At 46.6% G+C, this 139320-nt stretch overlaps 8 protein-coding genes and 2 long non-coding RNA genes across 12 annotated transcripts in view; 6 read left to right on the top strand and 4 right to left on the bottom strand.

Moving 5' to 3' along the window:
• Window positions 1-4506, bottom strand: part of SCNN1D (sodium channel epithelial 1 subunit delta) — a 12590-nt gene extending 8084 nt beyond the window's left edge. Inside the window, exons 1-3 of the mRNA XM_063317659.1 lie at window positions 4175-4506; window positions 3364-3592; window positions 1986-2179 (exon numbers count right to left, since the gene is read on the bottom strand). Coding sequence (XP_063173729.1) covers window positions 1986-2179; window positions 3364-3592; window positions 4175-4506 — 755 coding nt within the window. The remainder of the gene's footprint in view (window positions 1-1985; window positions 2180-3363; window positions 3593-4174) is intronic.
• A 17731-nt stretch (window positions 4507-22237) lies between these two features.
• UBE2J2 (ubiquitin conjugating enzyme E2 J2) lies at window positions 22238-31347 on the top strand. The gene is made up of 7 exons (XM_063317332.1): window positions 22238-22420; window positions 25875-26005; window positions 26514-26554; window positions 27135-27237; window positions 27754-27892; window positions 28031-28111; window positions 28727-31347. The coding sequence occupies exons 2-7, from the start codon at window positions 25875-25877 to the stop codon at window positions 29012-29014; spliced, it is 783 nt and encodes a 260-aa protein (XP_063173402.1). The 5' UTR covers window positions 22238-22420; the 3' UTR covers window positions 29015-31347.
• A 4056-nt stretch (window positions 31348-35403) lies between these two features.
• Window positions 35404-90882, bottom strand: LOC134507081 (uncharacterized). 2 transcript variants are annotated; one of them, XR_010068866.1, is made up of 7 exons: window positions 90832-90882; window positions 86714-86879; window positions 63346-63499; window positions 53385-53507; window positions 45546-45606; window positions 44893-45076; window positions 35404-35520 (listed from the first exon to the last, which is right to left on the bottom strand). It is a non-coding gene; the product is annotated as an uncharacterized LOC134507081 (long non-coding RNA). The 2 variants fall into 2 exon arrangements; XR_010068867.1 differs by lacking the exon at window positions 53385-53507.
• On the top strand, window positions 35839-58741 carry C1QTNF12 (C1q and TNF related 12). Its single transcript, XM_063317503.1, has 8 exons — window positions 35839-37005; window positions 47610-47726; window positions 49089-49200; window positions 49291-49472; window positions 54502-54610; window positions 55764-55854; window positions 57153-57231; window positions 57838-58741. The coding sequence occupies exons 1-8, from the start codon at window positions 36814-36816 to the stop codon at window positions 57934-57936; spliced, it is 981 nt and encodes a 326-aa protein (XP_063173573.1). The 5' UTR covers window positions 35839-36813; the 3' UTR covers window positions 57937-58741.
• A 2766-nt stretch (window positions 90883-93648) lies between the features above and the next one.
• Window positions 93649-98217, top strand: LOC134507019 (uncharacterized). Its single transcript, XR_010068864.1, has 4 exons — window positions 93649-93873; window positions 95059-95450; window positions 95672-95772; window positions 97680-98217. It is a non-coding gene; the product is annotated as an uncharacterized LOC134507019 (long non-coding RNA).
• A 2044-nt stretch (window positions 98218-100261) lies between these two features.
• On the bottom strand, window positions 100262-103424 carry B3GALT6 (beta-1,3-galactosyltransferase 6). Its single transcript, XM_063317589.1, has one exon. It carries the CDS (start codon window positions 103262-103264, stop codon window positions 102230-102232), a length of 1035 nt encoding a protein of 344 aa, XP_063173659.1. The 5' UTR covers window positions 103265-103424; the 3' UTR covers window positions 100262-102229.
• SDF4 (stromal cell derived factor 4) lies at window positions 103411-113441 on the top strand. 2 transcript variants are annotated; one of them, XM_063317588.1, is made up of 7 exons: window positions 103411-103474; window positions 105855-106219; window positions 107467-107603; window positions 108399-108512; window positions 109624-109782; window positions 110763-110938; window positions 112762-113441. In XM_063317588.1, the coding sequence occupies exons 2-7, from the start codon at window positions 105912-105914 to the stop codon at window positions 112936-112938; spliced, it is 1071 nt and encodes a 356-aa protein (XP_063173658.1). In that variant the 5' UTR covers window positions 103411-103474; window positions 105855-105911; the 3' UTR covers window positions 112939-113441. The 2 variants fall into 2 exon arrangements, with proteins under 2 accessions (XP_063173658.1, XP_063173657.1); XM_063317587.1 differs by lacking the exon at window positions 103411-103474 and adding an exon at window positions 104521-104636.
• Window positions 113442-115814: 2373 nt separating this feature from the next.
• TNFRSF4 (TNF receptor superfamily member 4) lies at window positions 115815-120390 on the top strand. Its single transcript, XM_063317439.1, has 6 exons — window positions 115815-115985; window positions 117162-117284; window positions 117843-117941; window positions 118303-118369; window positions 119298-119482; window positions 120107-120390. Exons 1-6 carry the CDS (start codon window positions 115859-115861, stop codon window positions 120277-120279), a joined length of 774 nt encoding a protein of 257 aa, XP_063173509.1. The 5' UTR covers window positions 115815-115858; the 3' UTR covers window positions 120280-120390.
• A 6951-nt stretch (window positions 120391-127341) lies between these two features.
• Window positions 127342-134694, top strand: TNFRSF18 (TNF receptor superfamily member 18). Its single transcript, XM_063317657.1, has 6 exons — window positions 127342-127520; window positions 129439-129555; window positions 131566-131653; window positions 131994-132088; window positions 133096-133326; window positions 134317-134694. The coding sequence occupies exons 1-6, from the start codon at window positions 127403-127405 to the stop codon at window positions 134454-134456; spliced, it is 789 nt and encodes a 262-aa protein (XP_063173727.1). The 5' UTR covers window positions 127342-127402; the 3' UTR covers window positions 134457-134694.
• Window positions 134695-136316: 1622 nt separating this feature from the next.
• TTLL10 (tubulin tyrosine ligase like 10) overlaps window positions 136317-139320 on the bottom strand; it is an 18983-nt gene continuing 15979 nt past the window's right edge. Inside the window, exons 13-15 of the mRNA XM_063317656.1 lie at window positions 139179-139295; window positions 137644-137737; window positions 136317-137269 (exon numbers count right to left, since the gene is read on the bottom strand). Coding sequence (XP_063173726.1) covers window positions 136446-137269; window positions 137644-137737; window positions 139179-139295 — 1035 coding nt within the window. The 3' untranslated portion in view covers window positions 136317-136445. The remainder of the gene's footprint in view (window positions 137270-137643; window positions 137738-139178; window positions 139296-139320) is intronic.

Below are 139320 nucleotides of genomic sequence, written 5' to 3'. Positions count from 1 at the left end.
TGTATGGAGGCGTTGCGTAGCCTGTTCTATTTACACCTGCTCTGCGGAGTGAGTAAAGTTCATGACTGGCAATTCCTTAGAATATCCAGTCATTTGTGAATTGCTTAAGATTGGTCTGGATAATGCCAAATGTGTGCTCAGCTGTTACTGGACACAGTGTGATGTTTGCAGTTTGTTCCTTTGTGTCTCATTTCAAAACAGATTGGGCAGAGGTTGCTGTTTCCTGCTTTGGCTCCACCAGAAGGGGAGGGGGAAAAAAAAAATGGCAAAGGTGATCCTGTGTACCGTACAGGCAAGATAAGGCAGGATAGAGAAATGAAAAAGAACCACATGTGAGTTCTACGGTCAAAAGTCACTGTCGGTGGTGTATTTAAGCCAAGTGTAACCAAAGGGCTGGCACAAACTGAAAGGTTTTCCGGACGTTCAAATGCCGATAGGCGAAAGGTCTCAGGAATATTGGCGGATAGTATGCTAATAATGATGCTGTTTGCATCATCAAATTGTGCCTTCTTAAGCTGCAAGGGCTCAGATGTCATTAATCTGGAAGGTGTAGAAATAGAGCTAGCTAACCTACGTTAGGTCAAATTCTTGCTGAGCACGAGAGATGCACGCATTTCAGGGTTTGTAGATAGAATGCAAAAGTCTTGGGTGCAGTCCTTGGGGTGGGGTGGGGGGGACTTCCAAAAGTTGTTACCACACTCTCATTTTTTATTTGCCATAGTGCACGTGTTTATTTATCCAAATAATAAATCCCTGGCAATTCCAGGCTGGTGTGCAGTGAGGAAAACTTGGGACTCAGATGGCAATCCACATCAGTAAGACAGGGCGGCTAGACCTGAAGCACAGACGTTTTCTGGGTCGAAGGCCGCATGTGGGTTGTGAGTGGCGTGGTGGCCTTGGCCACATTCCAAGAAGGAACAGGTGGCACCAGGGGAAAGACAAACCTGGGTTGCATCAATGCTTCTACTGATTTAAAGGGACATGAAGTTCACTGGATTACGCTCCAAGCGGGCAGCTAAGCGTTTCCCCTTTCTGTCAGGTTAAACATTAAAATTTGGTATTTGTAGGTATCTCAAACAAATAGAGAAGATGGAGAAGAAAGCGACAAGGGGAAACCCAAACCAGCCAATTTGTCCAGCCCTTTGTGGGTTGTTCCAACAATACACACTGAAGCCGGTCGCTTGCTTGCACAATCGGACTAGCTTTGGCCTGGGTGGCTTCGCAATATGGCCAAAGGGGTGTCAAAGGTAGAAAACATACCTTTTGCCCTTCTTCCTGGTCCAGCTCAGTTGCGAAGCATCTGCAATGTCCCCAGGACAGTGTTCTGGGCAAGTGTCAGGAGAAGTTATCTAACCAGGTAGGGGCAGGTTAGCACTGGTTTTATCAGCTTGTTCTTGACACAGTGCTTCTACGGAAGGCTAATAATGTGAGCTGGACAGGACTGGGCGGCACCCGGAATAGCTTCAGCCTTTACAGGGAGCAAATGGGGTTTGGAGCGACACCAGGGATTTCTCCCCTTTGATGTCCTGAATTTTTTCCTGGAGGAGAAAGCTGTCCACGCCCTGCTGTGGAACTTAAGAAACTAACTAGGTGCCTATGAAATTGGGGATTTAAATAGGTGGGGTGCCCTTGACAGATGGGGTCAGAAGGGAAGGCACAAAGGGATCCCGCAGTTCTTCTTTCGAGAATAATCCGTTTAATTATCTGTGCTTGTTTCCAAAGCCGAACTGGCACGTTGGGAAACTTTCATCGTTCACTTTGTTTTGCTTTCATTTCCCGATTTCTTCTCCTCCATGCTACTGATACTCAGATATGGCCAAGGAGCACCTGGACTTGTGAAACCTGTATCTATGATTGTATCAAAGTCCTTTCAAATGATGTTTTATGGTGTCAGTCAAAATGTTGGGTGGGGGAAGCAATTCTGTACTGGGAAGGCGAGAATCCAGGGCAAAACAGCCCCCACAGCAGATGCAGAAGTTGATTACCTTGTCCGGCACGGCTCCCCATCGTACTGGCAAGAATAGATCAAGTTTCTCATGTGATCGTCTCCTTGGGACACTTTGATAATGGATGGCATCTGTGACATGATATTCATGTAGTGGAAACGGTACCACTCCTGGACAGCGTCCACTCCAGAAATGTAGACCTTATTGTAGCAGTTTCCACCAGTTGCGTTGCACTTGGGAATGAAAAGAAGTGGAGGAGGAAAAAAGATGCTCAGATTCTAAGAAACTGTAATACAAGGTTTTGATAGATGTCACCGACAGAGAGCAGAAAAGCAGCTTTCTTGGGCATTGTTTCCTACAATAGAAACCCATAAATAGGACATGAGGAGTAGTGGGTTATCTGTCCCTCTGAACCTTGATCGTTCTGGTCTAGCATTCCTCCCTTCTTGTAGACATTACTTTCTATGCCCAGGAGAGAAGAGGGGGCAGAATCCAGCCTTTCAAGGCAGGCTTCCGTTGAGAGCCTCTCTGTTTTTCCCCCTTTAAATGACCTTGGCGTTAGCAGTACCTCCCAGCTATTTCTGCAAGCACAATGCGACGATGTTAACACTGCTGCCGCCAATATGATGTTGCGGTTAGATTCATATGTGTATATTGACCACATATCCCCACATAAGTCTTGAACTTGTACGTCAAGGTACTACGCGATCTTCTCATTGTGTCGATATCTCAGGGAAGTTCTGAGCAACATTTCTCGAGTTCCCCGAGCTATTCTTAATTGCCAGGCTTGTTGCTGGCATTTAACAATAGCACATTCCTTAAGCCCATGATTATTATTTATTTTATTTGTACTGTACAGAAGAAGGGAGGATATTGTGGGACAGGCAAGAACTGAGCTGGGGGAAGTGCCTTGTACTGGACTGAGTCATGATTTTAAAAAAGCTCCCTCCTTCATTATTATTATTTTATATTAATAAAAGCTTGCTTCGCCTCCTCCAGATTCGATGGCCTAGGGTTTCTATCACCCGCAGCCAACACGGCCTTTAACTGGATGATTGATAACAGAAGCTGTCACCCGAGTTGTGAAGGCTGTTTTAGAATCACTGAACTTAGAATCTTAAGGAAGATAGCAAGGTTATTGGGGAAAAATTCCTTCTCTTTTCCAGATTTTATTTTCCAGATCAAGGTACTGTGACTACTGAATATGCTAAGTTCTCACTGATCTATTGTTCAGAGGGTGCCCCCCCCCCCGCAAGTCTACTTTGAAAATCCTTCAAATGCCCCAGGTCATGCTACTCCAAGAAACATCTGTTTCTCATTGGCTCTGACCCACCAATATGCACTCTCCCTAAATTTGATGCAAATGGTCGACAAAGGAAGGTGCTACAATTAGCCACCCAGGGACTGTTCTGCTTACCAGCCGAAAGCCCACTTTTCCACTTCTATCCAGCTTCACTAGGGCGATGTTGTGATCCAGCTGAAACTTGGAGCCATTGACTTTGCCAGGACTTTCACCTGAAAGGTCTTCCAGACTGACACTGACATCTTCTAGAACGCTCTTAGGAATGTGGAACTGATATAACCGATATAAGCTTTCTCTGGCCAGATTATCCAGTTTAGCTATATCTTGACTGACTGGGCTGATCCTGGGAAGATGGTAGACATGACGAAGGATTATGAGAGCCAGTGCAAAACCTCCAAGACCTTGTTTGGGAGGAAATATTATCCTTTTCCTCATAACACTATGTTGGGTTATGCTAATCATTTCATTAATTATATCTGGTTAATTTCCAGGAACCTTTGCACTCACTGTCAACAGTCTTCAAAGACATCAGCAAGAATTAAAATCAGTTCATCTGTGTAGAGCCATAACACTGGCCTGATTACTCTCTGGCCCCTGATTGGCTGTGACACCCATATAGCTCGTTTCATTCATCCATCCATTCATTCATTCATTCAATTTACAAGCTGACTCAGTTGTCCAAGTGACAAAGTGATGTACAATATATAAAGAATAAAACAAGCAGAAAACAGTAATAGCAACAACAATATAGATTACTAAATCAGAGAAGGAAACACCAAGACCTAAGGAATGACATCCTTGGAACAACAGTAGTGAAAAGGTGCAGGAAATGATTAATATTGTAAGGAGTTTTTTGGGAGTAGGGGAATTACTTCTGTCCAATTTCCCAAAACTCAGAGGGGGGGGGGGAGTCGGAGAAACTTACCGATAAGGATTCAAACTGCAAACTGTGATGGCAGGGAACATCTTTGGTTGTGAATGAACAGACATCGACATGATGACAGGGTAGGCCCAGTACTGGTTGAAGATCAGTGCAAACTGCCAATACAGCATAGCAAAGCTGGCTAAGAAGAGCAGGGCCCAGAAGGCCGTCTTCATCTTATTGCGGCTTGAGCAGACCAGGCGAATGGTGCCATGAATTGTGGTGTTTAGACAGAAGAACTCAAACAGGTCCCTGAAAGAGCTGTAAAATTCAATCAGGGCAGCGTCTTCCTCCTTTGCTTCGGCCTCCACCTCTTTCGGCACATCTTCCTCCATTTCGTAAACCTGGAACGGGAGTTTGGAATTCTGAATTAGGGCAACCCAAAGGCTTTGTAATCCTCCTCTGATTCCTTTCTCTTTTATTCCCCTCCAAGTTTGAGAATTCCCAAGCAGTACGGCCGATACGATTAGTCCAGTGCCTGAGCTCTTTCTTGATGCCTGGAATAAACTCCTTGTTCTTCCAAACCCCGAACAGGTCTCCAGGCCCAATACTTGCCCAGGGAAAGGAGTGAGGAATTTAAATCACAGGATACAACTTACAAGAGTATTGTTCTATTCCCCAGATTTCAACATTCGCTGGTTACGTGAGTCAGTACTACATATAAGTGGCAGTGTTCCATGGGTGGGCTCATTGGGTTTTTTGGATTTTGAAAGACTTGTGAAATCTACCAAGGGAAGAGCAGCAGTCTTAAGGTGCAGCTCTTTCTTCACCCTGGGAACCTATGCTAAATCTAACCAGGCAAGGTTTTTAAATTATCAGTTTAATACAACTTTCTTGAAAGCAGTGACATCCGAGCTATGAGGAACATACACCTGTTTCTGAGAAGTCCTAATGAGAACAAAAGTAAAAGAGAAAAAAAAACCCACACAGAACCCAGCAACCCAGGGCAAAAATACAAGTCTTTACAAGACCGTGCTCTCTGCTAGTTGCATCTGAAGACTGCCAAACGCTTATTGGATATTCCGCCACGCAGAAGCGAGCAACGATATTCACATGGGCAGAAAGCTCAAGTTGTTTGCAGAGCTGTAGCCCAGAATCTTTTCAGGGCTTTCTGCAAAAAATGTTCCACTTCAGGCAAGTTTGGGAGTTTCAGACTTGTATGACCTAGGCTTTTCAGGGGATTGTTCTATAAAAAGCGGAGAAGCAGAGATTCCATGGCTCCAAAGGATTGGAAAAAAAGAAAAGGGAGAGGTGCTAGAGAAGGGAAATGAAAGCGCCCAGCACTCAGATGAAGAACCGCATCTCTGTGTCTGCAGAAACTGTATTTTCAGATATCTGAATGGCTGTTACTGAATCATTCTAATTTCGATTTGCACTTATCCTTCCTTCTGCGCTGACTGCCGGCAAAGCAAAACGGAAAGACAAAAAGGTGGTTCTGGATTTTGTGAGCAAGCAGAATTACAGTGAATTCCTTGAAGAGAAAGTCGCCGAGATAAAATAAACAGTCAATATATTTGTCTTAGTGTGCTGAGCAATATGGCACAGAGTCGAGGTTGTGTCTGACAGGGTCCTTCTGCCTGAGAAATACTTCAAACCACAGAGAAGTGACTTGAATCTGCACAGAATTTGCATCCTAATTCCAACCTCAGATTCCAACAGGAAAAAAGAGTGCTTTTGCTATAATCCAGTCAGAGCACTTATCTAAGAATATATGCCAGTGTATACAGTGGGTCTACTCAGAAATCAAAATAGGCATGCTTCTGCTTTATTCACGTCCTCTAAGTCACATTCACCTTTTCGGGGTTAAGAATTTAGTCATAAAATTCAAAATTCTGCTGCCTTTAACATCTGTACAAAACCCCATCTCTGCCCTAAACCTGGAAATGCTCTGTTGATTTCTACCTCTTTTCTGTCTGTTGATCATCTGACTTCTGAAGCCATTTACATTTCTGGTTTTTTCTCAGCTGGAAGCAGGTTCAAGCTGGATTCCAGACAGAGAAGAAAAGGAGTTGTACAATAGCTAAATGATGCAAGCGACTGAGCTGTAGCGATGTCATCATCAGGTAAAAAACCAAACACTTGTTATTATCTGTCCTAATGATAACATTATGACAAGGACGAGGAGTCATTGAATCATCTTCGCATTTCCAACATCATGTTGTAGAAATTACAGTGATTCAAGCCAGATCCAGCATTCATTATCTAACCCTGCAACTTCTGATGTAATGAAATACGGTTTGAGGATGTGTACCACGGTGTGTTCCGCCCACCGAAATTCACTAGTTAACAGGAAAAGCCCCTGATATTGTTTCACCTGTTTCTACCTTTTGGGGAGCTCATAAACGTCCAGCCCATCCTCCAGGTGAAATTGAAGCATCGCTAACGGACGATTTGACGTATAAGTCTAAATTGCACATGCTTACAGTATATTCTGGTATTACTAGGTATATCTGGGTTAATCCCTTTCTCTCTCAGCGCAATCCAACTCCAGGGCTGTTGTTCCTGGGGAAAGGAGGGAGGAGGTAAAACTATGCAAGCCACCTTGGGCGATGCCGTAAGAGTGCAGAGATGGGAAATGCTGAAGATAATCTCAGAGGAAGAAAAAAGAAGCTTGCACTTAAGACCGGGGAGGAGGTCTGCGGTTCTACGGCCGGACCCTTGCCTTCGGGGCACTAGATCCTGGGTTCCAGTTCTGGCTTCACTGTTTAAAGGCAGAGGAGAGGAGCGTTCTGTGGGGAAGGACCTGTCCCTGCTGCCTCGTGACCTCAATAAGTAGGATCTAGAGCAGCAATTTGTGAAACTGAAACCCTTACGTGCAGCTTCCGGTCTGTTCATCCTCACTGCCTGTGCTACAGGAAGCCCGGATAGGGCAACAAGGAGTGTTTTATGGGCATTCTGAACAAGTAAGTTCACCTAAGCAAATAGGTTCACAAGTGTTTTTACTAGGCAATTTGGTTCCCTCTCCATTAGATGTTGGAAAGGTGTCCACAGCTGGGAAAGGGGACAGCCATCTTCCTTTGGGTCATGTTCTTGACAGGGAACCTTCATGGCTGCTTTAATTCACTCTTCTTCAGCTCTCTTCTTCAATTTTAGAAATCTAAAATGGAGTGAGTTAGTTGGTAGCTCCGTATTGTCTTAATATGTAGTTTTAGTATGGGGTGTTCTGTGGATTCACCAATAACGAGCCACTTTTCTTTTGATAATCTATTTATTTACTTATTTATTAAATTTATACGCTGCCCATCTCACTGTATAAGTGACTCTAGGTGGGTTTTTTTTAAATCAGACATTGCCTCATCATGAGGACTGGCTGCTTGCTTCTATTTTGGCTCCTTTGATGGCTGTCTTTGAAGACACTAATTATTCTGTTTTCAGTCTTAAAATAATTAAAATACTTACATATTAAAATAATAATTAAAATAATCTAGTATTTCAGTGCTTTCACATAGATAAGTTTTCTCCCCTAATTCTAGAAAACAAAAATGGGTAAGACTTCTAGAACATTTTATTAACAGGCAACGGTTTTCATGCTGAAATATATTTTATTTTTATGCATACCCATATATACAATACGTCTTTCAGCTGACCATGAAATAATTTCAAGATTAAATTTTGACTTATTTACTGATGACCCTTCCATCCACATATTTTGTTTTTGTTTTTGTACACTTCTTTAACACTGCTGTGCAGATAAGGAAGAAACCAAAATTATTTAACAAAAAAAGAAGGAAATCAACTATTTGCTAACGAGACTCCAGCTGCTCCAGAGGCTGCATTATTTCTTCTTTTTTACATAGAGTGTGCTCCTTTGTGGGGCAGCAGGATACCCATCAGTTCAGACCGACTGATGGAGTTGTCATTGCTAATTTAGAAAGGTTTAAAAAAACACTGCATGGCCATGCGCTTAGGAACCAGGCAACACAATCCACGCGCATTTACTCAGAAGTGCCTGCTGCTACAGGAAGTGTGCTTGCCAAACTCAGCAGTGGCTGGTGTGGAACTCCATTTGCGACCTGCTTGCTAAACCTCACTGGCCTGAAACAGAGAGACACACGTCCAAGGACCAGAAGAAACGTTAGTCCGGAAGTATGTGTCTCTCCCTTCAGTGCAGCCTGCTCCCTCCCTTGCTCCCGTGTCTTCATAGACAGCCATCAAAGGAGCCAAAACAGGAGCAAGCGGCTGGTCCTCATGATGAGGCAGTGTCTGATGAAAACGGGAGCGTTTGGTTATGTGATTGAAAAGTCTGTACTTGAATGGAGGGAACTGATTCTCCCCAACCAAATCTGACGGGCTTCAGCGCCCATTATCCCCATCTGGTGCTGCTACGGACGATGGGAATCGAAATACAACGCTGTATTTGGAGGACTTAAGACTAGCAAGGGAAAGTGTACATACAGGAGCCTCTTGGGACTACGTCTGACTGAACTGAATCCACTGTAATTTTAAGGAGACACAGAGAGGAGTTGCCACGGCATTCTAACCCTGCATTATGAAAACCCTTCGTCTTCTCCCCTTCCACAAGCCCTGGTAGTTGCTTGATTTGATATGCCCAAATCTGTCTCCCGACCAGTCCACATAAGGATAAATCCGTGTCTCGAGCTTTGCCTGCACTGATCATCGCTGCACTATTGCACCAATCATTGAGACTAATACCTGCAGCCGTATTAACGTCGCTGTGCCCACCTGCCCGATCCCCTCCAAGTTTCAGATGCCTCTCATGTTTTGGGAGGAGCAGCTGGGCACGAGCAGATGCGGGGCCTCAGATCTAAGCATCAATATCTGGGGTCCTGAAGAATGAAGAACTCAGAGAACGGCCTTGAGTGCCCAATCATTTGTGTCAGCGTGAAAAAGCTTCGCCGGGGGATCCTCCTTTGAGGCAGACCCGGTTTTTTCTCACTGAAGACGCTGGGACTTTTTTTTTGCTCCGGGGTGGCTTAGAGGAATTTGCATCTGGACCAGCCTAGTAATCCCCTGGCCTGCAGACTGCAGTTGAAATGTGGATCACTCTGTCCAGGTCTCCAGACTCTCCCCAGACCACACCCCTCCAGAAGCTTTGCCTTCTCCCTGAATCTACTCAGTTACGATATCATTTGCTGTGTCTGCTCTCCCCTAACTAGAAAGCCAAGAGGAGGAAGACTGCCCAGATTAGAGAAAAGAGTACCTAAATACCAACGCTCTTTTGTTTTTCATTGCAGAAATAAAACTGGCATCTGTTACACGGTCGTTGTTTACATGGTCACTCCGAAAGCTGCATGGGGATCATGTTATTTTCAAACAATGCAAGGTTAGTGCTGGGGGGGGGGGGTTGTTCTAATGTGGTGGGGAAAATGCAGACAACTTGCTTGTGGAAGGATCCATTCATCCATTCCAGGCCTCCTGATGAACAGCTCACTCAGCCTCCCCTGGGACTATCCTTGGTTGTAGCCGACAGTGCAAAAAAATGTATCACACGCATCCTGAAGCCAGGGACGCTACACTACCACGAAGACAGGTCCCACTCAAGGATATAGCCATTATGGTCGCATTTATATTTTTAGACTGTAACTTGGGTCTAGATGTTTTTATTGCCATTTTTATTGTACGCCGCCCAGAGTCTGCCGTTGGGGGAGATGGGTGGTGATATAAATTCAAATAAATAAATAAATAAATAAGTCAGTCACGAACTTGCTTCAGGCAGCAAGGGCAGTGCCAGGCAATAGATGCAGAGGAAAGAGATGAGAGCAAAATACCTGTCCTGTGTGTACCCGCGCGGTATCTTTGCTGTCCCTAGGATTCTGCTGAGCAGTTTGGCAGAGCTGTGCGAAGGCAGCTCCTGACTGTGCTGGAGGCAGCTGGCAAAGTATTAGAATGGGATCCCGAAAGAGTGCCTTTATAACCACAGATAAGGCATAGGAGCTGTCCAGCCTCCCTATGCAAATCGGGGCCGTTGAGTCATCTCCCCAAGGGGACAGAGCTTCTCAGCTCCGGTCGATCAGTTGGGCTTCCTTGCCTTTTCAAGGGAATCAGACCAGAAAAGCCAGTTAAGAAAAAACTATACATTTCACTTCACTGGAATGCTGATGGTTTTGCTTTGTTTGGAATGGAGGGACGCTTAGGAGGGCTTTTTTGATGCAGTTTTGGCAGTATCTTGCTCCCTTTCAGAACCACTCGCTCCTGGGGTCCAAATTCAAAGATACACTTGGAAAGTCCAGGTCCCCTCAGGAATCTGGATGTTTCTTCTGGCTTCTTAGAAGCTCTTGGACTTTAGGTTGATGCCAAGTCACTTACTGCATCCTCTGCAGTCCAAAGTCGGTCTCCTCCTGGGGCTGGAGGAACTGTTCTAGTATCAGAGAGGACACAGTCAGAAATATAGTCAGAAATCGTTGCCTGGTTTGGGATGCTTCCAGACCTCTGCTCTACTGCCCCTTGTGGTGATCTAAAGAGGTGCAGATTGAGGAAGTCCCGGGGCTGGCATGTCTTTCGGGGTGACGGCACACAACCAATGTAGGCTGACTGGGTAGGGGTAGAACAGCTTCAGCTCCGACCAAGGGCACCCCAAACTTTCAAAATGCTAGATGTAGCATTAGTGAAGGATTCCTTCCTATACTCACTTGTACACAAGAGTTCACGCTGTTAGCAAAACCTGAATGTCTAATGCATCTACAACTTAGGCAGCTTTTGGTCCCTTTACCCTATTTCCTCCCCCTCTCTCATGGGTGTATATACCAATGTCTAAGCGGGCAGTGAAAACACACTGCAAAAAGGGATGGTAATCCATATCCTTGTGTCAGCTGTGTTTCTTGTGTGAGAGTTTAAGCAACACCCAGGAATAGGGATGTAAGTACAGGAAAACCTGTAAAACAGTCTGGCAATGGGTCTTCCAAAGTCAATGGAAGGCTCTTAGGCACACTTACGCATACTTTATTTTCTTGAGATCGCGAGAGCCAGAAACGTATTTGTTAAAAGGTGAAACTGAAATGTCTCAGGCTCTGGATGTGATAGGCATATTGCTGATCAGGGGACGGACCTGGATCCAAAGGCGTAATCTTAAACATTTCACAGCACCTATCCTGCAGTTCCACTGTTTCCCTGGGCCATTTGCCCAACCTCTTCTGCCTTTTCGGTAGGAACTGCTTTTTGCAGATAAGAAGGAATCACCATTTCATACTTCCTCCTTTGTTGAACTGTCAGGTGAGGATTAGGAAACCTGGATAGGGTGGCACTTCAGCAACGCTGTCTGCTTAAACAACAGATTTACTGAACAGTCCAACTGAGCGGAGTTTCCTGAAAAGGAGCATTAAAAATATAGACCTTTGTCAGGAGTCCAGCTTCATAACTGTTGACAAAGGAGTTGCAAAATTCTCTTGACCGGCTGAACCTCTTGCAATGGAACCTTTTTCAAACTCAGTCCCACTTGGAAGGCATAATCTCAACCTGAGATGTGACTAAGGCACAGTTAGGTCATTCCTCATCAAGCAAAAGCACTGCAAACTTTGCAATGCGTGAGAAATTTCTTCCATGTAAAATCTTTATACCCATTGACCTGATTTAGAGCCACAGAAATGGTAGGCGAAGGAAAACGGTGCAACTGGCACATTTCGGAACAGGGTGAGAGAAACTGCAACTCGCTGAATTAACATACAATGCATGTATTTATTTATAAGATATGAATATGGCAAGACATGCAGGCAAAAATGCACAACTAGACAAATATACATCAAAATGTCTAGCCTTGTGGGTGAGGGTGAGGAACTGCTTGTCCAAAACTACAAATACGAAACGAGTGCCCATGAGACGTAGCAGCAGTTCGGCTTCTTAGTGTGAGTCAGAGGAATTCATAAAACGATGCGGAAATGGAGCTGAACTGGGCTTGGCATCGAACAACTGAGAAACTAGTGAAATTTAGAGATACATGAACTGCTGGCAGGCACCTAAACCGTTTTTGCAAGAGGGCAACTAAACTTTTTAAGGTAAACACAGCATCTGTGATAAAAGAGGAGCTGCAAAATGTTGCAGTGTGGAATGTTGCCGTTCAGGATTCCAGCCCCCCCATTTTACCCCCCCCCCCATTTCCACTCCCAGAAACCACTTGAGTCAGTCTGCGTATACTCTGTTCTCTCCAAGCTGCTTGGGGAGTTCCTCCCACCCCCAAATGTTTGGTGCTTTTGCTACACTTGGGGCCCCACTTCCCTCTTGGGTGCGGTGGTGTTCTTTTGGCTAGAAAAGGAACAGCACTGCCTGAGCATTGGAAATAGAAGGAACAAGGCTGTCTGAAGCGGGAATTTCCTCCTGCATCTTGTGACTTTGACAACTAGGTGCATACCACGATCCTATGTAGTCCACCATATCTTGGGATCTCCCCCACAGCATAGGAAGTGGCCTTGTAACATGAATTCTGTGTCCTCACTGCCCTCTCACCTGCGCATCATAGGAAAGATCCAGCTTGTATGTCATGCTTTATGGTTCAGAGCTGGTTATACCAAGAGTGCAATGGCTGGATCAGTTACTTCATCTCTAGGTCCAAAACACATTATCTCCCACTCGTGCACTGACTAATTTTTCCTTTGATGTAACAAGTGCCCCTTTGCCCCATGAGCAATGCTAATTTTTCCCTTTGTGTAACCTATTATTGCTACTCATCCCTTATACAAGGCTAAGACTGATTCCACTTTTTAGAAAAAAGACACAAAACCTTCCCTAACCTGGTGGTATCCCTGTTCCAATCATCTGCGGACCAAACAAAATCTTCCAGCCTAAGATGTAATCTCAAAACCCTGACTTAACAAAGAAATTGGGGAAGTTACACTACTCTGAATTCAAGCATGCTATCTCCAGGGAAAAGAAAACTCTCAGCATAACGTTTTGATACCAAGATTTTCTCCTTACAGAGACTAAAAGGCAAGGGGAGTCATTCGATTTTCATGAATTTACAGATGAACTAATTTGGCCACTTTGGATCAAAGCCCTGTTTAAACTTCAGCTTTCCATCAGCTCTTTTGGACTCAACCCTGAGTCCCAAAGCATTAAAAATTACACCATTATTTTAAAGAAATCCACTTAGACATGTCCTTGAGTGTGAACTTTTACATGGGCATTTAAAAGCACAATTCACAGGTTTATGCTTGAATTGCTTCCTATCCTCAGTCGGGTGGTTTTATTTCTTGGTGAAGAGACCTACCTTCTTAACAGTTCACAGGAAGTTTCCACCTAATCTCCCCCTGGATAAATGTACATCTCTTTTAATTGATTCCAAATGTGAAATAGTTCAGTTGCTGGGATTCTTCTGTTTCCACTCCTTTCTTGCTGAAGTGAACTCTGAAAGAATTTTCTTGGAAAAGAATCACTTTTGGTTTTAGGCAGTTACAAAGAGCCTGACGCTCCTTATAAAAAGCTCAGCCCTTTCCTTTGGCCAAAAACAAGCAGCACCATTAGCTTTTTCAGCACTCACAGGCTTACACAAAGGCAATTCACTTTCCCCTTGGGAATTATTTCACTTGCGTTCTTCGTGCTGGAAATTATCTCCTGATGGGTATTTATTCAATTCCTTGATTAATCTGGACTTAGAATCTCCTGCCTTGTTCCAGGCAGAAGCTTCTCCAGAGGCCTTCCAGGGCCCTCTTGTTATGCATTGCATCGATGTGTACTCAGTCCCCTCCTAAAACTTGCAATGGCCACGACTCCTCTTTTCCAGACATCACAAGTTTTGCCCCACCAAGGTGACTTCTAAGGATCCAGCCACAATCCTGCCACAAAATTGATGTCTTTCAATTTCAGCTTCACATCCTCAGTAGTCACATAACACATTTAAGGCAGCTCCTGAATCAGCCCTATATCTGGGTTCGCAGAATACCCTAAAGAAGGAACTTACTGGATGACCCAGGTCAGTACAACAGACAAAGTCCGAAAGTCCAGCAGTTTATGCAAGGTTTTTTGAAAAGAAATTCACATTCAGGGAGTACTTGTTTAAACATCTCCCGGCTGTTTTTCATGATTAAAATATTTGAAGCAGAATGAGCACCAGATTGTCTCCTTGCTTTGTGTGGAGTGAGACAAAGTGATTGGCAATTTTTTGATTTAATTTTTTTTAAAGCACTGGTGTTGAAAGATTGATTCATCAAGACATTTAATTGGTGATGTTGTCCTAAGAATTATAGGATGACTAATGAACCAAATACACACACTTAAAAAAACCCTGCTCTCTTTTCTTTAATTTTAGAAACTTCACGTGTTTTATATTGAACACACTGCTAGGATGAAAATGAGGTTTAAATTCTGTAACTAAAGACGAATGTCCAAAAGGAACTTCCATGTTTAGGGGCAGTATGCCTCCAGAATGTCAGTTGCTGGGCAGAAACAGAAGGTCATTGGCTTTCTGATGCAGCTACTGCAGGTTGATGATCCAGCACAGCCATTCATAGTAGTACAGACTGAATGAAGAAAGCAGTCTTTCTTTTCTTTCTTATTTTAAATCCTTTTAAGATGCCTTGTGCTTAGAGGGGAACGCCTTTGTCAAGAAGGCACTCCTTTCCTGCGGGCAAAGAAGTATTTTAGATGGCTCAGGAAGGTGTACACAAGTGTGCTTATCTCTGGATTTATTATGTGATTAACAAAAAATGCTCCCAAAAATGTGATCGCAATCAATTCATATTGTCACCTATCAAAAGGATATTGTTTTCTTTCTTGGCCAAGAGACAATCTCCCGTACTTAAGAAGAGAAAAAGGGATAAAAGTCTGAGCTAAAGAGGAAGAAATCAGAAATGATTCATAAATTCTGGTCTTTTGGATGAAGGCTTTGGCCCAGACACATAACTGAAAGCCTAAACTGGTGCTCTGCGAAGGGTGGAGAATTTGTTTTCAACTGACAGTCCTTAACTTCCAGGGTTGACCATAATATATCAATAAGTGCAAAAGTCAAAAATGGGTGTGTGCATGTGTGCGTGCGTGCATGTGCATTACTTTACTGAAAACTGCTTGCAAGAATGAATATGTTGGGAAAAGTTGCTTGATGAAGAGTACCCATTTTCACATACTTTAAAAAAAAAACTCTGCAGACTGATTGTCAACGTTTGTAAAATGGGACAAACAAAAGTAAACGGGGCAGTTTCAGCCCTGGGGAAGGGGAGGTGCATCTTTCAGACAACGTGTTGTGCTGCCAAATCATCCACGCTTTTCCAGCCAAGGAAACAGTAAGCTAGTTGTGGCTTGGAGGAAACAGCCGTTCACAAACAAGCAACACGAGACTGGAAGTGACACATCACACCTGCGTGTCAGGTGGCAGGAAAAGGCAAGCAACTGGCCGTGTAAATCCTCTGACTAGGCGTTTAGTTTGCCGCGGCAGACACTCTCGCAGGCCACATTCAGTTTTGTGTTACCCCTGAAGAGTCTGCCTGGGGGAATTAAAGTGTCTTAGGAATGAGGCAGAAAACGTAGCTGGGGAAGCAGGTCAGGTTTCAGTACAGAGCTAGCCCCAAGTAGGCTGGTGGTTTGCTCCTGGCTGAAAACAAAGCCCCCTCGGACGTGAGTTCCTCCAGGGAATATGACTTTGGCTCAACCCACCACTACCGTCTTGCAGAACAAATCACGGGCCTCAAAGCTGGTGATGGTGGGCGGTTGCTGCAGGACAAGGATGTATGGATAACTGGCCCAGCCTCCTCAAGTGTTGTGGGGGTGGGGGTGCTGCCCCATTGCCAGGGTTGCCAATTCAATGGCCAGTTGAGTCAGCTTCAGTACATGGAACAAAATTGGGGGGTCCTCTGGTGGCCCCATGTCTCAGCCTTTTCCTGCTTCCCCTGCAGGCTCATGGAGAGATGCGGGAAGAATGTTACTTTTCAAAAGAGGTATCCGCCTTTGTTTCCAGGTTGGCTCCAAGAGAACCTCCCGTGCTGAATTCCAAATTACAGTTTCAACTCTCAGCAAGTGCAGGGGAGGGAGAGGCTAAAAAAATTGTTTCTTTCTGAGGAATTGCCTGAGGACCGGAGAGAGTGTTAATCCTGTGCTCCACAAAGATGATTTAAACCAGGGAAAAGAGCCAGGCTTAGCCAGCTGTATGTTGCAGGTTCTGGCACTAGGCTGTGTGCGTATAACAGGTTTTCCACCGTTTCTGCCAACAAGGAGTTGCACGCGTCATGCTGTGTTTCTGTTGGTTTGGTGGGATGGAGAAGCCGTCTCACTTACTCCATCCTGACTGCATGGCCATCCACAGGGGTGATGCTGACCGGAAGCGTGTTTGGGTATTGCTGGCCGGAAGGACACCGGATCAGTCAAAGGGTCAACCCCAACCCTCTATGCCTGCGATCAGCCAGCTGGGCTATTTTTGGACATCAATGTATTCTTCTTTCAGAAAAGCGCTAGACCCATGTTCAGAAATAGCCCAGTTGAGAGGCCCAGACATGTTTGCAACCTGCGGGCCACTTGACAGGTAGCTAAAGATGCCATTCCAAGCACCTCACCACTCTTGCCTGCCCAAAGCAACCTCATCTTTCGTAGGGAAGCGTGAGTGGTGAAGGTTGTTTTTCCATCAGCAGGTGGGCTGGGTTGGGAGGGAAAACGAAGCTGGGGGAATCCACCGGTTACGTTCCTTAACTTGTCCCACATTAAAACAGTCAAGACAGCTGCAGTCACTGGCCTCCTTTCTGTGGCAAAATAGAGCTTGGCAATCAGAGCAGAATGTTTTATGTGGCTCAAGGGCTGGGAAAAAGTGCTTTAATGCTGCTGTCTGGATGTACTTCGAGCGAATGTTTTTTGCAACTTACACAAATGCTTACAGCAGCCTTCTTCAAACCAGGGCCTTCCAGACTGATGGACTGTGACTCCTACTGGTGGGAATTTAATCTTATGGGAAACTGTCATATAGGAAGGATTACATACCATCATGTAAAGCATCCATGGGAACTAATCTGAGAACTGATAGCAATGGCTCTCAAATCATTTTTTTTTTACGGTCATAGACCAGCATAAGCGATGGCTCTATTTTTGCAAGTCCCAATTTTGCGTCTTCTCTTTTAAACTTTGTGAGAGACTTGGGGCACCCTCGGCAATATGTTATTCATCTCATCTCATCTCATTTCTATATCACAGGCTCCCAACCAACAGATCATCCAATGGCAGTTAGGAATACAAATGGCTGTTCTATGAACTCCACCCTTCTTTGATCATAGGAAGCTACATAGGAACAAAGCCAACAGTCTTACTGGGATTGCAGTGCTGTGAAAAGCAAATGGGAAAGACTGGCTTGGCCTCAACTGGAGATGTTAATCTTACCTATTCTGAAAGGGTATTATCTTCCTATTTAGGGGCAAGTGTCCCGGACAAATGTAAGGGCTCTCACCATCTATTCCCTGAAAGTCTTCCAAGGTTTCCCTGAACATCAGTTCTGTGGGGAACTCAAAAAGAGTGCTGTATCCGTTCATCCTGCCTGTTGACTACTTGGAAGCACCTGGCTAGCACCTGACTAGCTTAAAAAAAGGTGCAGGTCAACATGACCTTTGCTGTGATGCCATATGATGCTTTCTTTAAACCCAGGTTCTCCTGCATTCTGTTGGATCTATTCCTTACCTGGTTCTGCTGATAACTAGAAAAAATGGAGGAAAGGAGGGGCCCTCATAACTTTGCAAACCTGATTCAGCAAAGCTGGAAAGCTCTTGCACACTCACCAAAAAAAAAAAAGACAAACTCTCTGCAGGATTCCTATGCCCATTACAGATTGAGAATTTTGGAAATTATGATATCTTTGCAGGGCAACAGATTGGGAGAGATACCTTTATGCCATTTTTTTTTACTGACTGAAAACCTTTATTGATTTTAATTACCAAATAAATTGATTTATTTGGTGAATAATATTTTTTAAAAAGAAAAGTTCATTGACCTGTGTAATTCATGAACACTTCAAAATAAAACGGGTGCTATCTCTAAAAGAACAAGGGTGTATCGTTTGATGCCTTAATGTTAATCTGCAGACCATGACTTGTATGCATGCTAGGGCTAAGCAGCTTTACTCTTTCTTTCAGCAATTAAACAACCTGAGTTCAGGATTGGCAGTTTCAGGATTTATACTAAGGCCCTGCCCAAAAATTACCTTAAAAAGGGCCTGTTGAGGCAGCTACCAGAAAATCAAGATTGTCCATTCATCAGGCACACAGGAACTGTGCTGCAATTAAATAATTTTAAACTTTGGGTTTATTCCTTCAAACACTGGAGAGCTCTCCAGCTCACTCACTCCGGGAGGGAAGGTTTCACAGCAGCAATGGCGGATGTAATTCCCACTTTGTGCAACAAGACACATAAGCCCATAGCTCAAATGATCCAGACTGCTTATTCTCCTGCCCTTTCCCACCATGCCTAGGCATCCAATAATGTGGTAACCATAAGCAAAAAACAAAGCAACAGAACTGCATTACATCCTTCAGCAACCCAAGATGGTGGGGTGATGGATCGGGCTACCTCATCTAACAATATCAGTTCTCTTAGTTTTGCCCCCATTTCTTTCAATGGAGCAAAAGCTAATTATCCCTTAGTGCATTCCTTTGAATGGAAAAGACTGGGGATGTGGCAACTGGAAATATGTGTGGGCATCACCAAGTAAATAAATATTTAGTTTGATTCTTTTCAGCATGAAGAACCAAGGGACCAATGTTTACACAGAATCATAATTATAATCCATGAATTCCTCAGGAGTTGAGCTCAAATTGAAGGAGAATTTTACCTCAATTTAATTATAATGATGCTTTGCTTACCTTCAGCTTTGACTCCATCCCAGTAGACTGGACAAAACTCTGCATCTGGGATGGATCCCTGAAGAAGGAAATGACAAGATCCCCAGCTGTCTTCTGCCTTGGCGGTGTATATCCATCCTCAATATGGCTAGGCAAATCCTGGGAGTTTCAGCTTTCCTTTGGGAAGAGGAGTGATACCTGATCCTATAGTTTGATTAATCTACATGCAGAAGAAAACAAGATGTGTTGAAATCTTTTTTTAAATGAGCCCAAGCTGCCCTAACAACGGACGTGATATCATTTAATGGCAGTATTAAAATACCAGAGAAGTGACTGTAACCTGTCAAGCAGCATTAGCATTAGCAGCTTTAACTGGTGAGCTGGACAGTGGAGAGAAATAAGGTGTGTTCAGTAAGCTACCCCAAGTCTGGTGGATGCCTTTTCATGGTGACAGATGATTGCCATGCTAGGCCAATGCAACAAAATGGTCCTTTTGTCATAGAAAGGAAGGAAGGTATGTAGGCAGGTAGGTTGGCAGGTAGCTGGGAAGGGAGGGAGGGAATGACCGCCCAAGCTAATTGCTACCCAGAGGATTGCAAACTGGGGTGTTTACTTACACACGTGGTCTGTATAGAAATTTAGAGCTGAGCTTGGGGAAAGAGAAGGTATGTGTGAACCATTAAGAGGGGAAGGAGAGAATGAACATTAAAGGGGGACTTGCGGAGAAGATTAAACAGTCCTGAGAAAGAGGGGACAATGAGAAAGTAAAATAACCTCACCTTGATTTTGTTTAGTATAAGATGGGACAAAAAGAAACATGGACAGGTTTTCAAGATTCTATTATTCCAACTTACTACAATAAAGAGCATTCCTGGAATCCTCATCATCCCTGTTTCTTGGCTTGGCCTACCTTGAAAGGCTGAAACTGTCAGAAAAAATAGTAATTGCCTTCCTTCCTTTCTTCCTTCCTCCCTTCCTTCCAATTCTGTATCAGACAAAAATAATAAAAACCCTTTAATTATAGGTTTTCAACATTCCTTTTCATCCCCAGAATATTCCACCTACTAATTTGCTGTTTAAAATATTTTTTTCTTTTCCTTACAGAAACTTAGCAAGCTGTTTTTTTTTGGCCCTGAAGCAAAAATACAGCCCACTGTGTTCCTCCTCTGTAGAAACCTTTGAAAACTGCAGCTTTAATATGCATTGGGTAAAAAACTACATCCATCACAAGCGCACTAAAATGCAGTTGGATTTATGTTATTTTACTAGGTTTACATGCTACTCCAGTCATGTCTGGCTCCGGGCACCTTCCAGACCTCCAGAAGAGTAATAAAATTAAAAACTAAATAGAATAACATAACTCCACTACACCGTTCCCATCCATCCTTTTTAGATTCTCACTTTTTATATCTTCTATGCTTTCCATGCCACATATACATATACATACAAATAATAAAACTTTATTGATTAGTCAATTGACCATATCAATATATATCACACACACACACACTTTAAATGTCTCTTATATACCATTCCCTTGTTAGAATATTTAGCAAAAGTAACACCATTTTAGAATGGAAGGAGCAAAAACAGCATTTGACCAAGGTGAGAGGATAATGTAGACTTGAGTGGATGTAAGATAAAGCAGCAAGCAGTTAGCTAAAAAATAGACAAAAACATGCCTAAGCACGTATGTACCTACTGTTACTCACATGCTAAAACAATACAAAGTAAAAGGGGCTATTTGGCAGATGTACTGCCCAATCCTACTTATTTTCTGTGCTTCGACTTTTCTAATAAAGAAAAACCAGATTCTCCCCAAGTGTTGTCCAGCATCTCTTTCCCAGCTTGGAACCAAACACAGGGAAGGGTTATTTTCCTTTCAACACCCTTTAGATCCTCACTTTTTATATCTTTTACACTTTCTCAAGCTCATATGTATCTTTTACTTTATACACTTCGTAAGTCTCTCATATACAACTGTTTACCTATTTCTAGTGAAAACTATTTTTCTCTGTAGGCATGAGGAAGTCACATTGTTCAGTTACTTGTAAATGTTAATTACTGTCCAATTAAAAAAAAGTTTGAAAAAGGTGCTCTGAGGCGGCACAGGCGCTTTCAGGTAAAATAGGCTTTCGTCACTTTGCATACTTTTTTGAAGGTGGACGACGGAATGATTCATTGCCACTTATTGGAGCAAATGCTAGGCGTTAAATACAGATTTCTTTGCTTAGTTCTGCTCGGCTTTTAAGGTCTGGGCGCCGTAACGTGACTGAGGGCAGAGCGTTGTGTCCTTCCATAGCATCGCGCCTTCTGGGCCGCCCTCAGCTCAACCTGGGCGCATCCCCGCCGACGGTCTCCACGGCAACGGCCCAGGTGAGCGGGAAAAGGACCACAAGCGGCTCGGGCGCCGCCGCGCACGCGCACACGAAACGGCGCCGGCCTCTATATAGAAAAGCGGCGGGCAGCGTTCCAACCACCCTAGATCTAGACCTGGTAGAGTGACGAGCTCTCTACCCGCAGCGCAAGAGGGTACGTGGGAGGAAGGAAGTTTATTTATTTTATTCAATGAGTATAGCCGCCCATCTCAAACCAGTGATGACATGAATGGCTTTCCCCAGATCCATCGAAATGATGCACGCGGGCGCGCAAGCTTCTGAGTTGTAATCAGGCAGGCAAATGCAACTATAGCCCTCCCGATTTGGTTGAGCTCAGATTCCCAGCCTCGGCTATGCTTTCTAAGTAGGCTGGGAGGAGGAGTTCGACAAAACCTGGTTTCCTTCTCTGATTCTTGAGACTTTTCCCCTCTGGCCCTAAGAGGTTTCCCTTGGCACGGTTGTGATACCGCTGGCATTTCTTGTCATGCTGCGGGTGGGTTACGTATTATTTTTGGAAAGGGGGTTAATTTTACGATGCTCCTGTCTGTAAGCCGCTCAGAGCCTTCAGGAACGGATGGCATGCGAAATGAATGAATGAATGAATGAAAAAAGCTCCTACGACATCCGTGTCCCTAATGCGAGATGCGTTGAAACGGAGACTGTCTTGCAACGCCCCTACAATAACAATAACGCCCCCTAGAATTCCAACAAGTAAAATGTGGTTAAATAACTCGACCCTTCACCCGTCCTGGGGAAGTTGCGCTTCTCATTCATTCCAGTTACGACAAAAAGCAGAGCCCACCACGTCACGGATTGGGCGGCGCTCTAGCCCGCGCTGTGCCGAGCTCTATGGCAACCCTCCCAACCGTTCTTCCCTCGGCACGTCTATGGCTTTTCCTTCCTTCCTCCCTGCAACGCCACCGTCCTCGCCGGCTCCCGGAAGTGCCCCCTTCCCTCTCGCCGGAATCGGAAGTGGCGGAGGAAGCAGGGAAGCCGGCCTCTACTTGGGCCTGCCCCGGGCAGCCATCTTGGAGGGTCGCGGCGGCCGGACTTGGGGAGCCGCGTCTGAAGGAGACAAGGCGCCGCCGCCGCCGCCGGGTTGCGAAGCTGACTCCGGCGCCCGCTCTCCTCCTTCCCCTTCCCCCGCCCCGAGCAAGAGGACCGGAGCCCCGCAGGGAGAGGTGAGGACTCGGAGCGGGAGGCGCGCGGCCGGCCCTTTGTTATTCCGCGCCGGACCCCGGCCCAAGATGCTGCCTCCCATCGGGGTCAGCCTGGGCTGCCTTGGCAGGGCGTGGGCGCCCCCTCGGGGGCATGTCTTGCTCTCCCTCGCCCTCCTCCGGCGGCGGTTTAGTTGATGGTTTCGGGTAGCGCCTAAGCCCAGAAAAGGGGGTGAATCCAGGATCCGGGTTGGGCGTGTTGTGTGAATGCAGCCGGGCCGCCGCCGCCGCCGCCTCCGCAAAGGCGGGTTGATTGTTTCGGGGGCCGGCTGCATTTTGCTAGCTGGGGTTTCGGGTCGCTAACCGTCCCCGCCCCCCGCCCCAAGCCAGCCTTCCCCACCCCGGATACTTCCCATCTGTGCTGAGGCCGCGAAACTCCCCTCCCCAGAATTCCTAGCTAGCAGCCGGGGATTCTGGGAGTTGTGTTCCAGGGTAATTGATGTGCTATAACGTAACAGGCATCCGGGGTGCCGGGGAGGCTGGGATGGGGGGCAGTTAGCAAAAGCAGACGGAAGAGGGGCGGCTCGGCTCGGCTCCACGTATTGGGCCGAGCAGTGATGTAATTTGCTTGCTTTTGGCTTAGTGGCCTAGCCTGGCCGTGGTGCTTTATCCCCTGAACTACCACTTACTGGCTCCCTTGACTGATACGCCCCCCTCCCCAACTCGCTCGATGACTTTTGGCGGCCGGCGGTGGCATAGAAGCATAAAAACCAAAGAATTAAAAACAAAACACAGCGAGCATCGGGAACCAAAGAACAGAGAAGCAGAGTTACGGAACAGAGGGAAGCTGAATAGCCGAGGCCCCCCATTGTACAGTCCGTTCAGAGGCCTTTCATTCTGGATAGGTTCATCCCCCGCTCTGTCCCGGTGGTCAGGGAAGAATGAGGCTTTCAGGGTCCTGCCAGGTGACGTTGTGTCAAAGAGGGGACCCGCTCGCAGGATGAGCAGAGGTAGCTGGAGACAGGCCTGGCCCTTGCTGCGAAGGGCTTTATCGACGATAACCTGTACCTTGAGTTACACTTTAGGGAGCCGCTGCAGCAAAAAGAGCAGCGGGGTTACCGGGGCGTGCCTATAAGTAGCGGCATCGCTGCATTCTGGGCCAGTTGCAACTTCTGGGTGGATTTTGAGGGCGTCCCCCCCGCACACACAGAGCACGTTGCAGTGGTCCAAATGAGTGGTGACCGGCGCATGAGTGACCATAAGCAGGTCCCCTGGGCCTAGGGACAGGGACAGTTGGCACATGAGATAGATCCGCACCGTGGCCCTCCAGCCACAGCTGCCGTGCGCTGCGTGTGGTCTTCATTGGATTGTCCTAGTTGATAGCGAAAGATAACATCTGTCTTGTGTGACCTTATTTAATCCTTGATGTAAACAAAGGAGATGCTTTCTGCCTTCATCTGGTCCACCGTTCCGGTCTGGCTGCCGCATTGGACTTGGTGTTCTCCTCGTTTGTCCCCAGCATCTGTCCTTAGAGCAGTGTTTCTCCACCCTGGCGGCTTTAAGCTGAGTGGACTTCAACTCCCAGAATTCCCCAGCCAGCGTGGAAGAGTTGAAGTCCACACAGCTTAAAGTCGCCACGGTGGAGAAACACTGCCCTCGATCCTCATTATCAAATTTTACAGAAGACTGTAATGACTTCCTTGCTAGAGCAGACCAGCAGCACAAATTACAAAAATGGCGAGTGGGGGGGAAGACCACTTCCTCTTCCGGGCACCCCAGATCACCTAGGCCTGTCCGCAGGGTGGAGTAACCCCAATTTACTTCCTTGCAAAATGTGGTAGGCCCTCTCTAAGGAATTATTCTCCATTCCTCACCAGGAAAATTGTCTTGTGGAATCAAGCCCAGCCCCTGTTTAGCAAAGCAGCCTCTTTCTTGTGACCTCTCCGCCGCTAATATTCTGAGAATCTTTTTATTGGAAATTAAACTTGCAATCTTTTTGTGCCAGGCAAGAGAATTAATAGGGTTTTTAAGGATGTGTTTCTACCTAAGCACAGTACAGGGTTTCTTTTTCCCCCCACAACAGTCCTGTGAGACAGGCTGTTTGTGCCTCTCCCGCCTAGAGTCTAGCCCGGCCACCTGCTGTCCTCCAGGTGTACGTAGTATTTGTATTTATTATTCGTTTATGCCTAAGCAAAGAACAGATGAGCTGAACTGGATGTTGCGCTCCATCATCCTTGGCCAACACGGTTATGGTCCTAATCTGGTGAATTCTGGAAGGCACCTGGATGAGACAGGCAGGCTGTTCTGTAAACGATGCTACTTGGTGGGGGGGGGCGTGTTTTGGGGAGAGAAATTGATTGAGGCAAAAGTGAAGGGTGGCAAGAGGCAAACAGATTTGGGGCTGGTTTTATGCAAAGTGGAAAGGGCGTTTGAAGCCAGTTTGCAAGTGTAGAGCAGCGATGGAGAGGGGGGTCATGTAACAGAGGTGAAGAAGAGCTAAGTGGGTTTAAACGGGAAGGGGCTATCTGCGTTTTAGGGAAGGGCTTATCTAAATGAGGGGGGGTGCCCTCATATTGCCTTTGGGTGGTTTCTGGCTGAGGGGAGGAGATTATTCTTCTGACTGTTGTCCTCATTAGATTAGCACCATCAACGCTCACAGCCATGCTGTGTTTTAGAGTTTGCCAGCCTATAACAATTGTTTCAACAGAAAGCTTAGAAGGTGAAATTCCCACTCTTCCCTTACATTTTTTTTAAAACCCGAAGATTGCTTTGATTAGACTTTGGACCCTTCGTTGTATGATCTTTTGCGAGAACATGTGGAGCCTGTTCCTCATCCCTCTGCAAATATTAAGCAAAACGGGCTGGGTTTGGCTTAGAAACGATCTCCAGGATCTCTGGGCGCTTTTGCCAACAAAGGGCACAGGCACTGCAGCTCTGGGCTGCTTCTGGCGGCTACCAAATGTTTGACTTTTTCCCCAAGCTGATACAGTGCCCCAAGATGCTGTTGGGACCGCAGTCCCCCCCTCCAAATTCCTGGCCAGGCTCGAAGAAGCATTCAGTGGTGTTTCTGAGTGAGAGATGCCTGAGTTCCTCAACTTTGGAGCTGTCTTGCTGATACCTGAATGTCTCCTGGTCTTTGCGGTGACACTGGCCCAGCTTCCCTTCACGCTTTGAAAGAGGTTCTGGTGGAGAGAGGCTCACGGCGCTGCTGACAATCCAAGTGAATGTCTCTAGCAGGTTGGAGGGGGAGGCAGAGGCCTCGGGAACTTTGAAAACTCAGCCTGGCTGTGCTTCTCCGTTCCCTCTCTTCTTTCAGTCCCCGGGACCAAAAGTTGGAATGGCGGCAGTGTGGCTGAAATGAGAGCAATTAAAACTTTTTTTCCTAGCCGCTTTCGGGTTTCTACTGATGTTGGCTTCTCTTGACCTTAACATTCTTTGGCGTGGTTGTTGATTGTGCGTTTCCACTCTCTGCCTTCAGATGAGCAGCGCCAGCAACAAGCGCGCCCCAACCACGGCCACCCAGCGACTCAAACAGGACTACCTGCGCATCAAAAAAGACCCAGTGCCTTATATTTGTGCTGAGCCCTTGCCATCCAATATCCTTGAGTGGTAAGAATGGGGAGGGGGGCTGAGCCTGGGGGGCACCAGAGATTCAACCTCCTTAGGACCAAAGTGGAAAGAGTCGGTGGCAGGGCAGTTCTCGGGAGGCCGAAATCATGATCTGGCCCACTTTTCTCAGAATCGCATCAGCCACTTAGTACTGGTGGGGCCATTGGAAGTTGGAGAATTATTTACCAGTGCCTTTTTAAAACATCTCTTCCTTTCTGGTACAAATTCCCAAGTCCACTAACTGTGAAATCTGCAGATAAATCTGTAGATCTACCAAGAAGAAATATCTCCCCCCCTCCCAAAAAACTAGGTAACAGACAGGAGAAAATAGCTGTCAGTAGAGAAATTTAGGAATAAGGTTCTGAGGTGACAGAATCTTATCAGTGGGCATTGGGTGCCACAGACCAGGTTTCCATCTGGACATCCTCTGAGAGAACAGGATCTCTCCTTTCTTCACTTTTGATTGGAAATTTGGCTTGCGTAACTTACGTTTCCTTTGTTTTTGTAGGCATTATGTTGTACGAGGACCTGAAATGACACCATATGAAGGTAAATCATAGCTTGGTAGCAGAGTAAACTCAACCTAAAGATGAGCCTTCCTTATGGAGGAAGCCTTCTGTTGGGAACACCATCCACACGTGTTTTGGCCTTGCTTGGGAACAGACCTCTGTGGCTTTTTTTCCCTATTCTTCTTGCTTCCCGCATCACCTGCTTTGATATTCTTATATTCCTGGGTGCTTGTATGCATGTAGCTGGTCTGCCAAGCATCAGCTTCTAGAATTTATTTCCAGGAATGTTTGCAGGTGCCAGGTGAGGTTGAGGTGCTTGTTGAGAAAATAAAAGGGCCGAGGACTGTAATCTAGAAGAAGTAGCATCGTAGGAGGATGAAGGGAATGGCAGGAGTGGCTCACCAGGCAGGGCTTGTTCTAATCTCACCTGTATATTTCAGAGAACTTCCTCCTTTTCGTCAAGTCACACGTAACAAAAAGGCCCCCACAGTTAAATTCAGGAGTTCTCTTCTCAAACCCTGTAACCCCTTTGGACAATGTGGCTTCTCGGGTGACTGATACAAGTGCTTTGCTGTGAAATTTTAAAAAATGGCTTTCTTTTTCTGCTCTTCCTGTTTTAGGTGGCTATTACCATGGGAAGTTAGTTTTCCCCAGAGAATTTCCTTTTAAACCTCCTAGTATTTATATGATAACACCAAATGGAAGATTTAAATGCAATACGAGGTAAGATCTTTGCTTAAGACTCCCTGGTCTTTTCCTGGCCGGTGACTTTGAAAGCACCCCTTTTCAACCCTCTTGGCGTTAAGGGTATGAGAAATATTTCGCCAGAGGTGGCCTGACCTCGTGGCGCCATGCTCTGAAGTAAAGCAGCATCTTCACTTTGAATTGTGATTGCTTCAGTCCTTGCTCATTCCCACTCAGTTCTCTTGGGTGTATGTTGTAGTTCCTTTTGCCACAGGACTCTTGTCTTGCTGCCCAGTATCTCCCAGCAGGCCCAGTGAGATTGCCAGTGGAGAAGGATGCTGGGAGGAGTAGTTCAGAGACCTTTGGAAGCCCTGTTAAGTTTCCCTAAGGCTTTCTCTCAGGCCTGCAGTGACAGTCCAATGAAGGAACCTCAGATTCTGCTTAACATGGTTAAAAACAGTGGAAGCTTTCATTGCATCGAAAGGTATCTTGCCCTGGAACGCTCTCTGTGCCTCGGCTGTGATGAAGCTTCTGTCCCTCTGCTTTTTTCTGCAGGTTATGTCTTTCCATTACTGATTTCCACCCTGACACATGGAACCCGGCTTGGTCAGTCTCCACCATCTTGACAGGCCTTCTTAGTTTTATGGTTGAAAAAGGGCCCACTCTGGGCAGTATAGAAACAACAGAATTTACAGTAAGTCCTTTCGTCCCCTGCCTGTTGAAAAAAGACACCCACAGAGGCACTCTGGATTTCTTTTCCATTCAAATGCTAGTTCCAGACTGACCTTCCCCTTCTCTTCTCTTCTCTTCTCTTCTCTTCTCACTCCATCAGAAGAGGCAACTGGCTTCGCAGAGTTTAGAATTTAACGTAAAAGACAAAGTCTTTTGTGAATTGTTTCCTGACATGGTGGAGGTAAGCGAGAGCATTGGGGAGGTGACAGGCCAGTCTTTTCCCTGGGCTATATCTCCGAACTTTTTTTTTTTTAATTACGCCCCATCATTCTTGGGTTTGAGGATGTCCATACTCCAGGGCACCAGTTGCTGGCTGCCTGATCTAGAAATTCCCCCATGCTTGTGAAAGGGCCTGAAGGCTTTTGCTTCATATCACATGTTGAGCCCATTCCAGCCTCCTCTTAGTGTCTGTGGCTTTTTTGTGAGATCTGAGCAATAATCCCATTTAGCGGATGAACGTGGACATCTCAAAACAGGGCAGGAAAGTTTCTCTCCTGCGGGCCTGGCCACAAGCCTTATTCTAACGATCCACTTGGGCTTTTCAGACTATATAGTGGCGGGTTCATTGGCCTGGAATCTTCCCACCTGCATAAAAAACAGCCTGTCGTGGGGAAAATCTAGAAGCTTAGGCTTTGCCAGAAAAAGCGGAGGCTGGAAAGGTCTAGTTCAAGCCCAGATGGATTAGTTGGGACTGACCTGGGTTTGCTGAAATGAAAGAACCTTCCAGCATGGCACTGGCCACAATTTGGTCTCATCCTGCTGTCTGCTGCTTCTCCCGCCCCTCTCGGCTTCCCAGGAAATCAAGCAGAAGCAGAAGGCGCGAGACGACCTGCACAGCCGGCCGCCGACTCTCCCACTTCCGGACGTCATCCCTGACGGGGAAGCTCATCACGGCCAGAACGGCCTGCTGATTCTTAACGGGCACCCGCCTTTGGCTGCGGCTAACAACCCCCTCGGCCTCCAGCAAGCCAACCGCCGCCACGGACTCCTGGGTGGAGCGTTGGCGAACTTGTTTGTTATAGTGGGCTTTGCGGCCTTTGCGTATACAGTGAAGTATGTCTTGAGGAGCATTGCGCAGGAGTGAGACACTTTGGATTTCTCCTTCTCCTCCCGAGTCTGGGTTCTGAGACCAAAACAACAGTAGTGGCAGGAAGGAAACGAACAAAACATTTGGGACTGTGGGTCTCATACTCCCGACTGTGGGCTAAATGCTGTGATGTGTACAGGGTTTTTTTTAATTGCTGGTCTGGCTCGTGAATTAGTTTTGTGGGAGAGGAGGGAAAAACCCCGTTTGGGGTTGAAACGGATGTGATTGGGATGGAGCAAGGAAGAGGACAAACACACTGCCTCCCAAGAAGGAAAAAAGATCCCTTTCCTAAACAGGCAAATTGCAAGACCTAAAGTTACTGGCCTACAAAATTCCTGTGTTAATATATATTTTTTTCCCAATGCACTGTGAACCAGTTCTAACATCCTTGGGGCTCTTGAGAACTTGTGTAGAAGTATCTGCTTTGAGGCAACGTGGGATTTTTGGCGATAGGGAAGATGGGGCGGGTGAAGGTGGGAAAGCCTGGGCAGCGCTTGCCCATTTTAGTCCTGGGTGGGTAGATCTGTGTGCCTAGAGGAGAAGCTGAGGAGCAGGGTAGAGGAATAAGGAACACACCTGTTTCCTTTCTTAAGGGCCCCTTGGATCGCCTTGCTTGACGTGTTGGGGTTTGCTGCGGAACACGCCCCGAGACCGAGCAGATGTTTGTATAAAAACTAGATCCTTGATGAATCATTTTGCATATTAAGCTGCCCAATGCTGGAGAGTGAGACTTAAGAGCTAGTTCATTTTTTAAAAATGGAGTTTGAAGCGAGGGTAAGCATAATGCTTCGGCTCTTTCAATCGACACTGAGCCCCCCCCCCAGCTTTTAGTTAGGAATTTTGGTGCTAACGGAGGCAGCCTGGGGTTCCCCTAAAGAGATGCTTTTCCCACTCTCCCTGGCAATCATGATGGCCAGAGGCCCCTTCCCGAGTAACATGGTGTGTTTCAAAGCGGACACATTCTTTGCCCAACTTGTCATAATAATGTGCGGTTTTTCTCTTTAATTCTGGCCCAAGAGAATCTTGCAGAGCTGCCCTTTAGAGAGAGAGACACGGCATTTAAACGGCTGCGGCTGTTCAGCTCCCCTTGGCCTTTTGATGACCGTTCCCCCCCCCACAAAAGATTTAAAAGTTCGGCGTTCTGTGTTCTATTCTTTCCAAAGGACCCCGTTTCATGACTTGCGGTTTCAGGTTGCAATCATGCGGTTTTGTAATTCGTCTCCAGGCGTCACCGTAGAGGAGGAGGAGAATGAAAGCGTCAAGCCCAAAGTGGGTTGCTTGGGAAGGAATTTTCAGTGGGTTCCTTGGCATCAGTCATAGGCGCTCTCTTGGAGCGAATCGGCTCAAGTTGCAGGCATCCGAAGCAGGGGCCGCTCCTCGCCTGGCAAAGACTGGTCCCCCAAGGAGGCAGATTTAGCCTAGCAAGGGTGTGTTTGCGCGGGAAGTTAAACATGTATGTTCTGACAGGTGATTTAAAAAAACAAAAACACCACTTAATTCTCAAGCAGAACAGCTGGACTTTTAGCCCTCCCCACTCTGTGGAAGGGAAAGAAACCCCACAGTTGTGCCTGTGGGATTGGTAGGGTTGTCCTGTCCATCCAACCAACCCACCCAGTGTTTCTCGACCGCAGCAACTTTAAGATGGGTGGACTTCAACCCCCAGAATTCGCCAGCCAGCCTTGCTCTCCCCTTGCTGGCTGGGGAATTCTGGGAGTTGAAGTCCACCCATCTTAAAGTTGCTACGATCTAATCTCTCTGGCAGGCTTGGGGTTACTGACGCGCCAGAGGCTGGAATGGTTTGAATCAATTGCAAAAAACCTTCTCATAGTCGAAAACAAAAGAAAAAGAAAGGAAATCCTAAGCCCAACCCACCTAGCATAGTTTCCCTACTATCACCCACCCACCCCAAACAGATAGGTATTGCCAAGGTTGAAAGAACCCTGTACTTCTAGATATGTCTTTTTAAGCTTTTCCTTTGTTCAACGGTATTTTAAAGCTGGTATTTCTCCTTCCTTCCTTTTGGTTAAGTTCTAAGTTACCGGTTTTATTCCTCCTTTTTGTATAGTTTTTTTCCCCCCCGACACCCATAGACAAAACGAATTGGAAGTGTTGACTTTTAAGTTTTACGGGATGATTTGGAGTACCTGGGGAGGATTGGGAAACGTCAACCAGAAAGGATTGATTAAATCCATAAGCTGTTTGACTTGGGTGACGAGTGAATATCTGCTTTTGACCAATTTCTCTGCGAACAGGTATGGTTTGGTTGTAACTCACCAAATAGCTCTATCAGTGAACAAACATTTATTAAAATAAACCTTAATGTCAGCGTATGAATGGGAGAGAGAGATGACTACGATAGGGAACAATTAAAGTCTTCTCAGTATGCCAGAAACTATATTGGATTACATCTCCCATCATCCCTGGGCAACAGGATTCAGGTGATAGGGGAGCTGTAATTTAGGACAAATAGGGGCGGTGCCTGGTTGGGGGGACTGATTTAAAACAAGTATTTCCATTTTTAGAAGTACTTCGGGGATTGTATGGTGATCTCCCGTCCCCCCGTCTTCTGATGGAATTTTCTGATTTTTCTTCACTTTGGCCTTCTATCCATGTTCTGCACCTGCGGTTGTCACGAGATCTTAACATACATATTCATGCAAAGGCATTTCTTTGTACTTGAAAAAGATGCACAGGCCACATTTTTTAGTGCCCTAAAGGTGGGGAAGAGGCCTGTTCAGTGCATGTGACTTGGTTCGCATATTGGGCTAAACCTGGGTTTGCTCAACCATAGTTCGTTGAATAAATCACCATGGTCTGAGTTCACTCATTGTGCTAAACTGCGGAAAGCTGCATGGATTGGGTCCGCACACTGGTGTTTGGATTCAATATGAAGGGGCTGGCTTGGTTTTTCAAGTGGGGTGTTTTGAATTAATGGGCCAGCTGGAGCGACTCACGTGCCAGAAGAGCCTGCAAACGTTTGAGCTGCCTCATTCGTGTAGGGGGGAAAAAAAGATTAGCTGAAGCAGGTGCTTTGTCTGGAGCCGTGACTAGAGCCAATCCTGCACGGCTTCTGAGCCTTACTATTGCGACATGGCAGCCTATTGGGGAGCACGCTTGGCAGCTAGACTTTTTTCAACGTGCAGGTTTTCCACTTTCACAGCTTAAAATGTTTCAGCTGTCTAGCGATGCTGTTGGCGTGGCCACATCGCTCTTGTTCCTTTACGCGCACTGCATTTTGGGAAAGGAACTGGCCGAAGTGGAGGTTTGGGTTGTGTGTTCTCTATTCCCCTCAAAAGAGCAGAATTTTTTTTGGGGGGGGGGTTGCATGGATTCCATGCCAGGTGAGAAACCTTGTTTTTTGTCCAAGAAGATTTGGTCAATTGTAGAAGAACCCGATAGGGCCTGGAAATCTGCCCAGCAGCCGGAGAACAAAACTTGGGCCCTGTTGCAGGTGGAGTAAGTATTTATTTAGGCAAGATATATAGAAATGATAGAGGGGGGAGCTGGGACAAGCAGAGCCACGCTCTTTACAAGAATACTCCAGGTCTTTCAAATGGGGTTGGAGATTCCTTGGCTGGGCAGGCTCCACGCTCTCCCCGCTTCCTGAAGGCATCTCAGCAAGGTTTCTTGATGCTTTGACGGGCAGCTGTTGCAGACAAAATGGGGGGATCCGCTTGGGGGGAGGGCGCATGATCTAGCCGGGTCACGAGAGCTACCGATGGAAACTTTACTTTGTGGCCGGGAGTTTCTAGGCGTGGGGTGCTGGGAGACCGTCTCCTAGGGAGCAGGTTGCTTGGAAGAAGAATCTCTGGGGACTGCCAGGAGTATAGTGGGCCAGACTGGGAAGTTGAAACAGACCCCAGGAGGAAGCAGGGACAACCCACTTTCTATTGCTGCCAAGAAATTTACACTGATGCGTCTGGGAAGTCAGCAGGGGCTGACACGAAGGGCCTTTATCTAGCTGGGAAGGCCCTTCGAGACGGAGCTGCTCTGCACCAAGTACACTTTGGGATGTTGAGGCCGCAGCCAGAAGAGGAAACCTCTGCTTTGGAGTTCTCTGATTGGGCTTAGGTCCTCGGGCCTGGCTGCAGCTTGGCTGAGGTGAGAGAGAGAAAATGAACGGATGACCCTGAGACAGAAGCCGTTGGCTTCTTGCCCTATTTCTGCGCGCTTCACCTGGCTGGTTCAAATCCGATGCAGGTCATTTCAACGGCAAAGCAGCTGCCCTGCAATACAATACTTTATCCAGCAGGTGTCGCTGCGACACCAACGTTAGACAAGTGGCAGGAAAGCCATCGGGGCATCCAAGGAGTTGGTTTATTGGGGACGAATTGAGTGGAATCTTTGGCCACGTTCCCTTCGTGTTGCATGGATGTAAATGAGGGAGGCCCACACTGAGAACAATGCCGTCCTGGCCTGCGGGTTTAGAATCTGAAAGCCGCTGCAAAGAGAAGAAAGCCAGGTGGGCCAAGGGAAAGCCACTTTTTACTGTTACATGTTCAGGAAAAGTAAAACTTCCCGAGGCTGAACACATTTTCAGGAAAAGTAAAACTTCCCGAGGCTGAATTCAGCTCTAGTGGTGGTGATGCAACCTTGGGGTTTTCTTCGCAGCAGTGTGGGAGCGAGTTTGCCATTGCAGTCTAGACCACAGCCCTGAGATTTCCTGGTGGTTTCCCGTCCAAATACTAACCAGACCAACCTTGCTCCGTTCCTGGCCCCGTGGGTTCAACAGATGCCCCTACCTGCTGGGACTAAGTATAACTAATGAAAGAGTTCAGAGAGAAGACAGGCCAGGACATCTCCAACTATTAACTTTCCCGGATGGCTGGACTAGAATCAAGCAGTCGGTTTAAAACAATACTGATTGCAAACCAAAAATCCTGTGCCGGCTTAAGAAACAGAACCTGACTAGAATTACGAAATAGTTAATAGCCCATCTCTCTTCCTGCTGTATCTTTTTCTTATCCCCCCCCCGCCCCCCCCCCAACTATCTTGCATTCCTGGCAAACTATGCAGCAACCATTCTTTGTTAATAATATTTAACTTGCTTTGGCGTCGCCTTGCGCTTGAAGCCCTGTTCGGGTTAGCTGCAGACAGGCTGCGAATCTGTCAGGGGACTTGATGACATGTTAATAGGACAATCTGTCATATTGCAGCTCAGCAGCCGAGACAGTTCTGCAGACCGTGGCGCAGGCAGGCTTTCTTGTGGTTGTGTTTTACTCCTGCCTGTTTCTCACACACTCCTTCCTAGCTTCCTTATCCCCCTTCACACTGCAGAGCCTGCGTGCGTGTCTGGAGCTGAGCCTTTTGAGTGCTCGGCATCACAACATGGGTCCTGTGCCAAACAGAACCCCCTTCTCCAACTGGGAAACTTTTTTTTTCCTAAGCTGTCATTGTGTTTTGCAATTTTTCTAGCTTCAGGTAGCTCTTTCTGCATACAGCTGTCGGTTTAAGACTCTGCAAATTAAAACGTGTCACTCGGGGGGGAAATTTGAGAGAGGTGCTAACTATCCAGGCACGCTGTCTTCAAAATGGCCTTGACAGAGTGGGAAAGTGGGCTGAAACCAGTCAAATGAAATTCTCTGAATCTGGATGCTCACCCCCGCCTAATTGGGGAGACGCTCGAAAAGGATTTCAGTATTGCGGGTTATGGGGATCTGGGCCTATAATCAGGAAGGAAGAAACAGCTTGATCTACTGGATAATTATAACGGACCTTTCAACAAGGGTGTAGCAAACCGCCAATTCAAAGACAATGAAATGACAGAATGTCAGAGACAAGCAGTAAATACAAATCTTTACACAATACAATTATAAAAATGTAACACCCATTTACAGCAAGCCTAATTAACTATGCAATCCCAGGGCTAGATCATTTATACACTCTTTTTGTGATTTTTATGCAGCAATGCTGCTTTCTGCTATGCCGTACGAAATAAAGAAATCCCAAGGCTTAAAAATCTTGTCGATGAAAGAAGCCAGTCAGCTAAATACTCGAGGAACGATTAAAATGTAACGCGTGTTACCTCTCTGGCTAAGGATGAGGGTTTGCAGTGTTGTCTAGGTAATAGGTTGCCAGAGGGTTGGCAGGGGGCAAGAAAAAGGGTTTATTTTCTGAATGTTTTCACAATAATAAATACTAATTCTGTTTCCTCCACCCTTTAACACTTGGGTTCTACAAATCCCTGATTTGCTCTGGAATTTCAGCGGAGGACCTCAAATGATGAGACCAGTGTTTGTCAACCTTGGCAACTTTAAGACGTGTGGACTCCAACTTAAAGCCCGCATGCTTTAAGATGAATGGCGATCTGCTCTTGCGCTGGGCTGCCAGTGTGATACAGTGCTTAGGACGATAGGCTAAGATTGCAGAGACCCAGGTTCGAGCACTCCCTCGGCCGTGAAACCCACTGCCTGGCTTTCTGCCAGCCTGGCCTACCTTGCTGTGCGGGCTCCCAAGGATAAAACCGGAAGCTGCCTTGCATTTTCCGACCCTTCAGAGGTGGCCTGTAAATGCAACAAGACACCTGTAAAAGCCAGAAGCCGTTGTCTGCAAGTCCGGAGGTTAACAAGCACATAATACTGCTGCACTGGCCAAAAAGAGATGGAAAGGGAGAGGATCTGAAAAGACACGGGCAGGGAAAAAGGCATTTCTGATTTAAATCTCTTTGGCACAGGGGTAAGAGTCTGCTTCTCCCAACAGTCTCCCTTTAATAGGAATGCGAAAAGACCAGCCTCGACAGCTCTTTAGAATGTGGCCCCTCCTTCTCCATACAAATTACCCTCCCTCTTTTGATTTTTTTTCCCTTCTCTTCTTTTTCACTCCCCTTCCTTTCAAGTTGATGCAAAACTCACCCGCAAAAATTGTATTTATTCGCTGCGGTGCAGCTCCAGGGAGGTTTCTGCCAGTCTGCAACTGCCAGGCAAGGAGCTGGCAATTTTGAGAACCAGCCCTGCCAAAGGCTAAGCCCAGAGATAGGACATTTGGGACATTCCTCCTGGGAACGTGCACTGGGGGAAGAGAGAAGATTCAGGAGAAAAGTTGGGTTTTTTGGCGGGGGGGGGAAGGGGACGATTGTCAGATTGTTTCTTAGGTGCCAGAGAAATTCAGGCACCCAGAAAGAAGGGGTTTGAGAGTTTTTTCTTGCTTGGTTTTTTGATAAGCGGGAAATTGTGGACTTTGCGATTTGGGACAGGGCACGTCCATGGATGTGGTTTTTCTTCATCGGTAAAGGAAGCAATTTGCCAAATTTCCGATGTATGGGTAGATTTGAGCAGACAGCTTTGGGAATCTGCACATGTGACATCGGAAAGACTAGAGAGAGCCCAATTTGGCGCCCTGCAACAGATTCCCTCTCCGCTCCTCTCTCGTCTTGCGCTCCAGTCCTTCACCTTTGGCTCTGCCGTTGTTTTGAAGGGGCCTCCACGTGCTCCGCGACTCTTGACCCTCCAGCCTTTTTGCCAAGCGAGGAGATGAAACAGGGAACGCCAGCCGACCTTCTGCTCTGATCCGGCAGTTAAGAGCTCGAGTTTTCGTTTTTGAGGACCTGCTGGCGGAGGGGAGTGATCTCCCAGCGTGGGTCGCTTTGGTGGGGCTGACTTTGAGCGGGACGTCTGAAGGCAGAATTGCTGGCGATGGTTACACGTGGCTTGCAAAGGGATTAGCTTGGTGTGGCCAGGAGTAAGCTGGGTTGGGTTTCCAGGAGAAACCACCGCAAGGCGACCCCAACGCTCCAAGTCTGACCCGCCTGATTTCCACCCCAAGAGGGTTTCTTCTCGCTTGCGTTCCCCATTTTGAAGATGACGCCCCGAAAAGGCAGGAGGCGATACTGGAGTTGGTTTGTCCTGGCAATGCTGATATGCCAAGAATTCCCCCATTTCCCACTGGTGGTGGCCAAGAAAGAGCGGAAGAAACCGAAGGACCCTAACCAATATGCCGAGGCCCTCAACACCACGCTTTCCAACAGCGAAGAATTAAATGGACACTCCAAGGTAGGTGCTGGAATGAAGCAGGCTGGGGTGGTTGTGCTTTCCCATGGGAGCCCCCACAGTGCCTTTCATCGTTGGACTGGGGTTCCCCAGAGGGGGAAGATGAAGGCCAACCGGTCGTGATTGGCAGGACTTTTCCAATCCCCAAAAAGACGGGCCCCGGGTTCTGCCAAACGGAGCCATGGGCTCAGCAAGGACCTGTTCAGCAGAATGTGCCTTTCTCTCCATGGTATTTTGTCCAGCTGGATGACATTTCCTCTAGCGATAGTGGAGGTGTCCTCTTGCTTTAGCTGGTGTTGAAGGACTGAGGCAACTGTTAGCTCCGAGAACAGGAAATTGGGCTTCTGTTATCAGAGACGGTGCATCTGATGTCGGAGAGACCTCCATCGCACCCTGCTTGTGGGATTTCCCCATGATAATCTGTCTGGTTGCTGCCGGTGGCAGGGAGAATCTGGTCCGATCAAACCGAGCGATCCCATCATAACTTTTGGCAGGGTCTCCTCCTGACCCAGAAAAGTGAGCAGGAGGAGGGGAAAAAATCACAACTTCCATCACTCTCTCCTTTAGCCAGAGTTGCTGGCGGCGATGGGAATTCTCCTATTGGCAAGTCCACAGGGGCAGCTTCCACTCTTCAGGCTTTCTGGATATGGGGCAGTCTGCAACCACCAGCTCCCGACACGGCTCGGCCATGTGCCAGACTGGAATTCCAGTCTGCCGGACTACAAACTCCATATTGCTGGGGTTTGGTGGGAGAGGGGATCCAAAACAAACGAAAAGGCAGGCTGAGAATGGAAGGGATGAAGGTTTAGGAGGGAATAGCTCAAAGTGGGAGAAGCGCAAGGGGCAGGTTTGTAAAATTACAAGCCCTCGAGGTTTTAAGTGCACAGAAGGCAGAAGTAACGCCACTGGCTCTTTCTGGCAGCCCCTCCCAAAAACCAGGCTGGCAAAATAAATCAGGACAGGCAGAAGTGCTTATTCACATCCCATGTTGTTAGGAGTTCACTTCAGCTTATATAAACTCTTTTTTTCTCTGCCCCACTCTTTTCGTTCGTTGGCACCTTGCGTGCTTAAACTAGTCGGTGGTTCCCCCCAAGTCCTGTGGAAGCTCTCAACAAAAGGAAGTGAAAACGAACTAGCAGCGGTCAGCAAAGAGAAACAATTAGCCAACATTAGTCAGGTGCTAAGCCTGGCGGGAGAGAGAGGCCTCCAGTTTACTCATCCAGGAGGGAAATGATCCCTTTTTTGTGGAAAAGAAACCACCTGAGACCGAAAGGGGAGAAAAAGTTACTGGTGAGTTGAGGCGGAGGGGAGCAGGAGAAAAAATAAATAAAAAGGGCCTTGCAGGATTAAACCGTGCCTCTAAAAGTCCCAAAGCTTCCTAAAAAGGAAAGTTTTCATGTAGCAGCTGGAGGCCCTCAGAGGAAAATTCCTATTATTTTATTTCCATTCCTGTATTCCAACATTCCAAGGTAACTTATGTGCTTAAAAAAGAACAAAATTTACATTAAACTTAAAAAAAAGCACCTATAACAGTTTAAAATAGATTCTTAGAGCTGGATCTATCTAGTGATGGATGGCTAAGTGAAACCCACGTGATCAGGTGCAGTCTATTGCCGAATGGCAGGCAGTGAGGACAAAACTGTCCCACAATGTCCCACTTGGGAGCAGGAGGTAAGATTTGAAAGGATTTTTTTCCCCCTCTTTGAACTATTCCTGAAGTTGGAGTGGGAACAAGCATTTTATACACGGGGACCTAGCAAGAAGAGGAGAAATTTACCCCATCCTGTTTGGGAACTCTGGACCTCTGTTGTCATTGTGAACAATGACTGGCCTTGAATTGCAAACACCAATCCTGCAGTTAGGACCCAAAAAGGCAAATGGTAGGTTTCTGGATGATTTGCAGAAATCAGCAAGGCTTTTTGATTTGCCATCCCATGCATGTGCTACATTTCTCCTGTTGAAGCTTGGAAGAACCCACTGCAGATTTCGGCATGGTGGGATGGGGAGGTCTATCGCGTTCCAGGGCAATTGAAGCAGCAGAAAAGGTTAGCCTCTGGACATCCCACTTGTGGCTCTAGGGAACAACAGCCAGGATACTCTGGCCCCCTAACAACCATTTCATGGCTTCCACTTTGGACCGTCCTTTTATTTTATTTTACCTTATGCAAAAGCCCCCATTGGTGACTTCATGCACTCACTTGCTAAGCAAGGCTCCAGTTTCTGCCTTAAATCCAGCCCTAACATGCCATGCCAGGGAAGTTAAATTCTGCACAGCGTTTCGTGCAGGCCGCCGTCTGGGGAAAAGTGTGCTGAATTTTGCAGACGGGAAGGGAGAACTTTAACTCCTCTTCCAGCTGCCTCTGCCTGGACCTTGGTAGACTTCCGGAGTTCTGCTTCAAAGTTACTTTAGTCCTGAAGATGATTCCCATTCCCTGCAGGGACACAAGTGCGTGTCAGAACAGAGCGCTCTTTTAGCTGATCCCAACCTCTCCCGTCTTTCGCCGTGTGCTCCTTCATCCCCCAGACAGCCACCAGTCTCTGTCCCTGGATGCCTGCATGTGGGCATCAGGTTGGAAACAGGGTGTGTAGGTGTCAAGCATTTGGAAGTCTGAAAGGGGGAGTTCATGATTAATTTGGAGAAGCCTGCCAAATCTGACTTGTAATTTTGGTGGTCTTGCAGTTCCCACCCAGAGGACACCAGATTGGGGGACAGCTGTTAGGCACGTCTCTCTCCACTGAGCCCCCACCCCCCAAATTCTGGAGGGACAAGTGCTGTGAAAGTTGGGGGCATGGAGCACCTTCCTTCCATCTTTTCCTAGCTGTCCTGGGGCAAAGTCCTGACACGCGTGCTTGACCTCATTCTCATGTGCCTTCTTGGGAGTCTGGGCTGTTCTCAAAGATTTGCATCGGGAGGCATGTGGGGGCCAATCCAGGACCTCTGCTCACAATACTGCCCAGAGCAAACGCTTGAGTCGGATTGGGACGTTGATCCTGCAAGTTCTTCAAGAGATATTTTAACTAGTGATTCTAAGAGACCATCCATGTTCAAAGGATGCATCAAAGGGGTCTTTCCATCGACTTGACTCTCTCCCGCTGAGCCTGACTGACCAACTGTCAGCAGGAAGGGAACATGTGGTGCCAAGACTGCTGGTCCTTTGTTCCACCCAGAGCTTGCTCACCCTAAAATGGGGCCCAACAGAGCCGCACAAGGGCCTCAAGGGAACTAGTAGCCTCCTAGGTACTGAGTTGCCCTTCCCAACAACTAGCATGGCTTCTAGACGGGATGATCCCGAGCAGCACTGACTGAAGCCTTGAATGCTGGCAAAGGGGTTGAATTAGACTCCCATTAAGGGGGGGGGGCAGATTGGGAAGCCTGGAGCCCTCCAGCTGTTCCCAAAATACAGTTTCCAGCTGGGGATGGGAGTGGGTGTGATAGCCCAGCAACATCTTTAGAGGCTGGAGTGGCTGTCCCTTGACTGAGAGAGCAAGCTTGGCCTCTAAGCCATTCCCCCCTCAAACAGAAGGTGCATTCCTGGAGCTGGGACATATGAAACAGGATCTTAGGAATGTTCTCTGGGCGGCCTACTCGAGCTGCAATATTTTACAAGATAATTGCGAAAGAGAAGATGAACCTGTGGTTGGTCCCCTTCTTGTCTGCTCTCTCTTTCTAACTAGAGCGGCTGGCTTCACTACCAGGACCATCTGCCTGTAAAAGGGAGGCTTCCCATTTGTGCTTGAAGTAGCCTTTTGGCTGTTGGCCCAGCCTCTTTGGGTTGTAAGGAATGGACATACATCCAGTGGGACCCTGTGTCCACTTAGCCACTTATTCCGGTTCCCCGGATGGCCAGTGCAACCTGCACTTATCATCTTGTCTGTCCTGGTTACGAAATGGATGGGGAAAAAAGCAAACTCCAGGAAAACTAACCGTTCTCCAGATTCTCAGTCCACAAAAGATCCACCTTTGGGTTATTTTTCCTCTTTTGTGTCTTGCAGTCTGAACCTCTTAATTGGAGATGTTGGGAGAGGGTGTCAAACCAGGCCTTTGGTGTCCAAAACAGGTGCTCTGTCAGAGAACCAGACTCTTTTGATGAGGAAGGTTTTATTTACTTCATTTGAATCACTACCACAGCTTTATTTAATGGCAGCCCAACGTTCTCCCATTTGCAGAGTAGCAAAGGATGTGGTATCCCACACAATAATCTGCAGGTTCTCTGTCTCTTGGCCAGCATGGAGCTGAGGCAGATAATCCGCAGCTCCAAGGGGTGTGATCACAATGGCAGTCTTTAAAACCCCTGGTAGGTCCTTTGTTCCAACAAGAGTTTCAAAATACTTAAAATTGCCATTTATTGCTAAGCTGTGGTTGTCTGTGCAGAACTAGGTAATTATCCACTGTGGTTAATTAACTTAACTGGGGGAGGATGGGGAGGTAATTAATCTCCGGAGGGGAAGGCGGGACAGATTCCCCTCTAGACAGCCACTGTAGGCAATTCTGTCTACTTGGGCAATTAGAGTTGTGGGTCAATTAGTTGGGAAGAGCGTGGTTTTATGACAACCTAAATGCTTCTTCTAGATCAGCCACTGAATTTTACCTGAATAATTTGCTTTCAGGAGGGAGGTTATACAGTATGTGTGGCAAAGCGGTGTGAGCCAATGGTTGGACAGGAGAGGTTAGCAATAAAAAAAGGGCCTGATTTTTATTTGCAGTTGGGGATGGTATTATCAGTTACAAGGGAAGCATGTTTGGGGCTAGATCAGGGACAGGCAGTCAAGTGAGGGTGAATTCCAGCTTCCATAAGCCTTAGCCAGCATATCGACCATGAAGGATGATGGGACTGGAATCCAGGAACTGTTCCTGGAAGGCTAATCTAAATAGAGATGGATTTTGGGAAGGCATGGGTATAATGCCCCGAGGGGGGAAAAAAACAGGAGGACTTTTTCTTCCCCCATCAACCCAAAGGAGAAAAGCAGACAAGTGACAAACTATCACTATGGCTTAGAAGGGTGGGTGTGTCCATCCTGGGTTTACTGGAATTAGCTGCAAGTGTTGTCGTCCCCCCCTCCCCCATCTCCCTCTCTGGCTGCTGAAGCCAGCTGTTGCCAAGATAAAGAGAGTCTGGCACGCTTCTCCCTTGGATTGCTTGTGCGGGCCAAGAGGATTAAATAATATGACCACAAGGGCAGAGCAATGATTGTAACCATCAACCAGGCAGCTGGTGGGGTAATCGAGGACTGGGCTGGCTGCTTCTCGCAGACTGGCAACTGAAGGAAGCTAAGGACACCAAAAGCGGCAGGCAGTCGCCAGAGTTCCCCAGGGCAGTCGGGGCCCTTGGCAGACAGAGCCCTTCTCTGTGGCTCACTAGCCCAGATTTCCTTATGCAGATGCTTTGCCTGTCCTCCCATGCCATAACCCTCCACCCCGTTTTAGGGGGAGAGGTTGTCTGTGTTTTTCCAACAGCTTGATGAAGAAAAAAACAATTAAATGACAGAGCTGAGATGAGCCCCATTCCGCCTCTTCCTTCTTCCTCCAACTTTCTTGTGGGCCAGCCTGCCTGAATTCTGGGTCGAACAGGCAAACCCCAAAAGGTGTTCTAGATGGAAGTCTTGCCAATTGGCCTGTTTTTGTGGGTGGTGGGTGAATGACCTTTGATGTTCCTCAGGCACGTCTGTCCGTGGCTCACCCAGTGGAGCAGCGTTTCGACATGTGGACTTCAGCTCCCAGAATTCCCCAGCCAGCAGGGGGAATGCAGAACTCAAATTTAAGCTGACCAATGTTCTGGTCTACAAAAGCTTCAGTGCAACTTGTAGGCCCCTCTCTTAAGGGAGGCGAAACCAGAGTAAGGTTTAAGGGAACCCTGGAGTTGTTTGCGTTTAGTGAGCAAACCAGAAAATGATGCTCGAATCGATCCTCTTCCCGTTCCCTTTTGCCAAAAAGCTCATTTCACTGATAGCAATTTGGGGTCCCGGGAAATGTGGAGTCTTGATCCCGTGCCAGCAAAATCTGCTTGGCTGGAGGGTGTGCCTGATGGATCTAACACTGACACTAATTATTCAATTACCGTGGAATGCGCTTAACGCTCCGCTAGAATTGACTTGGGTTCCCCTCTTGGCTCACCGCGCAGACAGCTGTGGTTCCGCAAACATCTGCCTGGGGCGATGGAGGCAGAGGAACCTGGGGATCTCTTACAATTGGCCCCCAGTGCCCCTTTCATTTATAAAAGCGGGGGGGGGGGAGAGAAGGTACTTAGAGGCTTTCAGACTCCAGCAGTTCCCCTGTGAAGGAAGACTGTATCCTTGGGGGCTTCTCAGGTGAGAAAAAAGTCATGGAAGAAAGAACGTGTAGAGGTATAGAAAATAGTGAAAATGTGAAGACTGAGCAGTCTCTCTCTCTCTCTCTGTTAATGCTCAGGAGCATCCATTGAAATTAACTGGGGAGAGATTCAGGCCTGGCAAAGAATTTTTAATGCAGCAGGTCGAATTTGCAATTTGCTGCCATCCAATGTGGTGATGGCTGCCAATGGAAATGCCTCTAAAAGAGAAGATTCTTAGAGAACTGAGGCACCCTGGTTGCTAATTGTGATGGCAGGGTGTCTTAAATATTGGCTGCTGATGAGTAAGAATGGGAAAGGATGATTGCTCTCCTGTATGTGAGCCTCATGAGTGTAGCCCAGTGTTTCTCAACCTTGGCCACTTTCAGAGGTGTGGGCTTCAACTCCCAGAATTCCCCAGCCGGCAAGGTTGCCAAGGTTGAGAAACACTGATGTAGCCTGTTGGCTGTTACATGACATGCAGTGCCGGAGCAGATGGCTCTTTGGAGAAATCTAGTATTGGAGCGTGTCATGTTGTTATGGTTGATGCTTTGCCTTTAGTAAGAGCTGCAGTCATAGATTCTTGTATGGGAAGGGGTTGGACTAGATGATCTCTCTTCCCACTCTTACATGCCAAGATTCTGTTAATCTGTGCTGAAGTTCCATATCATGTTGCCCACTGCTGGCCTGTAGGGAGGGAGAGATGCTGGTAATGCCCTTCCCTCCCACTTTCTGTCCCCATTTGATATCAGCGGGGGGGGGGGGCATTAGATTTCTTCAGAAACTCAGCGAAGGCAGAAATCTCATTGGGTCTGCATGCCAAGATGCTGCTGATGGGACTGGACTGGGGAGAGGGGGGCAGAGGGAAAAATTAAAAAAACAAAACTGCCAGGCTAATCAAGTGTGGGATTTTGTGAGGACATTTGCAGCCAACATATTTTTTAAAGAAAAAATAAATCTCAGTGGGATTTATAAGGTTTCGAGACCATCCAGTAATTCTCACTCGGGGGTTCCTGCCTTCCTGTTTCAAACCGTTTGCCTCCACCCTCACTTGAGAGAGATCCAACCCCTTCTCTGTCTGCCCACACACACACCGTTTTCCCCAGAGAAATCCTACAAGGGCCAACGTGCATTCCTCTTTTCAAACTCTGATCATTCTTCCCGGCGTTTCCGCTCCCGGGTTACTTCCTGGAATCTGGGGTGGTTGTTCCTTCATGGCTTCACGTATGCTGACAGTTCAGTGACAGACGTTTGGCGGGGAGCTGTGATTGGGTACGGCCTCGAGGCTTGTCTGTGGGCACATCAGACTGGCGGAAATGGATGGGCTTGGTTCAAGCCCTTCTTTTTAAGCAGTCCCGAGCCCAACCTGGGGCTAGCTCAAGCGACATCCCCCACATTGGTAAATGAAGTAGCAATAAATCAATTGCTGGACTGCAGTGGCGTGGTGCTCCACGAGATGGATTGTTCTTCCCTCCCCTTGTATAGGAAGCCAGTAGGCCAATCTTGATAATGACCTTTAAGATGGATAGGTAGCAATTTTCTGGATCTTACCGATGCTAAGTGTAAAAGAGAAAGCTCAACTCACATAGTGGTCCTGGCAGCGATACAGCAATGATTTGCACTGGCTTCTCCTGGGATGTATCTTCCACTTCTCTGTTTTAACAGCCTGCAGCCCTGGGATCTCCCTGTAGTGTTCCATCCAGGTAGTAACTAGGCCTGACTAGGCCTGGCTTTCTGCAAAATCAGCCAGAGTAGCTTGGTGCTGCCACCTGAATTTGGCCAAGGTAGATTTTGAATACTGACAACATAAAGAAGTGCTTTTTCAGTTTCCCATTTGGCCTCCCATCTTGTGATTTCCTAGTGGTCCCCTTTTCTGTTATTAAGAAGATCCAACCCACTTTAGCTTTTTCTGAGATTAGGTAAAGTCAGGGCATTGCTACCTTCTTACTAAATGTGGCAATGAAAGGTTTAGTTTAAACCTTAACAGATGGCTGCAATCTGTTACCTACCGTCAGCACTACTGAGTTGAATAAAATTTCTTTGTAAATATATATTGGATTACACTCAAATGTATATAAATACAACAAACACAACTCACATTTATTTTGAGAAATAATGTATGGGATTGCACTGTGTCTTAAGTCTTACTAGAAGCAAGACAGCAGTTTAAATGGGACAGAAATTCACTCCCATCACATTTTAAAGCAAACTTAACCAAAGCTGGAATTTCAAACTTACCTGAAACTCTGTTAGCCTCTGTAATGGACAGTTTTACAAACATTGCGATGCAGTTTTCAACCTTTAAAAAGGAAAAAGAAGTGATGCAAATATCAGGGGAAAGTATGTGGAAAAAACCAAAAAGGATATTAGGAAAATAATATTTAAAAATCTACTGCATTAGGGAAAGCCTGCAACAATTTCCAAAGGGTTAGTCAGTTGCAGCAAAAAAGGAATCTTTAACACTAAAATACTTGAGTCATATGACACTGTGACATTTCGCTTGCAGTAATGCGTATATTAAAGCAAACCTGGGCACAGAAATATGTATCTTAGGAGAAATGTAAATACCCATAAACTTTCATGGAAGCTTCAACAAAAACTGTCTCAAATAGATAAAAGTAATGACACAAACAAAATTTTAGACTGGGAAAATGTGACACTGAAGTGGGTTTAGTTGCAAGTGACTCAAATCCTGTTGCCAGTGGCATAAATACTGCCTAGGCAAGGATTGGCAAATGGAACAGACATTATGTGTATTTGCAGCATTCCAGCAAATTGGTTGGAAGCTGAATAATGAGAAAATATTAGCAGGGTGGTACTAAGGTGGCTGGCCAATATATTTAGCTGCTCAGATAGCATCCTTTTCATCTATGTTTAGAGAAGTGGAGCAGACTAGCTGTTGAATCTTATCTCTTCATTGGCTGACAGTATCAGGAAGAAATGGTTCTGGTTCTATGCACACTCATGCTGCATCTGATGACAGCTTAATCAGAGAATTGCATTACGTCCTAATGAAGCACATATAGCTTGCCCATTTCTTTTCCTGGTCCCTGAGCCAGTTGTCTACAGTTCTCAAGCCTTGGTGTTCCCCAGCTGTAAAAATGGAAATTTATTTTTAAGAACACTGGTACAAATTGCTGTTTTGTAAACTGAGTTTGCAGACAGCCACTTCTATATGTCATTGCTGTCTTAAGCTAATTCCATCTTATTTCATCTTCATTGACTACATAATTCCGTCTTTCTCTTCCTATCTCCATATAGATTAAGGAGAAGTTAAAAGTAACTCATACTCTGGAACTCCAAATGTCTGAATGTAACCTTTCTTTTTCCATTTGAGTTTCCTGAAGGGCAGAAACCAGGGACTCTCCAGATCTTAGCAAAGGGTGGCTTCCCATATCCTCGTTTGCCAGGCTGGCTGGGGCTGCTGGGACTTGTAGTCCAGCAATATTTGGAGCATTTGGGGGTCTATCCCACAAGGTTTATATTTCATTTTCACAAGATACTTAAATCAGAATAGATTCTTAGTATATGGTTTGAACTAATCACAATGAGTAATAAGTTACATTATGTGCAACTTTATTATATTTATACTGTATTTCAGTTACGGTTCTTGATATTCACTTTTAGCTCAAATTTAACAGTGATTCTTCTCTTTGAAGGTGATATAATATTTACTATATATTTAACTATTTACAACTAAGTAATGATGTATTAGAAAGCTATGACCTCCACGATGTTTTAAATTCCCTGGTTGATTCATCTGTATTATATCCTTTTATTCTTTTTTTCATGTTCTCTCTTATACTTGCCTATATATTTTCTTTAAAGTGTCCGTTAACAAAGAAATGGATTTTTGTAAAAAATATTTTTTATTAAAATTTTACGATACCCTAAAAGTATAAAAAATGAAAAGAAAAATAATAAGAAAAAAGGAAGTAGGAAAAAGGAAAGTGAAAAAAAGCAAAAAAGCAGAATGTTAACTTCTGCCCTTCTGTCTATAGAGTGACTGTCATCTTACTTTTTCTCCTCCTTCTTTGATCTTTCTTAATCCCGACAAAGTGATAGGAATCTTGGGGGAAAAAAAATAAAGGATATGGGGGAAAAACTTGGAAGGCTACAAATTTCATATCCCTCTAAGAGGAAATTTTGCCTCTTGGATTTCAGATCCAGAATTAGGAACTGGGGGGTTCATGGGCAATGAAGGGGATGGGAAGTCTCTCCGCTGGCCGGCCGGCCAGCCTGCCAGCCACCCCTGGGCCGAAGAATCTCCCTGTCATCAACGCTTGTTCTTCCTTCCTTTAGATGCTTGAGTCCCCAGACCCGCGCATCACCGATCCACGCCGGACATGGTTTCAGTTTGTACAGCGTCCGGGTGAAGGCAGCAACTCCAAAAAGAAATGCAAAGGAAAAGACAAAAAAGTAGGTTATTTCTGGAAGCTTGTGCTAGCCAGTAATAATAACAACACTGACAAAGATGATGAGGCGTTAAAATGCTGCAGGGTGGGATGGTTGTCTTTGGACTTTCTAACCAGCCAGGTAATCTACTGTTAGCTAATAATCGCTGTCAGAATGATGATGTGGGATCTGCAGAAAATGGTGCGGTACTGAGTGATTCCTATCCAGTTTCTCGTTAGCAAGCCAGCCAGGCCCTTAATAGGACCCTCCATTGCATTCTCTCATTTTTCCTGTTGGTTTATTTTATCTCCACAGTCCTTCAGTGATCCAGGGTTATCACGGTCTGTTTCAGAAGCTTGTTCTCTTGAATCACCCCTTTCGGACACACCCGGGCACGCATACATACACGGGAAGAAGGTTCTTCTCCCAACGCTCCCACTCCTGCTGTTGTTACTTGGAAGGCACTGATACGATTCCTAAATGACACTTCCAGTGGGAATCTGGTTTGTGGCGGATCTGGGTACAGCTCCCTTCTTGGAAAGAGTGAGCTGTCAGAGCTATTCCGTGGCCCGCTTGCCCACTGCCTTCTGTTCATTTTTCCCAGCCATGGTTGGAGGTGGGTTGTTCCAAATGCTATATAAAATTGGAGGGACGCGCAGTTCTGCTTAACGTGCCATGATGGCAAGCAGCTTTCTCCAAAGCCATGCAGGCGGGTGTGTTACTTTCACCGTTACACACATTATTCTCCTAAAAAGCACTTTGTACTGACTGGGGAATCCTGAAGGAGGCATTGGCAAAATAGCACAGATGCGGTCACCAAGAATCAAGTTTGATTTTACCTGGATCGGGGAAAAGTGTGTTTAGAATGGAAGCTTTCATATGAAGTGTACCATCGTTTCTCTTCTGGATATCTAACAAAGTTGGCCAAGTCCACCGCTTTTCTTTTTTTCCACCACTGACCTCACCTTTCTAGGATACTTTTTTGGGGGGTGTTGCCATGGTGACATTCCAAGCTCCTCCATGATGCTATCCATGCTAGTTGGGTCTTTCACCAACTGGGTGCCAAAACAGTCCCTGGCATTCTGCCGGTGCCCTGTGATGGGAACCTCCTCCCAGATGGAAATCTTGTATGCCCAGCAAAAGGACTGCAGGGACCAAGCAAGACTGAAAAGTTCCCTGGAGATGTACAAGGATCTCCATATCTGGTGTGTGTGTTTATGGCTGATTCAGTATCAGCGGCGCTGGTCTTCAGAGACTTTGGCCCAGCTTAACAGTGTCCCTTGATTTCTTAGAACAGGTCCAAACGAAGCCATGGATTTGGGACTTTGCAAATTAAACAGCCACTTATACTTCTCTCTAACTTCTGTTTCTCCACTTTTTTTCTAGCGTGGTCTTGCTGGACCTCCAGGCCCCCCTGGTCCTCCGGGCCCCCCTGGTCTTCCTGGGGCTGAAATCACCCATGAAGTCTTAATGCAAGAATTTAAAGAAATGTTAAAAGGTAACCAGGTTCTCTTCCGGCCCCTTGACTTTACTAGAAGCATAAAGGATGGGCTAAGGGTAATCGCGTTTGCAATCCCTTTTCTTCCAGAAGCTACTGAACGGCGGGCATCTCCAGCATTACCGGGCCACCCCAGTGAGATGCCCGTGGTGTTGCTTCCTCTGGAGGAACTGTCCCCCTACCGGCGAGTGGAGGAAGCCTTCCACTGCAAACTCAAGGGGCAGATCATTGTGGACAAGAAAACCTTGATGGAACTCCAGAACTTTCAGATGGTGAGGCCAACGGGGAGCAGTCCTTAGGAGTTGGGGAAGCGTATTAAGAAACCACAGTGCCTGGAAACACAAAGTGTTTCTCAACTTTGGCAAGTTTATGATGGGTGGACCTCAACTCCCAGAATTCCCCAGCCAGCAACCAGAAACATTTGTCCTCTTTGTGCTAGAGTTACCTCTTCCTTAGCATCAGTCCTCCTTATGAAAGACAGAGCCTGTTACCTGCTCTGCTTGTTGCAGCTAAGCATTTATTTTTTTAAAAAAAGAAAAGTTTGGGGAAGAAGTGCGTGGGGGAGTGGAGATTAGAACAATCTTGGAGTCCAGGCAGGGTCAAAGTTCTCTCCAAGGATAATGCTGGTGCCACTCTAATTGGTGTGGAGAAGACATCTTAATAGCCATCAGTGCACAGGCTAAGGTTGAACTGAGGCAGGCCGTGCTCTTCTAATTAGGCCTGGCAGATTCTCAGACGCCTCCCCTGCCAGCAAGCACATTTGTGCCATCTTCAGTGGGCCTGAGCAAGATTGGTTTAGAGCATTAATACAGTGATGTAGCCGAGGCACCGCTGCCTGTGGGCCCCGGTGACGTGATGACAGAGCCCTGGCTGGTAGTGATGAAAGGAAAACTAGGCTACTGTCACAAGGGTTTCAACACTTCCATCTTTGGGTGCGTCCACAGCCATCTCTGCACAGGTCTCTTAATGAGCATTTGATCGTCCATCAGCGTACTTAGTGGTTACGCTGCTATGCATTAGTGAAGTGCAATTACATGGCTTTAAAATATATTTTATTCTAAGCCACTTGGATAACATCCCTGAAGAAGAGCGATTAGTACTCTCAACCATAGACAGTGACGGCAGTTTCAATTTATGAACGGTGATCCTTAGGTCACTGACAAGGAGCCATTGGCAGCAAGCAGAGAGGAACATCGGGAACTCAGTGGGAACCCCAACATTTGTTGAAAGGGTGTTTAAAAACAAAGTTAAGGGGGAGGGATTTTATGCCAGGCACAGAGCAGGGAGTTGGACTAGATAATCTTCTGGATCACTTCAGATTCTAGCATACAGTAAATCGGAGTCACCCTACCATACTGACTGTGCTCAGTTGGGAAATATTCTGGTGGAGGAGGATGGGAAATTGGGTTGGTGTCTAATGCCTTGAGAAAGTGGATAGCTGGTAAGAATTCTAAGCACTGAATTTCATTCCTGCTGCAACAGAAAAGGGATTGCTTTGCCATCCATGGAAGCAACACCAAGAGGAGAAATCTTAGCCGACTCGTAAGCTCAAAGTATTAGAATTCCATAAGATAGGGTTAATACAATCTTCTTGGGCCATTTTCACCCAGTCCTATAACTGAGGAAAATGAATACTTCATTCCAGCAAATCATCATATTCTGTACCAGGCCACTGATTCCAAACACCAACAAGCCTTTGTCTCTCAGATCTGGTTTGGACATGAAATCAGGGGATGCTGAGGTTCCAACCTGGGACTGTCTAAGAGCAAAGTAGGGATTTTACTGCTGAGCAACACCATGTAAGGAACAGCAAAGCATCCTGTGAACGTAGTCTTAAAATCAGTTACCAGCACAGGATGGCTTCAGGCTGAGATGTGATGTGCATCCCACATTTTCTTCCTAAGCACTCAGGAGTTTTTTTAAAAAAAATAATTAGCAGGAGGTGGAAATAGAAGATCTTTGTCTTGTCCATTGCCGGAATTAAACAAAAGGTGGTTCGCTACCTGCTGTGGAATTTGAATCCTAAAGGATTCAGTATTCCATTTTCTCTTGAAGGTGAAATTATGTCATTTAGGGGAAAGAAAAAGGCCCACTTCACAAATACAATGAGTTGATAATATGTGCCCTTGGAAATGGGAGAGGGATCAGGGGCGGCTCACTATTAAAGTAACTGCAAGTATCTCATGGATGTACTGTATCCCCCTTCCCCAGCTATAATTAAACCAATTTTGCAATCTTTGAGGCTTAAGGGCTGTGTCAGGGAATCTGGCAGATTGTTCTAACTGGCGAGCAGTTTAACCTATTAGCGTATCGCGATTAATTCCATTCCATCCCAGAGCGCTACATTAATTCTTTCGCTTTGTGAGTGTGTTGAGAGAGTGGGAGTGAGACGTGAAGAAACAGGAATGTTTTTTCAAGCAGTAATTTACTGGTGCCGGAAAACTGCCTTCTATTTTCAAGTCAGCGGTTTTAGGGGAATTAAGTCACAGCCTCTGATTTTTGTTTAATTGGTTTTTATGAAACAGGCAAGAAATTGGAGCTGTCAGAAAGTACTGCCATCTCCTGAAGAGAGGGGAGTAAACCTTAGAAAGGGAGTGTGAGGAATTTCCAGACAGAAAACCCTGGGTCAGATTTCTTCATTCCCCACGCTGGCTGGGGAATTCTGGGAGTTGAAGTCCACGCATCTTAAACTTGCCAAGGTTGAGAAACACTGCATTCAAGACATGAGCTTGCGATGGCAACAGTGCACATCAGTTCTAACTTTTTTGCAAAGGGACATCACGTACGGTTTGTTTCATACAGGGAGTTTAAGGCTTGCGACGCTCCTTTTTTCAGCAAAACAATTCACTGCAAGAGCCCAGTTCAGTTCAGGACCGTGATGCAAGGAAAAGAAATGGGTGAACCCAAAGATTTTTAATACCTAACACTATTTTTCTGCCCCCACTAGAGCACTTTGCCCCCAGGTGTGCCATAATATCCCGGACTCTTCCCCAGTCTGGTTGCCCACCACTGTATGTAGTAGCCAAGCAGAAGATGGTCAATATGATTTGACAGGATAAAGTGAGGGTCCGTCTCCTAGATCCTGAGGAACATTGGCTTGAATAGTTAACCCTGCTATCGTCTTCATCTTCCTCCTCCTCCTTTTTAAAAAATTATTATTTAGATAGCATCATCAAACTGCCTCCCCAAATCCCGACGCGGCAACAATAGGATGCCCAATTAACAGATACCACCACCACCAATTCAGTAAAGTTCATTTTCTCTTTTTTTCCCGAATTTGAGCCAAACCCACACTGCATGAGCCAAAGCTAACAATAAACATGCCACGCTGGGTTTATTTTGACTTAAGTCTGATAATCTTCCCTCCAAGCAGCGCGTCTAGAACTATTTGCCTTGCCGGGGAGCTGCTAAACCAGCGGCTTTAGGCCTGCGACACGCTTTATAAAATAACAAGAGGAAAGACCCTGAGCTTTGCCTCTGCAGAAGAAAGCAATTAGGTTTGCTTGAGGGAGGTGTGAAGTTGCCTTGAGCACTTTGGGCTAGTCATCTAAAAAACAAAAAAAACCCTTTTTTGGCTCCTTTTAAAATCCCACAGATGTTCTACTGACTTAAAAACAACAACAACCAGGTCCGAGCCTTTGTCCAGTTGGCTCCACCGCTTTTTCTTTCAAACGTTTCGGGAAATGATACGTCTTTGCCATCACCTCTCCTTTATCCCTTTTAAGTTTGAAATGCTGGGAATTGAACCCTGCCCCGCTGAACGTAAAGATGTTGTTCAATCCACTGAGCTAAAATCCCTCCCTGCTTCAGCTGAGAGAGCCCAAGGCCAGGTTGGAGCTGCTGACCCCTTTCTAACTCAGAATGAAGATCTTTCCCACGTTCTGCAAAAAAAAAAAAAAATCAGGATTGTCAAAATCTTGTTTTCTCTGACGTGTCTTGCTGGGTTGCTTGACTGCAAGGATTCTGCAGCTTTCAAAATGATTTTTAGAAAACTCATCAGGTATGTTGCCCTAAATGCTAAGAAGAGTCAGACCTGGATAGTGGATAGGAGACCACAAGGAAATAATGTGTTGTCATCGTCGTCATCATCATTGTGGAACAAAACAATAGCAAATTTTTTCAGTATTGTTGCCAGAAAACGGATAGCTCAATGCCATCGTCAGAAGTTGGGTTTAAGGTCTTACCTTTTCACGCAATACCAGTAACTCTGTCCAAAAGAAGGCAATAGAAAGCTGGCTGAAAGCACAACCTGGGTTTCCAAACTCTGGGTGGGGATTTGTGACTTGCTGCCATTCTGTCAAACCTGGCTGGGCAACAGAAAAAAGAACAGCACAGTTGTAATGATTGCCCAGCCCCAAATACTCAGACTCACAAGAGGCTGCTAAATGAAATCTGATTTATTAAGGATCTTAGGACAAATACAGAGAAAGCTGAGAATGAGCAAAAAGCGCGTCAAATACAAACTTAAAACCCTCGGTACGAACGTATCCCGCCTCCCTGGCAACAGCCCCGCCCGGTCCAGGTGCTAGCAATCGTCAGACCTGCTAGCCTGGGAAAGTAACCTTGAACATAGCAGATAAAGCAAATACATTCCAAAGCACAGCCAAGAGATAACTACTCCCATCCTCCCGTGAAAGATGAAACACGCATCCAGCTAATGACATGCGAAATGTTACGATGTATCAAAGACATTGAAACGGCGAACATGACAACAGTAAACAACTGGAGTTCTACTAAAACTTTTCCTGTGTTTTTCAGTCTTTCTCATTCGATTTTACAGAACGTAAATCATTTGGCTTTCCCCAAAGGAAAAGACAAATTAAGGACATTCTCATATTTGGGGTTCCAATACTTACGTAGTTATGAAAGTGACTGGGGATGGGCATCACATGACTGACCGTGTACTGACAGTGTGCAATCCTCTCTCCTGGATTGTACAGCCTGCCTCCCTCCCAAGAGAAATATATTTGGAGCCTTTTTTTAGATCAGGAAGCTAAGAAAGCCACAGAGACTGCTAGAAAGAGAGCACTAGCCTCCAAGAAAATTTGAAAGAAATTCTAAAACGCTCTGAAAATTTGGTTTAAAAATCCTCAGAAGCTCCTTTTGCACTGGAAAGCAATTTTTCAGGAAGTTTAAAGATAAATTGGGGGGGGGGGAATTTAGGAAATTGGAAAGGCTGAGGACATGGTGTGTATAAACCTAGCTGATTCATTACACCGCTTACATGTTATGGGATGGCAGGAAAGGATGGTTGATGGAATCAATATTTCAATTCTTTTTTTTTTCCCCTTCCTCACACAGCCTTTAGCCAAAGGGGCTTTTCTCCGAGGATCTGGATTAAACTTGACAACTGGGAGATTTACAGCTTCGGTATCTGGCATTTACCAGTTTTCAGCCAACGTCCATGTAGGTGAGTGGCAGAATTTGTTTATGGTATGGGTTCAAAAACTCTGTTTGCTTTCCTTGGGCAGTCCTCTGGTTTAACAGAGTGAATGTTAGCCAAGATCTATACCCCAAAGGTCACGGCCTAAGAGCAGGGGAGAAAAGCATGAACTGTCTTTTCCTCAAACAAATAACGGGGTGGGATAAAATCAGCGGAAGAGTTGTGTATACATCTTTTGCTCAAACACGTATCCAAAACTCATCCGTCGATTTTATCCTGACCTGTTATTTTCAAATACTTATAATTATTGGATGCTGCTGATAATCATGGGCAACCCCCCCGCCCCCGACTAGTTACAGCCTAATACACTGAATGCTTAGGCTTACACTATAAGTACTTTCTATGTTAACCATGTCGAATAAAACCATTCCAGAAAAGGAACAGTGGCTAAGTTGTCCACTGTCTTCCTCTCAAGAGAACCATGAAGAATTGTATGGGAGTCACAGTGTGGGCTGTCTGGGTGAGGAGAACAAAGCAAGCCCAGGTAACTGATGCTGGAGGTGACCAAGGACACAGGATTCGTGGCGTAGCTTAGATAAGCAATGCAGTTGTGCTGAACGTGCAGGACCTTGGACAGCTCCAAGCATCCAATTTGCTTTAACCCAGCCTGTTTTATCCCTCTTGGGCAGTTCACCTTTCTCAGATTCCATCATATCCCAAATGATAAGCTTTGCCTTCTGTTTCCACTGTAGTTGGCCCGGGGACGTGAAAGGAAGATTTGGGTTAGAGTGGGGGGTTAGGTCTTAATTTAAGGGAGGGGGCTGCTCCCGATTGGGCTTACAGTCTCAGAACTTAGTTTCTTTTATAAATTGTGCCATCGGATCAACCCAGTTCTTTCCTCTCCTTCTGGGCCAGAGTTTTGGTTTCTGCCCCCAACCATTTTTATAATTTCTGGGGGTGGGGGCGGGGAGGAATGATAACCCACCACTTGCTCCAACCAGGCCCAGGAATCATGGTCAGGAAGTATATGGGAATTGGAAATCCCACACCAATGCTTTCCCAGGGTAGAAATTTCTTTCCTTTTTGCACTGAACGTTCTTGAATGTTAAAACAGAAATGGCATCCTTTCAACATTCTTTCTTTCTTTCTTTCTTTCTTTCTTTCTTTCTTTCTCTCCCAGACCACAGTGAGCTGAAAAGTAAACTGCAGCTTCGAGCAAGAGACAATGTCCGGGTCCTGATCTGCATTGAATCCCTCTGTCACCGATATACGTGAGTATATTGAATTGCTTGAATCGTGGGTTGGTTTTATCCAGTGACACTGGGGACCTGCTACAAATTATGTTTGGAATAAGGAGTCCAGGCATTTTAATCTATCTCTTCCTGCCTCTTCTTTCTGCAGCATGAGCTAGAAACGGACTTTTCCAGGCACTATGAGCTGTTTTTCTCTATACTTCTTTATTCTGATAAGTGTCTTCCCCCTTCCCCCTTTTCCTTGGTCATTCCAGTTTATTCCTCTCCTCCAACCTTCTGTTTTTCAGCTTTTTCCACTCTCAATAACCTCTTAGCATTCCAACTCAGTGTTCATTGGCTCCATTGGCTCCATGCCCCCATATACATACATTCATGCATGAATATAGCACAAACTTAAAGATTTTTATACTTAAGGGTTTTTACTAGCCTACTGATCTCTCTCTTTTGGACACTGATTTTAGCAAATACAATAGCAGCCATTGCCTGGAAGTTGGAGACAGGCAAATGAGAGAACGAGGCAGTCAAAGATGTCCCTCCCCCTGTTAAGGGTCGTGGTTGAAATCTCCCAGTTAAGGATCATGGTTTAATAGTGACATTTATAGTACCTGTTAGCATCTTTAAATCTGTTTATCATCTGTCCCACAGCAGGTGGCAGCACCTAGCTACCAACTGTAGCTGAACTCAGAGCTCTGGTTAATACTTGGATTGGAGACCACTTGGAAATCCTAGGCTGTAGGCTGAACTGGGAAGTTAAAACGCTTCCCAGAAGGAGGCAATGGCCAACTATTTCTTTACTGCTGCCAAAGATGGGCTTGTCTTTGAAGTCACTGGGGGTAAGGTTAAGCTTGACCCCCGAGAGCTTATTTATTTTAACTATCAAAAACATTTCCACCCTTGGCTAAAAAGACCTTGAATTACAAATGCCCAAATGCTCTTAGAGAGGAGAAAATCTGATTAATTTTTGTTTGAGCTATTTTGGTGTGATGGTCTAACTTTTAGGACCATTTGGAAGAAGTGCAGCAAAGCTTACAATTAATATTGCTGAGTCTACGTACAGTATCTATGCTCAGAAGCAAGCCCCGGTGTACTTGGTGGGTGGGCGTAGTGAAGTTCTGGCCAGTTTGGAAGATGCTCTGTTTTTTCAAACTAGGGGGCAGACTTGTGACTGTTTTAATTTGTGAAATACGTCCAGGCTTGTAAATCTAAATCTAGGATACCCTTGTTCCTAGTTGGTGTCGCCTGGGCCAGTATGCCTCAGCATCATGTTATGTCCTGGCCAGTAAATGTCTGTCTCTCCTTCTTTTGTACCTGCCTAGATCTTTGGAAGTTATTGCTGGGCTGGAAAGTAACAGTAAAGTTTTTACTGTGTATGTTCATGGATTGCTCCAACTCCAGGTAAGGATAATGTAACAGATCGTTTAGATTAATTTGGGGTACTATACGAAGAATTGTGCCAACAGTCTGCAGCCACATTTCTCTTTGCTGAGTCCAAACGCTGCAGCCGTGTCCCACAGCCTGGGACACTCCACAAGTGTTGGAGTTCAGTTCCAACCAGGCCGCTCTAGGAATTTGAAGTAACTTGTTTAGAAGACACCAGGTAGTACGGAAGGTGGTTGTATCAGAGATCTTTTGATGGGAGCAACTGAGTGGGATGTCATCAGGATTCAATGAGTTGTTCTGAGGATCCATTTGAGAGAGAAGGGGACTTCTGGATTCACCCATTTGATAGCCCAGCTCTGTTCGTTGGACAAATAATTTCAGATGGCTTGCATCTCCTCCAAGATGTTGGTACCCATGGATGGTCTGTCCTCATCTGTAGATGTCCTGCAGATGTCACCTCTGCCTACTGCCTTGTCATCTCCAAGTCCTAACTCCTAGTTCCAATGAAAGCTTGATTTGATTTGTTGATTGAGACAACACAGGACAGGTTTGGCATCCATACATTTCTCATTCATTTTTCCTCTTCCTTTCCCCCACATTTCTTTGGTATTTATGGCATAGGCTGGACAATACACCTCAATCTTCGTGGACAACAGCGCTGGTGCCCCTGTTACCATTCAGAATGGATCCGACTTTATGGGCATGTTCGTGGGAATCTAATTCCCGGACAACCTGCAACAGAGAATGGAGGAGGAGAGCACACATCCGGACATTGATGGACAAGCTTGAGTTTTGAACACTGCTGCCCAGAGGACCATCTTCTCTTTGCCATTAGTGTTCTGCAGCTGAACGGAGCAAATGTCTTTTTCTTTCAGGGGCATAGCAACAGCCCAAAAGAAAGAGAGAGGATGGTCCTTAACACTGAATCCAAAACCCAGATCTAGTTTCCTTCCACTGGCAGATTCTGATTTGCCATCCCAGTTGAGATCCAATGAAATCCCTCTCCTCTAATCCAGTTAAGGCTATGGGGGGCTGTGAATATGCTGGGCATCAGAGCTTGTTTGTAGGCCCAATGTTTTCCATATATTGCATGCCCAGGTATCTCCTAGATAGGTGGGAGCAGAAAAGACCTGTCTAATCTTTGGAAAGCTGCTGCCAGCCCGTGTAGACAACACTGAGTTGATGGACTAACAAACTAGTATTTCTTATGTCCTCCATCTTGTGATCTGAAGTAGCCAATCAGACAGCTCTGAGAAATGCCTCAGTGGGGCAGCAAAGCCCTCTCCCTTTTCTGCTGTTGATTCCAGGCAAACGGTATTCTGTGACATGCTGGGAATGGCCCGAGTTTACCTCTGTTCCAATTCATAACATTTTCTGATCCTCCTCCCTTAGTCTGAGGATTCTGGACACTTTTAGATTTACCGTAACATTTTAAAAAGTGCTTGCAACCTAGGGCAAGCTTATGCTCATGGACACGCATGCCACAGCTTGGCCGAAAAATTCTTCTGGCAAGTCATTCTATCAGGAGATGGTTGCAGTGTGGCTGATCTGATCCATAAATCTCCTGGAAGGGACCATAGCGTAATGGACATGTCCGTACTTTGGTTGCAGAAAGACCCAGTTTTAATTCTTAGATTCCTGGGCAGAGATACCAGCGCTTCTACCTAAAACTCTGGGGAGCAATTAAAATGGCTCAGGAAAAGGCAGTGTCCTATGTTTCTTCCCAAAGGAAGCCTGGGATATAACGATTGAAATAATCCACTGACAAGATCTCATCTGAAAATTTGGACTGTGAGTTAGGGCTAGGGGACGAGACCATGTCAGTTGAAAATGACATCCATGTTGGCTTAGTTGAAGCAGCAGAATTCCTTCTCACTTCTCCTCCCCCAAGTCATTTGAGTTACACCTCTGATATCTGCTTCCAAACTCAATTGCAAGATATGTTCTTTCAGTTTTCCATCATGTCTTGGTACCAGTGTGGGCCTGTGTATGTGTTTTTAAACAGGTACATTAATAGTTATTTTAATGGAAAGAATTGTATATTATTTAAACTCTTCATGCTTGACCATAAGCTGTAGTATCTGAAGGTCATGCAAAACCGGATCAGAGCAGCTTAACCACGGTTGAACTGATTTCTGTAGAGACAGAACGGCTGGCTTTGTTGCGATCGTTGCAAATGAATGGGGAGGATAAATATTATTCGCTGCCTCACACACACAAAAAGAGATGGATATATGCACATGAGAACTGCAGGAGTGAATAGTCAGCTCTCACCTTTGGAGATGCTGAAATCAACTATACGATCTTAGATTGTTAGAAACTAACTATGATCTGACTTGGTACTGTTCTGAAGATGGAAGAAACCCCATTCAGACTTTTCTGGGATGTCAAAGGCAGAACAAAACGATGCGTGAAATATGGGGCTCCCCCTTCCCTGTCTATGACACCTTTATCTGTCACAGCTGAGATTATGCTTTGTGTCTGCCTGTGACCCAAACAGCAGGTCAGTGCTGAAATGGTGGGATACTCTTGGCTTCTGCCTACCCTGAAGAGGCTGAGTATTGGCAGCGGTTAGAGCAGGGAGTGAATTCGCACAGGCAGCCATCTGGGTCGAATAGAAAGCTCCACTGATTTAGCAAGATTGGATCCAGGGCTTGGTTCTGCCAAGTAGAAACTGGACTGTTGCGGCAGGCCTGGTTTCTTCATTTCTTCCTAAAACTTCAGAAAGGCCCAGATCCAGAGCAACTCCTCCTGTGTACATGTGAAGAACTGCCCGTCAGGGACCAACCAATCTGTCAGTATGACTATTTTCTGGGGGAAATTATATAGTGACTGTGGGAAGTCCCTCAGGGATGTTAATTTCCCAAGGCTCCAGTCTGAGTTAGGGAGCCTGGTGAGCGCTTGATTTCCCTTTTCTATGGGGCTGGGCAGAGATACATCCTGAGAAACACACAGTGGTGTCGGGATACAGACGAAATTGTAGGAAGAATTGCCGTAAGGATACATTTGACAGAAAGCTGCCACTGGGGACAGCAGTCCCATCTCTTTTCCAATGTTCAGTCTTTAAAACGCCTTTAAAACTGACCTTTTCCTGCTGGCTGGGTGGTACTTTTTATTTTATTCTGAGGTTGAAGAAGATGTCAAAAAATTGGAGGGGGAAAAATATTTCAAGCCAGTGCAACCATTATAGCAAAATGTCTTGGCTTTTCTTTACTGTCTTATGTTTTAATAAGATACATAAATAAATCTGTATATTTAGCTGCATTGTACACACTGTAGCCCCGCTTCCCCTCTCTGCCCCGGGGCAAGTCTAGAAATTGTAAACAGATCACAGCACACCAGACTGGTCGCCAAACGGTCTGGCATGACACGAGCTGGTCGGCAAGGTACAGGTTGATTTTTACATAGGGATCGAAGCATGCAAGGAGCAGCACTGCACTGCTTTAAGGAAGCTTGAAGTTCTGTTCAGGAGACGGGATCATGGTCAGCTTCCCGTGTCACTTCTGAAGTCTAGTGATGACTTTGAGCTTTTTGCGTGGCTCTTCTGTCGTTTGAGTTAAATATGAGGCCTGTGTTGGCTAGTGCTGAACACACGTTTTCCAAGCTGTTACATGCTGAGGTGAGATGTAGGAAATGGCGGCCACCAGAATTGCAGGCTCCTGTTTCAAGGAGATATCCTCCCCTGCGATGTGGCTTTCTGGGAAATCAAAAAATTGGGGGAGGGGGTGCGATTAACCCAATCAAGGGTCAAAAAGTTCTGGAGGCCTCGTTAAATCCGCCTCTTCCAAATAATCAAAATGCTCTTAATGACTGTTGAATTGTCCTTGGTGGCTTCATTGTGACACCTTTGTATTTATTGACTGAAAGTATTTCTGCGCTCTCCTGACTTGAACACTGCCACTCTGGGTGGCGTGCCATGGACCCTCCACACCAAACAAGATAAACAACTTCCATTAAATCCAACCAGGCATTCATAGGTGACCAGGAATTCTGATTCATACCCCACGCCGGATAGAAACTCCAACCTTGCCTTGAAGCCGGTGGAAAAAGCTACGTTTTTATTGTCTTTCTGAACACCAACAGGGTGGGAGCAACTGTGTTTTGTGGGGAGATTGTTCCAGAAGGCAGGCACCCCAAAACAAAAATGACAAATATCCATGTGGGAAGACGTTCAGATGGTACCATAGAGGCAATGTTGGGCAGAATATCTGTCTTTGCACTCACATGCCTCCCTCTGGTATAACTTTGGAGACAAGCAATATGCTTTTGTTTCCCCATGAGTATCTCAAGTTGATTTTCCCCAAAGAAGGCTTCTACAACTTCCAGTGGCTCTGGAAGGAGAGAGAGAAGATCTAGAAACTCTCAGGAAGGGATGCCCCAATCAACCCAGCCTAACAACAACAAAAGAAGTATGGAAAAGATATACTGGAGAGGCAAAGAATAGGATGAAGAGGGATTCTAACTGAAAAAGAGCAGAGCCTCAAAATGAGGGATGGCCCATGATAATACAGGAAGATACATGCTATTGTTTCTTATTAGATGTCATCCAGAAATACTGGTGGGGACACCACCCAAAAGTCTTTTTATTGCCAACTGGCCCACCTTGGAAGCAAGCAGGATCTGGAGCCAAGCTTGGGAATTGACAGAGCATGGGAGAAAGATCATATGGGAGAAGGCAGACCTGAAATGCTCAAAGCATCTTGGGGTCAATGCAGTTCAGGACTGCGGAACGCTCGGCCTTCCCATTTTTGCTGGCTAGCCATGATCCGCGGCCCCGGTGTGGCTCATGGAAGGGTAGTCAAGCGACATCTGGAGGTCCTCCAGTTGCCCAGCCATGATGCGGATGATGCTTTACAAAGGGTGAAAGACGTTTTGACGATGATGGGTTAGGGTGAAAGCCAGGATTCATGTGAGGAATATGCAGTTCCTTGGGGCAAGTGAACTGTCTGACGCTGCAGGACTTCTCTAGCATCTTACGTTCCTGTCCTTCAGAAGGTGAAAGGGTGTTCAGAACTTGCTGGCCAACAAGCCACAAGTCCTTCAGAATCAAGGTACCCTATTTTCACTCTCAAACATGACGACTTGTCCCAGAGTTGCCCAGTGCCCTTTCCATCTCTTGCCCGCCTCTCCCCTTCATCATTGCTAATATTACCAATCCATTTAGGACTCAGTCAGCTCTGTGGCTCCGCTCTTATGGAGCTTTGGAATATTTTCCCTGGCAGAGTTTCGACAGGTTATGTAGTTTTTGAAGCCCTCTTCGGATTTCAGGTTTTTGTAAATGATTTTGATGCCACGCTCCAGACTGACTCCACGGGTATTTATGTTGGATTAGCGGTGGCTTTCTGCCTTCCCTTGCCAGAGAAAAAGAGATGAAAAGCAGTGGGTATATAAACTTCTTGTGAGTGGCAGGGGGTTTAACCCTTCCTATAAAACCCTCCCCCTGTCTTTAAACGATTAATATTTTGCAGGGAGCAAGTTAGAAATAATGGTCCAAGGAAAGAACATGTATCCCTTTGCAGAACTGGGGATCCCCTAATTTGAGGGCACCCAGCTCACACTTTTGTGTGCTCAGCGTTGCAGAAGCTATGACCCATGATCTTCCCAATCCAGGAGACAAAGCTCACGCCAGACCTCTGGGGTCCTTTAAGCAAGATGCCTGCAAAGGCTCTCCTCACCACTGTTCCTTCAGCTCAGATCTCTGGACAATTTCCTCCCAAAAAATCTGCCTGGGAAGGATGGGTGTTGAAATCAAACACATCTTGCATTAGGCTAAGTGTCTTAGAGAAAGCAACTCCTCCTGGTGGGTTTATTAAGCTGCTAGTGAGTTTTGGAATTGTTTCGGTGTGTGGCAGGGGCTGAAGAAAATGCAAAATTTGCTATGGTATCTGGTCAAGTTCATAGCTGATTATATCACCGACATTATTAAAAACAAAGCTCCAGTTTTAAATTAGCAGCCTCATTTGGATTCAACCCTTGGATCTGTTGTATCAAAGTTCAATTGAATTGTATTTGTCTGGATTCCAGTTTTTCTCCCCCTACTTTGAGATCTAACTGGCAAAAATGCATGTATTAAAAAACCAAACGTACATTTGCTAAGTTAAAGCCAGCTCTTGCACAGATATAACCAACCTGAAGGCAACTGGGGACTGGTTAGTTAGTTTGCCATCTTTTCTCCCAGGGACAGACGCTCCCACGCCAGGAATAATTGCCGTACAGGCAGGAATTTAACACTGCCAGCCCATTCTCTTGCTGTAGCTTGTAGGCTCCCAAGCTGTATTTTTGCCTGCAGAAGAAATTAGACAAGTATTTTATCTCTGAGCTGTAAATCAAAGTGCTTGTATTGACTGGCATCTGCGTCCTTCCTGATTGATTGGAAGTCTTGCTGCCAAATCTGCCATTTTTCATTCCTGAGACGCTTGGTGCAATCCCGTGCAGCAGGAAGCAGGAGAAAGATGGTATGAAGCAATGAAAAGGTGGAAAGGGAAGGGATTTGGTGTGGAATTGGGGCAAGTGGCTTGCTGCATTCCTTGTCACTAGCTCAGTTCCTTCCTCCTCTTTCACACCCTGCTTATAAAACGTATGTTGCAACAAACACAACAATCCTTCTTTGTGCGTCCAAAGGAAGGGAATGCCTCTTCCAAAATGTCTGCTGCAGCAACAGAAGCATTCCCCCAAAATTTATTCTGGGGTAAGTACTGCCTAAGAAGAGGCCTTCTTCCTCATGTAGGAAATAAAGGGGGTGTCTCTTTTATTATAGCAGGTTCTGCTGTAGAAGAGGCATTCTTCTTTGGGGGATAAAGGAAAGAGATGCCTCTTCCACCATTTATGCCATGGCACACAACAAGCTGCCAGGCCCGGCTCTCTTTTTGATGGTGTTGCACGTGGTCTTTATTGCTGCAAGTACAGTATTTGCCTGGCAAGGCAGAATGGCTGTGGGAAGGGTGAACTGAGATGAACTAGCCCTACGGCACCAATGGGAAAGATTGAGCAACTGTTCAGCTGGAATATCAGTTTTTCAACACAATCTTATCACTGCATCTTTGTTTTCTTAAAACCTCCTATGACTTCCTTCTGCAATACAATGCCACAAGGGCCCAAACCCAACGCCGATTTGTATTTGTATGTCTGTTCTGCTCCAGGACCACAAGAGCAAAGAGAAAGCAAGTACAGTTACACCTCTGCTATGATCTGGATCCAATCTATCTTTCTCCCATCCTCATTCATTCATTCATTCTTGCAGTCTCCTCAGACCCCGTGAAAAGAATGAAAATTAGCCCTGTAAGGGCAAGCATGCTGGTCTGCTTACCAAATTTTTGTTCTGCATTTATTTTCTCTGTCTCTGGCTAGGCAAAAGCAAGTTGTTTTGTGGGAATTGAGAGTTCCTGAGCAGAGCTGTGAACCAGTGCAGTTTCAACTCATCTTCATAAAATGGACATCAAATATGGGATGTGGTCCTTCCCAAAAGGAAGTTTAATGGACGCAACAGATCAGTGTGCTCACACTCAAACAGCAACATGATAAAGCGACTTATAAATTTGATGCACAGGTTATATTGAGAAATCAAAGAGCAAGGGAAGGAAGGAAGGTAGGGGGCAGGGGCCGCCATAAAATGTGGAAGGCAGAGAGATCACATACATAATTCCAACCAGACCGCCATGCCCCTTACCAAGAAATTCAATACTGATTTCTCACCTTTTTTGCAATAGTCTATTGTCACTTACACACACACACACATACACATCAACTCTGGCTTCCCCAAGGTGGCTGATTCCTGAGAGGCATTTTGGCTCCTTGACTCAGATACGGGCTATGCTGTCTTACGGGGGCTGAGGTCCAGCATGCTAGGAGGGGCCCTGGTTGAGAGAAGCTGGAACTCAGGATGAGAATATGTGAGACTCCTAAGGCTCTCAGTGAAGAAAGGCTACGGGTTGAAACTGGTGATCCATAGATTTGCTGTTCCTGATTTGGAGGGGGTGACAACAATACTTGTTAATGAAAGCAAGCCAACATTTCACCCTGTTTCACTTGCCAGGCCAAAACATTAATTTTGAGAGTCTCTCTCTCTCTCCTCTCTCCCATGCATCTTTCAGAGCCACCTGGAGAAGCATTGCCTGTCATCACCTGAGCTGACAGAAAGCCACGAGCCATCAGTTGTTGGGATGGTTTCTGTTAATGTGTTTTTTAAGCCATGGCAACACTATGGTGCCTGGGCATCACTGAGAAGATGGAGGACTGAGTTAGGCTCTGTCTGGGCATGGGAAAGTAGAAGAGGCTGCTTCCCAAAGATGCCTTGAAGACCGCCAACCACCCACCAGTTCTTTGAGGCATGGAAAAGCAACTGCATATCCCATGTTTCCCTGCCTGTGCCAGAGGAACTCGGACAGTGCTTACTTCTCCAAACCCCTTGGTCATTTTGCTATGCAACTGAGATGAATTCCCTTCAAGTTCTAATGTCTCTAGACCTGATATTCAGTCTTCCCTAGCTGCTGATTAAACTAAGTTTCGTAAGACTTTCCTCAAAAGACAAAAAGATGAAGTGTCCCTAGCAAATAGGAATAACATCTTCCAGGCACCTGGGCTGCTCAGGGCATTCTTGGAAATTTCAATAGGAAACCCAAGATTCCCAGGATCCCCAGAGAAGATGCTATTTAAATATTGCAGAAAAACAAGACAGGAAGGAACAGAAGGAAGTACAATTGATGGCCCAGCCCAATAATCATATTATCCCAGCAGAAATTTGTCAGGCCCTTTCTCCATCCTGCATTCCAGCACCAAACTGGCCTTGAAACCCACACAAGCTCTTGGTTGGATCTGGTTCTGGCTTCCTATCACTTAAGTGAACACATGCCAACATGTGGCCCAATTTTCCAGTTGGGTCTCTGATGCATTTATTTTTCTCTGCTGTTCTTTTTGAAAAGTTCCAGACAGAACATTTAATCTGCCTGGAAGGAGACCCAGGAGTTGAAGGAGGAAGGAAAGGTAGAAAAATATTGAGGTGGGGGGAGAAAGGAATAGGCCTTGAGTGGATTATTTGCCTTCTAAATTAGCAACACTGCTGACATGTTGTTAAAAGGATCTGTCTTTGCCTCCCAACATAACATTTATGACATATTAACTATAGCTTTGAGGCATTTGGTGTGTTCTTGCTTACACTTTGCTTACAGACACATACATGGACTTATTTCTTGTTCCTCCTAAAACTGTTTTTTTTTTAAGGCATTCCTTCCTTCCAGTGACATGTCAGAACACATGGTCCCCACAAATGACTCAATTTGAAGCGGAGAGCTACATGCTCACAACCAAAACAAGGGTGCTTGGAATTTAGCTACAGTAGATCCTCCAGGTAATTTTCTCAGAGCAGGGAAATTTGGTTGCCACTGATATTGTAAAGCAGGAACTTAGGATGGAGTCCAGCCCTCGTGTGTAATAGGACTAGTTAAATAAACTCTGGAGCCGGTAAATGACCACACAGTACTAAGGAGGGAAACCTTCCTAAGACTTCAACCTGTAATGTGGCTATTTTGAAATCCTGAGGGTCTTTCCATTGAAGAGTTTAGCCAGGCTGGGCTCACATGTCACCCTAGGCTGCAACCCATGACTTGCAAGCCACAGTAGCAAACAACACAGGAAACCATTACCACATTGTGTAAATCTATCTGCAAAGAAAAAAAATGCTCCAGGCCAAAGAGAGGACAGCATAACAGTAAATGGCCAGTATGTTTTTAGCTCACCAGACTAGGATATAAGCATCTGGACTTTCTTTTACACTTATCCTGGCATCTAGAGAAAGATTGGGGAGGGGAGGAGAAGGGTCTGAAAGGAAGTGGGTCCTACTACTCTGAAAAAAGCTTATTTCCCCTCTTATTTTCCATCTTATTTGACCTGAAAATCTTGATTGGTGTGTTTGGTGCCATCCTGATCTTGAGTCTCACCCAACTCAAGTCAGTTCAACTCAGCTTCATCCAAACTTAGCAGGAGCTATCAAACAAAGAAGCCGGCTGAAACCAGAGAAGGTTGAATGAGGAGGTGAGCTGAAAAGGTGAGTAGGTGTGAAAGAAGGGAAGCCTGCTATGTGAAAGTAAAGACTGCATTTGTTGGAAAAAGTAACTCGTTTGGAGTATAATGATAAACCAGCATTCCATAACCATGCAACTCAGCCAGGGTGCCCAATGCTGGCTGGAAATTTTGGAAGCTATAGTCCCATTGTATCTGGAGGCCACCAGGTTGGGGAGAGACTTAGAAGTCAGAGGTTGATTGTCCCCTACAAAACAGTTGCCACCATTTGTCCTTTTTGCTGTTCTCTATTTAGCCACAAGGGGAACCAAATGTTGTACTCAAAGCTTCTTCAAAGAACAGACAGATACAGTTAAATGTGAGAAAATCCCAAGACAGGTCGAGAGAGGCAAATTCCAAGATCAGTTCGGAACCCTTGGTTAGTTCCCCAATGGACCCTTATTGACTGAGCTTTGGAGACAAGTTGGCTGGGTTTGGCGATTGCACCAGGCCATCAAGTAGTTTGCTTGACTTCTACATTCTGTATTGTGTGAATCCAGTCATGGTGGTTTGTAAAACATGATTAGGGCTCAGCTCAACATATAAGCCAGCCAGTTGTGGCTTATTTAACAAATCATGGGTAAAACATGGCTTCACATGATGCACGAACTCAGCTGAAGAGCCAAAGTTCTCATGGATCCATGTAGCCATGGATGAACAACCAGTGGCTTTTTGGCTTGCATACTATCCTAAATTCCAACGCCCGTTGCAATTGGCCAGTTCAAACCTCTGTCAAGAATGAGCAGCTTACTAGGCAGACAGGAACGAAGAGAGAAGGGATAAAAAAGGAGGAAGAGGAGTTAGCACTGTCCATTTTGAGACCTGTTCCTGTCCCTGCTGATACATACAAGTTTGGTCACCCCCAAACACTTTCTCCCAAGGGAGGGACATATGAAAAACAGAAGTCCTTCAACCCTAATTTGTGTAAGCTAGCAGGCTCTGCATTATGGTGGGCCAAAACTCTCTCTAGCACAGCTGACCCCCCGTTGTTGTTCCAAATTCACATTTCCTAGATGATATGACCAATGATTTGAAATTCTAGGAGCTGTAGTTTCACATTCTGGATGAAGCTCGGTTTGGGAAAGCCTAGAAACTGGAGGGTCTCTCTTAAGGGATGGTTACTTAATTGTGGGAGAGCTCAGTAGGGGGAATTATTGGGCGGGGGGTGTTGGCATTGCCTGAGTCTGTAGAAGATGGAAGATCCACATCATAAGGGGCAGCTAAACTCAGTGCTTTCCATGATTATTTTTTCCCTTCTTTTCTTCAGCTGGTGCAAGAGAAGGCTCTCCTGAGAGATTATCTCCCGTTCGTGATACACCAAGACCCAGTGCTTACACATTTCAGGTATCTTTTACATTTTTACATTTTTATGTTAGCCTTTGCCAACAATTAACACCCCAATTTGCCAGCGCTGGGATTATTTCTATTTTGTCTTCATCTAATTTTTATTGTATTTGGTGCCATTGTAAGCCTCTTCCAGATTTTTAATATATACTATACAAACAACAACAACAACAGTAATAGCCTGATGCCAAAGGGTTATTTACTAGAGTGGATCTAATTATCTAAAAGTCATTACTTCTGAAGGAAAAGCAAACAAATTATTTTGGGGGGGGGGAATCCAATTTAGGGGATCTCTGAGGCAGATTTGTACTTTTAAAGTCAGAAAATTGGAAAACGGGGGAAGGAGAAGAGGAAACTGATCCAAATTCATATTGCAGGCTCCAGATTTGGAGTGGGAGGGTGAGAATCCACCAAGGCCAGCACAACTGGGTCCAAGCCCTTGCCTGGAAATCCAGAAGCCAGATAGATTTATGGCTTTGTGGCTGAAATTAATGAGCTTTCAACAGCCTTGCTCCTAAGTGCGTTCTCTAACCCATTTTGCTTTGGTCAGAGCAACCCAAGGGAGGCCAAAATCTTAGATTTCACGAGGCTCCCCTGTGTCCTCCTGGCTTGGCAAAGGGCTTTTTGTTAGAGAAAGAGACTTTGTGGCTAAAAACTCCATTCCTCAGTAGGGCACTGTCTGACTTCTCAGTCGCAACAGCAGAGTTCGATGCCCAAGGACAACATCCAAACTGTGTTGCCAAAACACCTGGCGCTGTGGTGGGGCTGCCCACCAAAGCGGCCATCCTGATGCAGTTGAACTGAGGTCTAGACCTTTCAAAGTCCAGGAGGGTCTCTGCTCCCATCATAATGTGTTTGTCAGACATGACTGTGGGCTTACAGTTGGTCTCGGAGCAGCTACCAATGGCTGGCGACAGGGATGTTTCCAGAACAAATTTTGCTCGGGAAAAGCGTCCAATGAATTTCTAAAGCGGAGATAAACGGTTTGGATGGGACAAGTGGTGTTTCTTCAGCTTTCTTGGCAAAAAACATTGAGGTCAGAGTTATTCACTGGGAATGTTTTTGTGCAGTTGTCTAGTATGCTGAACCCTAAAGCAGCTTTGGACCATAATTCACTGGTTTGACTTTTAAGGAGACTTCCACTAGTGGGCATATTCAGGGGGTTAGACTTTCGCTGAGGGACAGGATTTACCGTTAATCCAGACCCCACTCTTTATGCCATTTGGCCTCTGGCTGGATTGTATTCTCCACCATTATTGTACAGAGTAAACCTAGATCTCCCTCTGCCCAGACTGTTCCAGTTTCTACTCCATAATTCAGTGACGGAAGATGTGCTCACACGCCAGCGTGGCCATATGCTGCATGGACACACGCCTGAGTTTGCAGGTGTATCTGCAGCAAAACAGGGATGGATTGGGGTTGGTTTGCAACTGCTCCAGAGGCAGGCAAAGGCTCAATTGCAGACTCTGCCCGAGTAAGAATCACATTTGGACGCCACCCTTTGCAACTTTTGGAATGAAGCTGTCAGCCTTGCAAGGTAGTCCAGACCAGAAGCACTCTCAGAAGTACAAGCACTAACTTTATTGTAAGGTGACGTTAACAGAATCTTGCAGGTCTGAAAGTCCATCTCTCCCCCATCACCTTTACAGCCCAAGACACTAGGGAGGGTCCCTCCTGAGATGTTTGCCACGCCCCCATTCCTTCCGCAGGCTCAGCTGCCACTTATCCCACCATTGCCCTGGCTGCGGCTCTTCCCCGTCTCCCAAGGTCATTCCCGCAGACCGTTACAGAAGTTGGTAGAGTGAACAAGACCCCCTCTCCCATTTCCCACGGGGATCCAAATTCCAGAAGACTCCTCCTCTTTTGGTAATGTGACACGGACAGGTTGGCTTTAGGCTGGCTTAGGCTATGACAAGCTTGGTTTAACCATGCTCTGGGTTCCCACAGGGACTCTGTGGATGCTAAAAGATTATCAGAAGTCCAGGAGAAATTAAGAGGCTGCCGTGATCCAGTCTCACTGGGATTGTTTGGCCAGTCCATAAAAATAACTGGAGGGGGGCAGATGCCTTAAGGCCAAACAGAAGTACTGGATTTGGACTTGAACTTTCAGGAACACCCTTTCCTCATAGGAATGCACCTCAATCAAGAGGCATGATCTCGTCTTCCTCGAGTTCCCCAAATTTCCGTCCCTCCCTTGCAAAGCCCATACTTGCTTCAGGTTTCAAGACCCCAATGAGACCTCTCCACGCCGCGGTGGTGAGCGACTCTGTAGCACAGACTGCAAATCTTTCAAAGGATTAGGGTTTAACTTCAAATAGAAGAATGTAAATGTGTCTGGCTCCACAGTGGCTGGAAATTTCTCGCCGGAGCCAAAGTTGGTCCATACTTGGCGAGGACGAGCCGTTTGTCTGCCCACCCCGATTGCATTCCAGTTCTCGGGCTGGAAAATGTTTTAAGATGGGCTGTGCTTGCCCGTGGGTGTCGTACAACAGATCCACAAGCTGCAAAAAACAGGGAGCAAATTTGTTTTTGAAGATCAGGCCTGGAATGGAGTTCCTGTGGAACAGACCGATGCTATGTAGTGACCTAAAGCAACCGGGGCTTTAGAAGATGAGGACGGGTCCAGGGTGGTAGCGTGGTTGTTTAGAAATAAAGAAGATTTAAAGATTTTCCCAAATGTCTAATGCCTCAACTCCTCAGGGCCGTTCCTGACAGCGCTTGTCAGCCGCCAGCTAAGCAGGGACACAGCCTGCAGCACGGACAGCTGCCAGAGCCGTCCCCTTCGTATCTCCCCCAATGCTCCGCAAAGTGGATTGCTGGCCATGGCCTGTATCGAAATCAGGGGAAGGGAAATAGGACAGACTGTAGTCTAAGCATCAGCACCTGCAGGTGTGAGAACACAGTACATGGCAAATTGGACTAACTGAGGAGTTCCTATTTGCAGGCCCAGTTCACACATTGCCTGAAGCCATAATGCGGTTTTGGCTTAACGTGCTGTGCAATCCTGGCCATCAGTGTTTTCAAGGCAGCGTTTATGGCTTGGCACATTGCAATATGTAGCAGGTGGATGGGGGAAGAAGATCCCATTACGTTGGCTTTTCAGGAGAGGGGACACCCAGGCGTTTGCCCTGGTTGTTACAAGCAACCAAGGTCACCCTTCTGTTTTAACTGGCGAGTCTGTGAAGCTTGGGGCCACCATGAACAATCAACTATCTCATAACTGTGCCCATCCTTGACAGGATTCCAGATTGAACTAGCATCCTGGGACTGTCTGCGAGTTTTTGAAGGGGTCCACTTGCCAGCATTGAAGGGGTGGGGAGAAATCCATGCAGCTTCCCCCCTCAACCCAATGTCTGGATGCAAGCCGGCTCCAAATTCTGGATGTCAGTCTCAGTTTAGGTCACAGCTGGACGGCTTTACAAGAGGCTGCGCAGAAACCACGGAGCAAACCAGCTGAGACGGAGGCTTTGCAAAGCAACTGGCGGGGCATTGTGCCAGTCTCCACTTTGGGGATCTGGCTGAACAAGACTACCTGGACTGCTCCAGCTAAACACATTTTTTGCTGCAATTAATCAGTTACAAATAATACTGTGTGTCCTTGTGGCAAACCAAGTTCAGGTCATGTGGTTTTGAAATCAAGGCAAAAGAGGAACAAAGATCCATCTAATCCAGCTTCCTGTTTCCCACAGCAGCCAGCCAAATTATTTTAGAAAGCTTGCAAGCTGGGCTTTCCCTGGTCGTTTCTCCCTGACATCTGAGAGAGAGAGACAGACAACTTCTGAAGCTGGAGGTTCAGTTTAGAAGAGGATTGGAGAAGCTTGAAGTATTGAACAAAAACTCCCAGAATCCCCCATTGTTTGTGATGCTTGGGGTTCTTGGAAATTGATTATGGCAATATTGAAAGGGCCTCTTAGGTTTGAACAGAAGACAGCAAGGTGTCTCAAGGAAGCTCACGATTAATTTAACTATCCTTGTTCTCTCTAACACCCTCCATCCTGGTTTGCATCCAGCATCCCTAAGCACAGATTCTATTAACTATATTATGGAGTACAAACTGGGAACGACCCAGGATGTTTTTCATGGACTTGAAGGGACTGATGTGATCTACCAGCACTTCCATTCATCCTTAGTCTATTCTTGTGCCCTTCAGGACAGTGTAACAGGTAGAAAAAGTGTTTTCCTCTTGTCCCTTATCCTTTCTTTTTACTTTTTTTTAAAATTAAAACTCTTCAGTGTTATTTTTTTCTTTTAAGTCCAATTCTCTCTGTACCTTTTAGGAAGAAAATGAACCAAGCCGTACATTAAACCTTGCAGCTTAAAATACAATGGTGGTTCAGTTAGCATCAGCAGACTTTCTGCTGCCCGTGGCCTCCCCTTTCCGCAATCATTCAGACTCCTTTTCAATGGGAGAAAGGGATTGGTAACATCAGCAACCAGCTCCCAAGGAGAAACTGCCTACGATGTGATTAGGTTGATAACCTTGGAGAACCTCAAAGAGAGAAGCACGGCATTTGCACCGTTGCCAAGCCTCAGCAGCATTTCCCAACCTTGGACATTCAGTCACTGATCTTCTTGCATCTGCAAGTATCTTCTTCCAAGCCATCTGTTCACAGCGTTCTCAAGGCCAACCTCTGATATCGCTAATTTCCCAGGGAAGCTGAGAGCAGAGTGCAGACCTTTTAATAAGGTCAGGTTCTGGCTCGGTTCCTCCCCAACAGACTCCTCCAGATTCTTTTGATTCATGCTGAATGAAGAAAAGGGCCATTCACGTTCTTCAACCTGGTGCCCGTGTTATGGCTTTCAAGCTAATGGGTTGGGCCAGAGTCAGGCAGCTTGGGACACTCCACTGCTCGACCAATTAGAACTCCCTAAGAAGCATGTAGTGAGGGATGTTGGGAAATGTAGTTTGGCAACATCTGGAATATCACAGTTGCTTATTCTGGCTTGGGATGGAGTTTAGAAGAACGGTGGGTGCTCGGGACACTTGGTGAAGGTCTGACCTATCCCCTTGCCGATCAGAGGAAGATCTCCAGGGCTAAATAGAGGGAAAGAAAGCCGTTGATCCAAACAGTAGAAGCATGCGTCATTCTAAGACTTTCTCCCATTAATGAGGTCAGCAAACACTGTCTTTCTATGTCAAACATTCAGACTAGGCATGCCAGTCATTTTGGTCTTCTGACAGCTCTTCCAGTAGGTTTCAAATAAAGCACCATTTCCTGGCAGTGGTTCAGACTGAAAGCCGTTTTCTTTAAGATAAAACATGTGGTCACCCTAGGCGAATAACAGCGGTGAACTGCATCCTTCCCATCCTGATTAGACGCGGGACCAGAAAGATGTGAGACCAGCTCAGCTTCTGGCTTAGCATCAGCCAGGGAGGACAGTGGAAGAGTTACCATTTGTTCCTGTGCTGAATTATAAATAGGATAGGGAAGAGACATCTAGACCATACAGGACTGGGAGGTGAGTTTATTTAATATTGCAGATATACATGCCGGAGAAACTGTGCTTTTTTTTTTTTTCAGCGCAGTAATGGACAGAGCAAGTGTGTGGTCCAGCGCAAGAGAAGAGCTATCTGCAAAAGGTCAGGCATTTAAAAGGACCCCATGTACTTGCTTTGCAAGAAGGGGGCAATGGGTATGGCCCTTGATACTTCCCCAGATGCTGCCCAATTGTCATGTTTAATGGGGCAGGAAGGGGAAAATTGGAGAAAGGTGCTATCAGGAATGGGGAATCCTTGGATGGCAAAGCAATGAGGCAAGTGAGTGAGGCCATCTTGAGCATGTGTGCAGGACTGGAATTTTCCATATTTTTCCCCTTTCCTTTGGGGATTCATTTGTGTTATTTTTAAAAAAACAAGGCAAAGTCTCCTTTGAGTTGAATTAAATTCCTTGTGCCTTCATGGATGCATTTCTGTCGTTTTTCTGGCGACAAAGATGTAGTTTGGCAGTGCCATCTTCTGGGGTGTCTTTTCAACTTCCCACCCTTGAATGTGCAGCTTGAGGATTTCCTAGTGGTCTCCCATCCAAGTACTAACCATGTCCGACCTTATTTAGCTTTCTTGAGATCAGTCAAAGGTGGCTAGGGGCGGCTGCCCTCTTGCTGGACAAACAGAAAATTCCCTTGACTCCTGGTGTTTCCTTGGACAGATCCATGCCATTTTCTCGGTAACAATATGGAGGTGGATTTCCTAGTTGCCTCCCACCCAACTCAGCTTAGCTTTTGAGCAGAGACAAGGTGAAATTCCCAGGAATCCAAGGGGTGTGAGGTAACCTTTAAGGCTGCTGCTTTCGTGCATTTCCCACCTCAGTAGAGGAAAAAACAATCCTGGGCCCTTTCTGGAATCGTGGGTTCTGTCCAGAGTGGTCTCAAGATCCAACGCAGCTCCAGGGCATGTGGTTTCCCATCCTTATGCTACATAATTGTATTGTTTCCTTCTTCAGCACTTTGGAGCAAAAACTGTGGTCGCTGGGAGGAGAGCCCACCCTGTTAAGTTTTGATTTTCCCCCAAGGCCTTTAATTCTGACTCACGCAATCCTTTTCATTGTCCATGAATAGGGTCATGAGATTGGTGTTGGAATGTTTTTGGGACTAGCCAGATTCAATAAGCTGGGAGTATGCTCTTGAGCACAGAATCTTCCTGCTCTGTAGCTCAGTCTCTGTTTCTACAGGCCTCCTTGACTTTTCCCATTTTTCTCCTTTTTCCACCATATGTCTGAGATCAATGGCAAAAGAACGGAGTCTTTAGGAGGCTCACCCCCTCCCCAAAGCCGAGAGCGAATGAATCCACATTAAACAGGATTAAGAGTGTGTTGAGATAGTGTCATACTTGGCTCCCTCCCAAGAGACTTGGCTCCGTGAGTGCTGAAGTCAAGCTGCCAGTTGAAAAAAACGATAGCCTGGAATTTTGCTATATTTTCTTTGTAAAATAAACACATCGTCTTGCGCATGGCCTTCCTTTCATCTCAGCAGATCATCACGTCTAGCGTTTGGGGGAGAGTGAGTTACAATGCTGGAGGAACGTCCTTGGGTTTGGATTACAGAGATGACAGCCTGGTCTGGGTTTCCTAATTTCTAAATCCTGAGCCTTCATAAAGGTGGCTTTCCAAACTGACCATGGATCAGGTCAAAGGCCACCGTAGTCCAAGTGGGGCTTCTCACAATTGGCAACCAGTGGCTTCCACTGAGTAAGCCCTAAATTGCTCTTACAGCCGTTATATATGATGATTCTACTGAGCTACAAATCAAAACCGCCCAAGTGCCATCTAACCCAGGATCCTATATCCAGCAAGCATAGCTGATGCTCTTAGGAATGAATGATCTCTGCTACCTCTTGTGGTAAACTGTATTACTGCAGCCTTCCCAGAACTGGATTGACTCCACCCGATCCAGATTAAATATGGGATCCTTCATCACTTTGGCAGCTCAGTCTCTGGCTTGCTCCAGGTTGCTATCAATGGCCTGGCCTTGCTACCAGATAGCCCAGAATGAAAAGGCATTCCTGGATGCTACTATTCAGAGATACATTGTCTCTGGCCACTAATTCCTCATGTCCCCTAGTTGCTGACAGAATCCGTAAAGCTGGTTTAGGTGCCCACATCAAGTGTTATTTTGGAAAGCAAGAAAAAGTCTTGAGGATTCTGTTGATTTTTGCTCAGACGTTTGGGGGGAGGGGCTGAATTCTGAAGCCATCGTAACGTATTTGAAGGAAAAGCTAATTCAAAGACACCAGTCCTCTGGGTCCACACATGATGATTTCTTCAGAAATTACTGGCTTGTATAACAACACACTGACATTGGGCCTAGCGGAGCTAAACATTCCAAAGTCCAGCTGTGTGCGGGTACCTTTTCTGGATCCAGATGAAGATTTAATTGACTGAGGTATCATTTATTCTTTATTCCCTAGTAATCTGAAGGTTATGCAAAAGTGCCTAGATAAATGTTAAGCAGCCTAGACCAGAAGCCACTGCTGACACTCTGCCTTCTCGCTGCCATCTTTAACTGGCCAAGCCTGCCATCCCACAGTGTTTTTGGAAAGAAGCCCCGCTAGAAGACTCTTTCGGTTCCAGAAAGGAAAGGCATCTTTTGCTTAAGAGTGTCATCTTCTTGGGAAGAGGTTGGCACAAACATTTGCTGGAAGAAACCTGAGGAGGAACACCTCCATATTTTATATACCCCACGGAAAGACCCACCCTCTTCCTGCATCACCACCGCTGCGCCCCAAACAGTAGCTCGCTACATGGAAAGTTGGCGCCAGACACACAGCATGGAGTGTGAAGACGATGAGGAGATAGAGATGGGCAAACCCTCAAGGCATTCACTATTTGGTTGCCAAGAACAGCTGTGGCGTCTGACAACCCGAGAGTGGTGTCTCTTGGCAGATGAAGTCCCCAAGGGGCTGCTGTTTAGCGACTGTCTTGGACACCTTGGCAGAAAGAGAGTAAACTGGACCCCCTGCCTCAGCTTCTTAACCTTGCTGCCAAGGCCCTCTTGGGAAGGAGACACGAGCATGGCTGGCATTTACAGAGCACTGTGCGCGAACATTTCCAAAGGGGAGGGCATTTTCGACCAAGGAAGAGGACAAAGTACTGCCGTCGCAACCCTTCTGCCTTTTCTGTTTTCGTTGCTGTGGATTAGCAATCCATTTCTAACCACGCAAACTCTGCCCTAGCCAAGATTCTCTGGCAAAGATCCACTGGCTACGTTTCTCACAAAATGCTAGGTTAGGGTTCATCCTGGTTTGTTTTTTGTGGCTCCTGGTCCTGTGCTGAACCCAGCTCATTTGGTCTGGCTTGGATTCAATGTGTTGTGCAGAGTCAGAAAGTCGGTCCGTTTGGGAACCACTTTCCGCGTGTGGAGTTCTTCCCAGCCCTACTCAGAAATGAGTGCGTTCTTCAGCATGGAAAGCAGGCACTGAAACTCTGTCTCGTTCGTGTCCACAGAAGCCTTTCAGACAGAAGTTTGGGCTCTCGACAGCTCTTATTTATGAGAACTCGGATTCCACGGGTCGGTCCAGCCTGGGCTACGTTGGCAGCGTTTTGCTTCGTTTACATTAAGATCACTTGAAAGTGTATAATAATACTGTGAGTTTATGTTGCGTTTTTCAATCACAACAATGCATAGAGACTTGGTGGAGCCACAGTGCTCTTTGTAGATCAGGGTGAAACGAGAGAGATATTATGGGGAGCCCACCAGCTTCTCGGTTGATAACTCATTTGTTCATGCTTGAGAGGAAATTTGGATGGGTGACTTGCAAACCAGAGGGCTCGTTAATCAGGCCTGTCAAGAAGAGCAGGCAGAGCAGTGGTTCATCACCATCAGACCAAGGCTAGGCAGCCTTCCAGCATGCAGGGTTTTTTTATAGCCACAGGCCGCCTTTGCCTAACTCCATTTCTACATTAACTCAACTTCTGGCTTTACAGAGTAACCTGAATGTCAACAGGCTGGGTTTGTGGGAATGTGGCTGATAGGTCTTTAATTGTTTAGGCTCGTTTTGTGAACTCAGAATTTCCTTAAAAGCCTGAATCCAGGGACTTGGTCTGTAGTCATGTGACGTAGCTCACCTAGCTTTCCTCCCTTCCCACCAGCAGACTCCCATCTATGCACCAGCAGCACACGGTCCACTCAGTTAAGCATCCCAGACATTGTTACAGAGGGTGAGAAATGATGATTTCCCCTTTCTCCTTTAATGAAGGGGGGGGGGGGAGCTGCACGGTGATACAATTGGAATTGGTGCCACGACGGACAGTTAGGAGGCTTCCTTTAAATTCTCCACAACTTGGCTTTGAGAGTCCTTCCGAGGAACATAAAGGCTGGTAAAGATTTGGAAGGGTATTGGATCAACCTCTGCCTCTACTAGGAGCTGTCCGAGATCCTGCAACAACCCAGAATCTGGCCGTTCCAGGTAAGTCCCATCCTTGTTGAACACCAGGAGGAGACACCACCTTCCGTTACAAAGCGGAGGATAGCACTGTGTTCAGCAAGGGAACTCGGTCTGGCCATCCCTTGCAAAGTCAGAGACCTCACTTAGCCTGCCTCCGCTGAGAAAGACATGATTTTACTGCAGAGAGAACAGGTGCAGAGATGCAGGTATACTGGGTTGCAAGAAAAGCCTCCCCAGGAGGAACAGACCTACTCAAGGGAAAGACTTTGCTCCTGGGTAGCCTTTCTGTGAAGTTCGTTTTCATCAACAGCAGCTGGGGCTGGGTGGAAGTATAAAACCTTTCAGTTGGAAACAGCTTATTTCGGGAGCTTTCTCTGTAACATTCTTCTTGCTATGATTCCCCACATCCTGTCTCTTTGTGTCAGGTTGTCTCATACACAGTGCTGCCTGGTGCTAACTTCGGTCTTGTTCTAGCTGCTGCTCTGTTGCCCTAAGACAGTATTTCTTCTGGGATATAAACTTTTCCCATCCTGAAGTCCCCTATAATACAGCAATGCTGATACAAGGTATCGGAAAAGAACCTGTGTGGGTCCGCTAGTTCCTCATTATTTTGAAATGGTGTGGAAAATAGTTCTGGGGCATTCTTTCTACACACTGCTTCCAAATCAATTTGTTCCACTCTGAATCTACAGGGCAAAAAGTTGTTTTCCAGACTACAGTGAGACCTCTGCCTGTTATGTCAGCAGTGGGAAGCATAACCACTGAGCTACATATAGTCCTTAGTTGTATTTGACACCTCCCTCTGCCTAATTTCAAAAGCCTTCTGCGAAAGATCAGTTTGGATCTGACAAAAACGATCCCTTGGTTCCTGGAAAACTGCTGAACGTGCGAAGGCAGGCAGAGGGGAAAGTAGAGTTGAAGCCTAACCAACCTTGAGGGCAGGATCAACTCACGCCTATGAACTAGACTGCAAACGTGAGCAAAAAAAAACAGGCGAACAAAGGGCCATCTCAGCTTTGGATGCTGTTTAAGGTTACTGCAGCTCTGCCAAGCCCCTTTCCCCTGGGGCAACACCCTTGTCCAGAATCAAAATCAGACCAGGCCATTAGCAATACAAGGGCCTGCTAGCTGACTTGCTTCCCTGGGGGGTGGGGGGGGGGGCGAGGGGCCTCTGTGGTCAGAGCAGTCATGATGGCCTGCGGGAGTTGCGTCTAAGTAGCTGAGAATGAGCTGTGTTTCTCCTTCAGTGGCTCATTAAGTCTGGAACAAGCCCCTCTTCTCTGTTGCTTTTGGGAAGTGGCTCTGTGGCAGTCCAGCAGCTTACAGCCATGTTTGTCTGTTCGCCACAGCTTGAGAGCAGGGTGGGGAGGGGGGGAGTGCAGGGAAAGTGCTTGAACTGGTTACTACTTACTTTAATTGCTTGGAGTACTAAGATTGGCCATAGATGTTGAGGTAGAAGAAGAGCTTAGGGCAGAAGACGGGCAAAATCAAGTGTGTGGAAATCTTTTATTTTGGAATCAATTACTGAAGAAGGTAGTGAGTTCCCCTTTACTGGGTTAATGGATTTTTTAATTTGGATCCCTACTCTACCCAGGTTGGGCCTGATGGCCTCAACAATGGCTCTTGATGCTGTGAAAAAATCTGTCCCACGAACTGTGACAAAGCAAGACTCATGTCAATATTAAGTTGCTTCAGCAAGTGGGCTTTTTTTGAGACTGAGATGTATTCTTGCCGTTTCCCTCCAGTAACACACTCCTTGGGGCCACCCCTGGCCCTGGGGCTGATATCAGGGGGAGAAAACTGGTGCCAGTTCCAGACATTGCTAAACTACACTTCCCAGCATCCCTGGGAAGAGGGATTTGTTAAATCCCTGAAATACCTGTTCTTAAAGTTATGACCAGGAAGGTGGGGGAAAAAATAACCAACAGGAATTTGAAAAAAAGGCTACTAGTTGTCAATTGAGTTAAGAAAAGGATATGACAAATCCTTTTGTTCCTTCTGCCACAGCCTGATGGAACCATGGCAGGTTGGGGGTCCCCAAAAATCTGCTGACTAGGAGATACAATCTTGACACATCTTTGCTCCGCTTGAAGTGTCTTCTCTGAAACTTGGTGAAGAGAGACAAGGGTGGGAACGGGATGAGATGGAGACTGCGACGTGGGGACAGACGTTTGGTGCCACAACAGATATCCATCCTTGAGTTGAGCCAGTAGGTATCTTGCTTCGCTGCTCTTTCAGCCGGCTCGGCTCCAATCATCAAGGTGTCCCGTCTCTCTGTCTGCCGGGGAGGGGGGCAGGATGAGTAATGTTTACACAAATTAATTTAATCCCTGCTGCTCTGGAGATGTCATCGGGCCAACTGGAATGCAAGATGCTGCCATGAATAATGAGGGTCTTGAAGTTTGTGAAAAGAGGATGACAAGAACGAAAGCCCCTTCTCTTTCCCCTGGTGAAGGCATACAAATGCTTTCTTCTATCAGAAGATGCATTCCCAATGCAACGAGGTGTCAGTTCTCCCCATTTTTTCTCTGATTTTTAAATTTTTTACTAGTGAATATAAATCCAAAACAAATGTTTGGGGGCATTTTTAATTAAAATCAGCACCTGCAGCAAGTTGGCCGAGAAATCTGATCTGCCTCAGCTTTCACGTTGGTCTGGATGCCGTTCCTCCATTGCTCCTGTAAGGTCTAACCTGGGATAAGGTGGCTTCCACCTCCCCATGAGGGACAGCATTTTCGGCTGTTGGTGGAATCAGAGCACCTTGAAGAGTGCTAAAGATCTTGCCAGCCACCTCATACCCAGTCAGTTAAACTGGCAACAGTTGGAGCTGCAGATCTAAATACAGTGAGAAACAGGACCTTCAGGTGCTGGGAAAGGGCTGCTGAAGAACATGTGGCGAGCAGGGTCTTTGGATATGTGGGAATATGGCCCTGATTAGCCCAAAGTGCCTTGCTGCTCCTCCTGGTGTGCACAGATGTCTGTGACAGAGCATGAATAGATGGCAGGCATCTAGCCCAGCAGGCCCATTTTCTAACCCAATTCCCCGTTTCCAAAATTGGGATCCTTCGCTGCCATGTCCTCATGGCCGTCATGTCCAAAATCTCATCTGATGAGCAGAGGGTGGTTGTTCAGTTCAAGGGCGGCTTCAATTCTCATCAGAGGCACCTGCGTGAAGGCACGCACGTCCATCTGGAAGGATTCCTTCCAACCAGAAGTGTGATGTGAGGGATCACGCCTGGTGGCAACATGTGGATCCAGCCCAAGTTGGTGGCTGCAACTGGTGAGGGCTTTACTTGGGATGATAAAACCTCCAGAGATTGACAGAGGAGGTGACTGGTCTCCTTGTTGGTCTTCCCCAACAAAGCAGCTTTGAATAGCCTCCCGTGGGGTAAAGCTCCCCCCCCCTGCTTGAACCCAAACATGCGACATGTGCCCCTCTGCAAACAGACTTGTGCTTTCCTGTTATTCAATTATTCTTGGCAGCTCAAATGTTTCTCCTCATTAATCGTCTCAGTCAGCTAAGAAAGATCAACACTCGCTCTGACGTTTTCACCCACCAAGGAGGGATTTGAGCAAGTGAGGAGGAGGAGAGGATCAAGCTTACTATCGGCTGGAAACTTAAACCCCAAGAGTTCAGTTTCTGTTTTTGTCTGTTTGGGCATCTCAGCCATCTCCCCGCCCCCAATTATGTGATCACTGATGGCAAAACATCACCTTCCACCTACTCACAAATATAGGCAGGACCTTGGTGCGCTTACTGTCTAGTCTGGTGGAGGCCTTGTGCAGAAAAAGTCACCTGCCACCCAACATTCTTTTTAACTGGAAATGATGGGGATCGAACCGAAGGCACCCTGCATGGGCTCTAATCACTGAGCTATGATCTGTCTCTTGGGATGAATCAGCTCCCTCTGCTAGAGTTTGCATCAAGAGTAGAAAGCCTATGGTCTTTAGATATTGCTGAACTGTAACTCTAGCTTCCCTGACATTGGCCATAACCGATGGGTTTGCTATTCAACGTCAGCTGGAGAGCTGAATCCTTGGTTTCAGTTGTTCAGTGTGCAGGGACAGGCTTCCGAGCCTTGAATTTTACACAGGTCCACTCTAGATTATGAAAGCCACTTAAAGATTTCTTGGGTGACAAAACCATTATGCATGGCTCTAGGCCAGTGTTTCTCAACCTTGGCAGCCTGAAGATGTGTGGACTTCAACTCTCAGAATTCCCCAGCCAGCATGGCTAGCTGGGGAATTCTGGGAGTTGAAGTCCACACACCTTCAAGCCGCCAAGGTTGAGAAACAGTGCTCTAGGCTGTGGCCACTGATAATCATCTCACTTACTGGCAGGTCCAAGGCAACATCATGTTTGGGGGCAGCTATCATTGCTCCATCATCCTCAAGACCTGCTATCTTATTTGGGATAAGCGGCTCAATCCAGCCGGCATTTTAATTTCCCAGGATCATTCCAAGGCTCTCTGAGGCTCAACCCAGCTGTCCAAACTGTTTGGGTCTCCTTTGTTTCACGCTAAGCCAGGTATGCCCATTATCAGAGGAAGGGCTCGCCAGAAGACACTTCGTCTACAACATCTGCCCTTCTTGGAGTCCACCAGCTCGGCAGCCCAGATTTTGTGTAAGGAAAGTTATTTGGGTGGGAGGATGGACTCTTTGTGAGATTGTTAAGTCTTCCATGGGGATGATAAAAATCTCCCAGTTCTGTTTTGCTCCTTTTCTTGCTTTTTTTCACCTTTTCTTTCTTTCTGCGTTTTCTTCTATGTAGGTTTGCAGATTAGTTAAGAAAAAAAAATAGGCAGGCTCCTCTAATCTGTGTGTTTTTTACACAGGCGCTCCCCTTATGTGTGCAAAATTGCCCACGTTTGTTGAATCGCAAGCTACATCCCAGCATTCAGAGGAGTTATTGATGTTCCATTTTGCATACATGTTTGGGAAATGGAAGTTGAGTTTCTCTGTGTTCAGCTGTGAACTAAATGAAGTTCATTTGCTCAAACAGACCAGTAATGACAGAAAGGTCAGGCAAGGTACCCCATGCCACATGGGGCCAGCACCTTATCTCACTCTTGTCCTGCATCGCCAGACCTGCATTAGCTAACTCTTTGGCGACATGTGATGGCATCACGCGAAGTCAATGGTTTACTCTCCAAACCTGCCTACATTTTCAGGACTGTAAACGCTAAATTGGCCCCACTGTCCTTTTTTTTGCTTTTTGCATGGAGAATTCCCCAATTACTAAGCAAACAAGTGTAAATTCAGCAGCCCTGCTTTGCTAGGGGTGAGATCATCTCTTCCTCCCGTGGGCTCTTCACAACCCCTATGTTCTGTGCCCGTCTTCAGCTGTGGTGGGCTTGCTGTCAGACATGTACTCATCTTACACGTTTTCTAGTTGGTCAGCCAGTAATGGCTTTGCCAAGAGTTTCTAGACCTATCTACTATATGAGCTTTTGAAAAAGCAGCTCTGTAATTGAAGGTGAAAACGCTGGCCTGTGGCAATGACACACATAAGGCCATGCGGCTCAAATTCCAGCAGGAACCTTGGCCGCAGCACTGCAGTAACCTCCACTGTTGGTGTTTGCCTTGTCCTGCCCCACTTGAAATATTATTTTCCTGTCTGGTGCTCCTAATATTACTAATGGATCTCACGCAGTCCTGAAGTTACACTGCGGCTGAGGGCATGGTGGGAAATATTTGAAGTGCAGCAGGACCCTGACTCCCAGGGCCATTCAGAGCACGGTTTGGAATGCTGGAGGCAGTGGACAAGCAAAGGGCACCTGGCCCAGAGATTTCCCTAAGTAGGACTGAACCACATAGAACACTGGTGCAGCGATGCAATAGGGCTGGTTCATCTTAAGCCACAGGTTGAATTGGTTGGGTTCGCGCTGAAGCACAGTAGCCACAGTTTATAATCCACAAGGGCTAGGTTTACTTGTTACACTGAGCTGACCGGAAACAAACCGTGTCACCGTTTAACTCAGCCCTGCATGCAAAACTCATCTCTTCCTGCAGGAGAATGCATTTTGCTTTCCATGTGTTTATAAATGTCTATGCTCATTTAGAAGTGAATAAATGATATGGATATGAATGCGTACCTATTCTGCTCTGTTCTGTTCTGTTTTCTAGGGGCTTCCAATGCCATTGGTCTCCCTTTTGTGAATGTCTCCTCTCGGCCCCTCTGTGTTTGGCAGCAACTTCAAGAGACCTGTTGCCACTGCCCCCGCCCCCTTTCCTCTGGAAGCATCCGGGTAAGAAAACACTTGTGAAAGGCAGCCAGATCCCTGAGGGAAGAACAGTGAGAGATGCACAAAAGTCGCTCTTGCATTTGTGCAAACCCCAAACCAGCCGACAATCGTTCCAGGAAATTTTGTTTTTGTTCACCGGATAACTTAATTAGCCACGGAAGAAGCCCTAATTACCCCTCTTTAAAAAAAGGCCCAAGAAACATCACCCACAGCCGAATTCTTGTCTGTTATTTCTGAAATAAACAGGGAGGGTGTATGTATGTATGTATGTGAAGGCCAGAGTGGTCCCAGCACTCAGGGCTGTGACTCCTAAGCTGGGAGGGGGGCTCCAGCAGATGCCAGGAACAGCATCAGCGCTCTCTGTCCAGAAGAGAGCAGTGCTGGGAACAGCTGAGATCCTGCGCAAGACTTTCAAACTCCCAGGCCTCTGGTGGAGGACCTGAAGTTGAAGAAGGCACATACCGCCCGTAGGGGTGAGAAGAGACTGTTTTTTTAATATATATATAGCGTGCGGGGGAGGGGGGGAAGGGTTACAAAAATTAGGCCAAACAGTCTCAGAAGGAGAATGACAAAACTCATTATGTGTTCATTATGTTTCTGTTCTCTCTCCCCCATAATTTCTATGAAACATTTCCCAGGAGGGCTAATGCTCCAGATTAGAGCAAGGATACACTTGCAGGCCAGTTTTGGAGGCCAAGCTGGATCAGGGGGAAAAAAAAAATACAAAGGTGCATTTATTTGTGCATTTCGACAGTGGAGTGGAAATCCTAGGCCAGTCAAGCACAGTGAAACTCCAAGTCAGGTTCAGACGGTTAGCGAATTGGAGTTTTCCCACCCCGTTCTTGCCAAACTGGCTGGGGTAGGAGTGACATCTCTACACGCATCTTTGGCTAACTAGTGGCTTCTTCCTACTGAGTTTGTGAAACAAGCGAACAAAAAAAACAGTTTAGAAATGGCCCAGTTTAGAAATGGCCATGTTCATCTCCCACAATGGCTTTAATACTGAATTTGCCATTCAACCATGGCAAATCTGCTCTTTGGGGGGAGAGTCTCCTTTGGGGAGATTGCAAATGGCACCCCCTTTGATATGGGGCTAAACCAGCCCCAGAGAAACAAACTTAACTGTTGGCAAGAGAAAGGAGAGTCTACTTGGGGCACACTCCCCATGAGCTTTGGACTTTCTGTGTGTAAGGATCTCCTCATGTTTAGGTACCTTGCACTGGCTACCAAGAGATTTCCAGATGCAATTTAAAAGTGTTGGGTCTAAGCTTTTTCTATTGGCTTGGTGCCAAGGTACCTGCGGGACTGTTTGAACCAGAATTGCAACTCAAGAAAAGCTGTTTACAGTTCCTTCAGAGGGCTTTTAAAATAATTAAGACAGTGCTGAAGAACTGTTTGTGCACTCTAGTTTTAAGTGAATTTAAATCTTCCTTATAATTTTTATTACTTTTTCATCATTGGACTACGGAGGGATTTTTTTCCCCCCTTGCATTAGTGGAGCGGTTTAAAAATCTAACAAATGGATATCTCTCTGATGGCATTGAGACGTGAGGGGTCTGAAACGTTTCTAGGTCTAGATTGGCTGGAAAACCTCATCACAAGCTTTCTCTTTGCAAGCTCTGCCCAATCAGATCTCAGTTTCTCGCTGGCTTTGCAACTTGTATCTTTTTTTTTTTTAAGTAAGGTGGGACAAAGAAACTGAAGTAAGCATAAGGAAGGATGCTGCGTGCAGCCAGCCGAGTCTACCTCAATTCTGTTCCAAAGAATTTTGGTGCATGTGGGGGATCCCCTCTGCTTTAGACTGGCACCTGATATTTATCATCTACTTCAGCCTCTCCTATTTTGTTTGCAGAGCACTAGAAGGCTTCACTTGATACCGCTTTTTCACTGTAACTTTTTAAAGAAAAAAACATGGCTCCCAGCTAGATTGCTCAGTCCTGTGATAAAGCTATGACAAAAGAGGAAAGGCACTTACCTCCAAATATAGCAACAGGTGCATGTCCACAATGGCCAGGCTAAAAGTTACTGGCCAGTTCATCACTGAATCCTGGCTTGGTCTGGAAAAGATCATGGCACAGGTCCCGCTTCCAAATTAACTGGGGTTCTCAGAACGTTTTGCCATGACTCTTGCAGTCTGCAGCCTAAACAAGGGGTAAATATTTAGAGCCATTTCAAAACAACAACAGCAGAAACAGACCCCCAGGCTTCCGCTTGGGTTGAGAACCAAATAAACAGGGGCAGCCTTAGGTGGCTCTTAAGGCTTGGAAGAGGGATCCAGTCCATCCGCCAAGCCCCTTAGTCCAGCCTCTCTCCTGCATGCTTCCCACACTGAGCACTCCGCAGCCAAGGAAACCCCTGTTTGCAGGTGCGTTATTACACACCTTCTCCCACCATTCCCATCACAACTACCATCCTCTTCAAACAGAAGTCAGCAACTAGATATCCTGAGACCACATCCAGCCCCTGGGTGTATTGTCCAGCCAGCCCTTTGACCAGTCAAGAGTGATCTGTCTATACTAATAGGTATACATTTGTGATAAGTTCTAGCTATGTTCCTATGCCTCATTTGATGTTCCTTCCAAGCATCTTCTATGTCCCAAGCCAGTGTTGTTTGCTAAGTGGTGGAAGCTCTTTTCTAAAGCTACCAAGGACCTAACCCTAAACCATAGCTTAGCATGATATGTAAACCTCAGGCCAGCCTTCCAAATGTTCTATATAGCCTTCCCCCATGAACCACGCAGAAATACAGAATTATGAGCCTGTTAGGTTAGGTTGCGGTATATTGTCTGGCCCATCTGGGTGGCTGGTTTGCAACGGGGTGGAGCAACCAGCTAGGCAATTCATAAGCTGTGTGTGTTATGTGAAAACAGCTAAAACAAACCCTCTGGGGTCAGATGAAAAGCTCATCTAGTCTACCCTTCAACTCCCAAACAGAAGGTCTCTAAAATGCCCCCATTTCTGCTGTTGTTTCTACAAACCCCTTCTAACAGAGGAGCTGATATATAGTCAGCAGAACTGGTAGTCAGAATGGGATTCTGCATCCCATCATCTGTTGCTGTCTGATTGGTGATGGTGGGGGTTGAACCCGGCCTCAGTTATGACCGTTGTCCAAGATGCATGCAACGCAGTCCTAACCGTGCTCTGATTTTCTTCTTCAAGCACTCAGTGTTCAAGCCCTCGAGCTCCCCCTCTTGTTCAGAGCGAGTCTGATGCGACCAGCCCTGTTTTGAATTTTACATCATTTTGAAAATGGAAAGCGAGGTATTCTGACTACTCTCCGTTAAGGTGAGGGAGCTTGGATTCGGGGTGGGAATCAACGTGGTGGAAAAAAGTGGAGTCAGAATAAACTAGGGCTGAAGATGATCTGGACATGCCCCGTTCCTGCAGAATGTTTTTACGCTGCTCCCCCAAGCCTGTATCATGGAAACATCTGTATCATAGGAGAGAGGGCCCATCTCATGGGGCCGAATGGCACCCGATTGTCTATCACTGGAAACATGACATTACTGTTATATCATCCAGCCTCCTGGCCTCTTACAAAACTTTCAAGCTAAGAGCACAACCTCTTTTTTCTACTTTACCTCTGGCCAGTATTAGCTGAGGGTGAACGCTCAAGGTAACGTCTCCTGGAGGAATCCCAGATAGGTGGAGATGAAGAAACTGTTAAACTCTAATAACGAACTTGTTTTCCACAGGGTGGGAGAATGCTGATGTAATCAAAACAGGAGGAGGTATCCAGAGATGCCCACTGACAACAGGATAAAAACGTGGGGGGAAAAGTGTCAAATTTGGAAGGAGGACAGGGAGTGACCTCGTCTGTGAATGTTCTCAAATTTTCAAATCGTATGTTCTAACTTAGCTATATAGCTAGGCGAGTGTAGATGTTGGCATCAGGCCCCCTCTCGGTCCAGTACCAACAGCCTTCTGACAGTGGTTACTGGTCAGCTACTGTTTTTCTTCTTTTGTGCATCATGGCTCGTTCCAAGTGTGGAAAAAAGGGATGCACGATGAAGGGGGAACACAAAAAGACAGGACAATCTGATGGAGGAAAATACTATGACCAGACTGAGGGTCACTTCCCTACTGTTTCCTCTCTCTTGCTTGTTCTTATTCTCTTCTCTGTGGCTTCTGAGTAACATGCCAGTCCTGGTTAAGCCAGAGCTGAAGTTCAAATGTCCCAATTCTCAGCCTGATGTTGCAGGAGGCAGGGTGAAACGTTTACCGATGCGAGACATCGGCCAAATTATCTGGCAGATGGGGAAGCTGGAGCTGCGCAGAATTTGTCTTCTCATTTTCTTCCTCCCACCACCACCCCTCAAAACACAGTTCCATTTTTTTTAAGCGGGTTGCATTGGTAGTCAGTACTCCACCCGACAAAAACCTCCCAGTGACCCAACATCCAGGTATTTTGGAGGAAAAAAAAATAAAAATAGCTGGCAGGATTTCTGACAGCAGGGAAGCTGCTAAAAATGGAAGAGTTCTCCCACTCCCACTGCCTCCACCTTTTCCAAAAAGGTTTCCGTGTTTTTCTTTTCCCAGAAATAGATCAACAAGAGGGGAGAGGTTAGAACTAATACCTGCAGTTAGTAAATACATCCAGGACCGAAATCCCAGCATAGGTGAAGCCAGAGCCAACTCAAATGATGGAAGCATTCCACAATCCCACAACAAACTGCGGTCTAGGGAACATTTTGGCCTACAATCTCAGTCGCTAACCACGCAAGGCAATAATTCACAGATTTGTAGATGCCCTAGTACAGTATCTCTTTGGCGGAAGGCAAAATAAAGGCGACCCTAAAATCAACGGGGAACTTAATCTTGGGCAGACAATATTTGTCTTTTGTTTACTCCTCGGGGTTTGTTTTTAGAGCAGTTAATCCATTTGGGTGAAGCAATCTTTCAAATTTGGTTTGCCAATTTTTTTTTTAAATTGCACAAATATCTTCTCCAAGAAGGTCTGTTTTATGCTCATTTTTCTCTAATTCCCGAAGGTTTTGCAGGCCACTTCCTGTACAATGGTATTTTGTGCACTTGTTCCTGCATTCAGTTTTCTGAACTCACTTACCCAATGTGTTGCGAACCGAATGGCCAGATTTAGGTAAAAAGTGGGTTTTGCTATTATGTGTGGTGGTTTTCCAGTACATTTGGATGGAATGAATTTCTCATAGACTTCTCTGTAAGCTCACAGTTTGGTTAAGCAAAGGGGGCAGAGGAGAAGAAACCACCCATCTGAAAACCACATTTCCACAATGATAAATTTTGTTGAAAGCTGGTGGAGGTGATTGGGGGAGGCAAATCTCCCTGAAAAACAACCCGGATGGACGTCACTGATTTCCTTTGTTTTCAAGTCTCTGTTACAGCCCATTTAGCTGACAAAAGACAAGAAAATCGCTCTTTGATGGCTATAAGGAAATAAAAAGCCAGAGGCCAAAAGATGAAAGAGAAGGCATAAACAAACTCTGATTACATGGAAGTGGGGGATGTTAATGTATTTACTTAGAGAGAAAGGTCGGTGAATCACAAATTGGCTTCAATCAGCAGAGAATGAGCGTGGCCAGAAGGAGTTCTTAGAGTGGGAACGCTGGCATCCACAGCGGGGCCGATCACCTCAAAAGCTCACTCAAGGCTGAATGACTGAATATAAGGTTGGGATTGGGATAACTGAAGACCCTGGAGTCTAACCCATTAAAGAGCCGATGCCCAGTTTCAATGTGCTTTGAGGGCCCTCATTTTCCAGAAAGTGGGGCATGCTCCAGATGTACATTTAGTGGGATTGCAACAGATCTTAGCAATCTTGGGGGACCCAACTTTTCAAAACATAGACTGTATAAACCCACTGCTGCATCTTGGCTGCATCTTGGCTGGGTTTGTGCCAGGCTAAACTGAAAACCCATGGCTGGGTTTGTACCATGCGACGCCAAAAACCGTGGTTCGCCAACCAGAGGGGCTGCATTCACAAACCAAACAGCCACCAAGGAGCAAACCACACATTTACGGCTGAATATCTGGTGCAAACCCATGCAAGTCAAACGCTTGGGAGTCAGTGGAAAAATGGAAGGAAATAATGACATCCGTCCTTCCTTCCTGACTTACCTGGACATCTCTGCTGCTTTCCCAAATCATGCACAAAAACGTGTGAAACCTAAGGGGGAAAAAAGCAGAAATGGGTGTTTGGGGGGACATCTTTGGCAAGGAGTACAATTAATCTGAAGGCAAAGCAAGTGTTAGGGTGTCTTTCGAATGCTCCTACCTGCCATGATGATGCCCATGCGTAGGACAAGCACAGGCTGTTCTCGCAGGGGGGTGGATTTGGAATCAAGGGAGAGATGAAATAAATGTCCATGGTGACCTCTCTGGATTTTCCTTTGTATACAGTTTAAAGAGTTTGGAAGCAGGCTGGAACCAATGAGGACTCAAAAGCAAGAATGTGCTTTTCTTAAGGTCTGATTTAAGACCTAGGACCCACTGACTGAATTTTCACTGATTATCCTGAGCCTTTCAACGGGGGTCTAGTAGGCAGAATGTGGCCAATAACCAAGCCTGAGAGTTGGAACGCAGGAGGCAGACTTAGCCCAGCGTCTTCATCTATGACTGAGGCCTTAATGAGATGTTCTAGCTGGCAGAGAATGAATGAGGCCTTGAGACTGTCCACAGCCCAATAGGCCACACAGACCAGCTGCAGCCTGGGACCTAGCTGAAAGAATGAAAGGATGGCTGAGGCCTAGTCGGCAGGCCTGAAGCCTAGTTTGCTGAGAGACCTGACTGAGGCCGAGTCGGCAGGCCTGAAGCCTGGTGGGCTGAGAGATGTGACTGAGGCCTAGTTGCCAGGCCTGAAGCCTAGTGAGCTGAGAGACACAACTGAAGCCTAGTTGCCAGGCCTGAAGCCCGGTGGGCTAAAAGATACCACTGAGGCCTAGTCGGCAGGCCTGAAGCCTGGTGGGCTAAAAGATACCACTGAGGCCTAGTCGGCAGGCCTGAAGCCTGGTGGGCTAAGACACAACTGAGGCCTAATCGGCAGGCCTGAAGCCTGGTGGGCTAAAAGATACCACTGAGGCCTAGTCGGCAGGCCTGAAGCCTGGTGGGCTAAGACACAACTGAGGGCTAGTCGGCAGGCCTGAAGCCTGGTGGGCTAAAAGATACCATTGAGGCCTAGTCAGCAGGCCTGAAGCCTGGTGGGCTAAGACACAACTGAGGCCTAGTTGGCAGGCCTGAAGCCTGGTGGACTAAAAGATACCACTGAGGCCTAGTCGGCAGGCCTGAAGCCTGGTGGGCTAAAAGATACCACTGAGGCCTAGTCGGCAGGCCTGAAGCCTGGTGGGCTAAAAGATACCACTGAGGCCTAGTCGGCAGGCCTGAAGCCTGGTGGGCTAAAAGATACCACTGAGGCCTAGTCGGCAGGCCTGAAGCCTGGTGGGCTAAAAGATACCATTGAGGCCTAGTCGGCAGGCCTGAAGCCTGGTGGGCTAAGACACAACTGAGGCCTAGTCGGCAGGTCTGAAGCCTGGTGGGCTAAAAGATACCACTGAGGGCTAGTCGGCAGGCCTGAAGCCTGGTGGGCTAAGACACAACTGAGGGCTAGTCGGCAGGCCTGAAGCCTGGTGGGCTAAAAGATACCATTGAGGCCTAGTCAGCAGGCCTGAAGCCTGGTGGGCTAAGACACAACTGAGGCCTAGTCGGCAGGTCTGAAGCCTGGTGGGCTAAAAGAGACCACTGAGGCCTAGTCGGCAGGCCTGAAGCCTGGTGGGCTAAAAGATACCACTGAGGCCTAGTCAGCAGGCCTGAAGCCTGGTGGGCTAAGACACAACTGAGGCCTAGTCGGCAGGCCTGAAGCCTGGTGGGCTAAAAGATACCATTGAGGCCTAGTCAGCAGGCCTGAAGCCTGGTGGGCTAAGACACAACTGAGGCCTAGTCGGCAGGCCTGAAGCCTGGTGGGCTAAAAGATACCACTGAGGCCTAGTCGGCAGGCCTGAAGCCTGGTGGGCTAAAAGATACCACTGAGGCCTAGTCGGCAGGCCTGAAGCCTGGTGGGCTAAAAGATACCACTGAGGCCTAGTCAGCAGGCCTGAAGCCTGGTGGGCTAAGACACAACTGAGGCCTAGTTGACAGGCCTGAAGCCTGATGGGCTAAAAGATACCACTGAGGCCTAGTCGGCAGGCCTGAAGCCTGGTGGGCTAAAAGATACCACTGAGGCCTAGTCGGCAGGCCTGAAGCCTGCTGGGCTGAGAAACTGAGGCCTATCTGGCAGGCCTGCCATTATGGAGAACCAGAGAGACCTCCTCGAGGAAGGAACGCGATCCTGAGCCGACCTGATCTGAGGGCGGGGAAAGAAGAGGGCGCGAGGAAGCCACTCCAAGCAGCCCTGCCTTCGGTCACTCGAGCCAATCGTGACAGAGTCCCAGGATTCCTTGCGGGGTCTGCCCCGGCCTATTTGGAAGGGCTGACAACTGAGGCCTGGGGGCTAAGAGGCCCTGCTGGGGCCTAGCCGACCCGCTTCCCCCTCGGAGCCCTGGCCGGCCCTTGTGCCCCCCCCCCGCGAAGCCCCCGTCTCTTCCCTAGATTTACGGGTCTTGACTGAAGACCTGACAACCGACGGACCCCGGCGCGCTTTTAACTTAGCAGCGGTCCCGGGATCTCAAGAAAAGCGTGCCTTCCTTTCCTCCTCTTGTCCTTCCTTTTCCAGAACTACCTCCGAAGTGTCTTATTTCTCAGGAAGAAGAATTGCCCACGCCACGACTCGGTTGAAGTTTTCCATTCAGCAAGTCCCCGAACTTTCCCCCCATCCCGGCTCACCCTGGCGGGCCATTTCCACTTGGAAAAGGGCTGCCCCACCTGGCAGGGCGGGTCATTCATTGCCTCGCTGGGGAGCAGAGCCCCCCAGCTTTTTTTCTTCTTTCTTTCTTTCTTTTTTTGAACCGCTGCCCTTAATTGGTCTCAGCTTTTAAGAATTTATTTTCGGTGCCGTTGGCCTCGGCGTCTGGGCCCCGCTGGAAACCCCAGCCCGGAGCCGATCTTATCGGCCACAATTACAGAGACGGGCCGGCCTGTTGTTTCTGCGAAACCAGATCCGGGTTGTTAAGGCTCCCGCTCCTCTTCACGTCTCATAAACTTCAGCCTCCTCCTGGGAACCCGCCTTCGGTGAGGCTTTACGGGAGCTAACTGGGATTCTTATTCTAATAAGGCAATAAGCGGGCTTTCGGCTCATGGGACGCACGGTGAATTATCCCAGGCCTCCCACCGCCCCCGCACATGTGCGCCCTCCGGAATCCAAAGGCCGTGGGAGTTTTGCCAAGGCTTTTAAAAAGCCCCCCACCACGGAGGCCGGGTGCACGAGCTGAGGCTTGAAACCCAGGGAAGGCCCTTCTGCACAAAAGACAGGCCTTCTGCACAGAGAGACAAGCGGGCTTTTACGGACGGTCACGAATCAACATGCGCATACATGCGTGCCACGTTAAAGGCGTGCGTCGGTTTCTTAGGACAACGGGGTATTCAGGGGCCCAAAGTGGGCTGCAAAACTCTGGGGTGGTCACTAGAGGGCCGCAGTTGGACTTTTGGGGTCTCTTTGCTGCCATCTGGTAGTTATTTAGATTTCTGCAGCCCAGATAGGGCAGTGTTGCTTATGGAGAGGGAATGCTGATTGTTTGGATTTTGTCTGGGTATAGATTCTTTGCAAATGTAGGAGATGAGCTAGGAGGTGGCGGCGGCAAGCGTTAGACCAGATTGTCCCCATCTTCTCTGCCCTGGTTTGTGGTTCTAGGTCTAATTCTGGGCACCGCAGTTTAAAAAGGACAGGGACAAATTGGAGCAAGCTTAGAGATGGTGGAAGGGTCTGGAAACCAAGCGCTATAAGGAACAGTTGAAGGTTAGCCTGGTATTTTTTAACCTCAACAACTTTAAGATGTGTGGACTTCAACTCCCAGAATTCCCCAGCCAGCATGCTGGCTGGGGAATTCTGGGAGTTGAAGTCCACACATCTTAAAGTTGCCGAGTCTGAAAAACACTGCACTAAGTGCTGAGCCATAACATTCCATCAACAACCTCCCTTTATTGCCCCCTGCACAAAAATCCCACATTTCTGGACATAATTACTAAGGTTGCAGTTAAACTTCCAGAGAAGTACCTGAGTTGGGTGCTCGCTTGCTAAACAGACAAATCATCCTGTTGCCCCTTAGAAGAACAAATTTATTATTGCCAAAAGGTTCTAGTGCTCCAGGTTAATACCCACATCTGATGCAAATGGTTGGATACTCCTGAATAACCGAGACATACCTGATTAGCAGGTCTTTGATTTTTTTTTTAATCCTCTGCTCATGTTGCCTACAGGTATTTCCATTTAAAAGTCAGAGTTTGCTTACAAAAGGAAACAACAGCCACAAGAGGGAGGCCTGCAGTTTAAAATTAAACAGATCCATCAGTATCACAGAAATTGAGCTCAGGATCCATCAGAGAAAAAGCTGGCTGACACTTTTTAAGACTAATAACATAAAAGTGTATATAAGCTTTGGAATTCTGTACCTAACTGAAGAATACTGGAGAACTTGCACTCACTTCAGTCATTTTTAATACCATTTTTGTACTACTCATTGTTCCTAATGAAAGCATCAACCCAGATTTTTATTATTATTGTTATTTTGCATAGATATTGTGGGGTCCTTCCCCAAGTACCAATATAACTATAATTGTTTTTAAAGTCTCTGATAGTTCCAAGCAAATGTGTAGGTATTCCTAGCCATAGGAATTTAGTATTATACAAAAACTATTTTTCCCAAAAAATGTAGATCTTGCAATTAAAACACTTTTCTTTCCCATGAAATGCAGGCCAAGGCTTGCATTTTCTCTTCCTAATCTCCATCTGGTTGCAGAACTTAAATGTAAAATAAAATTTAACATTAAAATAAATGAGGGAGGAAGTGAAACTGACTTCTCTGTTTTTTAGGACCTGAGCAGTTCAGCCAATGACAGCAAAGGACTCGTTTGTGACTTCAGGGAAGCTTGACCAATCAGAAGCAAAAGCGAAATCTTTTAACATACTTTAAGGTAAGTTCTTGAAAGGTTAAATGTTTTGAGCAATGTAGATATGTGTTGTCTCTCAACATTTGAATTAATGAGTTTAACAAAGAGGGAAATTAGGTCAGTCAGTTACAAAGTGGGAGGAGTTGCTTTCTGTATAATATAATTTTTCAGGCTCTCTCTTTTTGCTGTACTATTGTATCACACCTCCAACCCAACCCTTTTTCTTGCCTGTCCCCTCTTCATCTATTGTCAGACATAAATCATATTATCACTTGCTTAATTCATCAAATCACAGCGGCACAGAGAAAGGGCCTCACTGCTCTCTCTGCAATAATGGGATGGAGGTGTGTTTAATTAAAACCACCAACAATTGTCAGATTAATGAATAAATGGGACTCCCAGCTCTCCCAGCTGCTGTGGAGGATGGAATTAAACTTTAATCTTCTTCTGAATTATTGAACTAAATGGAGTGCTGTTCTCATCACTGGTACAATTGCGAGTCTCAGCAGAGTTGGGACATTGCTTGCAGAAGTTAGGACAATAGGTTGTTCTTTGCTGCATTGCTGTGCAATTCCTAAGGCACCGTTCCTTACTCCTCTGTCCTAGGTTTTTGCTGTTCACATGTTTGGAGAGACCGAGCTCGGATTTCCAAAGATACCCAAATCCAAAGAGCTGCTGCTGCTTGGTACAGATCCGTTTCTTTATCCTAAAATCCTCAAGACTTCTGGGAGTTTCATTCAATCAGACAGAGAAGGCAGACAACGTACAAACTACTTATTTAGCCCAATACTCCAGATTGCCAAGGTTTTCACTATCATCTACTCCTTCTGAGCAGGGATGTGAAATTTTATATGGGTGAAGAGCTGCTGTAGCCTTTGACCAGCAGGCCAAAAAGGAAGCTGCTACAGATCCCAAGGTAGTCAGGGATCCCCGGGGGAAAAAAAAATAAATAAATGTTGAATTATAGAACCTAAAACTACTGTAACCTTTTTTTGTTTAAGAAATAACTCTACCAAACTTGGTTGTTGCCAGGATGCTAAACCGGGTCGTTCTTGATGGGGAACTATCTGGAGGCTCATGATAGTAGGCCAGAATGCAAGAAAATCTTTGTGGCTGCTTCTGTCTAAGGCAGAATTGGAGCTTAATTCAAAGGAAACTTTATTTTACATATCATTTACAGTACAACGAATAAAGGGTAAGATTATTTATTAAAGTCTAATGCTCAATGCAATGGCGTTAGCCTTCTGATGCTTACTTTCTGGAAAATGTTGGTCTTATCAACCTCTGTGGGAGTGTCCAGATGCATTCAAAGGTCTGCAAAGTTAGGGCCTGGGCAATCCGTCATAAGCAGGTATGTCCCAAAACTGGAACAATCAAATTTGTTTGAACATCGCGCGACACCATTGCGTAATTTGGGCTTAGTGTGATCTGTCTGAACTCAGGTGTACTATGATGGCTTGTCCAGTGAGTCATGCAAGTAGTCAAGTGAGCTGAGCTATAGAGGGAATGGTATGGAAGTCATCCAGCCCAGCCCCTCCAAGGTAGCAGAAAACGCTCCACTGAGCAAATGATGTATTTGCCTGCTGACCAGGGCAGCCCTCCACGTAGGCTTTTTCAAGCCCTCTGTGGTCTCTTCTTCAGCGTTTTCTGCAAACCATAGCTAAGCTGGATAGTCGATCAGTCTGAAGGATGGCTTTGGAGAGAGGACTGATGTGGCGGGAGTGGCATGGCCTTGTGCAGAGCGCCATCCATGTCAAACTGGAGATGTTTTCCACCTCATTTGGTTTACTGGGAGGCACTCAGGGCCTTCCTAACTGTCCCAGTATCTCTGCAGCATAGGAAGAGAAGGAAGCTATGATCAAGCCAGCTCCCCCACGGTACGGGAGGAGGGAAGTAAAAAGCTCTCATGCATAATTCATTCTGCCTTCCAGCAAAGTGTCTCTTGAAAAATACAAATTGAAAGGACATGCCTAGCCCAGGAAGGAGATGTGGTGAGCAGATTTGGAAAACTGACTCCTTTCTCCTTCCTGTAACCCTGGGTTCCTGAAAAGACGTTGAGAAGAAGGGTTCAGGAGAGGACGAGGCTTTCATCCGTGGCCAAGCGCAGAGAGGAAATCGAAGGTATTGGTTTTCCTCCCTGCCAACAATTCGGCTGAGCTGTCTTCTCAGCCCCAGGGTATCAAAGATGGCTTGCAAGGATGCACTTGGCTTTGGCCTAGACTCCTCCGTGTTCTGGTGTGTGTTACATCTGTGACTCCGAAAAACGTTCTCCCCTGTGAAAACTCACTCCAGGATTTCGAAAAAGATGTTTTGAACATTCCGTGCGTGTTGGCGGATTCAGTATCAAGCCAATGGCAAATCTCCACTCTCTTGCCCAGCTCTCTTTATGGCTAATGTACTTTATTCTTCCCAAGCTGGTGTTCTCCAGATGGATTGGGATACGATTCCAGCCCTCTAAAATCCCAGCCAGCACAGCCTTTGCTTGGCTAATGTGAAGATCTTTAAATAAACGCATTGGCCAAACCAACTGAATGCACACTAATACGCTAATTAATTTGATGCAGTGTTTGTGAACTAGGTACATTTCAGGGCAGGGGCAAGAAATCCCAGTTTCGCTACGCAGGAAGGGGAAACAGGAGGCACTTCTTTATTAACACTTTTTATAATTCTGCTGATTCTCCATGTGGCTAGCAAATTAGGCTACAAGCCCTTGTCTCTCCTTGATCCGTTTTCCCCCTTATGCAAGTGGAAAACTGCATTCAGTCTCCAGGCAGAGAAAGTGTTTCTGAATTATTAATTTCTTTTCTTTGAGTGGAAGGACTGGCCTTTTATTTATTAAACTACTATTCACTGACACGCTCTTGCTTCAGCAAATTCTGCCGCGATTATAAATACTTAATACAGACGTCTCAGCTCCCTGAGTATCTGAATGGCGGATCTAATTAGGTCAGAGCTATTCGTAATTGTTTCTCTCTCTCTCTCTCATTTAATGCCACTTAGCAATCTGGCACTTGGGCCCCAACAGTTTGAAGGAACTTTCTACCTCCTAGGGAAGTCAGCGAAGCTTTTCAACAAAGCCCTTCCTTAAAGCCCTTAGCTCCTCGAGCGTGCCGGCTGAATTCACTGCAGGATCACTTAGTAATAATGCTTAGCCTCTACTGTACCACTTTCCGTAAGTGAATGAAATACCTTGTACACCTCGATAATCCTACGATTGTGGAACATTTCCAGTATTGTTGTCACTGTTTGACTTGTGGTGGGCCGAGGGAAATCACAATGGAGCCCAATATTATATACACAGCCAATGCTAGAAAAGCCAGCTATGCCCCTCCAGGGCGACTTATCGGAGGGCAATCTAGCCATGCGACTTGCCCCTTCTATTCCAGATCCTAGCTGGGAGCGAAGGGGAGAAAGTTTTGTTCCGTCCCTCTAAAGCTGATGAAAAACAGCAGTATCCTGACATTGCAGCTCTTTGCATTTCTGAATTGCTGGATCAGGTCAGACCATTAAATCATACGAGCAGGACAATCTAGTCGATTTTTTAGCACAAGGGAAAGCCTCTTGGCATTAAGACTGATAAATGGCTAATAGGACCTCCGTTATGGATTGCTAGAGAGCAGAAAAATGCAGATGGGTCTTCTCAGAATAATGTCAGTAATAACCAGAAGCAAAAGTGTGTGGTGTATCATCTGTCTGTCTAGGAACCGAAATGACAAACACATGTCACATCTCTAATGAGAGAGAGTGAAAGGATATGTTTTTACCAAAAGCCAAGGGAATTCCCTTCCCAGAAGTGTTACGTTCTGCCTTGCGTTCTTTATACGCCAAATTCAGACAATTTTCTCTGCTTTTGCTGAGATCTAACATTTGTTTTCTATTCTGAGCATTGATTTTACATTGATAGAATTGTTGTAAGCCATTCTTGGGGGAAGAAAGAACGCAACTGAGCACCGTTTCAATTTTGAAAAGCAGGAATGTTGGCATTACAGACGTAATCTATTAGAAGGACTTTCCTTAAGTATAGTGAAATAATACACGTTTGTGTATAGCCTTTTTTTGGGGGGGGGGCAGTCAAATCCACTGCTTTTGCTTAGAAAATCTTAAAATTTCATAAGCATTTATGCCACAGAATGAAAGGTCTGCTTCCCAGACCTTTAAAAAGCTCTATAAAAAGTCATCAGTGATTCCGACATGAGCTTCCCACTGTCACATTTCATTTGGCGTGTTTTTGTTTTTTCTGAAGCTTAAAAATCCAACTGCCATAGGGGAGTTATGATACTGGTGCACAGGCCATAGGCTGCAGGTACATAGGGAACAGGGCTCTTTTTATAGAACAGAACCAGTAACATTCAAACAACTTTCAGAAGCAGTGATATTTCAACTGAAAGAATCAATCTGTACAGTCTTACAAGCTCCAGAGATAACACGCAGCAGGGCCAGGATGAAAAGTCAGCACCGGAGAATTTTAAATGAAACTGTGCAGCAGAAAAACATGGTATTCGATAAGGGACCGTTATAAGCTTCAACACGTTCCTTTAATAAATTAAAATTACTATGACATTCAACTGTTTTCCTCAGGCCTGAAACTATACACAGTACATTTACAGTATTTATAAATAAATAATCACTATTATAAGCACATAATTTTACATACAATACTGACTCCCCTTGGAGGGGCCAAATATTTGCAATTTTCCTGGAAACCAGTTTCTAAAGGAAGCTTGTACAACTGGTGAGCTGCTGAATGTTGCCAATAGTCCATCACTAAAACAAACTATTTTTGCCCAGGTAGCAAAGTAGCAGCTACTACTCAGCCTAAGCTGATCTCAAAAAGTGAATTAGGGTTGGTCTTGATAGAACTCGGATGGGAGACCACCAGGAAAACATAGAAACATAATTCAGCAACTCTTTCCTTAAAGCATGATTGGGTCACAATTTTCTCTTGATTCAATCTAAACATAACTAGAAGTATATCTCAGATTTTCAGCTACGTGTGCTTTGTGAGTGAAAAGCAAATTATGCCCCAAGGTTCTTTTAGGCTTTCAGGGGAAAAAAATAGTTCAAACTTCTATGGAAAATTTAAATATTTAGACCCAGGATTATGGTAGAAGCCAGGAAAAACGAACAGGGTTATTGGACCCCCACATGATGCAAATTATGAGTCCCTCCATTCCACATGGCATAATTAATCCCTAAAAGAATTCCATCCATATACAAGATCGTTCCTGTTTCCAAAAATCCTTTGGTCCAGAACTCTTAACACCTTGGGCATCAAGACCATAATAAAGGTTTTTGATTTGACTTTGAATGAAAGCTAAAGGTAGGGACAGTGATATTATCTCTGCGTGAATTAAGCCCTATTGAGGCCATGCAAACTTGAGATTTGACTTTTTTGCAACCTAGTTGCTCTGAAGTCATTCATTATCTAAAAATAAATAAGTTGATCAAGGAAGGCATCCAGACCGATTTAGTCATCTCCTGTTTCGGCCCATCATAATCTAGAGTTACAGCTCAAATGCTTGTCCCCAATAAAGGACATAAGCGTGTTTTCATTAACAGTATATTTGAAAAAGGTAATAATTTTAAAAACATCTAATTCCATCAGGGCCAAAGCAGCTTGATTTTCAATCAGAATAAAGCTGGCTTCTTCAGCAATTAAGCAACCTCTTAAAGTAGGCGATCCTTCAGGGCCATCCAAGTAGGCCATTCCTAGTGCGTAACAGTGGCCCCAGCATCCCATCACGTTTAAATCTCATTGCACTGAAATATTGTTCTTACAGATTAAAATGTTCCCTTTTTGAGTAATGGGAAGATGATTCAAGGAGCAGCCCATGTAGTAACCAGGAAGTGAAAGACATTGCTGTAGTAATACACATTCAAGAAATTGTCCAAGTATAATAGAAGAGTCACGGTAAGGATGTTCCATCTTAAAGAATGCACCTTGGCCAGGGCTCCCGTTTATCTCAGACAGAAGTTGCTGTCTCAGCTCAGAAATAACATAATGCAGCACGTTAATTTGTAGCTCCATTGGGGGTTAATGTCTAAATTGGTCTCCTGATCCGAGATTCTTTTAATGCATTGACAGGCTTGGGAAAATCTACATCCTTTTGAAGGAAGGGGTGGGGGAGAAACGCCCACCAGCATTGGCATTTTCCCAACATTTCTGCGTTGTTATGGAGAACAGCCATGTCCCTTAACACAATCCTTTCGGGACTCTATTATTTTTAAATGTCTCTCGTCCCACAGAGCGATAGTTTGATCCCTTTCTGAATGTATGTTTTTGGGCACGTGGAGTGCTCCATGCTCTTCCATAACCTTTTAAAACTCAAAAGAAAATAGGATACTCTGAAAGTTTAAGAATGGTGAAATAGGATTAGGCATACTGGGTGAAACTTCAGAATAGGGAGATATTTGAGCGTGACGTATGTCCGTCCCCTGTAGCCCGCCCCTCCGGTTTGGGTTCCCTTCCTTTCTGCCGCTTTCAGGGGATGCCATCTTTCCTCTGGCAGCACTGCGAAGGGGGCACGCTCCAGTCGTACACGTAAGAGAGTCGGAGCTTCACCTCCTCCCTGCAAAGCTTTCCTTCCTTGGCCAGAGTCTGATGCTTCTCCAGCATGTCCTCCAGGCTCTGCTTGTGAGTCACAATGTACTTGTTGTGGCAACCGCGTGACTTATACTCCGTGTCAAAGCGAGGGTCATGGATCCTCTTGATGTCCACGGGAGCCAGCCAGGCCCCCAAGGAGACATCTTCGCTCTGCCAGAGATTGAGGTAGTCTCGGCTCAGGTGCAGGTAGCGCACCAGGTCGGCCGAGATCACGTAGCCCCCGCCGAGGGCATAAGGCAGGTAGTAGTCGCACAGGAGCCAGGCATTTTCTTTCCACTTGCCCCCCGACTTCACGCGGCCGCGGCCCGAGAAGAAGCCCCAGTAGAGGCGCTGCGGCTCCTTGGACCTCAGCTCCTCCATGAGGATGTCCAGGCGCACAAAGGTGTCGTCGTCGGCCTTCAGGACGAAGCGGAAGTCCAGGTGCTGGTCCAGCCAGACGTACATGGCCAGGATCTTGGTGGTCAGGTTCTCGTAGGAGTCCCGCAGGTCGGGCAGGAGGAGCAGGTCCCGGTGGCGGCCCTGTTCCAGCTCCAGGGCACGCAGGTCCTCTCCCGCCAGCCCCCCAGTGCCCACCACGAAGCGGTACCACAGGTCGATGCGGGGGACCCGGCCGGCCGCCGAGAGCCAGGTGCTCCGGATGATGCTCCGCCGCTCCGTGTACTTGGGGCCGCTGACCACCAGCACCGCCAGGAAGGTGGCCTCCTCCGGAGGGGGTGGCGGGGCTGCCGCCGGGGGGTGAGGCCCGCTGGGGCCCCCTGCCCGGGCCGCTGGCTGCTGGTGGGGCAGCCCCCACCCCGGGGAGGACTTGAGGCCCTCCGAGGTGCACTTGGCCAGGTACAGGAGCACTGCCCCGAAGAGGGACAGCCCGCCCAGCAGGGTCTTGTGGCGACACAGCAGGCGCAGCAGCTTCATGGCCACCCACCAGCTGCCCCTGGGTGCCCTCTGGTGGGCGGGGCAAACGGCCGGCCCCTCCCCCTCGGGGCGGTCCGAAGGATGGCTCCGCCCCGGGAGGCGGTGCTACGCCTCGGGGCCGCCCTCTTCGCGCCTAGCCCCGCCTCTCTGCGGAACAATCCAATACTTCGGCGGCTGCTCCCAGGTCTGGGTCCCGATTGGTAGAGCGAGGTTAGTCCCCCCCCCACCGTTCCTGCGGGGCGGGGCGCAGGCGTAGCCCCTCCCCTCCGCGAGGCCCGGCTCTTCTTTAGCGCTCCCCAGTTCCGCCTTCCCCTCCTCCTCCGGCCGCTTCGCCTCGGGGTTTGGCGGGAAGATCCCCCGGGGCTACGGACGGCGGGTTGGGACACACCTCCTCAGACCGCGTTCGAAGATGCCGCCGGGCCCCTGCTGGATCGCCTCCAGCGGAAGGTTCATTGTCTTCTCGCGGCTGTTTCGGGCCAGCCCCGCCGAAGCGCTGTTCTCGCCCGCGGCGCATGCGCACCCAGCCCTGACAGGCGGGCCCGCGGGGCCGGTCTGGAAGGCGAGCTCGCCGCTCTCCGCTGCTCCTGAGGCGGAGCGCGCGCGCGAGGGAAGAGCGGGGTCTGTCGCGGAGGTGGGGGCCGAGCGCGCCAGCGCCACGTGACCTCTTCCTCACTTCTTCTCTCATCGCCCCCCCCGTTCCTCACGCCATCCCGTCTCAGGGCAGGTGAAGCTGACGTCCGGCGCCATCTTTGAGGGCACGCTTCTCCCTGTCAGCCGCCACGGTGAATTAGGGCGGCGCAGGCCCAGCGGCTGGCGCTTCTGGGATGCGGCTAATGCCAGGTAGTGGGGCGGTGGCCCTCACGAGCCGGAGCAAACAGGCTCTTATATGCCTGGATATAGTTCCAGATTTTGGCGCGGCATCCTCCCTAAAGGAGGGGAAAGGGGGGCTGTGCCCCAAGCAAAGATGGCTGCGTCGGATTCACGTGCCCCAAAGAAGGATGGCTTCCCAACGGCGAAGTCCCCCCACCCTCGTTTGGCTTTGGCATATAGGTCGCTAACTGAGTGCCTGTTCGTTTTTGTGAAACATTAATTTAAAAGACGACAGCGGCATATTTTTACTTGTCGCTGTGGTGAATAGGGGAAATAAAATCGAGCCCCACCTTGCCGGCTTCCGAGGCGCTGGGCGGGGTCCTCGCGCCGGGCGGACAAGTTGACAGGATCTCCGGGGCGGAAGGGGCGGGGCTCGGCCGGTCCTCCGAGCGCTGAGCGGAGCTTCCGGCTTCCGGCCCCACTCCCAGCGGACGCGAAGGAAGGCCGCCGCTGCCCCAAGCGCGGGGTTGGGCATGAGGAGCCTGGGCGGCCGACCGGGAAGGTGAGATCCTTTGGCGGGCGAGGGCGGAACTGCCGCCTCTGAGCGTGTGTAGAGCATCTGCGCCCTACAGAGCGAGCTTTCCTGGTCTTCGAAGAGGGTTCCTCTGGGCGTACGTGGAGTGCCGCTCTTTCGTTGCTCCTGTGTATCTCAAGGCGTTTCGCAAGTTCCTCTGGGCCTGCCCCGAGGGCTTTTCTGGAGCCATCCGAGTGCCTCAGACCGCGGTGGTGTCTCGCCGTTGCCCGTCTCGGCTGAGGCTGATGGAGGTTGTAGTTGCGGTATCTGGGGCACCAGGTTGCCTGCCGCGTCTCCACGTTGAGCAGAAATACGGAGCTACCTTGGCTTATCTGCCGGAGGGTTTCTTTTTATGTCTGTGGAATAAACTCCCATGCAGAGTTCCCCTGAGCACACGTAGAGTGCTTTTGGCTTGAGCGGAACAAGGAAAAACTTCTACTTTTAAAAAAGAGGAAGGCGCTTTCTTCTTAAAAGCTATCTGAATATAGGGGGTTTCTTGTATGCTGGAGACGTTAAGGGGAACCCAGAGCCTTGTTTAGCCCGTTAAGTTGTCTTTCTTGTGTAGGAGAAGTTATGAGGTGCAGCGTGGTTAAAAAGACAAAAAGATATGGCCAAGATTTGACTGGAAAAGCCTTTGATGCTGAGGAAGTGAGTGACCAACAGCTGGGGGAAAAAAGCCTGGCGAGATTTAATTTAAAAATGAGGTTGTAGTAAGCTGGTTTTCTTAATATAAAGAAAGAGGGTTAAAAAATGTAGGTGTTTTCCTTCCTAGAAAAGGGAAATTGCAAAGTAAATAAAGACAGCTAACTTTGTAAAAAGAAAAAGATCTTATCGTTATTTAGTGCTTTAAAAAAGCATGATGTGTGAATTCTCTTTGACTTTAAGCTTAAAATCAGGCTTTTTTGAGGTTCAAGCATTACATGTATTGTCGCACTTGGAGTAGATGCGTCGTTTTTCCAGGAAAGCATTTAGGTGGAATGAAAGTTTTTTTGTAAGGTTTACAAGCACCAAGCCTCCTGGCCTTCTGTAAGGCCTTAAAAACCTGCTGTTTTCCCCTTGCACCAGGCCAGAGTGTGATGGGAGCCCTCCAAAATGAATGGATTTAGAAAGGACTACGCAAGAGTTGATCTTCATTATCCAGTCATAACGGTATCTACTTTTCAAAATATGAGTAATGCTCATTGCTTTATCTGTTGCCATCCCCAGGTTATCCAAACACCATACTGATATTTCGTACTGCTGACCTTCTGAAGAAGAGAAGCCATGGTTTCCAAACGGGCCTTCATCTGCAGCTTGGGCTCCATCTATTTATCCCTCCTCTTCGTCTTTCTGCTCATGGATGTTTATGCTCGGCCTGCCAATAGCTCTGCCCTCAAAGAGAAAGCAGCCGACAACAAAGATGAAAACGAGATCCTCCCTCCGGACCACTTGAATGGGGTCAAGATGGAGCTTGACGGGCATCTCAACAAGGAGTTTCATCAGGAGGTTTTCCTGGGGAAAGAGATGGAGGAGTTTGAGGAAGATTCAGAACCACGGAGAAACAGGAAGAAGCTTGTGGTGATTTTCTCAAAGTGAGTGTGATTTGTTTTAACTTGAAAATTGCTGTCAGTTCCCTGAAGTAGACTAGAATAGAGCAGTATTTCTCAACCTTGGCAGCTTTCAGATGTGTGGACTTCAACTCCCAGAATTCCCCAGCCAGCATGTCAAGTCCACATATCTGAAAGCTGCCAAAGTTGAGAAACACTGGAATAGAGGCAAGGAGGGAATATAGAAAGGCCAACCATTGGTCCATTTAACTCCGTACCATTGACTGGTAGCAAACTCTATGGTTCTCGGCCAACAGTCCTTACCCACAGTGAGATGTCAAGGGTTGAACCTGGGACTTTTCCCTTACCAATGATATTGCTTGTTTGTTAAGCTATCGTTCCCTCATTTATACAGTCATCTCAGATTCCCTTTGTTTTCCAGTGTGTGGAAAACTGCACCTTCAGGAGCACCATTTAGATCTGTGAAATTGGTATGTGCTGGAGAAACCTTGGTTATTTATGGCTTCCCTCCATAACAGGGAGCTGTGCTTGTTCTATGAGTCTTAGAATGTACCCCAGGATATCCTTTGCTGTTGCTAAGGGAAGGGAATCTGCCCAGATTCTCAGTGCATGTGTGAATATGCTTTTTTAAAAAATTCCTTCTGCTGCCACCGGTGCTTGGAATTAAATTATTACAAGGCTCTGCTGCTATTGGGTTGGTAATGGCCCTGCAGATAGCTTGTCTGCAAACGAAAAGGATGTATTATTATTATTAAGCACACAGCCGGTAAGCCAGTGGCAGTAGTGAAATAGAAAAGCCGATTGCTGTGCTGGGACAAGGACTGGTGACTAATGACATGGGCAGGTTCCTCCCCTGTTTCCTTGCTTTCCATTTGTTGGAAGGAGGGCTGGTCACAAGCCACTTGGTTGTTGCCATACTGATGTTGCAATTGATTGTGAGCAGGGGGTAAACCTTCTTCCTAGGAGGCTCTCCCTCAACAACCCCAAAAAATGCAGGCGCTTGGGAAATAACGGATTTTCAAAACTGAGAGGAGGCCACGGTCTGACCAACAAGGCTTTTCGAGCCTTCTGTGGATATTTGAGGGATTGGGGCGGGCTGAGCGGCTGTTGAAACTCTGCGGCACCCATAGTTAGTCGCTCTTAGCCTTTGTCACCTGACCTTGTAACCGGTTGCGTCTCAGCCAAGCAAAGATAGAACTTCTCCTCCTTCCTGGACGCCAGGGATCTGGGAAGCTCTAACATGGCTCCTTTCCGTACACTTAACCTTGCAGGGTTGACATCAACAGGGACAAAAAAATCAGCGCCAAGGAGATGCAGCGCTGGATCATGGAGAAGACCGAGGAACACTTCCAGGAGGCCGTGGAAGAGAACAAAATGCACTTCCGGGCCGTGGACCCTGACGGCGATGGTAGGAGGAAGGGTGAAGGGGCTGCCCTGGAACGGTTGGATGGCATTCACGTGTGGGGGGGAGCCACATTTATGAAAGCGGGCTTCACGGCATACAGCTTTCTGGGCAAGAGGTGGGTAGGTTTTTCTTTGTGTGTGGGGAGGGAGGTGATGAAGCTCTGCTCTTCCTTAAAGGCAGGGGCAAGGGGTGCCTTATTGTGCCAAAATTTGGACAGGCTGAGAAACAGGGCAAGACAGATTCCACTGTCCCTTAGCTGGTGTGAAAGCTGAAGCTCGGGATTGTTCCGTGACATTTTCACTAGGCAGGTAGTGGTACTTGTCCCGTAGCAAGTGGGCATAAGTGAATGATTATAAGGGGAAAAACGCACGAGCCTCTGCTTTGTATGCTTAATAATGCGACTTTTGGTCCCCAGCGACGTAAGAACAGGGGGGAAAGATGGTCTTTGCCCAAGGCCCCCCCAGCCAGATGGACGCTGCTTCTGTTTTATCTGCCCGCTTTTTTTCCTCTCTGTTTTTGAGGCACGCAGAGTTTGGAAGGAGTGGAAACTTCCCTGCTGGGGAGAAAAGTGTTACGGGTAGAAGAGCCATCACGAAATGAGCGTGGCGTGTTTTCTGTGGCCTGTTTAGGAAGCTGTTGTCACGCCGCAGTGAAGTGTTGGCTTGCGTTCTCAAAATAATGCCACTCGGCTTTCCTGCATTGCCAAAGCGTCAAAGCCTGTGCTGGATCGTGTTCTGGTTTGCAGTTTTCCTCAACTGCGCGAAGGTTAGGCGCTGAGGCTGACTCCGTTTCTTTTAGGTCACGTGTCCTGGGACGAATATAAAATCAAGTTCCTGGCCAGCAAAGGCCTGAACGAGAAGGAGGTGGCCGAGAAAGTCAAGAACAACGAGGAGCTAAAAATTGATGAGGAGAGTAAGTGGGAAGAGAACTGCAGCCTGCTTTTCTGAATGGTGTTAAAAGCCCATACAGGTGTTCTCCCCAGAGAAGGATTAAAAACCACAATTTTGTCTTGGACTTTCAAGGGAAAGCTGCTTGGCCTTACATGGCCGCCCTGTGTTCCCCCTCCCCTCGCATCACTATAGCAACAATCTTCTGTTAGATTTTAACCTCTGAGGGGTTTAGTTTAATTCAGGTCACACAACTGGGACAAAGGAAGCTTTGTGTGTCTTGCTGCGATGCCTAGAGTAACGCAACCGGTTTACAACTGGGTGTATTGGCAGAACAAGAGCCAAGATCCCTGACGATGGGCGAGATACAGTAACTCTAAGCTAGGGTTTATAGTTTGGAACTTCAAGCCGTGGTTTGGAGTCTGACCTGGGATTAGCATCCACCATGGCTTGGTGTGGTCTTTGAGTGAAGCTACCTGCAGGCCACCTTGTTTTATTGCACACCGCCCAGAGTCACTTTGGAGTCAGGCTAAGTTGAATTAGGTTAAATTGTTCAGCTGCTCTTCGGGCCTTCAAAAGTTTGCCTGGCCTCCCCAGATGTCTGGAGCCAGGATTGGTAGATAATTATTGAACGAAAAGCAGAGAGTCTAAAGATTTCTGCAGGCCAGTGCCTTGTTCTCTGCTTTCTCTTCAATAATCCTGCAGGGTTGTGGGAAATGCTTAAGCATTTCTCAGGGTTTAGAGTGTCTGTTTTGCCCTTCCTGAGTAAAAGCTCCCACTAGAAACCCACCGTGTTGCTGACAAGATGGGTTGAACAGGATTATGATTATCAGTTCTGTGTCCTGAAGAGCTTATGCCTTCAGCAGTAGCAAGCAGAGGTTGCTTTCCACCGGGCAGCCTGAGACTTGGTCCAGCTTGGCTCAAGGCTGCCTGCCCGCAAATTCTGGAATCTCTGTTACTCATTTGTGGTAAAGCAATAATTTGGTTGGCCAAAATCTCCATCTGAAAAAGCTGTGCTCTCGTTTTCAATTTTAACCCAACTGATAAAAGACATCTGCACCAGTTAAAACCTGGGCTTCCGAATTTAAACTCCCCATTTTTGAAAACCTCTTCTTTGAATCCTCTCTGCTCGGTAGCCCAGGAGGTCCTCGATAACTTGAAAGATCGCTGGTATCAAGCCGACAACCCCCCAGCTGATCTGTTGCTGAATGAGGAAGAATTCCTGTCCTTCCTTCATCCGGAGCACAGCAGAGGAATGCTGAAGTTTATGGTCAAAGAAATTGTCCGGGATCTGGGTACGTTCCCCTTCAAAACGGTACCACAAATCCTTCCAACTCAGATCTTCCCAGCAGATAAGATGGCACTGTTGTTGGGTGGGGAATCCTGGGAGTTGAAGTCCGCCCATCTTAGAAGTTGCCAAGTTTGAAAAACCCTGCTTTAAGACGTTGCCAACAGGCCGCGTGGCCTCTAAGTCGGCTGGCCCTGTGCTGCTCAGCTCAACTCTGGGATTTTGGTGGCCGGGAGGGGGCGCTTGAATCTCACATGGAGCATTTTTTGGTGAAGATTTGCAATCAGACCTGAGATTCGTGCTGAGGGTAAAGAACCAGACCTTTGTCCAGCCAGTTGAAGGGTGAGATGAGCTTGCTTCTCTCCGGCTTTCAAACCTCAATTGCTCCCTGTTATATTCTATTTGTCACTTTCCCCCTTTATATGCATATATACTTTTTTTTTCATCCCACACTTATAATTCTGGTTGGATTCAGATGAGTGGGTTCCCTGCTGAACTTTGACGAGTGGTGGTGAGGTGTCAGCTTCTGGGGGAGGATAGGGCCTTCCTTCCTGTTTAGCACCTGCCATCTTTTTACATATGTGTCCAGCATCCCAGGACATGGCTGTTTCACAACATCATCTCAGTTCTGGAGCAAAACCAGACAGACGCGGGACAGCAGGAAGAGCCCAAAGGTGCTGGATGTTGGGCAGCATCTTACTTTGATGCGTCTCCCTCTCCATCACAGCCAAAGCTCTTATGTATTAGAATTTTGTAGGTTTTAATTGTGATTTTATCGTAAACCGCCCAGAGTCCCCTTTTTGGGAGAGATGGGCGGTGATAGAAACTTGAAAAAAAAAATTTGTTTCCCGCATTTGGGCCCCAAGACTAACATCAAGCCGAATATGTGCCTGGCAAGGAGACAAAGTGGAATTCAGGTTTACATCTTGCACGTGCAGCTTGTTGGGTTTAATTTCTTCCTTCCAACCATAACGTTTCTCGCCCCAGATCAGGACGGCGATAAAAAGCTGACCCTTTCTGAGTTTATCTCCTTGCCGGTTGGCACTGTGGAAAATCAGCAGGCCCAGGATGTGGACGATGACTGGGTGAAAGATCGGAAGAAAGAGTTTGAAGAGGTCATTGATGCCAACCACGATGGCATCGTTATCATGGAAGAACTGGAGGTAAATTTCCTGGGGGACTATCTCTTAAAGCATCAGTGCCCAGGAAAATGTGTCTTCGATCTAGATTCCCCCCGAGTTATGCATATTTTCCCCCGTCCTCCTCTGTCGTGTCCCCAGGGTTACTGTCATGACTGTGAGGACAGCCAGCCCGTTCTTGAAACAAGCTAATGCCTGCTAGATCAAGGTGGCAGTTCTTCTCTGGAAACAATCTGCAGTTGAGTTTGAAAAAAAAAAGTGCTAATTAATTTCCCCCTCCCACGCTAAGATTTGTCAGGGCAGGTGAGCAGAAAGGATGTGCGGGCACAGCGACTTTCTGAGAAACGGGTTTGCAGCCTTGAATGCAGCTTCAGCACTTTCTTATTTCCATTTAGCAAAAGGAGCGGGTGAGAGCCTGCTGCGCTCTCTCACAGGAAGAGAGGTTTCTGGCTTTTGAAAAAAAAAAATTTGAGTGGAATAACTCGGCCTTCTGCAAACCAGGGCCCGTCAGGCGTAGTAACTTCGATTCCCAGAATTCTAGGTGGAGATTGCCAGCTGGGGAAGTCTGGGAATTGGCTGACGTGTTGGAGGTGGCCCAGGTTCGTGAACACTGATTAGAACGTGCCTGGGACAGCGTCTTTCCTTAATGGATCCCTCTGACTTTCAGAGGAGCTTCAGCAGAGATCTTTGTTCTGTTTTCTCTGCATCTGTCAGATTATATAACCAGGAGTATCGGTTAACCTTGCTGGCACCATTCTATCCCACCATTTTCTCTCCGTCGTTCAGGGGGGACTTAGGACGCTAATATTTCACCGTGTCTTCCTGTTGGAGAGGCCACCAGATGTGTAGCTTTGGTTACCTTTCTCCTACATTTAATCTGTTTGATTTCTCCTTTTGATGCTCATTTTCCACAGGTGCTTCATTTTCTACTGTAGTGTGAATCATCATCTCGCCCCGCTTTCCTTTTTCCTGCTGCCCTTAGTGTGTCCCACCAGAAGCAGTGTGTGTTACGGCAGGATGAAGAAAGCAAAATTTAATTATGCAAGTTGCTTTGTGCCACAGTAATGGTCCACGTGCATTTTTGTAGCTCGAAATCTTCCTCTGGTACAGGAAGACTTAAGTCCTGTATAGTTGCCTCTTTTCCCAGCAAAGCCTGTGAAGGCTCCTTCCCTCTTTCATTCTATGTTTACCATCTTTCCCATCTCCCAGGATTTTTAAATGGGAGATGCCAGAGATGGCCCATGAGATTTGCTGGTGCTTTGCCACCGAGCTACGAGCCTTTGTGCTTCATTGGGCAGCTTTAGAGCAGCTCTCGGGTAAACCTGCCAGCCTTCCTCCCAGATGTCATCCGACTTGCTTAGGGGAAAACCCCCATTGTATGCCACGCCGGCCCCCCTTTAAGAGCTGTGTCCATCCCTGGGCTCCAGACTTAGAGATGCAGTCAAACAGAGCCCCAGGGATGATCAAGGTGCTGGAAACTTAATTCCTTTGAAAAGAGATGCGTGGAAATGGGTACGTTCAGCCAAGGAAGGAAACACTGAGGGTCTTCCTAGTATCTGAAGGGGGTCCAGACCTGTTCTCTCTTGTTCCAGAGGGTGGGACATACCTCCTTGATCAAACAGAGAAAGGCAGATCCTGGCTAATGCTTGGCTCCTAATGCCAAGAGCAGCTGAGTGGAAGTGGTTCCCTGGGGAGGTGTTAGCTCCTTTTTGGAGGTGGGGGTGGACTTCATCCCAGGGCTGGTCCTCAACCCATCAAGGGTGCTTTAGCTGGAATTGCTGACCCAAGCAGGAGACAGACTTGGGGTCTTTGCTCCTTTGCCCACTCTTCTCCTCCTCTCTCCCAAGGAATACATGGACCCCATGAACGAATACAACGCCTTGAACGAGGCCAAGCAGATGATCGCCGTCGCGGATGAGAACCAGAACCACCACCTGGAGCTGGAGGAGATTTTAAAATACAGCGAATACTTCACCGGCAGCAAGCTGATGGATTACGCACGAAACGTCCATGAAGAATTCTGAACACGCAGGGGCCCGGGCGCCTCTTGCACCTTCTCGTTTCTGAAGAACGAAAAAAAAAGACACGTTTCCTTTTGCTGCTCTGTCTGTGTCCCATGCATATACGGTGTGGTGTTCTAGACTTTTTTTAAAGCCGTCCGTGTGCATTAAAAGCCAATCCCTGTCTCTCTCCTCTCGAAGAGGAAAAGGTTTCCCAAAGTCAACAGGATAGGATCCGGACACGTTCTCGCTCAAGGGACAGTTTTCCTCACAATCTCTGAAGGTCCCATTTGTGTATTCGATTCTTTTTGATTGGGGAGCGCCACAATGAAAGCCAGCGAACTGTGATTTTGATCACTGGTGGGGGAAAGGGGTGCGTGTGATTGTATGTAAAGGGAAATCATGGTGGGGTTGTGTAGCTCTTGTGATTGCTTGGAACGAATGTTTCAAAAAACATTGATCCACTTTACAAAACAGGTGAACGGCGGTAAAGTTCCCTGCTAGAATACAGGTTGTTTGAAACCGAACAGACTCGACTCTTTTTTCTGGCTTGCTGCTGGCTTGCCGTTTCAAAATACCACTCTGCCCAGCCACGCAGCTTTTATTTCTTCCTTTGGCGTGTTCTCCAGACTCCTGGTGAGCTTCCTATTTTCTTCCTTTTTGGTTCAGAAACAGGGTTCACCGCCTTTCTTCCACATTGCTTCTCCAAAGGTTTCCATCCTTTTTCTCAAGGTGCGCCATTTGGTGCTGATAGGAGAGTGGCAAGCCCTTGATCGCATTTTCAGTCCCCAAGACACCAAGATGCAATGTGTTGCGTGGCAATTTGGAGCCCTTTTAGAATTTGTTGGGCTGCAGGATGCTGGCCAATGTTGGCTTCTTAGATATGGCTTTCAGGAGGGTGGCAGGAAGATGAAACTGAATCAAGGGTAGGCGGGGCGAGTCTTTTAGTAGAAGTGAGAATCCAAGGACGTTTGTGGTACCTTTCAGGGTTGACTTGTCTGTGTGTGGCTGAGTCCTCACAAATATGTAAACTTGGATGCGCTTAACGCCTGATTGCTCAGCGGATACGTAAGCCCGAAGTTCTCTGCATGGCAATGGGGCAATTGCATTTTGAAACTCCTTGCCAGTTTTCAGTGCCAGCAGCCAGCCGGGTCTGAAGAACGATGGGGAAAAGTTGGGACTGGCCAGTTTCGTGGTGGGCCAAGTTACGGCATACAGGAGTGTGGTCTCTGCAGGAGCTATGCCAGTAGTGGTGGATTCAGACACCTGTTTGACACCTGGAATACAAAACTTCAGCCAGAAAGTCAGCACAGATTTCTGGCTGCTTCTAAGGAGCCACATCTGGCTTTTTTCTCTTCAAATCTTCTATCTTGCATGTGCAGCTTAGACTTTACCCCTTGTGCCCGTTTATGTTTGATTAGTGGGGGTTGTCCAAGACCCCTCCTTCCTGTGGGGCAGGTGGGTGAAGACCAAGAGAAACCCCATCCTTTTAAGATTGCAGGTTTCGGTGCTGGCTGTTTTTATCCCTCTATTAACAGCATGTAAAGGCATTCAGCGGTGTGTGTGTTTATTTATAACGTCCATGTTTTATTTCAGCAGTTCCAGCAGTACGTAAGGTTTGGGGGGGTGGTAAAAGAGGTGGAAATGTGCTTGTTTTGCAGGTCAAAAATCTCACAGGCCCTCCTTTGGGACTCAAGAGCTACTTCTCAAAGTGAGCAAATATTGGTGCAAAGCCAACTTTCAAACCCTAATTCCAACTCGAGGAAATAAAAGGGGTATCAGATTTAGAACAGAAAGGCTTCTCTTAAATTAATTCTCTGAAGCTGAGGGGGGATGAGGTCACAAACAGAATTTTCCCTTGCTTCCAAGGTACATTTGCCCTAGTCCATCAAAACTCCGCGTTTGAAGACAGATTCCTTTAGACCCCCCATTGGAGAATCTGTTGCCCCTTTTCTAGCCATGATACTTGGCGCCCCGGGTAATTTCTCTGAACTGACCATTTTCCTGTCAGAAAGTGTGCTGGGAATTGCTAGATCTGGTTCACAACTACTGTAAGTTTGACAGGTGGGTGGATGGATGGAAAGATGGCTGGATGTATTGATACATGGAAAATGGATGGCTAGAGGGATGGATGTATTGATATATGGAAAATGGATGGATAGATGGACGGGGATGGATGGATAATGGATGGATGGAAAAATAAATTGAAGGGGCGGAATCGGGGGAAGTAATCTCACGCATTTGCCTTCTTGTAAATGGATGGGTTTGTGAGGCCAAGCTTACTGGGTAGCCATTTTGTGAGTGTGCCTGTGACCCTCTCTCCCATTCCCAAAGCTGCCTCTCTGTTTTGAAAGGGTGCTTTCCCTTAAATTTGCAAATGTTACCTTGGTGGTCAAGAAGCTCTTTAGCCTGCAGAAGATCCTGGGTTCAATTTCCAAGCGTTTCCAGTTGAAAGACCAGGAATTATTGTGGCTTTCTTAACATGGTTGTGTGCTGATGGGAGAGAATATACTTTGCAAATATTTGGGGTGTATGTGAACTTCAGTGAAAAAAAAAGTTTGGGGGAGACTCCCATCCTCGGGTTCTTCATCTGCTCTTGAAACAGCCGCCTTCTTTCTAACTTCCACATCCTTTGGGCGCTCACACAACGGTTCCCCTGGCTGGAGATGTCGGGAAGTGTAATCCAGGGCCTTGCTTCCCCATTTCTGCTGACAAGCTTCAGACTGAGTTGGCACCAAACTGACTCAAGCACTTCTTGCGTAGTGAAAAACCAAATCTAAAAAAAGAAAAGATGAATGATAGGCTTTTGTAGGACTTGGGGAAATTCCAAGCCTGCTTCTAAGTATCTAAGTAGACCCTTTCTTTCTTGCATGGTGCAGCCCCGAGTTCGCACATTTTTTTTTCCTTTGAGCGAGGCAGCGTTCGCAAGTCCACGGCACGGGGCATGAAGCCAATCTTGGGTTTGATTTCGGTGGCCGTGTCTCTCTCGCCCTGGCTGGCCTGTGGGATGCGGTGCTCGGAAAATGAGTATCCTCTCCAGAACAGGAAATGCTGCAAATACTGTAAACCAGGTTAGTGATGCTGAAGACAAGGGGCTTCTCCAAGGAGAATCGGGGGGAGCTGGGACACAGATTTTGTTTTAATCCACCCTTTCAGTATTTGTAGTCCCCTTGGGCTGCCATGTGAGCAGGTAATCCGTTTTTCTCCTTTGCAATCTGGTGCTGCTCCATCTAAACTTTTTTTTTTCCCAGTTTGGTGGAAACGAAATGTCTTTTGACTTCTTTTCCTTGCAAAGAGAAAAAAATCCAGATTTTCTTGATCAGAGTGGGGTTCTTTTGTTTATCTAAGCTGGTAAGTCACTCCATGAATCTGTATGAGGATCCTCAGTTTCGCTGAGGGTGTTGCTGATCCCCTATCATTTTCTTAAACATTTAATTTAAAAATTGACATGTGGTGCTGACTCTGCCATGTTCTGGTTTTGCCACTGACACTTTCCTGGATGCTTCTTGGACCTGGGGGTCTAGCCTACCGAGTTAGAAGCTCTTGGTGGTCTCCCATCCGAAGGGCTGCTTACAATTAGGGGATCAGTCCCAGTTAACAATTAAGGGATCAGTCCCTGCCCCTTTAAAAAAATAATCATATCTAAAAATAAGGTTGGTGTGGTTTGAGTTGCAATTTGATTGCTTTTGTGCATTTGAAAGGCTCAGTGAGAGTGTATGTATCTCACTGGAGGCAGAAACATCAGGCAGGTTCAAGGGGGTTGTGAGAATCAGTAAAACCAGGGAAACGTTTATCTTTTCAGCCATGCCACGCCAAGATATTTCCATGGCATTTTCCCCTTCCATTTCTCCATTTTCTTTTCTGTCCTCATGAATATTCTGGGCCTGATTTTGTGTTCGGTGGTTATGCGTGCGTGACTGCTGGTCTGAGGATTGCAATTCCCATCCTCCTGGACCATTGACCGGCGTAGCTGAGAGGTGTTCAGCAGGATCTGCCCAGCTACTTTTCCTGTTAGTTGAAGTGTCCAGCGAAGCGAAGGGAGTTCAAATCCCTCTTCAAAAGAAGCTGATGCAAGCACTCCTCATCCCTCGCAGGGTTGTTTGGAGGGAAAAAGAAGGAGGAAATTCCTAGAGATTCCTGGAAGATGGGTTGATACTCAAGGCGTTTGTCTTCCTATCGTAAACTCAAGTTAAAGCCTTTCACAGATGAGGCTCTGTTTCCACCTACAAACGCCTTTTCGCCTTTAGGAGAACAGCTGGTGAAACGGTGCACGGTGACCTCTGAAACCACCTGTGAGCCATGTGAGGAGAATTACTACAACAACGGTTATACCTACTCACGGTGTAAACGTTGCACAGACTGTGACTCCGGTAAGCTCCCCTCGGCAAGAGCGATTTCGTTGCCCAGGCCGGAACGGAAGACGCGGCGCTTGCCACGTCCTTCCCGTGGCGACGGCGATGGGGAGGCTGGATCCTGCTTCCTTCGCGGCAAGAGTGTTTTCTGTGGTTTTGCAACCATGGCTTTGCCCTTGTTGATCTTGATTTGCTTTTTCCTGTGTGATGAATTAAAGAAGAGAGGTAGCGAAGTGTTGGCGCTGGGCTAGTCCTCTCATGCTGAATTTCCCCCGTTTTTCCCAGTTTCCAACAGCCCCGGTTAGAAATGGCTGGCGCTGCAAACCTCTGGCACTCCAGCCCTCTGTCTTCTCAGTCCAGAGCTGCTAAATCATCTGCCCCACCATCACCACCACAGCCCCCGACTTTGGTCCCTCCTCAGCTTCCAGGTTTTCCCAACATGGAAGAGAGACTGTGCATCTCTCCTATGCAGCGGCTCCAGCTGGCAAGACCATGCAGCATAGGATGGACCGGCTAGTGGCTGTGATGCTTTAATAGAAGATCCCCTTCTTCTGCTTTGCTGTTTTATTTTTCTAGAGCGAGGCCTCCGGGAGGTAAGTCCATGCCAAAGGATTTCGAATACCATCTGTGCCTGTCTTCCCGGCCACTCTCCGGAAGCGACTGAAGGGGAGAAAAGTAAGTGCCGAGTGTGAATTCCTTGGAATAGCAGGAATGAGGTGGGCCCATCAAAAACACCACCTACTGGGGTGCGTCAATCATTCCCAGGGGGACATTTCCCAAAATTCATCACAAATACATGGGCTTCCTGATTGGTTGCCCCCTCCCCTTGGCGTGGCGTGGGGTGCATTTATTTATTATTTTATTAGATGTATATCCTGGCCCCATCAGAAGGGGTTCTTGGTGTGGTGTGTAGGGAAGGTGGGATATAAATCAAGCACATACACCCCCCCAAATATCCACAGGGGGCTTCTAGCCAATCAGCAATCCCCCTGGTTTTGGTTAAAAGCCTCAGCAGTTTCTCCTGTGTCATTTTCAGGATGCAAAGCCTGTCCCAGCGGGTATTTTTCCCAGGGAGGGAATGAGAAATGCCGCCCTTGGACAAAGTAGGTATTTGCTCAAACCTCGCTTTGAAGGGAGTTGGTAAACATCTCAAGCGGGAAGTGGGTTGCAGTCAGCCCTGCAAGGTAGGCCAGGTCAAGAACAGACCTGGCCAAAGTATTTCAGTTTTGCCTTTAATACCATTCCCTCAAGTGAGCAGTCTGGCTTTATGGTATGGACTGGTTTGATCTTCTTGCAGTCCAAGGCACTCTCAGAATTTTCCTCCAACACCACAGTTCAAAAGCGTCTATCTTCCTTCTCTCAGCCTTCCTTATGGTCCAGCTCTTGCAGCCGTATGTTACTACGGGGAACACCATTGCTTTAACTATGTGGATCTTTGTTGTCAGTGTGATGTCTCTGCTCTTAACTATTTTAACGAGATTCGTCATTACTCTCCTCCCAACGATTAAACGTCTTCTGATTTCCTGGCTGCAGTCAGCGTCTGCAGTAATCTTTGTGCCTAGAAATACAAAGTCTGTCACTGCCTCTGCGTTTTCTCCCTCTATTTGCCAGTTATCAGTCAAGCTGGTTGCCATGATCTTGGTTTTTTTGAGGTTTAACTGCAAGCCAGATGATTTATTGTGTACTATATTGATTGTATAGCTTTAGATTGCATTGTTTTAACTGTGTTTTATTGTAAACCACCCAGACTCCCTCCTTGGGGGGAGATGGGCAGTGATAAATGTGATTAATACATAAATAAACAATAGATAAATATAAATAAATCTTTTCAATGTGTTATTATAACCTGCAACAATAACATAGAATTCCAGATTGCTTCTTGACCTGGTCTACCTTGGAGAGCGGATGTATGTTCAAAACTGAATTTCAGTGTCCCCTTTTGATCAATCACTGCAGCCAATCCTTTCTCTTAGAATCTGGCTGCCTGAAAAAATTTCCTTTTTTTAATTCTTGTTTCCTTTTTGTTGACAGTTGCACAGTGAGCGGCAAGAAAACCCTATATCCTGGGAGGGAAGATGCCAACACAATTTGTGACGAGCCGTCCTCCAAGGTTCCCGCCCTGCACACTCTCACGCAGCCCACTCCCTTTAAAAATAGGGGTGGCATCTTGACTGTGATGCCCAATTCTTCTCAGACTGTTCTGGCTAAAAATCCAGGTAAGGGAATACCAGGCATGTGTGAAGGTACAAACAGGTTAATCCCCAAAGTTTAGAGGGCCAGAGCAGACCTGCAGGGGAGACAACCAAGGTGGGCACTTTCTAGCTTGCAAAGAAGATGGAGGAGTAAAAGGTCTTACTTGAGTCTGCACAAAGTTTAGGTTTGAAACTAAACTTGGGGAGATTCCGAAGTGATAAACAGTTTTTTGGCGGGTGGGATGACATGTTTGGCTACATATGGTTGGACAATGATGACCGTAATAGTATCCTGCAGGCTGTTCCTGGGTACCTGACCTACCCCAACCCATGGTTTTCTCTCAAGCCAGGCCTTTTGAGGGATCTCAGACCGAACCAGACCAAAACGGGGCATTTACAAGGAGCCAAATATTGGTGGTTCGGGGTATGGAAGCATATTCTCTCAGCCCTGGAGTGGTTTAGCCCTTTCCAGCCTGGCTCCAAATCTTCCCTGCTGTTTTCTCTGGAAAACGCCCCAAACCTGTGATTTGAGCTTCGTATGGTTCACCCGCCCCTAACAGTCAGTGCCATTAATTGTAAAACTATCCCAGGAAAATCTTATTTTATTTCCTCCTCCTCTTTTTTTTTTTTTGTTTTTTTTTTTTTAAGGGTTTGTGTGGACTCTCGCCATCACCATGCTCTTCCTGACCATACCTGGGGTCTTCTTGCTGCTGTTCTTTTATCGGAGAACAAAGAAAAAGAAAGTGCAGATCTCGTGTGAGGAAATTTTTGCGGTTCCCTGCAAGGGTGAGTTTGGGGCGGCGATAGAAGGGCTGGGTTAAAATGTGATTTTATCAGCTTTGGGGGAATCATTTTCAGGTTAATGTGGCTGAATGATCAGGAGCTGATGGATGGTGACATCCTTTTTGATTTAAAAATGGGTCTTCCCTTTTTATGTTTTAATATGCCGACGATGGTGGTGTTTTACTGCAGTTTGTCGAGAAATAGTTGACAAGCTGTAATCCCAGCCAAATCAGTTTCATTGCAAGCTAAGGGTGTTTCGCTCAAGATTATGCTTTGATTGCACTTTGCATACCAGATTTCCTGGGCGGTTGAGTTTTCTTCTTTTAAATATAATTCTTTTCCCCTTTTCCTCTTTCAGATGAAGGGAGTGGTTATCGAATGCCGATCCAAGAACAACAAATCGGTGGCAAATCCAATTTGGTTCAGGGCTGACCTAAGAAAGGGACAAAAGAACCGAAACTTCACTTCTGAATCAGAAGTAATACAGAATGAACATTTTTCAAGCTCTAAATGAATCAACATCCTTTCCTTGTATTTTTTCTGTTTCTCCTCCCTGATGTGTATTATTTGGGGTATTTTCTATGGTTCCTTTTTTAAAGGAGGAATTCGCATATTTTTGCGCAACCTTTTTTGTTTTAAAAAAAGGCTGTGAAAGCGTCCCTGCAGATCAGGCCTGTTTTTATTATTATGTTTTCATTCATCAAAGAATAACCAAAAAAACGAAAGTAATAAGCCAGAATAAACCTGGCCTGTTGAACAATCACATAGGTAAAGGTTTCCCTTGACATTAAGTCCAGTCGTGTCCGACTCTAGGGGGCGGTGCTCATCTCCGTTTCAAAGCCGAAGAGCCGGCGTTTGTCCGAAGACACTTCCTTTGTGGTCATGACTACACGGAACGCCGTTACCTGCCCGCCGAAGCGGTACCTATTAATCTACTCACATTGGCATGTTTTCGGACTGCTAGGTTGGCAGGAGCTGGGACTAGCAACAGGAGCTCGCCCCGTCACGCGGATTCGAACCGCCGACCTTCCGATCGGCAAGCTCAGCAGCTCAGCGGTTTAACCCGCAGTTAATCTGCAAATCTGGTTCCTTCGTAAAATCCTACAAATCCTTCCTATTTCTCTTGCTTTGCCTCTGGCTAAGCTTTGTTCTTGTTTGTAGGGAGACAGGTAGAGATGATGATAGATAGATGATAGATAGATGGACTGATGGTGTTACCTAATTGAGTAATGAAATGTTTGCAAGCAAACAACCAAGCTCAGAGAGCACTAAGGACTAGATAGATAGATAGATAGATAGATAGATAGATAGATAGATAGATAGATAGATAGATAATAAAATCCCTGATATCTGGCTTTTTGAATCAGTGAAAAAGAATGCACGGGAGCGATTTCAATGTCACGCTTTCTGAATTTTGACAGTTCTCAAGGTTTTCATGAACACCAGACATGCTCTGTTTTGCTTTTGAGCAACTGTTCTGTAGCAAGCCACACTTGGGGAGCAAAGGACATCTAAAGATAGGATGGAAATGTCACCAAATAAACTTATTGTGAGATACCCTGTGTTCCTTTTTGTCTGCTTGAGAACCAAGGCACCTCCCTTTGGCTAAAGCCTGTCTTCTTTCCACTAACCATCTGATTTCCAGCGGAGGTCGGTTGCTTCTAGAAGCATTCCAAGCAATCCTCAAGTTGGGAGGGACCTCAGAGGTCATCTAGCCCAATCCCTGCTGATGCGAGAAATTGGCTTCCCCAGCTTCTCAGATGGGTAGCGCCTCAGCCATTGGTTTCAAACTTCTCAAAATCCACCCCTTCCCTTAGCAAACTAGGTTTACTATTTATTTATTTATTTATTTATTTAAATTTATATCACTGCCCATCTCCCCCGACAGGGGTTTCCCAGAGTCTACACAGCCTGCAGTTTGTTTAGGTTTACCCCCTCTTGCACCAAACCACCTATTCTGGTGCGAACATGCTGGTTTACAGCAGAGCATCATGGGGTGAGCCACAGCACTTGTTCAAGACTTTGGGCCTGGCCATCTTCCCCTTGCAAGCCTTCAAACCTTTGCTCGGACAGAGCTGCCTCCCCCTTGTGCTGCAGAGTAGTGAAAAGCGACACAGAAAGCAGGGCGAGACAGAACAGCTGCCTCAAAGGAAGGAGAGAGGCAGCTTTTGCGGTAAAAGTCAACAACCACAACAGGTGTCTTCTTCTTTCCTTGTTTACCTTGGAAGGTGGTCTGATCTGGCCAGACATCCTCCTGCTGAATGATGTAACGACTACTGATGGGGTTTCAGCCTTGTCTTGTTCTCCCAGCACAAGGAATGGCAATCTCAGAAGAATGCAAGAGGCTGGATCAGACCAGAGGCATTTAGCCCAGCCTTCTGGGTCCTCCCAAGTGCACTTGGGAAGCCCATTACCCTGGGCAGGGGGACAGCCTCCCACCTTCCTTGGAATGCATGATGCCAGAGATCCTACAGGGCAGGGCTTCTCAACCTTGGCAGCCTGAAGATGTGTGGACTTCAACTCCCAACCCTAACCCATGCTGGCTGGGGAATTATGGGAGTTGGAGTCCACACATCTTCAGGCTGCCAAGGTTGAGGAACACTGCTATAGAGTCTTCAAGTCTAGGAGCCCTCTGGGGATTTAGCCCTTTTTGAGACCCATCTGGTGGCAAGGAGCTCCATAAAGTAACTTGGTTTAAGATGGACTTGAAGGTATTGACTGGCCTAAATCTAACTTCGGGGGACGAGCCCCAGGTGAAAAGGTATGAGAGAGAAAGAAAAAAAATCCACGTTCTCCCTCCAAAGCTGTTTTTCTCTACCAAAACAACTCTGCTTTCTTTCTAAGGACAAAACACAGCCCTAGTGTGCTAGACTTGACTTTCTGCGAGGGTATTCAAGGGGCAAAACGACCTCCTGAGATGAAAATGTCGGTGGTTTCCTTTCCCACCTCTCCAGCACCTGTTCTGACCTCCTCAATTTAAATATCGCTGACTTAGCAAAAGTCTGTTTCCCCCCTTAAAAGTAGCAAGAACCATTCAGCCATTTCACTCCTTACAACCGCTACAAAGCTTCCCCCCAATCTGATTGGCCATTAACTATTTTACAACTTCCTCCTTTTTTCTTTTCTTTTTTAATTTAATGCTACCTTCCAGCTTGCTATTCTGTAAAAATCTGAAAGAATATTTTGAAATATCAAAACAATCAAAACTGGAATACATAATACAGAAGAAAGGGGAGAAGGGGCTGTCTGTGTGTGTTTAACAACAGAGAAATCTAGCAGGATGCACCCATCCCATCTTGTGGCAGAGAGTTCCATAAGTTAGACGGGAGTGGCGTGGAACGGCCCCTTTCATTTCTCTGATGGGAAACCAGTACCAACCACGAGTCATTAAGTAACAGACAGCCTTCAAAATTATGCCATCTGATTTCTTTTCAAAGACCCAAACAAAACAAAACAAAACAAAATCCTCATTAAATCTGCATACGTGAGAGACTTGGCAGGTTTAAAAATAGCCGCAATGTCAGTGCTTTGCACTTACCAGTTTTCATAATTCTTTGCAAGAGAGGGACTTTCCCATACAAAGCTGCTGATGCTTGTAAAATTGATTATGATTCGCCGCAAGTATAATCCAGGTTGGTTCTGGGATCTTAGTTCCAAATTATTGTAGGTTGGCTTCAGTTTCTGGGCAGGGTAAGACAGAGGACATCCCAGGGTTAGAAAGTAAAATCCCTTTCAAACTGAACTTGTTCTTGGCGATCTCACAGATTTGTGAAGACGAATTTCTAAGCATGGTCTGCAACTTTCAGCAGTAGAAGTACCATTTATGGGATTTAGATGATGGGTAGCAGCCAGTTTAGTGGGCCTTTTGCCAAGCTTTGCTAGAGATGGGCTGGACTGCAGCTGACGCCAACGCCAGAACCCCAATTTTGGCATTTAAATCCCAAGTGATTTTAACCCAATATGGGATTTCTAATTTACCCTAACAACGAAGGACAAATCTTTAAAAGCCTGCCTCTCTTTGACGTTGCCTTTGAGAAATGTAAGTGGCCCAAGAAACTCAAGGAGAGTTTTCTGTGTTTAAAAGTCTAATGTTTCCTTTGAGCTTGGCCCACCTTCCCGAATCTAGTTGCCGACCACAGCTCAATCAACAGCTACTAATGTCTGAATTCAGTTTTTTTAAGCCAGATCGAGCTATTTTATTTTTATTTGCAACGCTTGCAAAGGTTTTAGATAGGCCACGTTTGGGAAGCAGCTGGGGAGAAGCAAGCTAAGGCAGTTGAACACACCGAGCATGCCCCACGACGAGAGATGCTGGGAGGTATAGTTTTGCCACTGATTCTGGACCTCTGCTGCAAAGCTGGAGAATTTCCCTTCTTTTGGTAAATCTTTGAAATTCCCAAAGAGATATTTGGTGGCCAAAAGGGGATGCCCCTATACTTTTCGTGGATGGATGACTTAGTATCTTCCTGTATGAAATATTCCCTGAATGCAAGCAGATTTCTTTTTGATGCATCACCCAAGCAGGGATGGCAATCATGTGCATTTGGGGATTTGTTTAAAACCTGCACCTGCTTGTCAATGCAAATGGATGCAAATTGAGATGTGGTTGCTAGGATGTGGATTGAAATTCAACGCACCCTCCCAGCAGTGAAAGGGCGTCTCACCAAGCACTGCTAAACATGAATAAGGGATTTCAAAAATCTCCTTCTGGTTTCTCTTCTTAGACTGACTTGATCCTACTCAATGAGATCTAGCAACTTGAGATTGCAAGCAAGCTGGTCTTTTTGTCCTTGGCGGGAGTTGGCCCCCGAGATGGCTGAATGCTCCCCAACTATGAATTGGCAAGGCTTTAGCTATACCAACTGGCTCCCTATTGGCTTGTACAAGACCATTGCCTATCATGAATAGTTTTATTATTGATAGAATATTGGTCATTTGGCTAGTGGCCAAGAAGTATAGTCGGCAATGCAGTGTCCATCCAAATCATATGTCCGTGGTACTCCCTCTGGTTCTTACCACCCCGACTTTCTTTTTGCTAATGTGTGTATGTGTGTGCATGTGTGTGGATAGATGATAGATATAGATAGATAGATAGACAGACAGACAGACAGACAAGTGTTTCTCAACCTCTGTAAGACATGTGGACTTCAACTCCCAGAATTCCCCAGCCAGCTGGCTGGGGAATTCTGGGAGTTGAAGTCCACATGTCTTAAAGTTGCAGAGGTTGAGAAACACTGATATAAAAACTGCACGTTACATATAAAGCCCAGATTTCATTTAACACACACACACACCATTTTTAATTCCAAGACAGGAAAATAAAAGCAAAATGAATAAATTGGGTGGGCCTGCAAGGAAACAACAGAAAGAGAGAAAAAAGCAAGTTGGTTTGGGGACAAGATGCCCCCCCCCCAAATTGGCAGAGAGAAATCTTTCCAGTCTCCCTCCCACAGCTGGGAATTTTATTTTCCTACAGTCCAAAGACATTGCCTCTTCTTGATCTTCCTGGAAGTGGGGGTGAGTGGTTAGAGGCCTGGGTTCTGGAGGCTGTGGGAGGAGTGGGGGGGGGACTCTCTGTGGGTACCACTTTTGAACCCCCTTCTCTGACCTTTGCCTTCCACATTGGGCACAACTGTGTGGGGACCCCGTCGTCCCTGAATCTCCTGCTTTTGACCAACAGCGTGGCACCCGCCTTCTGCTCCGGACTTGCCTGGCCGGTCCTGACGCCGAATGACGTTCCCACAGTTGCTCAGCATCTCAAAAGGCCAGCGGTTAGTTTTACATCGCGCTGAGTAAATTCTTTTTCCCCTCAACCCGCACAGTGGCAACGTCAGGCCTTGCTTGCTTGCTTGGTTTTATTCCCCAACGGGGACAGCACTGATCTTTTGCTCACCTTGCGCTGCTGAGGTTTCAACAGGAAACAGCGGGGAGAGAAAATAAAAACTTAGACTAGCAGAAATGCACAGACTGCTCCGGCTTCGGAGTTTTGCAATCTTTGACACATTTGCTGGGCGCCTTGCTTTGGGCCTTAACTGGAGGGACTCCCCCCAAATCCCCAATGTGGGGGGGCTTCCATCTTGAAATCTTTTTGGCTCCAGGATGCTCACATTTTTTTTTCCTGTTCAAAAGAGTCTCTTGTGTGTTTTTTTCCTGCTGTATATTCCAACTGCACCTGGGCCAACACACCAACAGGTCCTAGCCCATCTTGGCTGTTCTCAAAAAGCTGAGCAGATAAATTCAGTTTTACTGGGCAGATAGGCTGCTCCAATCTCCAACTGAGTGGCAAGTTCTGGTTCCTAACTGGATGGGAGACCACTAGGAAATCTCCAAGCCATACGATGACTGGGAAGAGCAATGGAAAATCACTTCCATATTGTTGGCTAGAAAACCACCTGGATGTGTCCAGGATGCCACTGAGAACTGAGCTCAACTCAAACAAGATTTGACCCGGATTGTTTTCTGAGATGGCAAAGGATCCCCTCTGTAGCTTTCTGGACTGCCCACTTTTCCAGTTGGAAAAACTTCGGCATCTTCCTTTGCGATTTTACCAAAACTGGGAAGCGGCAGATGGCTTGAGAGCAGATGATCCCACATATCATAGAAGCTCTTCTAATTCTCACGGAATTTGGTTGGGCTTTTTCAGAGAATGTGACACAGCCTAGCTTTCTCTAAAGTAGAGAGAAAGAGCAAACAAATAAAAATTCTACCCACTCCCCAACTTTGATATTTGCTCAGAGGCAAATATGCAAACAGGTAAACGTTCACCCATGGAAGGTAATACAAATCTGCAGGGCGTGTGCGTATGTGGATCTGAAAAGCTGAGGGTTGCGTTTACTGAAACCTCACAACGCTTTCAGGAGGCTACACAGCCCTTGCTGGATTTCCTCCCCCCCACCTGTCTTCCCCCCTACATTTATCTGAAAAGTCAGCCGTTCCGCCGCCAAGCTCAGCCACGTCACTCAGGAAATGCCCCTTGTGACGAGCTCACCCCATCCACGCATAGCTCAGACACTACAAAATATGGCCCACGCTACAAGATGGACAGGCCGAGGGAGAAAAGGAGGCAGCTGTTCTCCAGAACAGCGAGAAAAGACAGGGGTTCCCACGGCTGTTGGGGGCTGACTTGAATCTGAGGGTAAGCAGCAGCTGAAGGCCCAGACGATGGAAGGAAGATACTGCCTGATGTTCTTGACAGCACTCTGGTTGAGCATGGAGCTAGGGACAACTTCCAACGAGAGGACCCAGGCGGATAGACTATGCTGTGCTGCAAGCCGTTCGGGTAAGGCTGGAGCAGGATGGTCATTCTCCTTCTCAAAGGTAGAGGGGGGAAGCGGTGTGGTGAAACTACAACTCCCAGGAGCCCTTGCCAGCTGAGCTAAGGAGAAGCATGCTGGGAATTCTCCTTCGGCAACATCTGGGCAGGTTGAATCCGCTTGACTTGGCTCCTCTTTTTCTGCTCTGCGGCGCTAAATGGCCGTGCCCTGTAGCAAAAAGAAGCTTGCACTCTGTACATGCTCTTGGGCCCAGCTGAAGTCATCTCTTCAGAGGCCAGCCATTCTTGCCAATAAAACCCCAGCGTTTCGGGAGTCACGTTGCAGTTGAGCCTGCTTCTTTGTCAGATGTTTGCCACTGAAGATGATGGTTTGGATTTTTCAAGTCTGTGATGCACTGGAGTGGGGCAGGAAGGTGCAGTGCGGCCTTTGGGGACCTCTGTGTGGGACCTTTGCAAACTCTGGACATTTCTACTGCTTTTAATCTTTTGGAGCAAAGTGGAGTTGCACAGCTGAGAAACCAACACAAAGGCAAATTTGTCAGCCCTTGAGCCAAACTTGGAAACATTTTACAAATTCGTTTCCGCTGGTTGCATGTTTGTTGAAATGAAGCTTTCCTTTCTCCACCTGGCCTCAAAACTCATTTTAATAGCATTTATAGTATCTTTCTTTTCCATTTGTCTTTAAATATTTTGGATGCTAGATTTGCCTGACAGCGCCCTCCTCTCAAAGATACTAGGGTATCTAGCTAATGGTGTGCAGATCATCTATCATCTAATGCCCTAATTTTCTGATATTTTCCTTCGCTGGCTTTATACAACTCTTTGGTTTTGATGAAGCCATGTGCTGGGTGAAACATTTGCCCCCCAATCTAGGCACAAGTGTCTTGTGTGAAAAGTAAAGAAACCAAGAAACATAGTGGGGGGGGGGAATCAAACTTGCTGTCAGATCAGCTAGAAAGTTGATTGGTCCCATTCGCAGTAGCTGCCCAAGCAGGAGGTTGGTCTAGATGACCTCTGAGGTTCCTTCCAGCTCTAAGACAGTATGAATACAGCGTTAGACTCCAGAGCCTCTCTTATTTCTGGTCCCATTTGCAAACTGAAAAATAACTTTTGTCTCTTCTAGGAGTGGGTAAGAGCCAACGATGACAGCCTACCATCCATCTCTATCTATATATCTATATATCTATATATCTAAATCTAAATCTATATATTTACAAGCCAACCCCTCCCTTCCCATGCCATTCCTTCCATATTCATATTCCATATTCCATCCCTTGGAAAAGGAGGAGCCTCCTTAACCACAGATGCCATTGGAGAACCAGGCTGATAGATTTGGGGTTGGTTTGCCTACCAAAAAATGCTCAGCCGTATGGTCAAACCAGTCCATCCTCCAGGAAATAAAGCCAGACTGCTCACTTGAGGGAACGATATTAAAGGCCAAACTGAAATACTTTGGCCACATAATGAGAAGACAGGACACCCTGGAGAAGATGCTGATGCTGGGGAGAGTGGAGGGCAAAAGGAAGAGGGGCCGACCAAGGGCAAGGTGGATGGATGATATTCTAGAGGTGACGGACTCGTCCCTGGGGGAGCTGGGGGTGTTGACGACCGACAGGCAGCTCTGGCGTGGGCCGGTCCACGAAGTCACAAAGAGTCGGAAGCGACTAAACGAATAAACAAGTTCATCTTACAGGCAGTGTGACCTGGTGGTTAAGATGCTGGACTAGGAGTGGGGAGGCCCAGATTCCAAACCCCCTCTGCCAACCCCCACAGGTTTGGGAGGTTTCTCCCAGCCTAAGCTACTTTGCAGAATTGTGGTTCTGGGAAAAAAAATATGGGGGAGCCTGCTCTAAGCAGCCTTGAGGTCCAGAACAAAAAGTGGGCTGCCAATCTGTGGTTTTTATTGTTGTTTTGTTCTTGACAGCGGAGCCCCCTAAAAGCTGTGGGTCCTGTGGGCCTGGCCAGTGCTGCAGAGATAAACAATGCAGCCAGTGTAGGCCACTCTTGCAGTGCCAGGAGGGAATGCAGCTCTATTGCACAGGTAAAATTGGAATTAATTCTTGGTGGGTTTTATATGCAATCATCTCATAGCCAGGACTGGAAACATCTGGAGCATCTGGAGCAGGATTTGCACCCGGAGTAAAGGAGGCCCTCTCACCCTGCTATTAAATCTTCCTTTTTATGAAGAGGAACGCACTTAGAAATTTGTTCAGCGGAAAGATAGTTTATTTAGATTGCAAGATTTAATTACTGTATTCATAGGGTGGAGATAAAATTTTTTGAGACCTGACTGGTTCCAGTGTTTTCAGATAAATAGCATGGTTTAAAGGGATTATAGAAACCAGGGGAAGTACCCACAGATTGACTTGAGTTGGAAAATCTTCTAACACCCAACTTGGAACATCTGCCGGGCCTTATTTGCAAACTGCTGGTGAACTGTGACTCAGAGACCAAACAAGTCAAAGATTGCACGATTAAATGGATGCAGAATTAGACCGTAGTAAGAGGTATGCAAGGGATGCGGTGGCGCTGCGGGTTAAACCGCTGAGCTGCCGATCGGAAGGTCGGCGGTCCGAAACCGCGTGGCGGGGTGAGCTCCTGTGGCTAGTCCCAGCTCCTGCTCACCTAGCAGTTCGAAAACATGCAAATGTGAGTAGATCAATAGGTACCGCTTCGGTGGGAAGGTAACGGCGTTCCGTGTCGTCATGCTGGCCACATGACCACAAAGGAAGTGTCTTCGGACAAACGCCGGCTCTTCGGCTTTGAAACGGAGATGAGCAGCGCCCCCTAGAGTCGGACACGGCTGGACTTTACGTCGAGGGAAACCTTTACCTTTACCTAAGAGGTATGCATCATGGGAGCTTCAGCGGAGGAACATTACATTTACTCCAAAGATTATATTTAGAGAAAATTGGTCTAAATATTTTACTCCAGTTGTGATTGCTCAAATGCAAACTTTGTTCACTAAAAACTGCTGGAAATATAGCTAGAAGGTCAGATTATTCTTCTATATTTGATGGCAATGGTTATTAGGCTCAACCGTTTTGGAAGATGATTGATTCATCATTAGAACGAAACAAGTCTTTAAAGTCGCACTCCCATTTCTTACCAAACTTTATCAAACTTTACTAAATCATATACTTCAAAGTATACTAAATTAGCCCTGTATATGCTAACTGCTGCAAGGGCATTATATTTTTTTTTACTGGAAAGGTCATCTGATCCCTTTAGATGTGGGAATATGCTTTGACGTCTGGAATAACTTTCTATCTTAAAATTAAATCTGACACAGAATTCAGTTCAAACAGGAAACCGTTCCTAGAGTACCACTTAATATATGGATTTGTTCTACATCCAGAATTTGAGGCTCTGTATGCACAGAGTCTATATTACAGTTTCACAGGATATGAAATTAAAATAGATTCTCAGTAACATGGATAGAATTGACTATGATTTATAATCACGACGAACTATATTGTGTTCAGCATGGTTCTTGATCCTCATGCTTAGCTTAGAGCTTTACAATTTCCTGTCCTTTAAAATAATGTAATATAATCATTTATTCATAACTAACTAATGTCACAGTAGAAAAATATAATCTTTAGGATACAGGTAGTCCTCACTTAGTGATCACACTTGGGACGGCAACTCAGTCATTAAGCGAAGTAGTTGCTAAGTGAAACCGTGACTGTGCTTAAAATCTTACTTCACCTTTCCTTTCCTTTGCTTCACAGATCTGTGAAGGTTGTAAATGAGATGACTGGTTGCAAAGTTACTTTTTCACCACCATCGTAACTGCGAACAGTTGCTAAACGAGGCAGTCGCTAAACGAGGACTACCTGTATTTTTTAATCCCTTGTTTATTCCTTTGTATTTCACCTGTTTCAAATCAGCCTGTTCAAATTGGGTCTCTTGTAGGGAATAAGGTTTAAGAGAAGGGAGTGAAGTTTGGGGCAGAATCCGCTGGTTGACCCCTGTCTTCTTATATCTCAGGATGCTGCTTGGTTAAAAAAAAAAATTTCACCACCCTGCCTTGCTTTATCTCCTCCAGGCACAATTGAGTACCGATATTTCTGCAAAGAGTGTCCTGATGGGACTTACTCCGAGACCAACCACACTTGTTGCAACCCTTGGACCAAGTAAGCCTCAAGCTCCTACTGTTTGGTTCCCAAGCAGCCTACCTTGCAAGAAAGGCGGGTGGGCACAGGGAACCGAGTGGCTCAGCTCCCTGAGATCTAGCAAAATGTCTTGGGGCAGCCTGGTTAAAACGGGGCAAATATTCACTGATTATTAATGGGCAAACTGCAAGGAGAGGCATTTGTACTCTGGGTCCAGTTGGCTGACGCAGCACTGGGCCTTTTTGAGTAACAGGGATGACGCCGTTTTTAAAAAGCGCACGAAAACCCTTGCAACGAATCCAGCATTCCTTGCGATGCGGGGTGTGCCTCGGCCGTAATTCTTTCTCTCCTTCCCTTCTAGCTGCGAGAAGATTGGCCTGAGGATTGTGCAGCCGGGAAACAAAACTCATAATGCTGTGTGTGGGCCAAAACCGTCTGCTATCCTTGTGGAACCCGGTCTGTTTTTTCGCAGAATTTCTCTGTCTTTGTAGGAATATCAGTGAGTTATTTGAGTATTTGGATAAAGCGGATCAGGACCAGAAGCTGATTAGGGTTGAAATGTTTCCTTGCTTGTTGCCTATATGCAAGAAAACTGATACCACGTCGTTCACGCAGACCAAATTTCAAGGTGGCACTAAGACTTGGGATGCTTCACCACGCTATCCATCATGGCTTACGAGCTGCAGTGGCTGCGTTCATATAACGCACGGACCCAGCAGCAATCAGAGAGGGCACCGCTTGGGGCCATTTGTGACTCCAAAAGCAGACCCATTAAAATGGAATCAACATGGTCTTCTGTCCAACCCCCTAGCTTGCTGGGAACGGGGACTCCAGAAGGGCCATTTCCTCTTTCAGAATGTGCGTTAGCCCTGTTTAATGGCTCCAGAATGCTACCTGGCACATTGGCCTGAGACACCCTCTGATTTATTTGGTAACAATTGCTATCTTCCTAATGCAAATGGCTGCAGATCTAAATCTCCCTCTGTGCGTGTGCGTGTTACATATTGAGTTCGACTCCTGTGACTTCAGGGACACACCCATTTAGTTTTCTGGGCAACAAGGCTAAAGCTGTTTGTGCTGCATTCCTCCCAGATGCCTTGCTGACCTCCCAGTTGAGCCCACAGCTAAGTGGGATCACCTAGTGGTGTCCCATTCAACCACTAACTCCGTCTAACTTTCCGTAGCTTTCTGAGAACAGCCCAATCAGCTGGGTTAAGCCAGATTAGCACTCGCCAGGCCTCGCTGTTGAATGTTGGTTCTGCTGAGAATAACCATGCGTGTTTGTGTGTTGTGTTCATGGCTACGCACACACACTTTCACCAGAGGCAAAAGGAGCTGTTGACTTTCCTATTAAGCCATGAATCGCAGTTCTCTGACCCTTGGTATTTTGAAGGTGTCTTGCTAACAAACCATGATTGGTCCCTACACCCTGGAAAGGCACGCATTGCTTCTCCCCTTCTGATATTTCACGATCTGCACCCAGGCTGGTAGAACTGAAATGGCCTCAAGGAAATCCACTGTTTCCTCCTCCTGTACAGTGTCCACAGATGACCTGAGACACTGGGTCCCAATGGGCAGATTCACCACCTTCCTGATCATCTTGATAGCAGCAAGTATTCTTATGTTCACTGTGATGACATTTTGCCTGATCACCCACATAATCATCCACAGGACAAAACTCCACGTGATGGAAGGTAAGATCTGCTCAGCATCTTCTGGAGGAGTCCTCATGGCCAAATCCCTTTGCTCTCCACTCTCAAGTACATCCCATAATTTCTCCAGCCTTCCCATTGTTTGCCTTTGGTCCCGCCCACTTGCGGAGCCTGGCCCCACCTACTTCCTCTCTTGGGCTCCACCCACCAGTGGTATCCTGCCCCCATGGATTAATTCCATCCCCCCAGGGAAAATTGTGCTTTTACTAAAACAATAATCTGACTCCCTCCCAACATCTAATCTGGTCCAGTGGTTTTTGTGATATGGAATTTGCCTGGTTTGGGAAGAAGAGTGGAAGTTTCCCAAACATTGTAGAGGACGAGATGGTCCTTGTTGTGGTATCATATAAGAGATCACCATCTTCCCCATTAACCAAGACACAGTTAGGAAGAAGATCAAAGCAGCGGAGGGCCCTACCTTAATGTTGATACATGAGGCTATATCGAGTCGCCAAGATTCTGTACACCCGTCTTCCCCAAATCCATGAGAATCGTAGCTGGCATCTTTTCTTCCCTCAACCGGGGTACGGGCATGACCTCCCTCCCTCAGAAGTTGCACAAGTACAACTTCTAGCCTCAGACATGGCGGCTGGGTCTTCTGAGGATTGGATCTGCAACATCTGGAGGGTTTTGGTTGTCCACATCTGGCTTCCACCCAACCCAGACGTCGGTGGGAATTATAGTCTGGTAAGATTGGAGGACATTAGGGTTGAGAAGCTTTTAGAGGTGACTGCCTTGAGGTCCAGGAAAGAGGACTGTGGCTGGAAATGCCATGGTTGAAGCTTGAACGTCCCTGAGGTATCACATTCCAGAAGAAAGACAATGGATCCTTGGTCACGCATGGAGTCCTGGGCAAAGCTTGGGGTTGCAGTTGAGGGTTCCAGTGGCCCCTTGCATTTCCATGATTGTGATTCAGAAGGTAGATACTACCAGTGGTCTCATTCTACTACTTTTGATGTGTTTCTCTTACAGAACCCAAATCCGTCCATCCTGTGAACCTCCTAGGAACTCAACTGGATCTGGAAGATACCTTCAGCTGCCAGTTCCCAGAGGAAGAACGTGGAGATAAGATATTAGCAGAGAACTTCTCGTTGTCATCGGTGGTCCACTGAAAACTCCTGGGCTAGTTGGCACATGGGTGCGCAGACACAGTATCATGGCTTACCTCTTGGGGACATAAAACCCGCCTCCACGGTCCAGATGGTGGACCAAAAGGGACTGTTGGCCTTTAAAAAGCTTTGATCCAAGTTGACTCCATATCAGTTGCTGGAGGGGACAAAGTGGGGTTGGAGAAGATCTCTGTGGGGATTTTGGCATGCAGAGAAAACTATCCTCATGTATCACAAGTGAGCCCAAAACTTGTCCTTCTTTTCAGAGATGGGAAGGAAGCACATTGGTTGGACTCTTCTGCTTCAGAATAGGCTTCCTGATCTGGGATTTTAATAAAAAAAATTCCCCCCAAATATTGTCCCTCTGACTTCAGACAGGAGTTGGAGCCACAGAATAGGGCAGATCCTGGTGGAATCTGATGGGCAGAAGGCTAAGCTAAAATGGTGTCTGGATTTTATTCTTTTTTCAGGTTGATTATTCTTTATTCAGGTTTTACCAGATAATATGTCCCCTTCAACCTCTCACCTTTGCATTTTTCAGTGGTGCCAACATTTCATTTCAAAGGGAGTTTCCTTCCTAGCAAAGCCAAACCAGTCAGCTCAGAATTTGCAGATAGGTGAATTAACCTAGCACATTTTTCCTTCCTCCAGCGCATTGCTTGGGATAGATTGCATTTTCACCCCCCTTTCATTCTTTAGGCGTTTCCTTTTGTGTGTTTTTGTTTTCAAAAGTTACCACGATGCACTGAAGGAAATACCAGCTTCCAAAGTGTTGCGTGGCCACCCGGTGCCAAAGCAGGGGCCCTTCTTGTCAAAGAAACAGTGAGATAAAAAGAATCTGGAGCTTTAATTCTGGGGTCTCCTTTACAAAACCAAACAGAGGATCCTTGATTAATGCAGTCTCATTGTCTTCCTCTCCTTCTGGGTTTTGAAGATAGAAATTTGTAGAGGCAGGATATTCTTCCTTTCTTCAAATTTCTTCCTTTCTCTGAATTGACCCGTGACTGCGTGCCAGTTCCCTCAAAATGTCTTATCGTGAACAGTTGACTCATTTCCTCTGAATTCCTCTTCCCTTGCCCTGCGGGCCCACAGCAGTAGTTTGGCTGCTTCTCCAAAGGATGCCATGCAGTTGGGGGCTGCTGACCCAGGCAAAACCATGCATTAGCCATAGCAAGCCGGGTTGGTGCAATGTTAACTTCCTAGCAATAGCAGCGTTTTCTCCCTGCCTGAAGTTCCCAATCAGCCTGGATTCAGGGGCTGAGAAAAGGTAATATTTAGATTTACCGGGGAACGGTGGCCCTTGTATGAACAGATGCATCAATCCCACTTCCCTGGGGCTTCAGGTTTGCAAAGGATGCTTTGCTGCTTGTTAAAACCACCAAACCAAGTGGGACATTGTCACTGATGTCATAAAATGTTCAGGGAAAGACCGGGAGCTTCCCAGTGTCCAGATGGCACACTGGAACTCCTACTGTTCCTGAGCAGCAACAATGGTGAAGGATGAAGTTCTTGATGGTCGTGGCTGGTCCTGCATCCCTCCCAAAAGATATTCCTTTATGGTGTAGAGAATTCAACAGGCGAAATGGCTGTTGGCTTTTAGCCATACAGTATTTTGCACTGTTGGTTTTCTTAAAAGATAAAATATAAACAGATGATAGATAGATAGATAGATAGATAGATAGATAGACAGACAGACAGACAGACAGACAGACAGACAGACAGACGATGCATGATAGATAGTAGATAGATAAATGATACATAGATGATAGATTATGACAGTAGATAGTAGATAGATAGTAGATAGATCGATAGATTTGAGAAAGAGACAGATAAAAGAATGCCATTCTGCCCCCCCCCAAGAAAGATGCTGAAACACATCAGAAATAAAGGTGTTTCTTTTTTCTTTTTCTTTTTTTTTCTTGGTTTTGTCCTTTATAGGAAAAAGGGAACGAGGGCTTTTGAAATACACAAGCGACTGGGGTGGGGGGCTGTTTAAGACCCGCGGTGGGAGATCTTTTTATCTTCTGGGAGCGATTCACTGCAGCTTGGGCTGTCGTCTGCTGGCCCCTTGGCGGGGGCCTCGGACAAACAGAAGGGCTTGGGGGACTCCGGGAGGAGCAGGCAGTTGGGGGGCAGGCTGGACTGGAGGTGGAGGGACAGCATCTGCGAGCTGGTCAAGGAGCTCCCCGGGCCGGTGCCACTGGCGGACGGCAGCTTGGCCCCAAAGGTCTGCTGGAACCAGGTTGTGTAGGACTTGTCCTGGGCGCTCCGCCGGGGGAGGCTGAGGGCCTTGGTTTGCTCCTCACTGCCCTCCGCCTTCGCGCTGCCATCGGGGGCGGCCAGAACGTGCTTGACGATGTACTGGTTGCCGCTGGTGCAAACTTGGTTGCCCCGGAGGATGGCTTTGACGGACGGGGAGCAGGCCAGGCTGGGGACAATGGAGATCTGGATCTGGGGCATCGGAAGGGGGTTTCGTTGGACTCCTTTGCTGCGGGGCAGGGCCGGCTCTTCGGGAGCGCCAGCAACCCCCCCCTTGGCTTCTCCTGTGAGGTCCCCGCTTGGCACCTTCTCAGGGGCTTTGGGGGGCGGCTGCTTTTCCGTCGGGCGACTGGGCACCCCGGTGGTGCTGCTGCTGGCCTTCTCCAGAGTTGCCCGGGGGATCTTCAGAGAACTGAGGGAAGTCCTGCTCTTGGTTGGCTGGGACAGCCCGTTGTCGGAAGCCGTTCCATTGTACAGCAGCACAAAATGACAAAGAGACTCCAGAGGTAAGATGTTCTCGGCCTTCTGAGCCTTGGAAAAGATCTCGGTGGCCAGATCTGAAAACAGGAGCAAAATCAAGAGTGAGGCTCAATCTTTCCAGCCACTGGGTATCTCTAGGGCGGTGTTTCTCAACCTTGGCCACTTCGAGATGTCTGGAGCTCAACTCCCAGAATTGCTGGCTGGGGAATTCTGGGAATTGAAGTCCAGACATCTTGAAGCGGCCAGAGTTGAGAAACCCTGCCCTAGGGAGCGACAGTGTTGAATTCCCCCAGTTAGGAGTTTCTTGGTGCCCTAACTTATTCTCTCAGAAATATGCTCAAGGTCTCTGAGACATCGCGGCAAAGCGTCAAGACGGAGGGACGCTCTACCAGCCACTGGAGATTTCCCACCCTTTTCCCAAGCAGAAATGGGAAGTATTTGGTTCGCTTACCCAGGGTCTCGTTCACCACCTTGGGAATCACGTTCCTCAACGCCCCGCAGTTGGTATGCAGCGCAGGGTTGGCGTTCATTTCCAAGAGCCACACCTGTGAACATATCATTGGTTAAACTGAGGTCCGGGGAGGCTTGCTACAATATTTCCTTTCTTTCCGTGGTGGTTTATTGAAATTTCCAAACCATCCCCACTAAATCCTTTAGAAGCCTGAATCTAGGCACGGTTTCTTTTGCTTCCTTCTTTTGGCCACCAAATGCTTTTTCAAGCCCAGATTAGATATCACACCTACATACAGAAGTCATTCTAAAAGGGAAGATAAAGAAAAGGCTGAGTTTTAAAAGACACCGACATCTGTTTGAACCAACGGTCATGAACACACAGTTTTCCCTTCCCTGTCCATTTTATTTCCATTCTGGGGGGAAATGAGATTCTACTTTTGGCCAAGATTTTTGCCCTTTTAGATCCTCTGACATGGGGACTGTTCTCACACAATTTTCAGTCCCAGGTCTGCATAACTACCATTGCTGAACTATATCCCCTGGCTTGGTTTGCAAGACACACGTGGGCCGCAAACTAGCCAATCATATTTTATCCTAGTATTTTGTAACAAAGCTAGCCATACTGTGGCTATGCCAAATCTCAGGGACGAAATCCCATCAGTTCTATCAAATGCATCTTCTCTGATTCCTTAAAAATGCTGCAAGGGTTGCGTTTTTACAGCCGCCCGATGCACAAACTTCGAATCTTTCAGCTTTTTGCAACGATTCCGCAAAGAATCCCACCAAACATGTTTGAAAAGAGAAAAGCAAAAAGAGAGGCAGGGGGCATTCTCTGTGTGTTCCCTGTTAGCTAGGATTTAAGCCAAAAATTGATGAGATTTGCCGATTTCTTGGATAAGGTTCTTCTGAGGGCTTTCACAACTGTCCCCTGAAAATATTTTGTGTTTTGCCACTGGGTGACGCTGGAACTCCACCCAGTTTCTGCAAAGTTTGTTTCTTGGACTAGCAAGGAGGGAAGTGGACGAACAAGACAGCGGGAAGAAAAGTAAGTGAGATTATGTTCATTGGAGAGACAGGTGGATCCTTTAGAAAACCCCAACCATCATCCCCAAAATGTCCCCCATGCAACGAACTTAACCTGATCGCTGAATGGGACACTCTCCTGGATTTGCACCATGTGCAAAAGCATCAACCAGACTGGGTGGGTGCAACACAGGTAGGCATGCATACCCACAAAGTGTAATGAGTTTGCAACTTGGCTAAAATTAGAGGGTGCTTCATGATCGGTGGCAATTAATCATGACCAACAAGGAGATCTATGATCACTAACAGATCTTGAAAAAAAGGGGATGGGAAAAGAGATGGATTGACTCCCCGGGGGCCTTGCAAAGCTATTAATTAACCACACAGGAGATAGAATCTCGTTGATGAAACTGAGTTTTATATATCTGGAGGGGTAGTCAGATTGGGGCAGGGGGGAGGCTGTTCTAGCCCCAGCCTGGAGGGTCTCCCTTCCCTAGATCAGACGGGTACCTTGAAATCTTCATCGATCAAGAAGTCGCAGCCAATGAGATCAAAGTAGCCCAGTTTGCAGTCCAGCTTGGATTTGACGGACAGAAAGCACTGCAACATGATTTCCTTCATTTTCTTCTGCAAAGCACAGGTGGCTAATATT

Source organism: Candoia aspera, chromosome 18 (genome assembly GCF_035149785.1).
Source record: "Candoia aspera isolate rCanAsp1 chromosome 18, rCanAsp1.hap2, whole genome shotgun sequence".
NCBI classification, from domain to species: Eukaryota; Metazoa; Chordata; class Lepidosauria; order Squamata; family Boidae; genus Candoia; species Candoia aspera.
This window is presented reverse-complemented; position numbering and strand designations above follow the sequence as displayed.

Excerpts from the sequence above, each read along its gene's own strand:
- UBE2J2 (XM_063317332.1), top strand. The coding sequence starts at position 25,875 with ATGAGCAGCGCCAGCAACAAGCGCGCCCCAACCACGGCCACCCAGCGA. Across the intron at positions 26,006-26,513 it reads CCATCCAATATCCTTGAGTG|GCATTATGTTGTACGAGGAC; the intron begins GTAAGAATGGGG and ends TTGTTTTTGTAG. Across the intron at positions 27,238-27,753 it reads AGATTTAAATGCAATACGAG|GTTATGTCTTTCCATTACTG; the intron begins GTAAGATCTTTG and ends TTTTTTCTGCAG.
- C1QTNF12 (XM_063317503.1), top strand. The coding sequence starts at position 36,814 with ATGACGCCCCGAAAAGGCAGGAGGCGATACTGGAGTTGGTTTGTCCTG. Across the intron at positions 47,727-49,088 it reads GCAAAGGAAAAGACAAAAAA|CGTGGTCTTGCTGGACCTCC; the intron begins GTAGGTTATTTC and ends CTTTTTTTCTAG. Across the intron at positions 54,611-55,763 it reads TTCAGCCAACGTCCATGTAG|ACCACAGTGAGCTGAAAAGT; the intron begins GTGAGTGGCAGA and ends TTTCTCTCCCAG.
- B3GALT6 (XM_063317589.1), bottom strand. The coding sequence starts at position 103,264 with ATGAAGCTGCTGCGCCTGCTGTGTCGCCACAAGACCCTGCTGGGCGGG.
- SDF4 (XM_063317588.1), top strand. The coding sequence starts at position 105,912 with ATGGTTTCCAAACGGGCCTTCATCTGCAGCTTGGGCTCCATCTATTTA. Across the intron at positions 107,604-108,398 it reads CGTGGACCCTGACGGCGATG|GTCACGTGTCCTGGGACGAA; the intron begins GTAGGAGGAAGG and ends CGTTTCTTTTAG. Across the intron at positions 110,939-112,761 it reads TTATCATGGAAGAACTGGAG|GAATACATGGACCCCATGAA; the intron begins GTAAATTTCCTG and ends CTCTCTCCCAAG.
- TNFRSF4 (XM_063317439.1), top strand. The coding sequence starts at position 115,859 with ATGAAGCCAATCTTGGGTTTGATTTCGGTGGCCGTGTCTCTCTCGCCC. Across the intron at positions 117,285-117,842 it reads TTGCACAGACTGTGACTCCG|AGCGAGGCCTCCGGGAGGTA; the intron begins GTAAGCTCCCCT and ends TTATTTTTCTAG. Across the intron at positions 118,370-119,297 it reads AAATGCCGCCCTTGGACAAA|TTGCACAGTGAGCGGCAAGA; the intron begins GTAGGTATTTGC and ends TTTTGTTGACAG.
- TNFRSF18 (XM_063317657.1), top strand. The coding sequence starts at position 127,403 with ATGGAAGGAAGATACTGCCTGATGTTCTTGACAGCACTCTGGTTGAGC. Across the intron at positions 127,521-129,438 it reads CTGTGCTGCAAGCCGTTCGG|CGGAGCCCCCTAAAAGCTGT; the intron begins GTAAGGCTGGAG and ends TGTTCTTGACAG. Across the intron at positions 129,556-131,565 it reads AATGCAGCTCTATTGCACAG|GCACAATTGAGTACCGATAT; the intron begins GTAAAATTGGAA and ends TATCTCCTCCAG.